Source organism: Macaca mulatta, chromosome 4, assembly GCF_049350105.2.
Source record: "Macaca mulatta isolate MMU2019108-1 chromosome 4, T2T-MMU8v2.0, whole genome shotgun sequence".
Classification (NCBI taxonomy): Eukaryota; Metazoa; Chordata; class Mammalia; order Primates; family Cercopithecidae; genus Macaca; species Macaca mulatta.
Window position 1 is genome coordinate 63,956,059 of NC_133409.1, and position 144,179 is coordinate 64,100,237.

The following is a 144,179-nucleotide window of genomic DNA, read 5'->3' on the forward strand; positions in this document are numbered from 1 at the left end:
TCCCTCACCTCTGACTTCCTTTGTCATGTAACTGCCAATTTTGATCGGTTAATTGACAGAGGAAGAGTGACAAGAAAAAAGAAACAATTTAGCTCAGTGGATTGCCCCCTTTACAAATAAGGAAACACAGTTTGTCCTAGATTTCAGACTAAGCTGATAACATTTTAAAAATCCTGTACAGAAAGGTTTTTTTAAGTGTTTTTATTTACCAAAAGTTTTGGGTGATTTTGAAATACATTAGACATCCCATTCATTGAGGAAAGGATGATTTATTCCAAAACATTCTTTAATAGTCCTAAAATGATTTTGTCTATCAGAGCAGAAGGAACAAAGGGAAAAATCCACCTGAGAAAAGATCTTTGTATCATGGAAATTATGAAGCTAGATTAGACATTAAAGAAATTCACACGCACACATAGTTTAAAATTCCATTTTTAAGATTAAATTTTCACGACACATTATGACTGTAAATGAGTTACTTGAATACCAATTATTACCTCTAGTTATTTTTAGCAAGGGAGCTGGACTTCACTTTACTTAATGCTAGCTTATAAATTTAACTTCGTAAAATTATACGGGAAATGTGTCCTGGCCAGCTGTCTCTGCCCAAAGCAAATGTCATCTCCCCTAAGTGCCACAATTATATCTCCCTGTCCTCTGAGCTCCACTGAAACTTACCTTGTATCCTTCTTGTCCCCCACACCTTCTAAATAAGAGTCTCTTGCATCTATCAATATGTGTTTGTGGAAGAAAGGAAGGTGCAGAAAAATAAATGCACATCATAGTTTAATTAAGAAAGTAAGGGCTTTGAATCAAATCTAGCTTTGTATCTCACTGCATCTATTTATTCATCGTGTGACAACAGACAGTTGATTTAACCCCTCTGAGCCTTAGTTTCTCATCTTTATCATGGAGATAATGAGATGTTCTTCATTGGATATTGTGAAGATTAAACTGGATATGATTATAAATCACCTTGCACATACATAGAGGCTCTCAATTGAAAAAAACACGTCTCTTTTTTCTATTCTAGCATATCATTCATGGTCCAACCCTGCATTGCAGTTGTTGAATGCAGGTCTGTTTCTAGGCAGCACACTTTTGAAGGCAACGTTGTTCATCTCTGTATTTCCTGTAGAACCTAGGGTGATGAGCTGCATAGTCTGGAGGCACAGGAACTGCATATTATACTAAATTGAGGGCTGAGCCAGGATGGCCGAGGCTGTGAAGCAATTATCCATGGATTTGGTCGTTTGGGCTCTTTCGGTAGTATAGGTCCTCTCATGAACTCCCACTCTGGTCTTAAAACAGCCCATCATGTTTTTAAATTAGCTTGCACAAAATACAACTACTTTCCTAGATTCTTTGGCAACTGATCAGAACACTATTCTGTGTCTCGCTACGGAAACTCCTGCAGGCATATCGACCGTACCCTTAGAAAGACAAAACTGAATGCACTACATGGTGCTGGGAAAACAAGTTGTGTTCAAAACAGCACTGAGTCAAATAGACTATTAACTCTAGCTTGCCCTTGACTGGTCATGAGACCTTGGGCTAGCTACCTATGCCCATTAAGGGTCAATTTAACTTCTTGATATCACAACTATAAAAAACAAGGGTATTTTTTGCTTTGTTTGGCAGTTTTGAGGGAAAACAACAACAACAACAACAAATGAGAGATAATTCTACTTTGGTTGTTACACAGGGTTGTTGGGTAGAGAAGGAAGGTGATGTCTTGGAATAGACTTTAACAACTGTGAGGCAGGATAAAAATGAAGTCCTGAAAGCCATCATTTTTTGACCACAGTGAGCTCTTCTTTTGTAATGGTTCAGGCTTCTAACCTTATTTCCTCCTTTGGCAACTGACCAGCTCACGCACACACACTAGTGATTAAATCCACATAGTTCCATATCTTTTCCTCTGTATGGCCAAGAGTTTCAGTGCAACAGGAAAGTGCTGTCATGGATCCATCGCACAACACATGCAGTGCTGTAAAGCAAAGGCCTCATCTGCCCGCAGGCAGCAGGAACTACACTCATTACCCTTCTGTCTTATGTACAGCCTAACTGCTTCGTGCCTCTTCTCATGTATGAGTCACAGCTTTCTTGTAGAGTATTTCAAAAATACAGCCCCAAAACAAAGCATAATCGAAAGTCATCCCAGATGAAAGTGGTTGGCTTGGGGAAAGTCACACAGTCCTTTCAGTTTAGGTAGAATCCTTGTTTCTAGGTCATTTTACCAACATCACCCCAGGCTCCTTAGGGAAATCAGGAGGGGGCAGAAGCAGGCTGACCAGCTACAGACTACACACAGAAGAACGAACCTTCCCAAATTTCTGGAAAAAATCTTCTTGTGCACGGGCCAAAGCCTCTTCATCAATGTAGACAGCTGGCCTCTTGGCCATGAGGAAATACTGCACCTTCCTCAGATTCCAGCCCATCACGTACTGGAACCAGCCGCAGACAGCCGCGGTGGAGCGGCCCACCCCAGCGTTGCAGTGCACATACACGATGTGTCCCTTCTCCAGCAGCGCATGCAGCAAGCACACTGCCTGGGGCAGCATCTGCACTCGACCTGCGGTGGGGAAAGCACAGCACACATGTGAATAACTAAACCACCAGATACCGCCACTGAGATCTCCTCCACAGCCTGAAATCACAGGGATGCACATGGCCAGGCAGGGATAAGAGACTTTGCTTTCTTCCTGCATTGTGAAGGAAAAGGTGAGATCATTTTACAACCTGATAATAGTAAAGTGGAAAGAGCATTCCAGAGGGAGAGGCCCTCTCTAATCCTTCCCTGGGTATTGCTACTCCTTTGGGTGACTTCGCCATCCATGCAAATATCCCTCCAAAGAAAAGTGACCTATCACCTGTCATCAGAATGCACTTTCACATCAAAAGTGTTTGCAGATGGTCAGAATTTTAGAGGATTAAAAACAAAAAAAGTTGTCAGGTCTGGCCACCTGAATTACAGTGAATCCAAAAGTATCTTCCAGCTAAATGTAAATCACAGAAGTGGCCCATAATAGTTAAAGGAATCAATCTGTTCATTCAACATATGCTCATTTTCATTTGTTTGATGGAATGGCTAACATTATTTGATACAGATGGGATAACCAATTGTTCATTTATTCCCTCAAGATACGATGAATGCTAAAACTGATTTAATTTCTATGTTTTCAGGAAATTATATAATTATATAATTTGGGGTTTATAGCTATTACCATTTCAAGGTTACCATTTTGATTATTAGATTATTCAAATGTCTTCTTATCACGCCAGGAGAGGACACGCTATGCCCTGCTGAGGCCTGGTAGACTCTGCTCCGCTCTCTCATCCCGTGGGACAGAGAGGTGTACCACAGTCACTTCTTAGAGCTCCTGGATGCCTGAAGTTTCTCCTGCTCACAGGTTCTCAGTACAGAGATATTTTGTAAGTTCGTTTTTTTTTTTTTTTTTCAGGGGGTGGTCAATGTAAATTATTTCAAAGGGAAAGGAAGAGGGAAATGAGAGTGTCCTGGGTTACAGCTCTATGCTCGTGACTTGGCATTCTCTAGCTACAGGAACACAGTGGCCCCAAAGGATACTCTGATGGTCACATACAAGAGCCCTGTGTGGCCTTCACATTGCTATCCTTATTGGATGACCAAAGAGATGGGAACAACCGTCCCTCAAAAGATTTCACCTGGGGATTTGCCGTGAGGCCTAGAATTCTCCCATGACAGCAACTCCCCTAAGTTTATATTTCCCTCTTTAGATGTCCTTTGGTGAAATACAAGTGCCCCTCAAGGAGCCCACACAACACACTGAGATGAGGCATCAGCACCTGAGAAGGACAGAGTTTACCAAGGACCACAATGTGGCTTGAAGGCCTCTCACTGGCCATTCCATCTAGCCAGGCATCTACCTCAGCTTCAGGCTCATCAAGCTCTGAGAAGGGGCAGAGTTCACATGGAAGCCAGGATAATATTCTTATCTTGTTGCTGGAGCTCTGTTAACCCCCTAGTGAAGAGATCTAACACTGCACGCTCCACACAGCAGTTTAGAATGTACCTGGAATGCCTTCAGGCAGGAAGGACACAGGTTTGGTTTCTTGAGCTCCATCCCTCTCTCACCTGTTGCCATACATTGTTGTTCCCTGCCTGGTCCCCAAAGGCGTTTGTATTAGATAGTTACCAGCTTCTATGTATATCTGATTCCTCACAGTCCAAACTGAACCATGAACTTTAACTCATCTAGACCTCCACACCTGATTCCAGGACACTCTGAGATGACAGTGAGGTAGGCCTGCCACTCAGTTACTCATGGTGCCCTCCTAGAGGTACTAAAATATCACTGGAGATGCAACAGGATGGTGAGAGCATCATGTGTGACAGTGAGATGTCTCAGCATGTCTCAGGGAGAGCACTGCATGGCGGATCCACCATTTGCGCTGGGGGATCAGAGGAGCAAAACCTCCGATGTATGATGGATCAGCCCTGCTGAGAAGTGAGAGGCCTGCTTCACTGCGGGGCTTCTGTTCTGCTGAGGGTATGAGAAGTTCACTCCTGGGAAAGCTGGGTGGGAGGAGAACTCTGCCGCTCAAGCTGGAAGCATGGGTTCTTTCTGCTCCTGCCACAGTTAGCATCACCTGACAAGCTCCCTGCTGTGGTTGTCTCTAGATACTACGTGCCTTGGCAGGAAACAAAGAAGAATCATTTAACGTAGGTTCAGGCTTTCCTCAGATGCCCAGTATGTGAATAGCCCACAGTGGTCATCAGCAGAAGGAGCTGCTGGACTCAGAGTCCCAGCCCCTCGCACTCAGCGCATACAGCATCAGTGTAACTGGCTTGCAAACAAGATCTTCCCTGGTGCCAGTCAAGATCCCTTCCCCAGACCTGTTCTCTGGCCAGAGGTTTCCCTAGGGTGGGTCTGCACCAAATATTGCAAATGATGCAATACATTTCCCTTTTCATTTTATCTGTAAAAGATTCTTCAAGAGGTATGTACATAGTTTAGACGTTAAAAAGTGACATGTGTTAGTTTGAGGTTCTGTGATCTCAGGCACATACTCCTGAAAGGTATATGTCAGCAAACATCGAAGCTCTCAAGGCTCCCAGCTTCACACAGATTTCAGCATCGGGCACAGCCATCAGTGATCTTCTCCCAGAATCACTCAATCATTGCACTGAAGGATGAACAAACATTTAATAAACATAGAGAATAAATAAATAAATAAGAAGGGTATCAGAGGCTGAGCATGGTGGCTTATGCCTGTAATTCCAGCACTTTGGGAGGCCAAGGTGAGCGGATTGCCTGAGGTCAGGAGTTCAAGAGCAGTCTGGCCAACATGGTGAAACTCTGTTTCTACTAAAATTTTTAAAAAAATAGCCAGGATTGGTGGTATATGCCTGTAATCCAGCTACTCAGCAGGCTGAGGCAGGGGAATTGCTTGAACCAGGGAGGGGGAGGTTGCAGTGAGCTACGATCATGTCACTGCACACCAGCCTGGGGGAGAGACTGAGACTCCATCTAAAAAAGAATGGTACCAGAGAAGTAGGTGGTCCAGGGTGCCCACTCATCTCAGCCTGGCCACAGCTGGAGGCCTGGTTTATTTTGATCTCTTGTGACTGCAAATCACTCCTTTGGTTGATGGTAGATAACATTTATTGAGCCCTTTCTACCTTCCCAGCACTGTCGTTAACATTTTACACGTGCTAGCTCATTTACAACCACCTCTTAACAACTATGGGGTCAGCACTATTGTGATCTTCAATTTATATATTAATAAATTGAGCACAGACATTTTCCCAAGGTTATTCCCTAAGTGGCCACTCAAACTCAGCTAGCGTGACTCTGAAGCCGCAGGTCTTAACCACTGTACTGTGGTCCTTCCCTACTCCACCTGGTTAATGGTACTTGTTGGCCCCCATCTTGTCAATCTGGATTCTCAGTCAGTCCCTCTGCACTCACTTACCAGCCCATGCTGGTGGTCTTACCCTGGGTGAGAATAATGTCCTCCCTGGAGATTAACACCTCTGCCCCACCCTAGAGGAGCCCTCTCAAGAGGACCATCTCTCTCTGCTTGAAACCTATTCTAGGAAGTCTAACCTAATATGTGACCCACCAAGGAATAGAAAGAGGGTTCCCAGGAGGGTCATCTTGATGTGCCCAGCTCAGCAGGGCCAGTGTCAACCAGAGCAGCTATAGATAGGTTCCACGTAGAATTTAATTTGATGTTGCCATTCTTAAAAACAATAAAACCTCAAGACAGAAATCCAGTTCTTTTAATGTAAAATATTCCAAACTTTAAATGTTGACAACTAAGTTGAAAACTGTAAACCCTTTGCAGATCAAACAAGACATTCTACCCTCTGTGTTTCTGACTCTGTAATTTAATACAGGCCCTGGTTCTCAATAGATGCTCCATACACACTCATTAAGTCCATGAATAAACACAAGACTAGAAAAACAGCAATAAAAACCTATTTGATCTGAGACGCTACTAAGCACTTCTAACCTAACTTGTGGTTCACACCTGCTCCAGGCTAATCTGACTCTGGACTGATTAAAAGCTTTCTGAAAGCACTACTGAGCCAGCCAAGGTTGTGAGGGAGGGAGAGGTAGAGCATTTGGGCAGGTAAGTCAAGTAGCCTGAGGCATTAGGGCCTGAGATAAAAGAGAGGGTCAAAAGGCCCTAAAGATAAGCTTTATCTAAGGTTGATCCTGAAAGAAATCCACAGCTTTCAGCCTTTCTCTCTCTCTCTCTCTCTCTCACACACACACACACACACACACACACACACACACACACACACACACACTTTCCTTTCTTACTCCAGGAGCAGATATATGATGAATATATTATTTGGGGGGCATATCTTTTTTCCATCTTTGAAGTGTAATATAGATAGGATCCACGTTATCTATAACATCCTTTGGTAGAAACTTAAAGACTTGGAACTAATCCTATAGTTCCAACATTGTGATTTTCAAAGCCCTTTCTTATCAATTATCTTATTCTACTGTTATAGCCCTGTAAGGTGGAAAATACTATCTTCATTTTCTTAATGCGTGAACTAGCCTGCTGATATCCTCCCAGCTACCCGGTGGTGACAAGACTTACGCTCAGGTGTCTTGGCTCCAAGGTTAGCATTTCTGTGCAATGGGAGAGCTGAATTCAGTGTGTTGAGCAAGGGAAAAGAAGTCAGACTTTGACAACAGAGGGGTAGCTGAGGACTTCATGAAGCCTATGAACTCATTTGGGAGGCAAGGGTAGACATTTGTTATAAATAGCGCTGCAGTGACAAAGGTCAAAACACAACCTGAATACTTTCTATGCAAAGAAAATTTTAATGAGATCTGTTTCATTTTGTTTTGTTCAGGCGAGTTAGATTTGGCAGATTTTCATTCCCTAGGTGAAAGACACAAACCAAAATGTTTATAAAAGATTAAAAAAAGAGAGAGAAATCTACACCACCCTTGCATATACGACAAAGTGCGCAAGAGTAAGGATCGATCACACGATTGATTGTAACAGGTCTGTGACAACCAGCAGTGACAGTCAAGCCTAACAAACTGTCTTCTTTCTCAGACTTCAACTGACAGCATTATGCTGCAACTCAAAACACTTCCAAGTGGGTTTTTCTCTAGAGTTCTAAAAATATTCAGCTGATTAATCTATGTGTTCATTGGGCTAACACTGTGAGCCACAGAGATCGGTCTATTGATAAAAAGTTCCCCTCCCACTCAAAAGTGGTTGTTAACCCTTGGATTCCCACCCCCCCCCCGCCCCCCGCCGACCCCGGTTAAGCCAAGACAAAGAAATCCATTAGTCGGTCTTACAGCTGGGCCTTTATCTAAAGTGGAAGCTTGCATTTTGCAGCTCAAATGCCACAGCACTGTCTCAGCCTGAAAGAAGCTCTGCTGCTGCACTAACAGTTAGGACTGTGACCTGCTGACCCACTGACCTCAAAAAAGGTGTGAATATAATGACAATGGGTCCTTGGGGATATAGTTTTCCCTCAGGCTTCCGCAGAGTCCCAAACTATCAAGCAAATTACCGATTTGTCAGCAGAGCCTTCAAGTAATCAGTGTGTGGGTTGGGATGGGATGGCAGGGGATACGTGGCACAGTTGGCAGCCCAACTTCTCCTAGCCTCATCTCACATCATTCTCCAATGGGATAACGATGCTGTCAAATCAGATTCAGAGATGTTAACATCAAAATGCATTCTGGAAGCTACAGTTCTACAAATCCTAACTATCTTCTCTGTTTTGAAACCAGGAAAACCAGCTGGACAAGGTGAATATCACCTATATTCAACCAATGTGCATCTTTGCAAATGAAGATTTTCTTTTTTTCTTAATTGAAGAAGGGCAGAGCTCTTACAGCTAAATCATGCTTCCTTACATCAGGTTACCAAGAGGAATAACCAGACTGTCATCAGCGCTCTCCACCTTCAGGAACAAAAATACCCATCCCCAAGGATAATTCAGCTCAGACACAGACCAATAAAGGGGCCCAGCCTGGCCAGGAGGACCACCTGAGATCCATAAAGGCCTCAGGTGGGCAAGGCCCAGGAATGTAGGTTTCCTGTGGTCCTCATGGCCTTCTGTCTTGCAGACCATTCACTCTTGGGGAGACAAGCTACTTCCTTTGAAATTTGTAGGCTCTGCCTAACTCCAGATGATCGTGAACATAAGGGGTTGAAATTGCGTGGGTCTGAAGAACCTGCCTGAAGCGTTTGTGTAAGAATGCAGGGAGAAGCTTCAAAGCTGGTAAAGTTGCTGTCTGGAGCAATGCTTTGGGTCCGACTGACAGCCTTGAAATTCAGAATGGGCCTCTTTTAGTTCTATGACATGGGCAATAACTTTTCATACCTTAGCCTCTTCGTCTGCAAAACGGAGGCAGCTACAATATCTGCCTGGAGTCTTATTATGAGAATTAAATAAGCTAATTCTTGTAAATTGCTTAGGAGAGTGTTTTGTACATAATATACATTTGGGGGAAGAGGGCTAAAGATAGAAATGTCTCTAAGCTGGATATCACTGTCCTTTACCCAGTAGAGGAGGTCACAAAACTCCTTAGCCTCTCCCATTTCCAAAGCTCTCTGCTGCCCCCTGCTGACAGCTGCTTGATACTATCGGTGTAACTGGGTTCTCTCCTCCCGACTGTAGTTATCTCCATTCCTTTTCGACAAGTACCCTATTCTACAACCGGGCTAAAATCCGTATCATTCCTCTAAAATTCCATGTTTCTGTGCCATCGCCTGTGCTGCTGCTTCCCCGTAGCATGCCCTTTCTCCTTCCACATCTACCTATCAAAGCCATGCCCACCTCAAGTGCCATGGCATTCATGCAGCCTCCCTTTGTCGCTCCCCAGAATGTGCTCTTCCCATGCACAACCCTCCTCCAGCACGGTCCTCACTCCTCTCTTACCTGTTCCTCTCTGTGCTGTAATTAGCGTTGAACTCGTATTACTGCACAACTGCTTCTTCCTATAGCGTCTAAAGTCCTTTTCGTCCCTCAAATCCTGCAGGATCATCTTTCCTCATTCTCTGATCCAAGCCACATTGGTCTTTCAGTTTTTGCAACGCTCTGTGCTCTCTCCTGCCACAAGGATTCTTCTAAGCTGCTGCTTCTGCCTGGGACACTCTCTCCACTTACTCTTCCTTCAGACAACCTCAGCTCTTAGTCCAAACACTACTTTCCAAGAAAACCCTCTTTGATCCCCCTTCCTTGGCCTGATTACCTGTACATAATCTCATAGCAATACCTATGTATTTTTCTAACAAAAAAATTCATCATAGTTTTAAACCTCTATAACATTTGTCATCCCTATAGGACAATGCGCTCCGTGGGGGCAGAAGTTGTGCCTGTCTTTCTTTACTGCTGTATTCCTAGCTACCAGCATAATGCTGCATACCCAGTACATACACAATAAATATGTGTTGAATGAATAAACAAAGAAGCCACATTAAACAGCATCTTAGCCACAGTGTCAAAACATATGTATCATATATATTAAATCTAAAATCTTATATTTATTCTATTTCTACCATTCATTTTTAAGATATTAAATTATAGATGATAGATAGACAGACAGAGAGACAGACAGCAAGCAAGCAAGGGGTTCTCTGAAACACAGCAAGGAGGCAGAACAGTTCTGATCCTTACCTTCGGTGCTCATATCTGGTGTTGGCATCCAGATGTAGGCCAAGCCTTCTTCCCTATATAGTTTAATCATAGTGTCTGGAGTCATGGGTTCTGGGTAGCGGTTACAGCCTGAGGAATTCTGTACAATATCCCATTCAGTCTGGAAATTCATTACAGCTGTAATCCCCAGTTCACGCTTCAGTTTGATGGTTACATGTTCCACTTGACGAGGGCAGCTACCCAGCCAGATATTTGGTAGAATTCTAATGAGAACATATGGAGTCAACTATTACTAGTGTTGTTCTGATTTGAGGTTTAAGGAGCTACATAAAAATATGTAGTATTAAAATATAACTAACCTTTAAGTCTGGCACAGGAAAAGCTAGATATTTTAGAATATAAGCACCAATGTTATTATTGAAAGAAAAAGTACTGGTGATGCTGCTTTGGGGAAAGCAAGTAATCCAATTAACTAGAACACCAGGAAATGGACATCTGCAAACCAAATCAAGCAATATATTAAAATAAGTCTACCAAGATGTACTTATTCCATGAATGCATATATGGCTCCACATGATAAAAATCCATCAACAGACTTCAAATACTAACAAATTAAAGGTGAAAATTCCTGTAATTATATAAATAAATTCTGAAAAACAAATTTCAGCAGGCATTCTGGTTTAAAAGTCTACATAAAAATTTCAAATAGTATGAGACTTCCAAAATACGCTACAGAGCAAAAGCTAACAAACAACAGACTTCTTTTAAATAAAATTAGAATCAACATTCATTCTATTAGTACCTAGCATTGTTCTATAGGTTTCATCTAATGCTACAAGGTAAGAAAGGGAAATAGCAACATAATTTCCTTTTGGAAATTCTCATTGAGGTTTATTATAGAAAAAAAAATAATGAAATGAAAACGTTAAAAACTCAGAAAAAATTTAGTAACCCTTTAGACAAGAACCCAAGGAGAAAAAAATAAAATAAAATATGTTTATCCAGCCGGATGCAGTGGCTCACGCCTGTAATCCCAGCACTTTGGGAGGGAAAGGCAGGCATATCACCTGAGGTTAGGAATTTGAGACCAGCCTGGCCAATTCAACTAAAAATATAAAAATTAGCTGGGCGTGGTGGTGGGCACCTGTAATCCCAGCTACTCGGGAGGCTGAGGCAGGAGAATAGCTTGAACCCGGGAGGTGGAGGTTGCAGTGAGCCGAGCTCACACCACTGCACTCCAGCCTGGGCGACAGAGCAAGACTGTCTCAAATTAAATAAATAAATAAATATAAAAATAAAAGATTTTGTTAACATATTTAGTAATAATTGTCTGATGTTAGGCCAAGTTATTTATCAGCTCTAACCTGTTGGTGTGCTCATCTTTAGAATGGGTCTAAAAATAACAAATAAAAATCTTGTAAGGAATAAATACAATTAAATAATACATCTGAATTGGACTGAAACCAGTAGATGCACAGTAAATGCAAGTGGATTTTATGTCTAGTTACAGTGATTTACTTATTTTTGTAATTTACTTTGCATTGCATTGTAAAGATTATTCAGTTAATTTTTCATTGTTTCCTATATTCATTTGAATGCTGTAGAATAGAAAATACTCTATTTTTGCTTTTTTCCTTTTGGTGGTTGTTGTCATTGTTGATGTTAACAGGAGAAGCCAATTACTAATCCTCTAATGTGGTCATGACCCATAATCAATGACAATTATCTCAGAAGATCTGGCACTATCTGTCTAAAGCCTGAGCCCTGCTTCCCCTACAGAAGAGGATAAACTGTTTTTTTCCTGCTTGTGTTCTTGTCTAAAGGGTTATTAGGAATTTCCTTGTGGAAATCCTTATCGAGGATTATTATGGGAAAAAAATGATAAAAGAAAAGTTAGACATTGTAAAAGACCTAATGGTGATGGAAAGACGGACATGAAATCCAAGGCTTTCATCTTATCCCTGGCCCCAGATAATTCTTAGATACTCCACTGGACCCAGTGGACTGAGAGAAAGACCTTGAGCAAGGATACTCACAGGGTGCCCAAGAGTCGTGCTTCACCAGGACGTGCAGAGCTGAGTATTCAGGGGGAAAATTCACACCCACTTGGTGATTGCCCCTTCCCTCTGGCTGCTGAGTGAGACCTGCCTCTATCTAGATTTCCCATCCCTCCTTCCAGATCTTTTAAAGATCCCTTACCCACAGACCTGCTGGATGCCTAGCGAGATGATAGTGCTAGGCTCCCATATGTATACTTTGGGGTTGAACTGAGCACACTAAAACTCCTAAGCTGGAAAAGAGGGAAGTGGACACTTCCATTATATAACCAAGATATAGGAACTATTATAAGATAGTAATAAATATTTTTTTTACTGGCAAAATTTTAAAGAGGACTGGTAAAATATTAAAGAGAATATTCTTGACAGGCAAGCTAAAATCCAAATAGCACTCAGCATTTTCTTGAATATTGCATTCTTTGAGTGGGCACTAGTTAGTATTTAGCTAGTCAGTAAATGCCACAACAAAATGGCGGACTGATTTTTCACACAAGGTTACATAAAGGCTCCAGAATAGTTCATAGAGATACACAAAGGGTAAATTAGGACATTTGAGCCTGCAATATAAGAAATCAGAGTCAGCATATTCCAAACCAGTCAGTCTATAGAGTCACATGGTGTTGCTAAAAGAGGTGTTATTCTAACATCTCCTTCAGCCCTGGCCTTCAAATGTTTTTAAGGTGATAGGGAAACTCAGAACTAGTCAAAGATAAACAGGCTCAAAGCTGGTAGCTTAACACATATATTTCACACATAACATTTCTGATGGAAATAGGCCCTTAAAATATACATCCAGATATGGTGAAAGTCAGAGTCCATATTTAAGAAATGAGTATGAAATAATTTCTGATATTTTAAAACAAGATGTTCTAAACCTAAGAGACAGATAACTAAAGATAAACTCTGAAAACAAACACTATATTGAAAGATAGAAAAGTAAGGTTATAAAGTGATTTGTACTGAATCTTATATGGGATGCACAGACAGAGACTGGGCCTGTTGGAAACAAACACATCAATGGCTTCTGCTTAATCAGACGGCTAAAGTGCCCTTCATATGCATCCTACTTCAGTTTGTTTTCCAAAAGTAGGTGATATATTTCTAGTTACAGGATTCACTGGGGGTAACAAGCTGCATGATATGCTTTCTAAACAGTAAACTTTTACTTATTAATTCAAAAGAGGATAATTTGATACCATTTAAAATTCATTTTTAATCATCTCATCTCAGTTTTAGTCTTCTCTTGGTATCAATGTTATTTTAAGCAACTTTTAAAATCAGGATTTTTAGGGTGAAAAGAAGCCTCTTGAAATATGAGATTAGAGAATAAAAATTCTCTATAAGAGTAGTTTTAATGCAAGACATACCAAAATTCAAAGATATAATGGAACAAAAGTTATAGCTTACAATTATATCATAAAACTTCCAGAGACTTGTTTCATAAGTAATCAATCATGAACTCAGAGATTTCTGGCAGCTCCACTATAGACTATTTGGAAAGATAAAGAGATGCTAACTGAACCAAAAGGGTATTGACACTCAGTCAGCTCAGGACAGAAGTTCCCAAACCTGACTATGCATTCAAGTCACATGAGGTACTTTTATAAAAACATCTATTACCAGGATCCACCTCAGAGATACTTATAGTGAGGCTTGGGAGTTAGGCCTATAATTCTGTAGCTTATTTGATTTTTGGTCTGTTTAGAAATTAACCAGATTACATATGCAGAAGATTCCAGAACCACCTTGGACCACCAGTCCAAGGTCACCATATGCATGTAAGGGAAGCTTAATATATAGAGCCCAATACCTTTTTTTAATATCGGTAAAAAATATGGAGATGAGAAAAAATGGGCTTCCTCAGTCTGACATATCTACAAATTAAGGTAAGTTCTTATCTTTATCTAAAAAATAGTGTCAAGACTACAAATAATTACTAGATAGTGAGGAGTGAGAAATCATTTGTTATGAGAGACAATGTATATCCATGTGTTCAATGCACAGTACCTTCTAACTGGGCAAAACTAAATCTACTTCTGAGTCATGACAAATATTTAATATAGTCCTATGCATAAGAATGTACTTTTGTAGAAAAAATTTATTAACTAGGGTTTTGACTATTTCTACTGTGCTATAATCAGATTATATAATAAATAAAATCTACCCAAGTAATATTACAACTTAGGTAAAGACCAGGGGAAAGAGCAGATGGCTGAAATTATGGAACCTTATTTTCTTGGACTGCAGATCAAAATCAATTTAATTCATTTGAGTGAATCTGGATTTGTGGTTCCAGGTAATCATATCATAATACTACAATATTTGTTTAACCTATCAGTCTTGGGCCTGTGGTCCAACAGCTACTGAAGCGTATGCATCAGAGGCTCAGCTGTCAGTGAAAGGAAGCCTCACTGGCAATAATGAATACATCAGGCAGAATGAGCATCCAAGCACTTTGTAAAAATCACCACAGGGTATCGACAGGAGAAGTGGGTGTCTAAAAGACAAAAGGTATTAGGAGACAAGTCCATTCTACATACTTCACATTAGAGCTTCCATCACTAATGGCCATGAGAAATGGCAGAATAACCTTTTCCTAAAGGTGAAAATTAGCATTATTTTGTATCCATAGAAAGAAAAAAAGATGAGGAAAACCACAGGAATAATGGAATCAGCTTTTGTTTATTTATCACACCTAAAAATCCCAACTGTTGAATTGCAGCGCCCTCTTCCTAGCCATACAAACAAGCACCATTTCAAAAAATAGAGAAAATTGATTTTGCTGAAGCTCTTAACACAACCCAGCTAAGAATTTAAAAGGAAAGAAAAAAAAAAGCACATTTCCTAAGTTGGAAAATTGTGCTGCATTTATCTTATTTAATATTTTATGGGCAATTCAATGAGAAATTAAAATGTGATCTGGCTTTTAACCATAAGTCCTATAATTTAGATCTCATTAGTGGGAAAGCAAGAGAAACATTAAAATCAACTTCTGGTGAGCTCCAGGCTCAGTAGCACATACAGCTCCTTCTGCTGAAAATTTATCCTCTAGCATCCAGTGTTAAGTTATTAATGCCAAACCTCTACCCCAAAAGGGTACTTATAATAGGCTCCAGTTAAGGCTGAATAACTGCTCAAAGACAAATTCCAATTAAGAAAGTGATACTAATTAGCTTCTTTATTAAAACACAGTTTTATTATAGTTTTCTTATGAGTCATAGACTCATATAGAGTAAAAGTTAATTCTGTAAGTCAAGTTCATTTCTTACATTTTGGGGATATACTATATAGTTTACAGCCATATGAAAGCAAATAATTTTTGACACAATGCTCTTTTATTTTGCATATTATAAAATGCCATATCATTAAATTAATTATAAAGGCCTATTACAGATTGACTTGTGTCCCCCTCCCCAAACTCCTATGTTAAAGTCCTAACCCTTAGGAACTGAGAATGTGACTATATTTGGAGACAGGGTCTCTACAGAGGTGATCAAGTAAAACTGAGGTAATTAGAGTAAGCACTGACTCGAATGACTAGTGTACTTATAAGAGGGGGGTTTGAACACAGACACAGAGGGAAGACAATGTGAAGATACAGGGAGAATATGGCTTCAAACAGATGCTGCCACTCAGCCCTTAGAAAGAGTCAACCCTGTGGACACCTTGATCTCAGACTTTCAGCCTCCAGAACTGTGAAATAATAAGCGTCTATTGTTTAAGCCACACTGTCTGTGGCACTTTGTTAAAGCAGACTTAGCAATAAAGTCTAAACATTCAGACTTAAAATAGATTCATTCAATCATCCAGACTCTTTTCAAATATCCATACACCAGACGTCCTTAAAGCATTATAATAGATCTGTTTCCCCATTCATCCTGAGGTTTGGAATTCTTGCAAATACAATTAGCATTTGATGGTAGTTCCCAAATGCTCTCTTTACACAATACTATCCTTCTTCCTTCCTTCACTGATGTCCTTCCGTCTATCACCTGAGCACCTCCCACATGGGGGAAAAGATCACTAGACCCTGATTAAAATGACTGAAATATGTGGGCCCCTTCTTGATCTAACGATTTGGTACTGGAGTTCTGGTGTATCTAGTTTTAATAAACGTGGTATAGTCCTGGGTCCTCTTACATGACTCTCAGAGAATAAACCTTAATGGAGAATCACTTAATGTAAAAGCAGTCTCTCAAACTCACAACTTCATAAGACTGAGTCCAAGAGAGTTTGGCCTTCTTGTTTTTGAGCATATATAGCCCTGAAACTTGATTTAGATGTCATATCAACAGATTATAATTGTAAATAAGGCAAGTAGCACCCTTTGTTTCCTTAAAGTCAATTATGAGGCAGCACAGAGATTGAGGCAAATAATCAGGCTACGACTTGGTTACCTTGATACAGATTTAAACAAAATGTGCCTTGAAAATAGACTAGTGGTTTGTTAATGTTGTTTCCAATGCTGAGCATTCTTTCAAATGTTAAAAAGCCGTATTTAATTTTTTTCTACTTAGTGAATTTGAAAGGACTTGTTTAAAATCAATCCCTTGCATATTGAGTTAGGAAGCACAAAAGACCAAGGAATAAAAAATTAAATATGTGACCTTTTTTCTATTTGTTTTAAAGTAATTCTGTTGATTCAACAAATGTGAAATGATGGCCTACTTTTTGCCAGTAATTCAACCACCAATAGTGAGCAACAGTAAGCAAGGCAAAGTATCCCTTTGTTTGAGCCTGCATTCTTTGAGGAAAACAGGCAACAAACAAATACATTTGCCAAATGTATACATTAGATAGAATTAATTTGTAATGTGCTTTTAAGGACACAAACATGTAATTAAAATAGAGAATTACAGGGGAAGGAGACTTAGATAAGACAGGAAGGTGCTCTCTGAAAATGTGACATTAAAACAGATCTGACATCAGAAGAGGCAGATACCCAAAGTCCTTAAAGCAAGAGTCAGGTATACTTTAGGAACTGTGAGAAACCTAGGGACACGGAGTGTGGTGAACAAGGAAGAATATGGAATGAGATAAATATAAAATGACCAGGCAATGCCTTATTTATGCTAGGGAATTTATATACTAATATAAAAGCAATGAAAAACCAATGAAGGGTTTTTAAGTAGAAGAGTGACATGGACTTAGAGCTTTTAAATGGTGACTGTGGCTGTGATATGCAACTTTGATTGGGCAGCGGGTGTAGCAGAGACTAGAGAGGAAGAGGGAAGACCTTTGGGATGGTGATGGCTCAGAATACAGTTAGTGGTACAGATAGAAGTGGTAAGTTCAAGATGTACTTTAGCAGTAGAACCAACAGAACTTGCACATTAATTGGATGAAATAGTTGAGGAAAAGAGAAGATTTAAACATAATCCCAAGGTTACTAAAGCAATATTATAATCTAAATTTTCTAAATCAGGTCTACTCTCAATAAAACTAATATCTACAAGGTTCTTTACTATATATTTTTACAAGACTCAGAGTTCATCAACATTTTATTTATTAGGCATCATGTTAATGGCCTGCATATGGCCCAAAACTTGATAATCTCATGCTATTCAATTCCTTTTGTTTTCCCTCAAATCTTTATTTTTATTATGGAAATGTTAGTAAAATAGAGTTTGATTGAAGTAAAAACTTTATACACTGGACATGTAGTCCATCAAATTTAAGGGTTAAATTTAACTTATAACTTATGAGTTACATTTAATTCATGTTACAATTTATGGTTTAAATTTAACTCATATAGAAATATCCACTGTAGACAAAGTGATACACAATGAAACAGATTTATTTATGTAATCAAGTTACTAAATAGATGTTTTTAAGCTATTCTTTGGACTTGTGAGTCTCTGTTTCAGCTCCAAAACAAAAATGAATTTAGAAAACAAGGCAGTTGGAAAATGAAAAGATCATGATTTTCTTCCTTTTTTAATGTTAATGTCTTCTTCACTGCCAACTATTTTTTTTTTTATTATTATTATACTTTAAGTTCTAGGGTACATATGCATAACGTGCAGGTTTGTTACATATGTATACTTGTGCCATGTTGGTGTGCTGCACCCATCAACTCGTCAGCACCCATCAACTCGTCATTTACATCAGGTATAACTCCCAATGCAATCCCTCCCCCCTCCCCCCTCCCCCCTCCCCATGATAGGCCCTGGTGTGTGATATCCCCCTTCCCGAGTCCGAGTCCAAGTGATCTCATTGTTCAGTTCCCACCTATGAGTGAGAACATGTGGTGTTTGGTTTTCTGTTCTTGTGATAGTTTGCAATTATTAAAAAGTCAGGAAACAACAGGTGCTGGAGAGGATGTGGAGAAATAGGAACACTTTTACACTGTTGGTGGGATTGTAAACTAGTTCAACCATTATGGAAAACAGTATGGTGATTCCTCAAGGATCTAGAACTAGAAGTACCATATGACCCAGCCATCCCATTACTGGGGATATACCCAAAGGATTATAAATCATGCTGCTATAAAGACACATGTACACGTATGTTTATTGCGGCACTATTCACAATAGCAAAGACTTGGAATCAACCCAAATGTCCATCAGTGACAGACTGGATTAAGAAAATGTGGCATATATACACCATGGAATACTATGCAGCCATAAAAAAGGATGAGTTTGTGTCCTTTGTAGGGACATGGATGCAGCTGGAAACCATCATTCTTAGCAAACTATCACTGCCAACTATTTAATTTGTTGAAATAAAAGGAATTCCTGGGTTAAAAAGGGATTCTATTAAGTACTTTGGGCAACAACATTATAATTTTCTGAAGAAAAAAATAGTTTGGGATAGTTGTATGATTATTATTCATCTAGACCAGTGCATCTCCAATATTAACACAAAGATGAGTCATCTGGAGATCATGCTAAGATGATACTGACATAGGACATGTGAGCTGGAGCCTGGATTCTGCATGTTCATGAGCTCCCATGTAACATCCAAGCTGCTGGCCCTTGGACCACAGTTTGAGTATCAACAAATACTCCAATAAATTAATCTAAATACTATTATCATATTATTATACATTGCAATAGTGCAGTACAATTCATAATGTTCAGCTACACTGGGATGTTGACTAAGTAAGATCCTCCTGCTAAAGCAAACAGAAAGACAAGCATTATATCTCTCTCGCTGATGCTAATATTAACCAGGCTCATTATTGTAAAAAATTCTACTAAATACAGATAATTTTAAAATCTCTTTTGCCTTTTTTTTTTTTGAATTCCCAGTGAGCAGGCTGCAGGAAACCAAATGGCTGTGTTTACAGAATGACCTTCCTTGGTTCTAAATCATTCCCCTTTTCTCCTATTTACGGTGCTCATTGACCTCTTGATAGAAGCCTAAAATTTCCTTTTGTGTTATATTTTGAAAAGCAGCATAAGATCTTTTTATATATGGATGCTGAAAATTTACAAAAATACACATAAGACTTAAAATTTATGGGGCATCTAATAATTTAAATGGTTGAAAACTGACACAATTAGCAGTGCTGCAGTCAGGGATGTCAAAAATTAGATAAGGTTCTAAAAAGACAAACAAGAAACACTTCCTCTTCCCTATGAGATGTGAGTAATTAGGATGGTAGGAACAGAGGAGAAATGCATAATGTAAAATATTATAATACTGATGCTTCCCAAATCCCTGGGAAGTTTTGCTTCTTTCATTCATCCTGAAGTCAGATTATAAAGAGTATACTTCATGACATCAGAGATAAATCATAATAGTTACTACCTCCCAAGGATGTGAAAATCAGAAAGGCCTCTGTCCTCCTTAAACTACCCAAACATCCTGAGGATCCATAGATATGGGAAAACAGATATTGCCAATAATACTTGATCTATTTACTTTATTACTAACTAGGAAAGATTGTAAATTAGCAATTAGACATGTAGCCTAATACAATTAACAAGGAGAATTAAGTACCAATCCCACCCAAAATGAAACTGTCATATTTAAGTTGGTATATCTCAAACAACTCTAATCGTCACGAGTGCATTTGGTTACCATGTTCCTGTCTGCAGTTAATTCATCCTGGCAAGATCTTCAGAATACAGTTTTATTTAAGATCATCTCTTCTACTGAGCATACCTAGCTTCTATTGAGTGAAGTGCTTAATTGGTAAAAATTGATCTTAAATTTTTATCAACTAAAATTGCCTCTTCCACATTTCATAGCCCAGGACATTGACATTTCCATCTTATGTTATGCAAATGTTTCAATATTTTCAAAAGTGTTGTTGTTGTTATGAGATAGGGTCTCCCTTTATTGCTCAGGCTGGAGTACAGTGGCATAATCATAGCTCACTGTAGCCTTGAATTCCTGGGCTGAAGTGATTCTCCTACCTCAGCCTCCTGAGTAGGACTACAGGCATGTGCCACAATGCCCAGGTAATTTCTTTTCTACTTTTTGGAAACGAGGTCTTGCTATGTTGCCCATGCTAATCTTGAACTCCCCACTTCAAGTAACCCTTCTGCTTCAGCCTCCCAGGTCACTGGGATTACAGGGATAAGCCGTCATCCTGGCAAACTTTTTTTTTTTTTTTTTTTTTTTGAGACAAGGTCTGGTTCTATCACCCAGGCTGGAATGCAGTGGCATGATCTCAGCTCACTGCAACTTCTGCCTGCCAGGCTCAAGCACTCCTCCTGCCTCAGCCTCCCAAGTAGCTGGGACTACAAGCATGCACCACCACACCCACTAATTTTTGTATATTTTGCAGAGACAGGGTTTCACCGTGTTGCCCAGGCTGGTCTCGAACTCATGACCTCAAGCGATCCACCCGCCTCAGCCTCTCAAAGTGCTGGGATTATAGTAGGCGTGAGCCACTGTGCCGGGCCCTGGCAAAACTTTTAAGGGCATTTATTCTGCATTCACAACGGTGCTTAATTGTGTGGAAACCTTATCTAAGCTTGGAGTTCTCATCTAACAAGAAGAGTCAGGATCTCAAATTTTCTGTTATATAATTCGTTTGTCCCTTAAACAATATAAACTATCCATAGACTCTTACTAAGATAATTCACTCCAGCAGCCAGAGACCCAGCACCTACTGAGTCCCACCTGGCACAATTGTTGCTTCACTGACAATTTAATGTACACTGTCTTTTTTCTTTTTTTGAGATGGAGTCTTGCTCTTTCAGGGTGCAGTGCAGTGGCGTGATCTTGGCTCACTGCAACCTCCACCTCCTCGATGTAAACAATTCTCCTGCCTCAGCCTCTGGAGTAGCTGAGATTACAGGCACATGCCACCACGCTTGGCTACTTTTAAAAAGTTTTTTGTTGTTGTTGTTGTATTTTTTTGTAGAGATGCGGTTTCACCATGTTGGCCAGGCTGGTCTCGAATTCCTAACCTCGTGTTCTGCCCACCTCGGCCTCCCAAAGTGCTGGGATTACAGGCCTGAGCCGCCGCACTTGGTCACATACACTTTCTTTCATTCTCTATTGAAAATTCCATCACTAGGTAATTGCATGTATCCTGTTGATCACCCTATTACCCTACACACTCCTAATTTATTTTTACCATGCTTCCGTCCCCTTTTGTCTCTCACATGCCTTTTAAGTGTGAGTGTTTCTTGGAGTTCCAAACTCTGGTCTACCTTCAATTTATACACTCCTAGATATCTCACTGACATACATCGCTTTTACTGTCGTCTATATGCTGGTAAACTCCAAATCCATTATCTCCAGCTCAGACTTCAACCCTCTATTGGAATTCTCTCCTGCCTATCCCATTAGAGTCAAATCAACTCATCTTCCTTCTCTCGTACTCTTTGCTCCCTACGTTTGTGCATGATTCTCTATGGTTCCCAGTCTCCGGGAATTGTGCCACAGCCACCCAGTCATGTAAGCCAGGAAACATGCCTTGCCTTCTCCCTATCCCTTCCCCCAGAGTCATTAGCCCACCATAAAAGTCCATCTCCTAAAGACTTGTAGAATGTTATTTTTTTCTTTCAGATCCACAACACTTAAGAAGTGAATTATATGAGCAGCCTCCAAAGTGACCTACTAGTCTATCTCCCTTACACAGTCACTAGAGTGATCGCTTTAAAGCATAAAGCATGTGAAACCCACCCTTTATCCTAAAATACTGAGCTGAACACCCATCGCTTTGATATGAAGTTCAATCCTTTGGCCTGACTCTTTGGAATCTGACCCCTACATGTGTCACTAATCCCATGTCCCCATATGAACCTCAATTTAGGGCAGATATTTGTAATTTTCCTAATGAGCCATGTGCTCTCCTTTCCCTGCCCCTTATTATGCTATCTTTCCTCTTGGAACACATCTTCCATTGCATTCCCCTGCTCATCTATTCGACCAAACCTACTCAATCTTCTTTTTTTTTTTTTTTAAATTTAAATTTTATTTTATTTTAATTTTTATTTTTATTTATTTTTATTATTATTATACTTTAAGTTCTAGGGTACATGTGCATAACGTGAAGGTTTGTTACATATGTATACTTGTGCCATGTTGCTGTGCTGCACCCATCAACTCGTCAGCACCCATCAACTCGTCATTCACATCAGGTATAACTCCCAATGCAATCCCTCCCCCCTTCCCCCTCCCCATGATAGGCCTCGGTGTGTGATGTCCCCCTTCCCGAGTCCAAGTGATCTCATTGTTCAGTTCCCACCTATGAGTGAGAACATGGGGTGTTTGGTTTTCTGTTCTTGTGATAGTTTGCTAAGAATGATGGTTTCCAGCTGCATCCATGTCCCTACAAAGGACACAAACTCATCCTTTTTTATGGCTGCATAGTATTCCATGGTGTATATGTGCCACAGTTTCTTAATCCAGTCTGTCACTGATGGACATTTGGGTTGATTCCAAGTCTTTGCTATTGTGAATAGTGCCGCAATAAACATACGTGTGCATGTGTCTTTATAGCAGCATCAGCCATCTTGCTCCGCCCCCACTCGATCTTCCTTGATCTCCAACAGGCTCACCTTGCTCTTTGATTCTTTGTGTTCCCATGGCATCTTATACATACCTTTGTTAAAGATATGGGCAAACAATAACACATCTTTATTTCAGGCTCTGGCCTCTCTTGCTCTGAATTATGAGTTTTCTTAAGCATTTCATTGTCTGTATTGTGACCTCCTAGAGAACAAGGATGCTATCTTATTCCTTACACTAACCATGGCACTTAACATTGTATCCAGCATATAGTTAAAAGCAAATACGAAGGAAGGAAGGAAAGAAGGAAGGGGAAGGAAGGAAGGAGAAGAGGAAGGAAGGAAGACGAAGGAAGAAAGAGGAAGGAAGGAAGGGGAAGGAAGGAAGGAGGGAAGGAAAGGAGGGAGGGGAAGGAATGAAGGAAGGAGTGAAGGAAGGAAGGAGGGAAGGAAGGAAGGAAGGAAGGGAGGGAGGGGAAGGAATGAAGGAAGGAAGGGAGGAAGGAAGGAAGGAGAAAAGGAAGGAAGGAAGGACTTTACTAACTCAAGATATTCTAGAGGGGTCATTCAGCTATCACCAATTGAAAAGCACTTCTTTGCCTTTCACAAAACTGTGTTGAAGACATTTGCAACTGTTTTATCCCAAGGACATATGTGTTAAATTATTTGTTGAATTTAGCTCAAAATAACAATTTTCTCTGGAGACAAATGTGAAAGCTGTTTTTAGCCAGAATATAAAACTGTGTAACTCAACATGTTTCCTTTCTTGCTTTAACTGCCAGAAAAAAAGACAAATTTAGTGTTCAATAGTAGTAATTAGACCGCCTCAAATCCCTGGTAATTTCTATTTTGTTTGTTCTCATAGATGGTCTATTTCTATGCTAAATTCTTTTACTACACATTACTTCTTTTTTAAAGTCTTCTGTTCAAAATGATTATATACTTGTAAATAGGTGGCAGATGGTGGCAAAACCTAATTCTTCAAAACACTTATTTCTTCAACCTTAAGTCTCTTGCGTTATGACAGCCACATAAAAGGTAGAGATCAGTCTCTATCTGAACCAGAGAGATTCGCAGCAACCTAACAGAATCCTGAGTCCTTGGTCACTCTAGCTTTGCAGTTATGTTTGTCAATCCAAAGGTTTCACTCACTTAAAGTGTATTGAATACTACAGCCACCAGTAAAATTCATCTGCAATAAGGTTTCATTCATGCTTGGAGTGTACTCACATTTTTATTAATTATAAACTATGGACCATAACCATAAGTTCCATTTCATGCCATGTAGTATTTTTTAAATGTTAGCTGTTAACACAGGTGGATAAGTTGAGCAGTAATGACAAATGTGATTCTAGAGCAGTGGTTCACAGCCCTGGCTACATGCTAGAATCTCTTGGAGGTCTCCTTCAAAATATCTCTGCTGAATCCTCAATTAAGTCAGAATATCTGAGGCAGTGGGGTGGCACCCAGAATCATTTTGTCTAGGCAGTCCCAAATGATTCTAATGTACATTAAGATTCAGAAATCATTGATTCAGAGCCTGGGAGAGAGATCAGAGTTGCAGATAGAGATGTGTCATCTTCCCCTTGTTGGGGATTGCCTATCAGAATTTTAAAAGTGAAAAAAATTCTATCTTTAAAAAACAAACTTTGTATATAGCTCATTGAAATGAAACTGGTTATAAAAATCTGAATTAAAACGGGAAGTTAGAGGTGATTATTCATTTTCAGAGGATTTTCTTTCTTGATAAATGATTCATTTAAGCATTTCTTCAAATACAAGGTAGTGATTTAATTGATTTGTAGACTTATCTAAGTTATTAATTATGCTTGTGACCTTTGCAAAGTCACTTGAATCTCTCGAGGCCTCTCTTTTCTAATGTGTACACTGAGAAAACTGGATTCAATAAGCAGTTTCCCAGCTTTCACAATAATTCTCATAGATTTAGAGATGTGACATGGAGGTGGGAAGGTGGCTTAGAGCTTGGGCCCTGGAGCCAGGCTGCCTACATTTGAATCCTGGCTCCACTAAATATGTTACCTTGGGCAGGTACTTTACCTCTCAGTGCTTCAGCTTCATCAACTATAAAATAGGATTAATGCATATCTCACAGCATTGTGAGAATAAATGAAATCATATAGGTAAAAGCATTTAGAATGGTTCTGAGCACTTAGTAAGCAGTACATTAAAGCATTAGCTACTATCCTATTATGAATATTACACCCTAAAAACATCAGGGACTTCAGAATACTAATGTGTTGGTAAGCCTATATGATAGAGGCAAATAATGTAACATTTCAAAAATATGTTTGACCAGTTAGTTTTTGGTTGTGTGAAGACAGCTCTCTATGGGAACATTCGTTGGGGAAACCTGGACCACATGACTAGTATGCCCCTTTAAACTCTAGCATCATTTGATTCATTTCTGTGTCTCAGAGAGACCAGAAAACTATAGCTCATGGGCCAAATTCAGTCTTCCGCCTATTTTTGTAAATAAGGTTTTATTGGCACAGAGCCACATTCATTTGTTTACATATTGTCACAGCTACTTTCCCACTGCAAAGAGTTGAGTAGTTGAGACAGAAATCATTTAGCCCAGAAAGCCTAAAATATATACCGCCCAACTCTTTACAGAAAAAGTTTGCTGATCCCTGCCTTATATGTATAATGTGTCGGGAAACCTATAGCTCTACCCCATAGTAAGTTAATCATCATGGCAAATTTTAAGTTATGAGTGGGCATTTCTATTCCATCTACCCAGTTGCCTGTAGGGAGAAAAGAAACATTCATCAAATACAGGGTACAAAAAGATAGTATCTATGAGGGTGGAGGCTCTCAATGATAAGGATAAATATCTACTGGAAAGGATAAAAGATGAGGATCACAGATAGAAGAGCTGCTGATGGGAAGGAATAGAAAGCAATTAGGAAAACAGAAGGCAACCAGAAGGCTTTGGTCTTGGTTAAAGATGCTTTTGTATCATGAGCACTTTCTCCTCTCATTTCCTCAATAGTCTATATACCCTCTCAAAAATATTGATGCCCTTGGCCGGGTGTGGTGGCTCATGCCTGTAATCCCAGCACTTTGGGAGGCAGAGGTATGCAGATCACCTGAGGTCAGGAGTTCAAGACCAGCCTGGCCAACATGGTGAAAGCCCTGGCTGTACTAAAAATACAAAAATTAGCTGGGTGTGGTGGCACATGCCTGTAATCCCAGCTACTCAAGAGGCTGAGGCACGAGAATCACTTGAACCCAGGAGGTGGAGGTTGCAGTGAGCAGAGATCATGCCACTGCACTCCAGCCTGGGCGACAGAGTGAGACTGTCTCAAAAAAAAAAAAAATTAGATGTCCTTTATAATTACTACTATTAATCAAGTACAATCCTAGGAAAATGTTTTTGTTATGCTATTTGATTCTTAAAGGATAGGTATTATTATCCTAATTTTATAAATAAACCAAATTTTGTAGAGCTTAAGCAACTTCTCCATATCTAATCAGCGGTTGACCTTGTAGTCAAACCTACTTTTATCAGTCTCAGATTTTCTACTGTGCCTCAACTAAAATTATTCAGTTCTAAAACTTCATTTAAAAGCAGATAAATGTTACCTACAATTCTGATAACCAGAATTTATTAGGCACTGTGCTAAACAATTGTTTATCATTGAGCAAAGCTTTACAATTTCTACTCATGCTAATTATCTCTTGCTCTCCACAAATTTAGCTCTTGGGTAGGGGTGGGGAAAATGGGAAATGGAAAGACAAGGTGAAGTAAGGAATCTACCGCATCCTGCATGGATAGCAACCCTGATGAAATTTATCTCAACATGAAAGAAAGGGATTTTATTCAATATGAATAGAAATATAGGAAGCAATTGAAGAATAGACAAAAATGCACTGTTTGAAAATGGCAGCTGCAAACCTTATCTCTTATATTCCATTGCTACAAAGACTAGTCAGCTTTTCTTAGCCAAATGTGAATTAGAGGAAATATAATTTAGTGTTTAGAAAATATGCCTAATTTACCATCAAAGTCATACAATTTGTCTTGAAGTAAGGAATTCTACATCAGCTTTTTAAAATGATGGTGATTAAGCAGACTACAATATACTTCAATATACTCAAGTGTTCTTTTCCTTTCATTATTTGTGGCACCCTGATGAAAAGTAATTACACTTTGGCGAATTTTTCTCTTAGACGTAATTTGGACCACTTATCTGAGATTCTCAGAAGGGAGCTGACTTGACAACTAAAAGAGAGCACCTGTTTCTATCAATGTACAGGAAGTTGGTCCTGAGTCTTTTTCCTCTACTTAGCAATGCATAGCATTTCTGCAACCAGAATTATTGAGTGAGGTACTAATGAAGTGCCTTCTGTTTCCAGCATTTTCAATCAAAGAAATGAGGAATTAAATAGTGTACTTTTTAGATTTACATGAGGAAAGAAAGAAGAATGCTCATGAATATACAATAACTGAAAGAGAAGGAGGAGTGGGAAGTGTAGCAGTGACTAACAGTGCTAAGATATACAGATATCCAGCCCTAGAGACCAACACACCTTCAGTAAGGATGCCCCTCAGCTACTCAGGTGGTAAAGAAAAACATTTCATAATTTGAGATTCTGTTATTCTATTAAATGGGTCAAGGGGGGTCTGCAGAAAATGTTGTATATTTTATTTCCAAGAATGTCTGTGTGTGAAAATTCTATCCACCCTCTTCTCATTGGTATTTAAAGTAGGCAACTGGGATGATATTTGTTGTTCATAAAAGGATGGCCCCATCACGTTACTGAAACACTAAATAATTCAATCTTCTGACTAGGAGCTGTGGAGCTTCAAACCTACTTATAAGGTATTTTATTTATTCCTTTTATGACCTATAAAAAAGCCTATACAGCTATTATTACCTAGTTTTTCCATCATGTTTTAACAAATATCGAAAAGTACTTTCACAAATACAAGCATTTGGTTTCACTGCATTCTTGAGATAAACATCAACAAGTAAAATAAAGATAGTGCCAAAGACCTAACACATAAACTTAGGTGGATCTACTGAAAATCAATTAATGGACTTCAAAAATATTGCTTTTCTTTGCCTCTGTTTTGTCACCTCTTTCTGTCTGTTGTTAATAGGATTCTAATTTTCTGATGGAAACTGTTGAAGGGAAATGCTGCAACAAGTAATTTGGGTTATCCTTGAGACACATTAGAATTTTTGAATCCTGTCAATTTTCTTTCTTTCTTTCTTTTTTTTTTTTTTTTTTGAGGTTAAGAGCAGAAGTTTAATAGGCGAAAGAAAGAGAAAAGCTCTGTTGCCACAGAGAGGGGCCCCAGAGAAAACAGGTTGCCACTTCTGTGGTGAAGTGCAGGTTTTATAGATGAGCTTGAGGAGGCGGTGTTTGATTTACATAGGGCACAAAAGATTGGTCAGACCAGGTGTGCTATTTGCATAGAATGTGAAAATCTGGCCACCCATACTCTAATCTTTTATTATGCAGATGAGTTCTCTACCTGGCTGACGCCATGTTGCCTGCTTCTTTTACTGTACATGTGGTGACAAAGAAAAGGGAAGATGGACCCTCTATGTTGAACATACCTGTCCCCCAGGTAGCCTTAATCTATTGGAACAAATACTGACATTCACCTGTGCAAGCTTCCAGCTGGCTTATTTATGGGTTTGAAATTAATATATAGAAAAATAAATGAAATTTTATTTCATTTAAATTTCAAAGTGCTGTACTTCTTTAAAAATATTATGTTTGCCTGGAAAAACTTTATTTGAATATTATAAAGATAAAATTTTAGAAAAATTCAGTTTATATAATAAGGAATTAGGTTGGAAATGCCTCAAAGTCAATAATCATATTTACTTTCTTTTCCTTTTTTAGTTAAAAGAAAAATGTTGAATGTGAAATTCCGCTAAAAACTGAGGAATAATTCCCTCTATTCCCATTAGGCTAATTTGAAGCTAATCATTATCATTATAATTCTGTATTCTATATATTTTTCAAGTGGCTATGTGAATCAATATGTCATATTTTTGGCATATGTGAATTCTTACAGAAAAAGCATCATAACTGTTATCATTATTGATACAAGAGCTATAAAGAAATTATTTAGGCAGATAGGGAGGGTAAAAGAGTCCTTGGCAAGGTTTCCCTTTTAATAAAAAGCAGCCCCCAAATTATTTCTTTTCTAATGAGGAGCAGCCTGAAAAATCGAGCTGCAGACATAAATAAAAAAAGAATCCTGTCAATTTTCTGAAGGTGTTTACAAGACAGAACATATGAACTTTTAAAGACTTTGTACTGAAATGTAACACACATTAAAAATACACAAGTACCACTTAATTATTTTACAAACTAATGTATCCACATAGCCAGCACCTAGATCCAGAAGCAGAACTTTCACCAGCCATTAGAACACTACCCTCATATTCTTTTAATTATCACAAGGATAACCACTATTCTAATTTAAAATAGCACAATTAGTTTGGCCTATTTTCATGGGTACACGAGCTTCTATTAGCTTACTTAATCTACAAGCAGAAACACAGGCGTGGAGACATGAAGCAATTTCTACAATGCCTTGCAACTCTTGAAGAGTGAAATCTAGGCTTTTCATGTAGTGTGCTTCTACAGAACTGCCTGTGGCCTCTAAAAGTCCTCCTAACAACCAATGAAGGGAGGAATCTATATGGCCAGCCTACCTTTTTGCATATTAATTTCTGACTGCTTTAAATATAAGGATTAAAAGATATTGCCTTTGCAAGTCTTTATATCAGAACTTGATACAGTGCCCACTGAACTCTAGGAGCTCACCATCCAGGAAAGAAGATTAAACATGGAAAGAGAAAGTAAGACAACAGATGTAAAATAATCATCAAGCCTTTGGCTGATTTTTTTCTGCTCAAGCAACATCACTTGATATGGTTAGGCTTTGTGTCCCTACCCAAATCTCACCTTGAATTATAATCCCCACCTGTTGAAGGAGGGACCTGTAATCCCCACGTGTTGATGGAAGGAGGTGATTGGATACTGGGGGCAGGTTTTCCCCATGCTGTTCTTGTGATAGGGGGTAATTTCTCATAATAGCTGATGGTTTTATAAGGCAGTTTTCCCTGCTCTTCTCACTGTCTCTCACCTGCTGCCACATAAGACGTGCCTGCTTTGCCTTCCACCATGATCATAAGTTTCCTGAGGCCTCCTCAGCCATCTGGAACTGTGAGTCAATTAAACCTTTTTGCTTTATAAATTAGCCAGTCTCAGGGAAGTTCTTCATAGCAGTGTGAAAACGGACTGATACAGCACTCAACTGTTGTTATTTTTGTGTCAATCGGTGTTCTCCAGAGAAAGAAAACAAATAGGACATGTGTCTGTGTATATTAGGAAAAGAAATTTATTTTCAGGAATTGACTCCCATGATTACAGAGTCTGGCAAGTCCAAAACCTGCAGGGTAGGCTGGCAACTGGAGATGCAGGGGAGAGCTGCAGTTCAAGTCCAAAGGCAGTCCACTGGCAGAATTCCCTCTTCTGGGGAAGTCAGGCTTTTCTTAAGGCCTTCAACTGATTGAATGAGGCCCACTCATATTATGGAGTGTACTCTGATTTAATCAAAGTGTACTTATTTATATATTATTCTCATCTAAAAAACACCTTCACTAGAATAATGTTTGACTGGCTCTCTGGGTATCATGGTTTAGCCAAGTTGACACATAAAATTAAACCTCACAGGTGTGTATCACATGTGGCCTCCTAGGTGCTCTTCTGATCTTGTCTAGATTTATTTAATTTATATATTCCTGCTGAAATAGCCAGGCCTTAATGCCTGATCATTTTAAGTAAATAGTAAGCTCCAGTAGGGCAGGGAGCTTTTCTTGAACTTCTTTTATCTTCCACTGTCCTGATTGCAGAACTGTTGTATATCTGTTGATCAAGTGATATATATTTTTAAGTGTAAATTTTAACATTTTCTACACAGACTATGTAATTTTTTTTTTTCTCCTGAGACGGAGTTTCACTCTTGTTGCCCGGACTAGAGCATAATTTTGGCTCACCACAACCTCTGCCTTCCGGGTTCAAGTGATTCTCCTGACTCAGCCTCCCACATAGCTGGGATTACAGGCATGCACCACCATGCCCGGATAATTTTGTGTTTTTAGTAGAGACAGGGTTTTTCCATGTTGGTCAGGCTGGTGTAATCATATACTGTATTAAAGCACAGACGAGCAGGAAATCATTTCAGGACTAGGCAGCAGAAATAAAAACATACTAATTTAACTTTCTGTGTTATGGAAAATTTTCTCAATTGTAGGAAATACAAAAAAAGTTTTGATCTGCCATACTCAAAGTCCAACTGAAATTCCCAGTTGCCTACAGAACCTTATAAAGTCTGTGAAGTTCATTACACCTGATCTAGATTCTAACTCTTTTATTTCCACAGAAATGATTGGTATAAGTAATCTGTTCACTGACATCACTTCCTCATTATGTAAAAGGAAGTTTAAGAAGAAAATAAAATGGAGAGTTTAGCTTACACCTTGATTACTGTCTACTGAGTTGCTAATATTAACACAAAACCGATTTCTGTTTAGTTTGAGTCCTGTATTTGAATACAATTATTTTTCAAGGCTCCTGAAGTTTCAGTTAATATTTCTGTTTCCAGATTCTCTTACCTCACTTGTATAAAGTTGAACTTGTACAAATCTGGACTTTTTCCACCAATGATAGTATTTGTTCATAAGTCTATTTCATGCCCTAGACTGTCAGCTTCTTGAGTGTACATTATTTATGACTGTGAGTGGCTTTTTCACTCCCCAAGATTGCACGCATCATTTTGATTTGGTTTTGTTGAATTTGTGTGCGTGACTCTGTGCAAGCACAAGCAAACACATATCTCGCTTTGCTGACACTGTAGCAAATCTAGACTTTTCTAAGCTCCAGGATCCTGGTATTTCAAACAGCATGATTTTGCTGGGGGGGTGGGGGGGCGGGAAGCAGGATTGGCTTTTTCAGTGGTTTATGACCATTATATGCTATAATATCTATTTAAGTGCCCAAACGTCTACTGTGGTACATGTTGGATTCTGTCCAAAGGAGCTAGAGAAGTGCAGGGTAGCTATTAATTATGTAAAAGTTACCCGCATGTACCTTCTGTGACCAAGAAAAAAATCCAAAGAACTGTTTAGTAATTTTGAAGGATCTACTCTGTACCCAGGTACTGAAATAGATTGTAAGGATACAAAGGTAAATAAGATATGATTCTTAATGTCAAAAAGTTCACAAAAAAGTGAACTTTAAAATAATATTAAAATAATATTTGAAAGGTAGAAGTTATGTTTTTATATTTACAAAACAAAATTATTTTAAAAAATAATAATTTAATATCAAAAGGGCCAAAATTCATGAGAAATCTGGTACCTGAAGAAGATGTTGCCTGTCAGGTTTTAGACATCCCTAAAGCTTTAAATATATATAAGAGTTTCTTCAGGGATTGCCATAGATAAAAATATTTTGTGTGTTCTTTCCTACTGAAATTGTCCCAAAGAAAACAAAGGATACACTGGAAAAAACAAAAGGAAAATAAAAGAGCACTGGCATTCATTAATTTGAACATTGTTTTTAAGGTAAGTTATAAATACATGAATGTGTGACCCTGGAATTAGCTATATCATAAGGCAGGAAATAAGCTTAGTTCTTAGTGTTTGGAAAGTGTTTTGAGGCTGTATCACTTCTATTACTGGGTATCTTTAGGGGTTTGATCCAAAAATGCAATCCAAAGAGTCATCTAAGACCTATTTTTTTCTGCAAGATTTGAAATGGAAATGTTCAGAGCAAGTCAAGAAACCCACTAATATGCAAGAGTACAGACGCTATATCTTTAGTTTTCAAAAATCTATAATGATGATAAAAATGAAGCCACAGGAAGAGAAGCCTCAAGGTGGCTGACTAGAGACATCCAGCCCTCACTTCCTCCACAAAGAAAAACTAAACTAGCAAGTAGCTAATCACATTTTGAATAAAGCGTCTAAGAGAGAATGCTTGAGTTCAACAGAGAAGTTACAGGAAACACTGGAGACATGGAAGGAGAGGATGCCAGGAAGGCAGCTCGGGCCAGATGGGAGCCCAGAGAGCCTCCACAGCGTGGAGAAAGGGTGAGAGATCTTCAACAGTCCACATTCTCACCACCAACTCCTGCAAACCTCACCACAGGAGAGCACCTAGACCCTAGTGGGCCCTGAGACTAACGTATAGTCTTTCTATGGGAAAATTAACATGCATCATTAAATAACTTTAATATTGAGTAAGCAAAGTGTGGACATTGAGATCTGGCATATAACAGTAAATAAAACAAACAAGATCTCTACCCTCATTACCACGGAAGGATTCACAGAAGAGTGGCATTAGAGAGAGGGCTTGATCAATATCAGGATCTGGCAACATGATGACATGTCGTCAACATCATAGAAAACGACTGACACGATTATAGTGCTATTGCCAAAGGAGTTGTATGAAGCTGAATGGGATCATTTTCTCACCCAGCATATCTATTTATGTTCTTATTCCCAGGATACCAAGTACAGTACTAGAAGTGCTGGAAAAATTCTTGATCTACAAGACTTTTTAAAATTCCTTTAATGGTCTGGCAGCATGGTATTTGTCCAGTCTTATAAATGAAAATGTACTACTAAAGATAAAATATTCTCTTGGCTTTTATGTTTATTTATTTTTAAAGAAAAGCTAGAAATTTTTTTAGTGTTCACTAACAAAATTTGGCAGAATTCGTTTTAGAGAATTTCAGTAATAGATTTAGAATCAACAATAAAATTTGAAGAGCAAGAAATTACAATAAGGAAAAAAATAAGCCCCCCCCTTTTTTTTTTGAGACAGAGTCTCACTCTGTCTCCCAGGTTGGAGTGCAGTGGCATGATCTCGGCTCACTGCAACCTCTGCCTCCTGGGTTCAAGCGATTCTTCTGCCTCAGCCTCCCGAGTAGCTGGGACTACAGGTGCATGCCACCACACCCAGCTAATTTTTATATTGTTTGTTTCTTGAGACAGAGTCTCACTCTGTCACCCAGGCTGGAGTGTAGGGGTGCAATCTTGGCTCATGGCAACCTCCACCTCCCAGGCTGAAGCAAGTCTCCTGCCTCAGCCTCCCAAGTAGCTGGGATTACAGGTGCACACCACCACACCCGGCTAATTTTGGTATTTTTAGTGGAGATGGAGTTTCATCATATTGGCCAGGCTGGTCTCGAACTCCTGACCATGTGATCTGCCTTCCTCGGCCTCCCAAAGTGCTGGGATTAGAGGCATGAGCCACCGTGCCTGGCCTTTTCCTAATTTTTATTTGAAAAATTCAATCCTTCTGATTCTTTTTCCAGGCATACATTGTAAATTTTTTTTCAAAGGTTCTTCTTCCTATTTACCAACAGGATTTACTCTCACCATTAGATTCTATTTAGTTTTTCTTTCTGACCTTAGTCTTCTTTCATTTATAATCTTCTCTATTTCCTTTATTCAGTTTCCTCCTCCTTCTATGCTAATCACTCTTAATTATTTGTTCTGTAATAATAGATGTGTCTTTCAATACAAGTGACATTTTTCTAACAATCTCTTTGGTCAGCGGCAGTCAGAGGCTGCCACAGGGCAGATTTTTATTAGAACTTTAGGAACACATAGCAGCCTACTCTTAAGATTTTCAAGTTCATTTTAAGGACCAATTTCATGTTCTAATCAAAAGACTGTCACTTCACTTTTAAGACAGTAGAAGATTTACAATCTGTGTCCCCAGAGTCTGCTGAACTCAGACTTACATAAGGCACTCAGGTGATGCGTTTCTTTGGACTGCCCTTCAACTTTGTGCTAAACTGATAATACCAACCTCCCATCAGCTTAGTATATCATAAGACTTTTGCTTGCTCAAGTGTCTGGAACAAAACTTCATTACCTTCTTTTTTCTCAGTACACTAGCTACTTTTATGTGCACTCTATATTTACTATTTTAATTTTCCCTCTAAAAAGCTATTTGCATTAGCAAGAAAGCAGCCCAAGAAAATATCTTTAAATAAGTTGAAGAAATTAATCAGGTCAACAAGATAAAATACTTTAAGCCAAGTTGGATAGTAAATACTGCCTGCATCTGTCCACGCATGCAGTCACTCTTTAGCATCTATTTATTTTGCATTGTATTTACAGATATGTTCCATTTGATGACTGACCTGTTCTACACTCTAGCATTTGTTAAATTCATGGGCTTCTTATTTTTAATGAGGATCTGTAGTTTGAATTCACCATTTACAGCACAATAGATGTGACTTTTGCTCCTAAACTCATTATTTCTCCCTCTCATTACTATTACTATAACTCTGAGACATTTTCTATCAGAGATTTAGTTGTTTTTGTTAAAAGCAGAAATCCCAGTAGATGCTTTTCCTATTCTTTTCATTTAAAATACAACCAAAGGATCTTATTTCAGTCTTATTCTATAACAGCATAGTTCACTGAATACCAGATGAAAGTTATGCTATTTTCATTAAAATTCAAATTAATAAGCAAGACAAAAATATCTACTCTGGAAAGACAAATCCCTTTTGAGGCTATTTCACAAAGCAAAGTAAGTTAAAAAAAATCTGTCTTGCTTTTATAAGTTAAAGTAGTGAAAAGACACAATAATTTTCTAAATTTAAAATTTAAATCTCAGAAATGGTTTTGATTTTTAATTAAATTAATATTAACTCTTAGTCTTGTCAATGGATTAGCTGCCTTTCTATAATTTTTTTCCTATTGCAAAATCTCTATTTTTCTATTGTGTTTATAAATATTTGTTCCTTAGGTTTAGATACTTTTTCCTATACCAATTCCAGAAAGATTTTTCAGGCTACAAAGTTGGATATGCATGAAAATTAAATGATATAAGAGGAGTTAGTTAACTCATTCAAACAATTCCAAAAGAGATGTGAAGGAATACCAGCCACTTGACTTACAAACTAAAAATGATTAATATAGGTAATTTACTAGAAGCTATTACTATGCCTTTGGTCAAAAAATTTACTGTAAAATTTTCAAGTAAATGTTAATCCAAATATTACAATCCCCACTAACTTTCTGTGTGGTGTCTAAAATTATTACCCAACCAATTTTCCCACAAGATGGGGTGGGAGGATTCACATAAACTACTGTATGAATCATATACTCTGGAATTGTGCAAAGCAACAGTCCTATACCCAATACTCTATGAAACTTTATTCTTTAATAATGATAAAAATCTAAAGCACAATTTTAAGGCAGTATTGTACTTTACCCAGAAGGCTTTTTCTGTACTTCAACAGTATAATTATTGAAAAGATTTTATTAGGATAAGAAAATCAGAATATAAGGTAAATACAATTTTTGTTAATTTCCTTACTTCATAAAATTTTAAGTACCATCAACTCTCCCTTTATTAAAAAATAATTGTTCCTTAAAATTAAATATTAACTAAATTTGTGAAAGCAAGTCACATACTAAATATAGCAAGATTTAAACTAGAGATCACTTAAAGAAAATAAGTTGAAAAATCACAGAGAAGTAAAAAGTCACTTAATTTTGTTAAATTAAGTTTGGCCTAAAGCTGCCTCATTACATATTTTAAGTTTGGCATAAAGGTTTCTCCATGCTTAGTGAACTGTAACCTAACTGGATGTGTAAACAGACTGTCACTTACTTTTGTACCAACCACAGAGTTCCAGCCAATCGCACACAGCCAGCTGTTCAAATTGTGTTCAAATAGGCTAAATGCTAAGCTGTAATCAATCCAGATGTTTCTGTACCTTACTTCCATTTTCTCTACTTCATTTTGCTTTTTTTTTTAATCCATAAATATCATCCAACCATGTAGCAGAGTCACTTTGAACCTATTCTGGTGGTAGGCTAGGGCAGGTGGGAGGTGCAGAGCTGATTTGTGAATCACTCTTTGCTCAATTAAACTCTATTAAATTTAATTTTTCTGAAAAATTATCTTTTAACAACTATATTAAGATCTTTATAGTAATACATATTTTATTTGTCTCTAGCATGAGACTATTAGCTTCTGAAGAAGAGACTAGGCCTTGTTTAACTTTGTACCCCAATGTCTAACCCAAAATTATTCCTCAGGTATTATTAATTCAGGCTGAAAAGAGATCCTCATAGTTCCATCCTGAGAATGTGGACTTGTCTAAATGTAAGGGAAAGCAAAGTGAAGAATAACTTTGTGATAAAAACAAACACCATTTTATTTTATTATTATTTAAGTGGAAAAACTTTAAGAATACCTAATACCATACTGGGAACAATAATACATATTTTATTTGTCTCCACCATGAGACTATTAGCTTCTGAAGAAGACACTAAGCCTTGTTAAACTTTTCACTCCAATATCTAACTCCTAGCAAAATGTAGGCACTCAAAAAACATTTGCTGGCTGAGTGCAGTGGCTCACGCCTGTTGTCCCAGCACTTTGACAGGCAGAGGCAGGCGGATCACCTGAGGTCAGGAATTCGAGACCAGCCTGGCCAACATGGTGAAACCCTGTTTCCACTAAAAATACAAAAATTAGCTGGGCATGGTGGCACATGCCTGTAGTCCCAGCTACTCGGGAGGCTCAAGCAGGAGAATCGCTTGAACCCAGGAAGCGAGGTTGCTGTGAGCCAAGATCGCGCCACTCCACTTCAGCCTGGGAGACAGCAAGACTGTGTCTCAAAATAACATGAAATAATAAATTTTTAAAAATTGCTGAATAAAAATAGATCAAAGTCACCTAATCACCATATTTAGAACAGACAGTACAAAACGTTTTCAATATGTGTTTAGACTTGGACTTCAATCTCATATTGTGACCAGTTAATAAAGTAACAAGAAGACAATAAAGAAAAGGAGAAAGGGCATTAAAATAGGCAGAGTGGACAGAAAAAGACAGAGAAGGTTAGAGAGGGAGACAGGGCACAGCAGCAGAGGCCCTGAAAAACAAAGTCAGGTACGGGTCCGAGAGAGAAGTAGACAGGAAATCAAGACAGTGGTAGAGAAGAAAAAAAGAAAGGAGCATAGAATGGGCAAAACCTGATAGATGAGGAGCATTCCTACATCAAGTTTTATGAAGGCCCTTCAATCTGCAGTTCACCAGGCCATAAAGTTCAGCGTTTAAACTTCTCATTACTCATCTTTGAAGTGTGAATTAACTGGTGCATTACCATATAGTCTTGAGTGCATATTTTTTCTAATTTTTAATTTTTCTATCACAGTGACTAGAACAAAATCATGCCTCAGCTATTATTAATTCAGGCTGAAGAGAAATCCCAACCCCACTGCTCTATCCAGAGAATGTGAACTTGTTTAAATGCAAGGGAATCCTTTCCAAAGGTGAAGAACACCTCTGTGATTAAAAACAAACACCATCTAATTTCACTTTATTTAAGGTGAAAAACTTTCACAGTACCTAATACCATGCTGGAAACATGGTATGTAATCAGAATGATACTTCTAAACTCAGCTTTTTACATGTTCTTTTTTCAGCAGGGAATAGTGTTAATCTCCTGAAAAAGATTTTGAAACTAGGCATATGAACGTTCAAACCTATTTTCCAATTTTTACTCTATTAATTTATCCTTTTTACTCCTTCTTGACTTAATTCACAGTATGGGATTTGATCATCCTGAGTTAAAGAATGGCTCCAGAAACCCCCTCAACTATAAATAACCATTATTCCAGCTGAGCAACACATGTGATCACTGATCTCTATCATAATGGTTCTTTCACATTCACTGCATCTCTGGGCTCTGCTTTCTTTGGAAAGAAGTAAAAGAAAACTCATCATTATGGCTATAAGCAATAAGACATACAAAAAGCCCTATTTCCAAGCCTCTGGTAACATCAGAAACAACAGATTATTCAGAGTAAAATTCAAGGCACAGAGAATGCTTAGAAAGGAAATGGGTTTAAAAAAAAAAAAAAAAAACACTTTACCACCTACTATCACAGAATAGCTGAATGAAAAGTGGCCAAGTCCAGATGATAAGTCTGTGTTCCTCCCTTCTTCCCACTTCCTTCTCTGTGTTCACTTCTGTTTCTTTCTAATTTGTCTAAGAAATGACTAGGAACCAACTGTAAACATACAAGTAGCTATATAGATATAAATATACTACACTTGGCACCAAAAAAATCATTCCTGGTCATTTGTATAAACCTATTATTTTTATAGCAAATTAATCATTTTTCTAATTAATTTATCATTTTTGAAGACGCTGAATTTTCTTTCCTGATTGATGATTAATTTTAACTTTAGGTTTCTCATTCTGCCTAAAACTGGACCAATAAAAATTAGCCTGAAAATTGTTCAAGAAAAAAAATCATTTAATGATACTTGTTAAAGCAAGGTAAGGTAAACTCAGGATTGATTATGACTGATCATGATAGGTATAGAGACTAAAACAATGGGATTTTGTGGTGGAGGGGAGAGGCTGGGTCACCTCCTAACACAGCATGAGCAAGTAGGAATTTATAGTCAAGGAGCCGATCAGTGGATAGAAAATTACTAAGAGGATATATCAGGGATAAATGGGATTCTGGCTAAACCTACCCACAGGATTCTCACTAAAGTCATGGGAAGGGGATCAGATGCAACTTGGTGATGGTGGAAGATAAGGAACCTGATCAGATATCAAGGATGGGGTTCTTGCTAAATTGACTTAGCTGGGTTCTTTGCTAAAAATGGATTTACATGGAAAATGCTTATACAGGCCCTTTTACAGATGGGTCTAGGAGGAGGTTCAGGAACCTGACTAAAGTTTGGCCAAGCAAAAAATTGCTGTCAAAATACAATCTTAAGACCTTGGAGAGGTCAACATTTAAATAAATTTCTCTGGCGACTTTCTATTTAATGCAACTATGGGTCTGAGCTTTGAGATTTTACACATTAAGTTTCCATAAAACTTAGCATGAGGAGTCATACCTAATATAATTAGGTTGGAATAGCAGTAAAAAAGTGACATATACTGTAAAATCCTCTCATAAAATGCCTTTCTCTAACATCAAGTGCCTTTTCCTAATGGGGTGTGCAGTAAACATGTCCAAGTAGGGGGTATAGCAATGGAAATGATAGCAAATAAATTAAGATTAATAGTAATTGCCTCAGTAAAGCTAAACAGGCCAAAGAAGTCTTATAGAAGAAAGGGGTGTTGGGACAGGATCTGCAATCTAAGAAAAAAAGGATAATGAGACAAGCAATTAATATAATGGTCAAGATAATAAGATGGAGAAGGACAATGATGTGAGTTAAACTATAAGGCAAATGACTGAATAAATATATCTTTTTAAAAAATGGCACGAAGATGCTGAGAGAGGAAAAAAGGTTTCAGATCCTTTTTATAATTAATTCAACTTATCTAGACTTATATGGACTATATAAGCTTTAAAATTTAATTAATGAAAATAGTCAGGATTTTTTTGGCATTTGTTTGTATCCATAATTATGTTTTGGTCAGAAATTGATGATAGACTACTCTGGGGCAAGAAAGTAGAGATCCTGTCTCATGAAGACACAATAATTAAGAGGCAGATGGAGGAGAATCTGGGAATGGTAGCTCTGCTACTTATTGGCTGCTATGATCCCAGAGCAGTACCTCCATAGCTTTGGTTCCCACTTTGTTCATCTATAGCATGAGGGGACACTGTGTAAGATGTCTTTTCCCTCGCAGTCAGAAATAGCTAAGGGTTATAAAGCACTATATAGTTTTACTTGCCCAGTATATTATTTGTAAAACATCTAAAGTCTACTTCCTATTTTCATCAGTGTGGATCCCAGAGTCCTGCTACAGAACCATCAAACACACCATATGGCCTGTGGATAGAAAATAATTCTTTCATTATACAAGAGAGAACCTGTATAAGTAGATGTTATCAGTGTGTACATGTGTGTATATATGAGTGTGTGAGTAGGTCTATGTGTTGATACACCAAGTATTTTTTTCAGTGTAATTTTTATACATGCTCATCCATTAAGCTGATATTTTCATCACTATTGATTCATTTATCAGGAACAATAAGTCTTCATGACATCCAAAGAGAAAAAGTAAAAGGACTTAGAAAAAGGAGGACAGGAAAGGCATTTTACAATTTATCAAAACAAGATAATAAAGAGTTCATGTTTCAAAAAAAGTCTGTGAATAGAAAAGTTATAATAGGGCCTTTATGATATAGAAATAGCCAACAACAACATTAATTCGAATACATAGTAAGTTATATATGCATTTTGACTACTGGTTTTTAACTGAACCCTCCTCCAAGGGTTTGATAATCCTTCCCATCTGTTCCGCCAAAGAGGAGACTATGATCTAAGAAACAAGTCATTTGAAGCCAATTTAAATAATCACAATCAATGAATAGCAAAGTGACCATAATACACCTGAAAACAAGATATAAATATTCTCTGATGTGTTCACTGACCCTAATATAATCAGCTAGGCTTCCTGAAGTGGACTTTCCATAATGGTTCACATAATAGATTGAATTCTAGCACTGAAAAACATCATACAAAATTTCCAGTCTGCCAAGCTTCCATTTTAGCATGTTACTTAGACTTCTTTCTGATCTGGCTAGCAACACATAGAAAACCCTGGAAAAAGGCTAGTTGAGCTTGTCAAAAATATTCTGTCTTCTGTATTTCTTATACGAAAGAATAATTCTTCTTTGGTTGTCATGGCCACTGTCATATTGGAATTGGGAGAGTTTTATAAAAATTAAAATTCATGAATCAGTGCATTTATATTCCATTAGTCACCCAGTCCATATATCTTATTCAAACCTAAATCTTCTCTCTTTTCTCATTATCGTCTGATGACCTTGCTTCCTATTTCACTGAGAAAAGAGCCATCAAAACCCAAACTTCCACATGCTCTCACTGTTGCTTCAACCTACTGGATCCATGCCCAAGTTCTCTGCCTTCCTCCCAGGACCAGAGATGAATCGTTTATTCTCCTGATTCAGTTTACTCTTGCTTACACATTGATTTTTCTCCGTAAACAGATTTTGTTTCTTAATCAGATTTTGCTTCTTTATCATTAATTTTTCTCTACTCTCTGGAATAACGTTTATTAACATGAATATATTGTTTATTAACATGAAAATATTCTGCCATGGCTCCCACCCTATAAATTTCCTTCCCCTTTCTAACCTTCCCTCAGTGCTCTGCTTTCTTTTGTAGTAAAATTGATAGGCCGCTAGCAAGACTAATAAAGAAGAAAAGAGAGAAGAATCAAATAGACACAGTTAAAAAAAAATTAAAGAAGATATCACCACCGATCCCACAGAAATACAAACTACCATCAGAGAATAATATAAACCCTTCTATCCAAATAAACTAGAAAATCAAGAAGAAATGGATAAATTGCTGGACACATACACCCTCCCAAGATTAAACCAGGAAGAAGATGAATCTCTGAATAGACCAATAACAGGTTCTGAAATTGAGGCAATAATTGATAGCATACCAACCAAAAAACGTTCAGGACCAGATGGATTCACAGCTGAATTCTATGAGAGGTACAAAGAGGAGCTGGTACCATTCCTTCTGAAACTATTCCAATCAATATAAAAAGAGGGAATCCTCCATAACTCATTTTATGAGGCTAGCATTATCCTGATACCAAAGCCTGGCAGAGACACAACAACAGAAAAAAAGAGAATTTTAGACCAATATCCTTGATGAACATTGATGCAAAAATCCTCAATAAAATACTGGCAAACCAAATCCAGCAGTACATCAAAAAGCTTATCCTCCACAATCAAGTCGGCTTCATCCCTGGGATGCAAGGCTCATTCAACATACGCAAATCAATATATGGAATCCATCACATAACCAGAACCAATGACAAAAACTACATGATTATCTCAATAGAAGCAGAAAATGCCTTTGACAAACTCAACAGCCCTTCATGCTAAAGACTCTCAATAAACTAGTTGTTGATAGAACATATCTCAAAATAATAAAAGCTATTTATGACAAACCCACAGCCAATATCGTACTGAATGGGCAAAAATTGGAAGCATTGCTTTTGAAAACTGGCACAAGACAAGGATGCCCTCTCTCACCACTCCTATTCAACATAGTGTTGGAAGTTCTGGTCAGGGCAATCAGGCAAGGGAAAGAAATAAAGGATATTCAATTAGGAAAAGAGGAAGTCAAATTGTCCCTGTTTGCAGATGACCTGACTATATATTTAGAAAACCCCATCATCTCAGCCCAAAATCTCCTTAAGTTGATAAGCAACTTCAGCAGTTTCAGGATACAAAATCAAAGTGCAAAAATCACATGCATTCCTATACACCAATAATAGACAAACAGCCAAATCATGAGTGAACTCCCATTCACAATTGCTACAAAGAGAATAAAATACCTAGGAATCCAACTTACAAGGGATGTGAAGGACCTCTTCAAGGAGAACTGCAAACCACTGCTCAACAAAATAAAAGGGGATACAAACAAATGGAAGACCATTCCATGCTCATGGTTACAAAGAATCAATATCGTGAAAATGCCCATACTGCCCAAGGTAATTTATAGATTAAATGCCATCCCCATCAAGCTACCAATGACTTCTTCACAGAATTGGAAAAAAACTACTTTAAAGTTCATATGGAACAAAAAAAGAGCCTGCATTGCCATGACAATCCTAAGCCAAAAGACCAAAGCTGGAGGCATCATGCTACCTGACTTGAAACTATACTACAAGGCTACAGTAACCAAAACAGCATGGTACTGGTACCAAAACAGAGATATAGACTAATGGAACACAACAGAGGCCTCAAAAATAACACTGCACTTCTACAACCATCTGATCATTGACAAACCTGACAAAAACAAGAAACGGGGGAAGGATTCCCTATTTAATAAATGGTGCTGGGAAAACTGCCTAGCCATATGTAGAAAGCTGAAACTGGATCCCTTCCTTACACATTGTCTTAAATGTTAGACCTAAAACCATAAAAACCCTAGAAGAAAACCTAGGTAATACCGTTCAGGACATAGGCATGGGCAAGGACTTCATGATGAAAACACCAAAAGCAATGACAACAAAAGTCAAAATTGACAAATGTGATCTAATTAAACTAAAGAGGTTCTGCATGGCAAAAGAAACTACCATTAGAGTGAACAGGCAATCTACAGAATGGGAGAAAATTTTTGCAATCTACCCGTCTGACAAAGGTCTAATATCCAGAATCTACAAAGAACTTAAACAAATTTACAAGAAAAAAATGAACAACCCCATCAAAAAGTGGGCAAAGGATATGAACAGACACTTCTCAAAAGAAGACATTTATGAAGCCAACAGACACATGAAAAAATGCTCATCATCTCTGGTCATCAGAGAAATGCAAATCAAAACCACAATGAGATACAATATCACGCCAGTTAGAATGGTGATCATTAAAAAGTCAGGTATCAACAGATGCTGGAGAGAATGTGGAGAAATAGGAATGCTTTTACGTTGTTGGTGGGAGTGTAAATTAGTTCAACCATTGTGGAAGACAGTGTGGCAATTCCTCAAGGATCTAGAACTAGAAACACCATTTGACCCAGTGATCCCATTACTGGGTATATACCTAAAGGATTATAAATCATGCTACTATAAAGAACATGCTCATGTATGTTTATTGTGGCATTATTCACAATAGCAAAAGACTTGGCACCAACAAATGTCCATCAATGGTAGAGTGGATTAAGAAAATGTGGCACATATACATCATGGAATACTATGCAGCCATAAAAAAGGATGAGTTAATGTCCTTTGCAGGGACATGGATGAAGCTGGAAACCATCATCCTCAGAAAATTATCACAAGGACAGAAAACCAAATACTGCATGTTCACATTCATAGGTAGGAATTGAACAATGAGAACACTTGGACACAGGGCAGGGGACATCACACACTGGGGCCTGTCAGGGTGATGGAGAGCATTAGGAGAAATACCTAATGTAAATGAGGAGTTGATGGGTGCAGCAAACCAACATGGTACATGTATACCTATGTAACAAACCTGCATGTTGTGCACATGTACACTGGAACTTAAAGTATAATAATAAAAAACAAAAAAAAGGAGAAGAAAAATATATTTTAAAAGAAATGCAAAATATAAAAGACAAGAAAATTGAAAACTCAGGCCAGAGATCCAATATTTCAGTAATAGAAATTCCAGAAATAAAGAGGAGGAAATTACCAAAGAAATAATTGAAGAAGTTTACATCCAAAGAAGTAAATTTTACCTCTTTGCAGAATTAAAGTCTTCTGCACTGAGAGCTTAGCAAAATGGATAAAATGGACCCATACTAAGACATTCATCATGGAATTTCACACTATTGGAAATGAAAAGATTCTGCAGGCTTCTTCATTTATGGAAGTAAAAACAAAAACAAAAACATTTGAACATAAAAGATTGGGAGGTATAATGGCTTTGACTTCTCAATAGCAACCCTGAGAGCTGTAAGTTCTTCAAAGGAGATTTAAACATCTACGACTTGTTCGGTTGTTAAATAGTATTTACATAGGCATATGAATATATATGTAGAATACTGATTGCATGAAAAATAACGTATTACTATTTGGGAAGACTGAACAATAGGATGGATGTGGGAGAAGGAGAAGAAAACGGAGCTAGATCTTCATATTTCACGTTGTAAAGTCCATAGATAATAGCTAGATCTAAAACCAAACAGTAGTAATATAATTATATTATGTATCATTTACCTGAAATTAAGAAGCAAATTATCAACTTAAAGAGATGAAAGTGGTTGCCTGTGGAAAGACATAATTAGGGGAGATTGGGTGGGGGAAAGAAGAGACAGAAAGATTTCTTTTTCTCATAATAAAACTTGTAGATCTGATAAATAATTTAAATACATGTTTAAAGAACTGGCACGTATACCTTGGCTACAATCAAAAACTAAAACGTAGCACATAAAAATCTCTAGATAAACCATAACATAGAATGGGTGCTAATTTCTATCAAAGGATATCTGTAGTCCTTCTATGGAGACAGGTGCTTGTCAGCTTATATATGCATCTGAATATTGAGAGGTACCAGAATGTTCTCTTTTACATGACATATTCTCTAGGTTGCCATATGTCCTGGCATTCCCAGTAAAGTCCTATTTCTATACCCCATGTTCAGGCTAATTATGTAAAGTACTTCTTTTTACTGTCAAAGCATCCTGGTTGGAGAAAATTAGGTGGCTACCCTAATATTGCTCTCTCACACCTCTGTACATGTACACTTGCTATTTGTATTTGCACATTGTTACACTGCTAATAAAGACATACCCAAGACTGGGTAACATTTACAGGAAAGAGGTTTAAAGGACTCACAGTTCCACATGGCTGGGGAGGCCTCGCAATCATGGTTGAAGGGAAGAAAGAGCAAGTCACATCTTAAATGGATGGCAGCAGACAAGGAGAGAGCATGTGCAGGGAGAGTCCTCCTTATAAAACCATCTGATCTCATGAGACTTACTCACTATCACGAGAACAGTATGGAAAAGGCACGCCCCAGTGACTCAAGTACCTCCCACTAAGTCCCTCCTACAACACATGGGAATTGTGGAAGCTACAATTCAAGATGAGATTTGGGTGGGGACATAGCCAAACCACATCACTATTCTTCTTACCTTGAATTCACTTTCCCAAATGTCCTGAGAAAAAGAAGACTTCACATTTCTGTTCAAGTTCTACACCCTCATAAAGATTTTCTTGAACTAAAAATTTTTCCTGTCCATTTTTACACTACATATATAACTTCATTACGATAAATATTTAACTGTATTGCAGCTGTTTACATATTGTCTTCTACTAGAGCGTAAGTTCCATGAGAGCAAGGATCGTGTCTCTCCATTGTTGATGGTCCAGCACTCAACATGGGCTGCACAGAGTAATCCACACAATTCTCACTGAATAAATGAAGTTACCATTTATCTTATTATATAACATTTAATTTTTAGATATATATGTTCTAAAAAGCCTTATCCTTATAAAGGATACTGACAATTCCATTCTGATATGATTTATCCCAACCATAAAAAAATTCTAGGCATAATTCCATTCCTATATTCAAACTAATGACTGAGAGTTTGTAATTACAAATTCTTAGTTGAGTTTGAATACCTCCATTGTATATATGCTCAAACATATAATCTACCTGTCTGTATGTATTTCAGCAGCTAAGATAAATTCACAAATGATCTTAGAATTATACATTGTCAGATGAACATGGCAAACAGATAGAATTTGATGTTTTCAATTTAATAATCAAATACATAAATGCCTTTTCGACTCTTTTCTTTTAAAGTGAATTCAGATTTTCATCTTATCCAGTTTCATGTGAAGGTGAATTATGCTGGAAATTTTAAGGGGAGTTAGACTAAAACAACTGAAGGTGCATAAAAATATTCCTTTTCTATTCTAAACTACTGTCCTTTTATGCATGTAAAAATGACGTGGAGATGTTGAAAAATAAAGATTCCCAGGACTTGGTGTGCTTGTGTGTGTGTGTGTGTGTGTCTATTAGATTATATATTATACTCCAGATATACACATATATTATTATTTATTATATTAATATATGTTATATAGTATACATACATTTTAATATATTATTATTTACAAGCATAGATATATTTACATCTTGCAGTGGATAACAGGTTGAATTACCTGAGAATTCAGTAGGATAGAGACTTGGATGTAAAACTAAGTTTCTTTAAAGAAAATAAAGAGGGGGGCGGAGCAAAATGGCCGAATAGGAACAGCTCCAGTCTTCAACTCCCAGCGACAGTGACACAGAAGACCGGTAATTTCTGCATTTTCAATTGAGGTACTGGGTTCATCTCACTAGGGAGTGCCGGACAATCGGTGCTGGTCAGCTGCTGCAGCCCGACGAGCAAGAGCTGAAGCAGGGTGAGGCATCAACTCAACTGGGTAGCGGAAGGGGAAAGGGAATCCCTTTTCATAGCCAGGGGAACGGAGACACACAACACCTGGAAAATCGGGTAACACCCACCCCAATACTGCGCTTTAAGCAAACATGCACACCAGGAGATTATATCCGACACCAGGCCGGGGGAGGGGGGTCCCACACCCACGGAGCCTCCCTCATTGCTAGCACAGCAGTCTGCCATCTAACCGCAAGGCAGCAGCGAGGATGGGGGAGGGGCGCCCGCCATTGCTGAGGCTTAAGTAGGAAAACAAAGCCACTGGGAAGCTCGAACTGGGTGGAGCTCACAGCAGCTCAAGGAAACCTGCCTGTCTGGGTAGACTCTACCTCTGGGGACAGGGCACAGATAAACAAAAGCAGCAGAAACCTCTGCAGACGCAAACGACTCTGTCTGACAGCTTTGAAGAGAGCAGTGGATCTCCCAACACGGAGGTTGAAATCTGAGAAGGGACAGACTGCCTGCTCAAGTGGGTCCCTGACCCCTGAGTAGCCTAACTGGGAGACATCCCCCACTAGGGGCAGTCTGACACCCCACACCTCACAGGGTGGAGTACACCCCTGAGAGGAAGCCTCCAAAGCAAGAATCAGACAGGTACACTCGCTGTTCCGCAATATTCTATCTTCTGCAGCCTCTGCTGCTGACACCCAGGCAAACAGGGTCTGGAGTGGACCTCAAGCAATCTCCAACAGACCTACAGCTGAGGGTCCTGACTGTTAGAAGGAAAACTATCAAACAGGAAGGACACCTACACCAAAACCCCATCAGTACATCACCATCATCAAAGACCAGAGGCAGATAAAACCACAAAGATGGGGAAAAAGCAGGGCAGAAAAGCTGGAAATTCAAAAAATAAGAGTGCATCTCCCCCGGCAAAGGAGCGCAGCTCATCGCCAGCAACGGATCAAAGCTGGACGGAGAATGACTTTCACGAGATGAGAGAAGAAGGCTTCAGTCCATCAAATTTCTCAGAGCTAAAGGAGGAATTACGTACCCAGCGCAAAGAAACTAAAAATCTTGAAAAAAAAGTGGAAGAATTGATGGCTAGAGTAATTAATGCAGAGAAGGTCCTAAACGAAATGAAAGAGATGAAAACCATGACACGAGAAATACGTGACAAATGCACAAGCTTCAGTAACCAACTCGATCAACTGGAAGAAAGAGTATCTGCGATTGAGGATCAAATGAATGAAATGAAGCGAGAAGAGAAACCAAAAGAAAAAAGAAGAAAAAGAAATGAACAAAGCCTGCAAGAAGTATGGGATTATGTAAAAAGACCAAATCTACGTCTGATTGGGGTGCCTGAAAGTGAGGGGGAAAATGGAACCAAGTTGGAAAACACTCTTCAGGATATCATCCAGGAGAACTTCCCCAACCTAGTAGGACAGGCCAACATTCAAATCCAGGAAATACAGAGAACGCCACAAAGATACTCCTCGAGAAGAGCAACTCCAAGACACATAATTGCCAGATTCACCAAAGTTGAAATGAAGGAAAAAATCTTAAGGGCAGCCAGAGAGAAAGGTCGGGTTACCCACAAAGGGAAGCCCATCAGACTAACAGCAGATCTCTCAGCAGAAACTCTACAAGCCAGAAGAGAGTGGGGGCCAATATTCAACATTCTTAAAGAAAAGAATTTTCAACCCAGAATTTCATATCCAGCCAAACTAAGTTTCATAAGTGAAGGAGAAATAAAATCCTTTACAGATAAGCAAATGCTTAGAGATTTTGTCACCACTAGGCCTGCCTTACAAGAGACCCTGAAGGAAGCACTCAACATGGAAAGGAACAACCGGTACCAGCCATTGGAAAAACATGCCAAAATGTAAAGACCATTGAGGCTAGGAAGAAACTGCATCAACTAACGAGCAAAATAACCAGTTACTATCATAATGGCAGGATCAAGTTCACACATAACAATATTAACCTTGAATGTAAATGGACTAAATGCTCCAATTAAAAGACACAGACTGGCAAACTGGATAAAGAGTCAAGACCCATCAGTCTGCTGTATTCAGGAGACCCATCTCACATGCAGAGACATACATAGGCTCAAAATAAAGGGATGGAGGAAGATTTACCAAGCAAATGGAGAACAAAAAAAAGCAGGGGTTGCAATACTAGTCTCTGATAAAACAGACTTTAAACCATCAAAGATCAAAAGAGACAAAGAAGGCCATTACATAATGGTAAAGGGATCAATTCAACAGGAAGAGCTAACTATCCTAAATATATATGCACCCAATACAAGAGCACCCAGATTCATAAAGCAAGTCCTTAGAGACTTACAAAGAGACTTAGACTCCCATACAATAATAATGGGAGACTTCAACACTCCACTGTCAACATTAGACAGATCAACGAGACAGAAAGTTAACAAGGATATCCAGGAATTGAATTCAACTCTGCACCAAGCAGACCTAATAGACATCTATAGAACTCTCCACCCCAAATCAACAGAATATACATTCTTCTCAGCACCACATCGTACTTACTCCGAAATTGACCACGTAATTGGAAGTAAAGCACTCCTCAGCAAATGTACAAGAACAGAAATTATAACAAACTGTCTCTCAGACCACAGTGCAATCAAACTAGAACTCAGGACTAAGAAACTCAATCAAAACCGCTCAACTACATGGAAACTGAACAACCTGCTCCTGAATGACTACTGGGTACATAACGAAATGAAGGCAGAAATAAAGATGTTCTTTGAAACCAATGAGAACAAAGATACAACATACCAGAATCTCTGGGACACATTTAAAGCAGTGTGTAGAGGGAAATTTATAGCACTAAATGCCCACAAGAGAAAGCAGGAAAGATCTAAAATTGACACTCTAACATCACAATTAAAAGAACTAGAGAAACAAGAGCAAACACATTGAAAAGTTAGCAGAAGGCAAGAAATAACTAAGATCAGAGGAGAACTGAAGGAGATAGAGACACAAAAACACCCTCCAAAAAATCAATGAATCCAGGAGCTGGTTTTTTGAAAAGATCCACAAAATTGATAGACCACTAGCAAGACTAATAAAGAAGAAAAGAGAGAAGAATCAAATAGATGCAATAAAAAATGATAAAGGAGATATCACCACAGACCCCACAGAAATACAAACTACCATCAGACAATACTATAAACACCTCTATGCAAATAAACTAGAAAATCTAGAAGAAATGGATAATTTCCTGGACACTTACACTCTCCCAAGACTAAACCAGGAAGAAGTTGAATCCCTGAATAGACCAATAGCAGGCTCGGAAATTGAGGCAATAATTAATAGCCTACCAACCAAAAAAAGTCCAGGACCAGATAGATTTACCGCTGAATTCTACCAGAGGTACAAGGAGGAGCTGGTACCATTCCTTCTGAAACTCTTCCAATCAATGGAAAAAGAGGGAATCCTCCCTAACTCATTTTATGAGGCCAACATCATCCTGATACCAAAGCCTGGCAGAGACACAACAAAAAAAAGAGAATTTTAGACCAATATCCCTGATAAACATCGATGCAAAAATCCTCAATAAAATATTGGCAAACTGAATCCAGCAGCACATCAAAAGGCTTATCCACCATGGTCAAGTGGGCTTCATCCCTGGGATGCAACGTTGGTTCAACATACGCAAATCAATAAACGTAATCCAGCATATAAACAGAACTCAAGACGAAAACCACATGATTATCTCAATAATAGATGCAGAAAAGGCCTTTGACAAAATTCAACAGCCCTTCATGCTAAAGACTCTCAATAAATTCAGTATTGATGGAACGTATCTCAAAATAATAAGAGCTATTTATGACAAAACCACAGCCAATATCATACTGAATGGGCAAAAACTGGAAGCATTCCCTCTGAAAACTGGCACAAGACAGGGATGCCCTCTCTCACCACTCCTATTCAACATAGTGCTGGAAGTTCTGGCTAGGGCAATCAGGCAAGAGAAAGAAATCAAGGGTATTCAGTTAGGAAAAGAAGAAGTCAAATTATCCCTGTTTGCAGATGACATGATTGTATATTTAGAAAACCCCATCATCTCAGCCCAAAATCTCCTTAAGCTGATAAGCAACTTCAGCAAAGTTTCAGGATACAAAATTAATGTGCAAAAATCACAAGCATTCTTATACACCAGTAACAGACAAACAGAGAGCCAAATCATGAATGAACTTCCATTCACAATTGCTTCAAAGAGAATAAAATACCTAGGAATCCAACTTACAAGGGATGTAAAGGACCTCTTCAAGGAGAACTACAAATCACTGCTCAGTGAAATAAAAGAGGATACAAACAAATGGAAGAACATACCATGCTCATGGATAGGAAGAATCAATATTGTGAAAATGGCCATACTGCCCAAGGTACGTTATAGATTCAATGCCATCCCCATCAAGCTACCAATGAGTTTCTTCACAGAATTGGAAAAAACTGCTTTAAAGTTCATATGGAACCAAAAAAGAGCCCGCATCTCCAAGACAATCCTAAGTCAAAAGAACAAAGCTGGAGGCATCACGCTACCTGATTTCAAATTATACTACAAGGCTACAGTAACCAAAACAGCATGGTACTGGTACCAAAACAGAGATATAGACCAATGGAACAGAACAGAGCCCTCAGAAATAATACCACACATCTACAGCCATCTGATCTTTGACAATCCTGACAAAAACAAGAAATGGTGAAAGGATTCCCTATTTAATAAATGGTGCTGGGAAAATTGGCTAGCCATAAGTGGAAAGCTGAAATTGGATCCATTCCTTACTCCTTATACGAAAATTAATTCAAGATGGATTAGAGACTTAAACGTTAGACCTAATACCATAAGAACCCTAGAAGAAAACCTAGGTAACACCATTCAGGACATAGGCATGGGTAAGGACTTCATGTTTAAAACACCAAAAGCAATGACAACAACAGCCAAAATTGACAAATGGGATCTAATTAAACTAAAGAGCTTCTGCATGGCAAAAGAAACTACCATCAGAGTGAACAGGCAACCTACAGAATAGGAGAAAATTTTTGCAATCTACTCATCTGACAAAGGGCTAATATCCAGAACCTACAAAGAACTCACACAAATTTACAAGAAAAAAACAAACAACTCCATCAAAAAGTGGGCAAAGGATATGAACAGATATTTCTCAAAAGAAGACATTCATACAGCCAACAGACACATGAAAAAATGCTCACCATCACTGGCCATCAGAGAAATGCAAATCAAAACCACAATGAGATACCATCTCACACCAGTTAGAATGGCAATCATTAAAAAGTCAGGAAACAACAGGTGCTGGAGAGGATGTGGAGAAATAAGAACACTTTTACACTGTTGGTGGGATTGTAAACTAGTTCAACCATTGTGGAAAACAGTATGTCAATTCCTCAAGGTTCTAGAACTAGAAATACCATATGACCCAGCCATCCATTACTGGGTATATACCCAAAGGATTATAAATCATGCTGCTATAAAGACACATGCACACGTATGTTTATTACGGCACTATTCACAATAGCAAAGACTTGGAATCAACCCAAATGTCCATCAGTGACAGACTGGATTAAGAAAATGTGGCACATATACATCATGGAATACTATGCAGCCATAAAAAGGGATGAGTTTGTGTCCTTTGTAGGGACATGGATGCAGCTGGAAACCATCATTCTCAGCAAACTATCGCAAGAACAGAAAACCAAATACCGCATGTTCTCACTCATGGGTGGGAATTGAACAATGAGATCACTTGGACACAGGAAGGGGACCATCACACACTGGGGCCTATTATGGGGAGTGGGGAGGGGGGAGGGATGGCATTGGGAGTTATACCTGATGTAAATGACGAGTTGATGGGTGCTGATGAGTTGATGGGTGCAGCACACCAACTCGGCACAAGTATAGATATGTAACAAACCTGCACATTGTGCACATGTACCCTAGAACTTAAAGTATAATAATAATAAAAAAGAGAAGACATACAAATGGCCAAGATATATGAAAAAAAATGTTCAATATCACTAATTAGCAGGGAAATGCAAATCAAGACTGCAAGAAGATAACACCTCACTCTAATCAGAATGGCTACAATTAAAAAATCATAAAACACCAAGTGTTGACGAGGATATAGAGACAAGAGAACCTTGACAAACTGCTGGTAGTAATATAAATTAGCACAACCATTATGGAAAACCGTATGGAGGTGGACTGATCATAATATTAAAAGTTGTTTATATTGTTACATCATTCAGCCCCTGTAACAACCTTATCCCCATTTTATGTGTTCAGAGTTGAGGCTCAGAAAGAATGACTTATGTTAAGGAGTACAATAAACAAGTTGAAAAGAAAAAAAAAAATAGAGAAGAGAACTTAAAAATAACTTTCATTAGTATTCTAAGATTCATGAATATACTCATTCATAAACAAGGACAAACTAATATGCAAAAAGTGAATAACTGAATAAGTAAAAGTCCATGAAAATTAAGAATACAATTACCAAAATTAAGAAAAAAAATTGATATTGAATTGGAAATTAAGAAGCCTCTCAAAATGTAAAGCAATAAAAAAGTTGACAAACATAAAATGTAAATCCAAGAGGTCCAACATCCATGTAAGGAGTGTCTCTGATGACAAAGAACAAAGGCAATCAAGGAGAAGAAATAATTATACAGTGGAAATAAAAACTCCAGAGCCCAAGACATGACTCTTCAGAAAAAAGGGTTCATTCAGGAAATGTGGTTCAGGATCAATTTAAAAGAACCCATATACACATCCTCATTAAATGTCAGACCATCTCAAGAGGTGTTCCTTCTCATTCTTTTCTCTGGATCTTCTGCTTATCCTTGACTTCTAAATTGTGTGCACCAGGGCTCAATATTTTTGCTTCTTCTCTTTGTCTCTTCTATACTTCACTCATTTACTATTGTCTCATCTAGACTCATCATTTTGAATGCTATCTATGTCTTGATAACTGCCAATTCTATATCTTTATTTCCAAGCTCTCCCTAAAATTCCTGAAATCAAATCAATTTGCTTCCTGTAATCTAACAGACATTTCAAGAAATGACTAAAGTACAACTTTCACCTCAATTCCTACTTCAAATTGCTCATCTCCTAGTCTTCCCCATCTCAGTAAGCAGCAACACCATTAATTCAGTAGCTCAGGCCATAAAGCCACGAGACATGCTTAACTCTTCTTTTCCTCATTCTATGCATACAACCCACCAGCAAAGCCAACATCTACCAGAAGTTTGAAAGAAAGATGTGTTCAAGAGGAATATTAATTGCCTAAAACTATTGTGAAATTGCATTTTCTCTCTCTTTTACCCCTCACAACTGTGTTTTATTAATTGTATCTTTCATTCAAAACAACACGTTCTTTAAGAACATGAGAATGCATCTCCTTGTGTATGGCACAAATACTGTAAGTTCTACAGTAAATAACACATAATATTTTAAATGTTGGCAATTGCTTTTAAATTTTAAATAATAAAAGTGTGAAAGAAATGTATATTTACTAAGTTTAATGTAAATTCGATAAGCCTTGAAATTATAAAAGTAATTTAAAGGCAGGAGTCAGTAGGTGGAAATAGATGTGGAAAAAAAATACAAGAAGAAAAAAAATCTCCGCTCTTACAATGTAGGAAACTAGGAGACATTGTGAAAAACTGATGGGTCAAGACATAGAATTTGTATGATGGTAAGTAACAATGGAACTTTTCAAAAAAATGCCTGGTAGGGACTGGAGTGGGGAGAGAGGACAAGTACGAGAGACGTCAATTTCCTATGTGTAACAGAGGGGAATCAATAGCTATTGTTAAACTGGTACATTAACAAGCAACACATATGCATATTGTTTAAGATTTAGATTTAATCTCAAGAAAAACTAACCAGAAAGTGATTAAAAATAATCATTTCTGATGAGTGGGAAAGGAGAAAAGGATAATGAGCCTTACGTTTTATTTAGCAACCTCCTGGTTTAGGAATTAAATGAACAAATAAATCAAAATATTAACAAATAATGAAGCAGATAATCACATTCAATCTAGTTCTGTGTATTTTCACACATATTTATTTAAATAAGATGTTATAAGGAAATACCAATTTTTGTTACACTGGTAGTCAGTAGCATAAAGGACACAAATACTAATTTAGACTATGTTAGTGAAGTTTTTATTTTTAATCCACTACATAAATACAGAGATTGGTTAGCTACTATCTGGTCAAAATATATTGATGCTAGGGTATGCATTTATTAAAGAATTCTATTTTTAAAATCCTCCACATCTAGACCCAGAAAAGCTTACACACTGATTCACTGTAATTATCTCCTGAAAGTATTACAGGCCTATAGACCCCTCCAAAGTGAGACACTGCAGTTTTGAACACAGTAAATATTTCCATTGTTGCTAATGCTACCTCTTGTACCACTTCTATGCTTATAAATATAGCACTATTTTTACCTTGAATAATGCATGGCTTGGTGGCCTGCAATATTAAAATAGAAGTCTGTTGTGTGCTTCATTTCATTGGTGTGCCCAGTGGCCTCAATCCAGTGTCCTATTGGGAGACAATACACACCATCCACCAAGTTGTTTTCATTGTAAGTACAGCAACGGTCATGATGAGGTCCATTGCCTAGAACAAGAAGAAATGATAAACAGAGCAATTAAATCAGTGTTTGGTTTAAACATCCTCAAAGCGGCTGATACAAAATTAATAGCAAAAAATAAATAAATAAATAAACAAAGCTACTTAATCTACACATTTCAGTATAAACAAAAAAGACTAGAGTGAAAAACAGAACAGTAGGAGTTTGTAAAGAGCTACTTATGAAAATCAGAGTGTTTTACTCCCTTTGAGTACATGGGTTATAAAAAGCATGTTAACTCAGAGTTTCATGGTACCTCTCAGTGCTCTAAGAGGCCATTATGAATCACTTTGCAGCCTGAGAAGCTCCTAAAAAAAGTTTTTAAAGCTATTAATGCCCCTGTATTATACAATTCTATCTTTCTGGTATGCAAATTTATGAATAAAATCAGGAATAAAGTGTTTTAGTATCAGCTCAACCAAAAAATGTGTAATTACAAATAAATGCATCAATAAATAATAAATGATCACATCAAATCTACTTTACAGGTAAAACAGTTATTATCATTATTTTCAAATGAGGAAAATAAGTCTCACAGAGATTAACTAGCTTGCCCAAGGTCATAGAACTAGTAGTGCGGCGCTAGCAGCAACCTGCCTCTCCTAGTCCCCCACCTTTTCGGCATCTGATGCCTTTGTGATGCTCCCTGCTGATGTCATATGCACAAAGACACACCGTCTTCCTTAAAGGGCCATGGATCAAAGGAAGCAGAGACACATCTCTAAAAATATTATTTGCCTATTTCACGATTCTGCGCAGTATCAAGTACACTAGTTGCTATGGTATGAATGTTTTTGTTCCCCCAAAATTTATATGTTGAAATCCTAACACCCAAGGTGTTGGTATTAGGAGCTGGGGCCCTTAGAGGATGATTAGGTCATAAAGAAGAACCCTCACCAATGTGATTAGCTCCCTTATAAAAGAGGGATGAAAGAAACCCCTCGCTCCCTTCCACCATGTGAGAAAACAGCATGTCGCCGCCGTCTATGAACCAGAAAGTGAGCCCTCACCAATCACTGAATCTGGTATGCCTCAATTTTAGACCCCCCAGCCTCCAGAACTGTGAGCAATAAATTTCTATCGTTTATAAGCTAACCAACATACAGTGTTTTGTTTACAGCAGCCCAAATGGTCTTAGATACTAGTAAACCTTGATTTCTCTAAAAATTATAATTCATACATTATTTTTATTACCTTTTTATTATCCCATTTCAAATCATGCCTTTCTTTATACTACCTAATTATAATATACTGTAAGAAAGACATGTAAGCAAACTAAATGTATGAGTGATTTACAGAAATAAATCACATCTGTTATGAATATAAAAATGTGATTCATTTGTTCTTTTCTCCTTGCTCTGTCTTACAAAATATTTAACCTAGATCTGCTTGTGGCATAAGCTCTCAAAAAAATCCTTAAATTATTTGGTGTTTCTTTGAGATATAACTCCTTCCATCAGACAGAAGGTACAGGATGACTCCCTTAATAAACCATTACTGATCTTCCTAGATCCGTCACCTCTTTTTTCTCTTAATGGATGTTTTTTCTCGATGACTACAAGGCACTGCACCACATCTCTATTAACCTTCATTTTTAATAGATAAAATCCAAACTATACTAGCAACTTCACTTCTAGAAACATATCCAACAGAAATATTAATAAGAAAAAAGAATCTCTGATGCATACAGAGATACATGTGTATAGTAATACTATTTTAATAGAAAATACTGTAAACCATAAGTTTTTTTCATTCTTCTACAAATATTTATTGAGGCAGATACTGTCCTAGGTCATGTTAAGAACTCAGATATTTATCATAAGAGCAATTAAAAATTTGAAATATTCTAAGCAGACATGTAACATAACCAGATTTTATTTTGAGGATACCTCTCTGGCTACAGAGTAAAAAAATAATTTAAGAACAATCAGACAGAAGCAGAGAGTCCATTTTAAAAACTACTATATTGGCCTAGGTGGTTTATGATGAAGCTTGGTCACAGACATTGAAAGGATTATGCAGATTCAGGAGGGAAAAGCCACAGGACTTGATTAATTGGAAAAGGAAGGTGAAAATGAAAGGGGATCAATAATGACTCCTAAGCTTCTAGTGAAAATAATTCAATATACAGTGGTACTATTCACTGAGATGCAAAATCTGAAAGAGGCTGTAAGGAAAGATCATCTATCCAGTTTTGGCAACGTTGGGTTGGAAGTACTCTTTAGATATCCAAAAGGAGTCGTCAAACAGAGAGCTGGAGTTATTGATTTGATATTAAGACCAGAAATCTGAACTAGAAACATAAATATATGAGTAATTTGAGTGTAAATGGTAATTGAAATAGGAACATAGATGAGTCACAAAGCAAAACAATATGAATTGAGGAAAAACGTTCTAGAACAAAGTCTGAAAGTCTTTCCATGTTTAACAGCCAGAGATAGAAGGATAAACTTACAAAAGATGAATAGAGAGAGAAGCTGAAAAGGAAAAGCAAGAGTGGCTAAGTGAAGCGGCAGAGCATGACTGAAAGTGTAAACACAGACTACAAACTGGATGTGGTTACTTCTAGGAAATGGAATTGGATGGAGGGAAACTGTCATAGTCAACTGTTTTGAATTGATTGGATTACCTACAAGGAGTGGGTGTTTTTTTTAGTTTAATGAAAGAATATCTATGGCTCCCATTGGTCAGTACAATTGACTTACAACACTGACTTACAACACTGACTTACACTTACAACACTGACTTACACTTACAACACTGACTTACAACAACCTTTAAAAATATAATTGTTGAAGAGATCAAATATTCATAAATTATGACGGTCAAGAAGAATTATTTATGTATCATCATCTTCATAAGAATTCTTCATTCCTACAATGATTTCTTTAATTGCTCATTTTTATACCTTTATGTTTTAGGCAACATTTAAAAAAATCTTTCATAGATAGTAACCTGAGTTATTCAAAATATGTTCTAATAGTTAAAATGTATTTTAGAGGATGGGTTTTTGTCTTTTTAATTTCACCTAATGAAATGGCAAAAATGAATAGTAAAATAATTTTGGTTTTGGAGATTTCTGCATGTAGAACTATGGAATAAATGTATTTTTCCCTAGTCCTCCCACTAAGTATAATTTAAAACCCTGAAAATTATAAATAAACAAACATAAGATAACTTTGAAAGGCAAAGAGAAGACAGACCATCCAGAGACACTGAGACCTAAGGAAAGACCTAAGTATTGAGTTCCCTGCATTTTCTTTTTGCCTTATATATCCCAGACTTAGATCTGAAGAAGCCAGCAACCTGGTAACACAAGGACAGCAAAAGGAAAACATGACAAAAGTCCACTCTCTCTAGCCAAATGAAAAGACAAGCCTAGCCAGACAGAAATCTGTTTGATAATAACTACACTACTCCAGTTAAACTCCAGTTAAACTCCAGTTAAACTCCAGTTAAACTCCAGTTAAATTAAACACCATTACACCAGTCATGGTGTCAGAAAAGAATGAGTAGGGGTCTGAAACTTTCAGCATCACCCTTGGCAATGCAGTGGAGTCCAAGTGGAAAGGTGGACTTCCACCTCCATTTGGCAGTAACGAGGTGCCCCTCCTTCCCACTGAGATCGTGTCACAGGTGACCTAGTGGAAAGTCAAGATTTTTACCTCCTTCCCGCCCCACCATCAGTGGATGCCATATGGGAAGCAGTAACAAGGCATTCCTCCCTTTCTCAGGCAGAGAGCTATCAATGGAGGCCTAGTGGAGAGCTAGAACTACCACCTCGCTCAGGGAGGAGTCTGTTTGGTTTGGTTATGAATGGAAACAGTGTGAGGAACTGGGTAATAAGGTGGGACCTCTATTCTTCTGCTGGAGTGGTGTCAGAAGAATTCAGTTAAAATCAAAGGTTTACATAAGAGCTAATCTCATTATATAATACCCCAAATGTCCAGGTTTCAATAGAATATCACCCATTACATCAATAACCACTAAGATTTCAAACTAAATGGAAAAAAAAGATGCCTGATAAAGGCCAACACCAACAGAACAATAATGTTAGAATTAGGTGATAAATATTTTAAAGCCTCAGTAACCCATTAGAACACATTCAAACAAATGAAGAATCAGAACATCTCAGCAATGGAATGGAAGATGAAAAGAGGAACTAAATAGTAGTTTTAGAACTGAAAAACACAATATTTGACATTTTAAAAACTCAGTAGATGGGTTTAAGAGCAATATGGAAGGGACACTGGAAAGAATTTCACAAATTCAAGATAAAATCATGGAAATTACCCAACCTAAACAGCAAACAACAGAGAAAGTAGGTTGAATTAAAAACAAAAAAAAACAAAAAAACAAAAAAACAAAAAACCAGACCCTTGGGGACATGTGGTACTATTAACAAAATATCTAAATTTATGTAATTGGAGTCTAGAAGAAGAGGGAAAAGATAGTAAGGCTTAAAAGTACTTGAGAAAACAATGCCTGAAAACTTTTCTCATTTGGCAAGAGGCAAAACCTACAAATTCAAGAAGGTGAGCAAAGTCCAAACAACATAAACCCAAAGAAATCAATACTGAGACATGACATATTTAAAATTCTGAAAACTAAAGACAGAGGAAGTCATAAAAGTAGCCAGAGAAAAACAGCAATGTAAAGGAAAAAATATTCTAATATGAGCAGATTTCTCATCAGAAGTCACCAAAGGAAGTGCATTTTTCAAGTGCTGTAAAAAAGAACAACTGTCAACCAAGAATCTTACTTTGTGACTATTTCCTTCAGGAAAAAAAGGGAAAATCAAAATATGCTCAATGAAGGAAAACTAAGAAAATTTTGCCAGCTGAATTATCTTAAAAATGACTAACAGAGGTCTCCACTCTTCTACGTTCTTCACCTCGGGAGCCCTTGGTGACTCTGTGACGGCCTCTGTTGCCCTGTGATCTGCAGGTCGGGAGAGACGCACAGCTAAGATGCCAGGACATCCTGAAAGCTGGGAAAGGGTCTTGCCATCTCTAAGCTGGACCTGGTGACTTTTTTGGAGGGAAAGAAAGAGCCCTGGACTGTGAAGAGTGAGGAGACCACAGCTGCACAGCCAGTCAGCAGTTGAAATTGTGACTATCGAAGATGGCCGAATAGGAACAGCTCCAGTCTCCAACTCCCAGCACGAGCGACACAGAAGACCGGTGATTTCTGCATTTTCAACTGAGGTACTGGGTTCATCTCACTGGAGAGTGCCGGACGATCGGTGCTGGTCAGCTGCTGCAGCCCGACCAGCGAGAGCTGAAGCAGGGCGAGGCATTGCCTCACCTGGGAAGCGCAAGGGGGAAGGGAATCCCTTTTCCTAGCCAGGGGAACTGAGAAACACAACACCTGGAAAATCGGGTAACTCCCACCCCAATACTGCGCTTTAAGCAAACAGGCACACCAGGATATCATATCCCACACCTGACCGGGAGGGTCCCACACCCACGGAGCCTCCCTCATTGCTAGCACAGCAGTCTGTGATCTACCGGCAAGGCAGCAGCGAGGCTGGGGGAGGGGCGCCCGCCATTGCTGAGGCTTAAGTAGGTAAACAAAGCTGCTGGGAAGCTCGAACTGGGTGGAGCTCACAGCAGCTCAAGGAAACCTGCCTCTCTCTCTAGACTCCACCTCTGAGGACAGGGCACAGTAAACAATAACAACCACAGCCGAAACCTCTGCAGACGCAAATGACTCTGTCTGACAGCTGTGAAGAGAGCAGTGGATCTCCCAACACGGAGGTTGAGATCTGAGAAGGGACAGACTCCCTGTTCAAGTGGGTCCCTGACCCCTGAGTAGCCTAACTGGGAGACATCCCCCACTAGGGGCAGTCTGACACCCCACACCTCACAGGGTGGAGTACACCCCTGAGAGGAAGCTTCCAAAGCAAGAATCAGACAGGTACACTCGCTGTTCAGAAATATTCTATCTTCTACAGCCTCTGCTGCTGATACCCAGGCAAACAGGGTCTGGAATGGACCTCAAGCAATCTCCAACAGACATACAGCTGAGGGTCCTGACTGTTAGAAGGAAAACTATCAAACAGGATGGACACCTACACCAAAACCCCATCAATACATCACCATCATCAAAGACCAGAGGCAGATAAAACCACAAAGATGGTGAAAAAGCAGGGCAGAAAAGCTGGAAATTCAAAAAATAAGAGCGCATCTCCCCCAGCAAAGGAGCGCAGCTCATCGCCAGCAACGGATCAAAGCTTGACAGAGAATGACTTTGACGAGATGAGAGAAGAAGGCTTCAGTCCATCAAATTTCTCAGAGCCAAAGGAGGAATTACGTACCCAGCGCAAAGAAACTAAAAATCTTGAAAAAAAAGTGGAAGAATTGATGGCTAGAGTAATTAATGCAGAGAAGGTCATAAACAAAATGAAAGAGATGAAAACCATGACACGAGAAATACGTGACAAATGCACAAGCTTCAGTAACCGACTCGATCAACTGGAAGAAAGAGTATCTGCGATTGAGGATCAAATGAATGAAATGAAGCGAGAAGAGAAACCAAAAGAAAAAAGAAGAAAAAGAAATGAACAAAGCCTGCAAGAAGTATGGGATTATGTAAAAAGACCAAATCTACGTCTGATTGGGGTGCCTGAAAGTGAGGGGGAAAATGGAACCAAGTTGGAAAACACTCTTCAGGATATCATCCAGGAGAACTTCCCCAACCTAGTAGGGCAGGCCAACATTCAAATCCAGGAAATACAGAGAACGCCACAAAGATACTCCTCGAGAAGAGCAACTCCAAGACACATAATTGACAGATTCACCAAAGTTGAAATGAAGGAAAAAATCTTAAGGGCAGCCAGAGAGAAAGGTCGGGTTACCCACAAAGGGAAACCCATCAGACTAACAGCAGATCTCTCGGCAGAAACTCTCCAAGCCAGAAGAGAGTGGGGGCGATATTCAACATTCTTAAAGAAAAGAATTTTCAACCCAGAATTTCATATCCAGCCAAACTAAGTTTCATAAGTGAAGGAGAAATAAAATCCTTGACAGATAAGCAAATGCTTAGAGATTTTGTCACCACTAGGCCTGCCTTACAAGAGACCCTGAAGGAAGCACTAAACACGGAAAGGAACAACCGGTACCAGCCATTGCAAAAACATGCCAAAATGTAAAGACCATTGATGCTAGGAAGAAACTGCATCAACTAACGAGCAAAATAACCAGTTAATATCATAATGGCAGGATCAAGTTCACACATAACAATCTTAACCTTAAATGTAAATGGACTAAATGCTCCAATTAAAAGACACAGACTGGCAAACTGGATAAAGAGTCAAGACCCATCAGTCTGCTGTATTCAGGAGACCCATCTCACATGCAGAGACATACATAGGCTCAAAATAAAGGGATGGAGGAAGATTTACCAAACAAATGGAGAACAAAAAAAAGCGGGGGTTGCAATACTAGTCTCTGATAAAACAGACTTTAAACCATCAAAGATCAAGAGACAAAGAAGGCCATTACATAATGGTAAAGGGATCAATTCAACAGGAAGAGCTAACTATCCTAAATATATATGCACCCAATACAGGAGCACCCAGATTCATAAAGCAAGTCCTTAGAGACTTACAAAGAGACTTAGACTCCCATACAGTAATAATGGGAGACTTCAACACTCCACTGTCAACATTAGACAGATCCACGAGACAGAAAGTTAACAAGGATATCCAGGAATTGAACTCATCTCTGCAGCAAGCAGACCTAATAGACATCTATAGAACTCTCCACCCCAAATCATCAGAATATACATTCTTCTCAGCACCACATCGTACTTACTCCAAAATCGACCACATAATTGGAAGTAACGCACTCCTCAGCAAATGTACAAGAACAGAAATTATAACAAACTGTCTCTCAGACCACAGTGCAATCAAACTAGAACTCAGGACTAAGAAACTCAATCAAAACCGCTCAACTACATGGAAACTGAACAACCTGCTCCTGAATGACTACTGGGTACATAATGAAATGAAGGCAGAAATAAAGATGTTCTTTGAAACCAATGAGAACAAAGATACAACATACCAGAATCTCTGGGACACATTGAAAGCAGTGTGTAGAGGGAAATTTATAGCACTAAATGCCCACAAGAGAAAGCAGGAAAGATCTAAAATTGACACTCTAAAATCGCAATTGAAAGAACTAGAGAAGCAAGAGCAAACACATTCGAAAGTTAGCAGAAGGCAAGAAATAACTAAGATAAGAGCAGAACTGAAGGAGATAGAGACACAAAAAACTCTCCAAAAAATCAATGAATCCAGGAGTTGGTTTTTTGAAAAGATCAACAAAATTGACAGACCACTAGCAAGACTAATAAAGAAGAAAAGAGAGAAGAATCAAATCGACGCAATTAAAAATGATAAAGGGGATATCACCACTGACCCCACAGAAATACAAACTACCATCAGAGAATACTATAAACACCTCTACGCAAATAAACTGGAAAATCTAGAAGAAATGGATAATTTCCTGGACACTTACACTCTTCCAAGACTAAACGAGGAAGAAGTTGAATCCCTGAATAGACCAATAGCAGGCTCTGAAATTGAGGCAATAATTAATAGCCTACCAACCAAAAAAAGTCCAGGACCAGATGGATTCACAGCTGAATTCTACCAGAGGTACAAGGAGGAGTTGGTACCATTCCTTCTGAAACTATTCCAATCAATAGAAAAAGAGGGAATCCTCCCTAACTCATTTTATGAGGCCAACATCATCCTGATACCAAAACCTGGCAGAGACACAACAAAAAAAGAGAATTTTAGACCAATATCCCTGAAGAACATCGATGCAAAAATCCTCAATAAAATACTGGCAAACCGGATTCAGCAACACATCAAAAAGCTTATCCACCATGATCAAGTGGGCTTCATCCCTGGGATGCAAGGCTGGTTCAACATTCGCAAATCAATAAACATAATCCAGCATATAAACAGAACCAAAGACAAGAACCACATGATTATCTCAATAGATGCAGAAAAGGCTTTTGACTAAATTCAACAGCCCTTCATGCTAAAAACACTCAATAAATTCGGTATTGATGGAACGTACCTCAAAATAATAAGAGCTATTTATGACAAACCCACAGACAATATCATACTGAATGGGAAAAAACTGGAAAAATTCCCTTTGAAAACTGGCACAAGACAGGGATGCCCTCTCTCACCACTCCTATTCAACATAGTGTTGGAAGTTCTGGCTAGGGCAATCAGGCAAGAGAAAGAAATCAAGGGTATTCAGTTAGGAAAAGAAGAAGTCAAATTGTCCCTCTTTGCAGATGACATGATTGTATATTTAGAAAACCCCATTGTCTCAGCCCAAAATCTCCTTAAGCTGATAAGCAACTTCAGCAAAGTCTCAGGATACAAAATTAATGTGCAAAAATCACAAGCATTCTTATACACCAGTAACAGACAAACAGAGAGCCAAATCAGGAATGAACTTCCATTCACAATTGCTTCAAAGAGAATAAAATACCTAGGAATCCAACTTACAAGGGATGTAAAGGAACTCTTCAAGGAGAACTACAAACCACTGCTCAGTGAAATAAAAGAGGACACAAACAAATGGAAGAACATAGCATGCTCATGGATAGGAAGAATCAATATCGTGAAAATGGCCATACTGCCCAAGATAATTTATAGATTCAATGCCATCCCCATCAAGCTACCAATGAGTTTCTTCACAGAATTGGAAAAAACTGCTTTAAAGTACATATGGAACCAAAAAAGAGCCCGCATCTCCAAGACAATCCTAAGTCAAAAGAACAAAGCTGGAGGCATCACGCTACCTGACTTCAAACTATACTACAAGGCTACAGTAACAAAAACAGCATGGTACTGGTACCAAAACAGAGATATAGACCAATGGAATAGAACAGAGTCCTCAGAAATAATACCACATATCTACAGCCATCTGATCTTTGACAAACCTGACAAAAACAAGAAATGGGGAAAGGATTCCCTATTTAATAAATGGTGCTGGGAAAATTGGCTAGCCATAAGTAGAAAGCTGAAACTGGATCCTTTCCTTACTCCTTATACGAAAATTAATTCAAGATGGATTAGAGACTTAAATGTTAGACCTAATACCATAAAAATCCTAGAGGAAAACCTAGGTAGTACCATTCAGGACATAGGCATGGGCAAAGACTTCATGTCTAAAACACCAAAAGCAATGGCAGCAAAAGCCAAAATTGACAAATGGGATCTCATTAAACTAAAGAGCTTCTGCACAGCAAAAGAAACTACCATCAGAGTGAACAGGCAACCTACAGAATGGGAGAAAATTTTTGCAATCTACTCATCTGACAAAGGGCTAATATCCAGAACCTACAAAGAACTCAAACAAATTTACAAGAAAAAAACAAACAACCCCATCAAAAAGTGGGCAAAGGATATGAACAGACATTTCTCAAAAGGAGACATTCATACAGCCAACAGACACATGAAAAAATGCTCATCATCACTGGCCATCAGAGAAATGCAAATCAAAACCACAATGAGATACCATCTCACACCAGTTAGAATGGCGATCATTAAAAAGTCAGGAAACAACAGATGCTGGAGAGGATGTGGAGAAATAGGAACACTTTTACACTGTTGGTGGGATTGTAAACTAGTTCAACCATTATGGAAAACAGTATGGCAATTCCTCAAGGATCTAGAACTAGATGTACCATATGACCCAGCCATCCCATTACTGGGTATATACCCAAAGGATTATAAATTATGCTGCTATAAAGACACATGCACACGTATGTTTATTGCAGCACTATTCACAATAGCAAAGACTTGGAATCAACCCAAATGTCCATCAGTGACAGATTGGATTAAGAAAACGTGGCACATATACACCATGGAATACTATGCAGCCATCAAAAAGGATGAGTTTGTGTCCTTTGTAGGGACATGGATGCAGCTGGAAACCATCATTCTTAGCAAACTATCACAAGAACAGAAAACCAAACACCACATGTTCTCACTCATAGGTGGGAACTGAACAATGAGATCACTTGGACTCAGGAAGGGGAACATCACACACCGGGGCCTATCATGGGGAGGGGGGAGGGGGGAGGGGGGAGGGATTGCATTGAGAGTTATACCTGATGTAAATGACGAGTTGATGGGTGCAGCACACTAACATGGCACAAGTATACATATGTAACAAACCTGCACGTTATGCACATGTACCCTACAACTTAAAGTATAATAATAATAAATAAATTTTTAAAAAAATGACTAACAATATGTCTAAACAAAAAGAAACTCTTTGAAAACAGGAATAAGCACAGTAAACAAAAATATAAGTAAATAAGCAAACATTCTAACATTGTCTGATATTGTTCTACATGTATGTTAAGGAAATATTTAAGGCAATTATATTGCAAATGAGGAAGGGTAAGGGAATGAAAAAGGAGGTAAGTTTTCTAAAATTCACTCAAACTCATAAAAGGTTAATACCAGTCAACTATGATGTTAGGTATATAATATACATAATGTATATAGAAATTTTATGTGTAAATCAAAACAGAATTCTAAAAAAAGTTCAATTATGAACCAGACATGCCATACAATCACAGAAAAAGGAGGAAGAGAAAACAACCAGAAACAAAAAATAAAACAGCAAATTTAGGCTCTAACATACCAATGATTATATTAAATGTAAATAGTCTAAATACACCAATCAAAATATAAAAGTTGGCAGAGTAATTTTTAAGTGAATCAATTATATGCTATATAGAAGTAATTGACTTCAAATTATATAGGCAGGTGGGAAGTAAAAGCATAGAAAAAGATATAATATGCAAACATTAATCAAAAAGCAGGATTAGTTATATTACTATTATATAAAGTATACTTTGTTTTCTTTACTCCAAGAAATTCCTAGAGAGGCAAAATTATACAATGTTTAAAGTATCACAAGTATCAACAAGACGACACGGCAACTTTAACTGTATATATATCAAACAGTAAGGTTGTTAAATATGTAAAGCAAAAAACTGAGAGAACTGAAAGAATTTAAAAAATCTAGAATTATAGTTTTAGACCTCAGCACCTCACCCAAAACCACTGTTAGAACAATTAGACAGAAAATCAGCAGGGATATTAGAAACTTCAAGAGCACCATCAACCAACACTATCTGGTTGACATTTACACAGTACCCAGTATAGCAGAATGCACATGTTCATGTTCACAGTACATAAACCAAGATAGAACATATCCTGTACCATAAAACAACTTCAAATTTTTAGAAAACTTAAAACATACAAATAGTGTGTTCTGACATTAAGAGAATCAAACTAGAAATCAATAATAAATAGTTTTAGGTTTTATATTTAGGTTTTTAATCTATTTTGTGTTAACTTTTGTATACGGTATATGGAAGGGGTCCAGTTTCAATCTTCTGCATATGGCTAGCCAGTTATCCCAGCATTATTTATTGAACAGGGTCCTTTCCCCATTGCTTATTTTGTTAACTGTGTCAAAGATCAGATGGTTTTAGGTGTCCAGCATTATTTCTGGGCTCTCTATTCTGTTCCATTGGTCTATGTGTCCATTTTGGTATAAGTACCATACTGTTTTGGTTACAATAGCCTTGTAGTATAGTTTGAAGTCATGTGATGTCTCCAGCTTTGTTCTTTTTGCGATTGCTTTGGCTATTCGAGCTCTTTTCTGATTCCATATGAATTTTAAAAGTTTTTATCTAATCCTGTGAAGAATTTTATTGATAGATTGATGGGAATAGGGTTGAATCTATAAATTCTTTGGGCAGTATGGCCATTTGGGCAATATTAATTCTTCTTATCCAGGAGCATGGGATGTTTTGTTTGTTTACGTCATCCCTGACTCCTTTGACCAGTATTTTGTAATTCCTGTTGCAGAATTCTTTCATATATCTGGTTAGCTGTATTCCTAGGTATTTTATTCTATTTATGGCTATTGTAAATGGGATTTCATTCTTGATTTGGCTCTCAGCTTGGATGCTGTTGGTATATAGAAATGCTATAATTTTCGCATGTTGATTTTGTATCCTAAAACGTTGCTCAAGTTGTTTATCAGAACAAGGAGCTTTTGGGTAGAGACTGTGAGGTTTTCTAGGTATAGAATCATATCATCTGCCAACAGGGATAGTTTGACTTCCTGTCTTCCTATTTGGACGTGGAGGCAATCATTCTAAGATGATTATATATAGAAAATCCATTAGAAAGTCTAATACCACATATTCTCACATATAAGTAGAAGCTAAGAATTGGATAGACATGGACATACAGAATGAAATAATAGATATTAGAGACTTCAAAAGGTGTGGAGGTAGGAAGAGGTGAGGGATGAAAAATTACCTATTCGGTACAATGTACACTATTCAGGTGACAAACACACTAAAAGCCTAGACTTCACGACTGTGCAATATGTCCATGTAATGAAACTGTACTTGTACTTCTAAATCTGTAAAAGTTAAAATTAAAAGATAAATTTATTAAAATTAAAATTTTAAAAGTAAACATATAAATCGCTCACTATGTTGGGATAAACTAATCTGTATTTTTGGTAGAAAAGTAGAAAAATATTGGTTTAATTAACAAAAACATCTTTCTTCAGAACAGTTTTAGCTACTTTGTTATTTGTTCATCAAGGCAAGTTAGGTGGTTTAAAACAAAGTGAGTAAAAGTGCAGGTGTAAGGGAAGTGTTGTCTGGCACTCCAATTAAAGTCACAGAAATAACCCTAGAATTTAAAAACTCACAACTAACTCATTATTTTACATAGTTCTCTAAGTTTGAGAGTTTGGCTTAAAATATGTTTCTTTCTTAATAAAGCCAAAAGTTTTGAAATTATATTGGTTAAATATCTATTGGATAGGTATAGTCTCCTTAAGCAAAATAAAATTTACAATAATTATTCATGGTATTTCATTTGAACTATCCTCTTTGGATTTTAATTATTTTAAGTGTTTCATTTCTAGCATATGAACATAAGTTTTGATTCTAACACATTAATCTCTAATTTTAACTATTAACTCACCCACATCTGATCTCTCTCATGCCCCATATGTTACTACCTCAGAAGCTATTATTGCATAAAGTTGCACAAACACAGTATAGTCATTACAAACTCTTTGGCACTTTGATGTTCTCTTCTAATGGCAAAAACGAAATAAAAAGCACAAAAAATCTTTTTGTTCAACCAACTGCCTCTTTGAGATGATGAATCCTGTTCCATTTGAGCACTGTGATGAGTGGCAAAATGCAAAGGTAGAAAATAGCTGAGTTCAGGGGTAGTCATAAATATAGATAAACTGTCCTTCCTAATGCAATGTAAACCTGAGATACAATCAGTGAAGGAGAGGATGAAGTAAGGGGTGTTAGGATTGACAAGAAGAAGGAAAGGTGAGATGCAGAAAGAGAAGGAAGATACAGCTAGAAAAACTATGTAAGAATAAACGATAGTCAAAATACCCTGATCATGAGACCACCCAAGAGCAGTAAATGGCAAGCATTTTTTAATATTTAATTTGAAGTTTTTTGCATTTCTGTAATATTTCTCTCTTCTCCTCCTCCCCAACTGTCAGTACAACCTACCACATTCACAAACAGATTTCTAGAGTGGAAGGAGAGAATATGGTTCCTAAGATAAAGAATAAGGGAATTCATCACCACTAGTCCTGTCTTATGGGAATTCTTAAAGTGAGTTTTTTAAGCTGAGAAAACATACCACTAATTAATAACATAAAATACATGAAGGGAAAACATTCAATGGTATCAGTAATACACAGTTAGATTCAAAATAGTCTTTTGCTTGAAAGGTGATGTGTAAAGCAATTTTATCTCTAACATGAGAGTTAAAAGACAAAACTATTAAAAACAACTGTGGCTTTGATAAATTGTTAAGGGATACAAATTACAAAAAGTTGTCAACTTTGCATCAAAATCGTAAAATGTGGTAGGGAGGAGTAGACGTGGAGAGCTTTTGTATTTGATTAAAGTTAAGTTGGTATCAGCTTAGAATAGCCTGTTACAGGTAATGTTTTATGTAAACCTCATGGTAATTGCAAAGCAAAACCCTATTATACTTCCACAAAATATAAAAAGAAGGCATTCAAGACATATCACTACAGAAGACAATCAAACCACAAAGAAAGACAAGAGGAAGAAAAAAAGATACACAGAACAACCAGAAAACAAATTAAGAAAAAGCAGTAAGGTAAGTCCTTACATACTATAATTTCCTTGGGTGAAAATGGATTGAATTCTCCAATCAAAAGATATAAAGTGACTGAATAGACTGAAAAAGCAAAACACAACTAGATGCTGCCTACAAAATACTCACTCTACTTGTAAGAACACACGTAGATGGAAAATAAAGGGATGGAAAAATATATTCCATGCAAATGGAAGACAAAAGAGAGCAGAGGTAGCTATATTTCTATCAGATGAAAAAGACTTTAAGTCAAACAACAGTAAAGAAAGACAAAGAAGGTGATTATATAATGATAAAGGTGTCAATTCTTCAACATTTATAAATATATATACATCTAACATAGTAGCACCTAAATATCTAAGGCAGTTATTAAGCAATCTGAAGGGAGAGATAGACTGCAATACTATAACAGTAGGGGACTTTAATAATCCACTTTCAGCATTGGACAGAACATCATTTTTTAGACAGAAAATCAATAAGGAAATGTTGTACTTTAATTACACTTTAGACCAAATGGATCTAACAGAAATATACGGCAAAAGAATACACATTCTTCTCAAATATATACAGAACATCCTCCAAAACAGATCATATGTTAAGCCACAATACAAGTCTTTAATAATTCCAGAAGACTGAAATCATATCCACTATTGTTTCCTGCTATAATGATATGAAACTAGAACTCAATTGTAGGAGAAAACTGGGAAAATTTACAAATATGCAGAAATTAAACAACATGCTCCTGAACAACTAATAAGTAAAAGAAGGAATCAAAAAGGAAATTAAATAACATCTTCAGACAAATGATAACGGGTATACAACATATCAAAACATATTAGATGCAGCAAAGTCAATTCTAAGAAGAAAGTTCACATCAATAAATGTCTACATCAAAAAAAGAACAAGGAGAAGAAGGATCTCAAATAAGGGATCCCAGGGAACAAGACAAAGAAGAACAAACTAAGGCCAGAGTTAGAAGAAGGAAGAAATAACAAAGATTAGGGCAGAAATGAATAAAATAGAGACTAGAAAAACAATTTTAAAAATAAAACTAAGAGGGGTTTTTTTGCAAAGATAAATAGAAGAGACAAACTCTTTCTAGACTAAGAAGATGACTCAAGTAAATAAAGATAAGAAAAGACTCAAGGAAATAAAATCAGAAATTAAAGAGGAGACATTACACCTGATGACAAGAATCATAAAAAACTACTAAGAACAAGTATATGCCAACTAATTGGATAACCTAGAAGAAATAGGTAAGTTCATAGAAATATACCACCTACTGGACTAAATCAAGAATAAATAGAAAATCGGAATAAACCAATAACAAGTAAGGAGATTAAATCAATAATAAAAGTCACCCATCAAAGAAAAGTCCCAAACGTGATTGCATCACTGCTGAATTTTACCAAACATTTAAAAAACTAATACTAGTTCTTCTCAAACTCTTCCAAAAAACGGAGTGGAGAAAGTACTTCCAAATCCATTTTATGAGGCCAGGATTACCCTGACACTAAAGCCAGATAGGGACACTATAAGAAGAGAAAATTATAGACCAATAATCTCTGATGAACATAAATGTAAAAATCCTCAATAAAATACTAGAAATCAAATTTAACAACACATTAAAAGAATAATTCACTATGGTCAAGTTGAATTTATTCCTAGGATGCAAGGATGGTTCAATATACAAGAATCAATAAATGTGATACAATACATTAACAGAATAAGTAATAAAAACCATATGATCATCTCGATAAATACAGCAAAAGCACTTGACAAAATTTCACAACCTTTTCTGGTAAAAATTCTCAACAGATTAGGTATAGAGGATCATATCTCAACACGATAAAGGCCATATATGACAAACCCACAGCTAATAGCATATTCAATGGTGAAAAGTTGAAAGTTTTTCCTCTAAGATCAGGGGCAAGATAAGGATACCCACTCTCATCATTAATTTTCAACATAGTACTAGAAGTGTTAGGCAGAGAAACTAATCAAGAAAAGGAAATAAAAGGCATCCTAATGGGAAATGAAGAAATGAAAGAAATAGTCTTTATGTGTTGACAAAATCATATATATAGAAAATCCTAAAGACTCCACCAAAATACTGTTAGAACGGATAAACAAATTTGGTAAAGTTGCAGAATACAGAAGTCAGTAGATTCCTATACCAATAAAGAACTATATGAATAGGAAATTAAGAAAATAATTCCATTTACAATAGCAACAAAAATAAAATACTAAGGTGTAAATTTAACCAATTTAAAGGTGAGTAATCTGTATACTGAAAACTGTAAGACACTGATGAAAACATTCAAGAAAACACAAACAAATGGAAATATATGTTATGTTTATAGATTGGAAAAATTAATATTGTTAAAATGTCTATATTACCCAAAGCAATCTACAGATTCAACATAATCCCTATCAAAATATCAATGTCATTTTTCACAGAAACAGAAAAAAAATCCATAAATTTGTATAGAACCACAAAATTTCCCAAATAACCAAAACCATCTTAAGCAAAAGGGACAAGTGTCCTTGGTTTCAAAAATATATTATAAAGCTATTGTAATCAAGATAGCGAATACTAGAATAAAGCGGACACATTGGCCAATTGAGTTTCAACAAAGGTGTCAAGGACACACAATGGGGAAAGAGACTGTTCAATAAATGGTGTTGTAAAAACTGGATATCCACATGCAGAAGAATGAAATTGGATCCTTATCTCACATAATGTACAAAAATCAACTCAAAGTAAATTAAAGACTTAAATAGAAGACCTGAAACTGTAAAACTACTAGGAAAACATAGGGATAAAGCTCCACAGCACTGATTTGGGAAATGACACTGAATATGTAACCTTTGTATATAACTCTGAAAGCAGAAGCCACAAAAGCAAAAGTAAACAAATGGGATTGCATAATACTAAACAGCTTCTGCATAGCAAAGGAAACAAAGTGAAAGACAATTCATAAAATGGGAAAAAATATTTGCAAACCACCTATATGATAACAGGTTAATATCCAAAATATATAAGGAATTCAAACAACTCAATAGCAAAACAAACAAACAAACAAACACAGAAGACATTTATGCAGCCAAAAAACATATGAAAAAAAGCTCATCATCACTGGTCATTAGAGAAACGCAAATCAAAACTACAATCAGACACCATTCCATGCCAGTTAGAATGGCGATCATTAAAAACTCAGGAAACAACAGATGCTGGAGAGGATGTGGAGAAATAGGAACGCTTTTACACTGTTAGTGGGAGTGTAAATAAGTTCAACCATCGTGGAAGACAGTGCGGTGATTCCTCAAGGATCCAGAATCAGAAATACCATTTAACCAAGCAATCCTATTACTGGGTATATACCCAAATAATTATCAATCATTCTACGATAAAGACACATGCACACATGTTTTTTGCAGCATTGTTTACAATAGCAAAGACTTGGAACCAACCCAAATGCCCATCAATGATAGACTGGATAAATAAAATGTGGCACATATACATCATGAAATACTATGCAGCCATAAAAAAGGATGAGTTCATGTCCTTTGCAGGGACACGGATGAAGTTGGAAACCATCATTCTCAGTAAACTAACACAGCAGCAGAAAACCAAAGACTGTATGTTCTCAATCATAAGTGGGAGTTCAACAATGAGAACACAAGGACACAGGGAGGGGAACATCACACACCAGGGTCTGTCAGGTGTGGGGGACTAGGAGAGGGATAGCATTAGGAGAAATACTTAATGTATATGATGGACTGATGGGTGCAGGAAACAACCATGGCACGTATGTAACAAACCTGCACATTCTGCACATGTATCCCAGAACTTAAAGTATAATTTAAAAAAGAAAAAAAGAAATGAGAAATAAAAAGTTTTCTGAGAGATTAAAAAAAAAAAGTAACACAAAGGACCTAAATAGACATTTTTCAAGAGAAGACACAAATGGCCAACAGGTTCATGAAAAAATACTAAATATCATTAATCATTAAATAAATGAATATTAATACTATAATGAGATTTTACCTCACACTTGTTAGAATGGCTACTATCAAAATGATGAAAGATAAATGTTGGTGAGAATGTAGACAAAAGGAAACATGTACACTGTTGATGGTAATGTACATTAGTACAGCAATTATGAGAAATGGTATGGAGATTGCCCAAAAAACCAAAAATAGAACTACTACATGATGATCCAGCAATCCCACTTCTGGATATACTGAAATCAATATGACAAAGAAAATTATCAATACGACAAAAAAAAAATCTGCATCCTATGTTTACTGCAGCATTATTCACAACAGCCAAGATATGGAAACAACCTAAGTGTCCATCAACAGATGAATGGGCCGGGCAAGGTGGCTTACGTCTACAATCCCAGCACTTTGGGAGGCTGAGGTGGGCAGATCACTCGAGGTCAGGAGTTCAAGACCCGTCCAGCTAACATGATGAAACCCCATCTTTACTAAAAATACAAAAATTAGCCAGGCGTGGTAGCGGGCACCTGCAATCCCAGCTATTCAGGAGGTTGAGGCAGAGTAACTGCTTGAACCTGGGAGGCAGAGGCTGCAATGAGTCAAGATCATGCCACTGCACTCCAACATGGGTGACAGAACGAGACTCCATCTCAACAACAACAACAACAAAAACAAAACACAGAAGAAATAGATGAATGGATAAATAAAATATAGCGTATATACAAAATAGAATACTATTCAGCCATAAAAAAAAAAACAAGGAAATCCTGTCATTTGCTATGACGTAGATAAACGTAAATGACATTGTGTTAAGTGAAATAAGGCAGGCACAGAAAGGTAAATAACATATAATGTCACTTATTTGTGGAATCTAAAAAATTCAAACTCATAGAAGTAGTGAGTAAATAGATGATTAGTAGAGGCTTGGAGTGGATATGCATGGAAAGGGAAAAGAAAGTTGTTTGTCAAAAGGTAAGAAGTTTCAACTGACAGGAGGAATAAGCTTTTGAGATCTATTACGCAGTAAGGTGACTAAAGTCAATAATATATTGGAAATAGCTATGAGTATAAATTTCAGAGGTTTCTCTCCACAAAAAGTGAAGTGATATGTGTTAATTAGCTTGATTTACTTATTCCACATATATACTTATATCAAAACATTACAATGTACCCCACACATGTATACAATTATGATTTTTCCCTTAAAAATATCAATAATAGAAATAGGAATTATAAAGACAAATAAGCAACCCATACAGCAATGATTAAAACAGGTACCAGAATTAGAGATAACAAGGTTTTCTAAAATAAATGAAAATATTATTTGATAAGGAAGTTAGAATTTGGAGGATCAGGAAAGAAAATATCAAATATGATAGTATGATCCTGGTAATAAACATCTGGCACAGGTAGGGGTGTGTGTAGTGTGTGGTGTGGTGTGCGTGTGTGTGTGGGGGGGGGTATGTTTCAAGGTAGAAAACTGATTACTATTGATTATTGTTATTTTGATGACAAATAATATCGTGAAATTTTGGATACATAAGCACCAGTCTTTCTGTACATTTGTATACATGAACTTGTCTAGCTCTTTTAGTGAAAAATGAGCCACTCAGCCTAAGACAATTACTGCATAGAATTATGGCAGAATTACAACTCAGTGGGCTCATAACTTGGTGCATAATAGGTAGGCCCCATTTGTTCCCAACAATTAGAGTTAAGGTCATTCAAATGCTTATGAGAAAATAGACAAATGTCCTTGAGATGGTTGTTTAGCAGCCCAGTACAACGTGTTAGCCCTCTCAAAGGTAAGCTTAAGGCGTGCAGAAAAAGGAAACAGGAGTGACTGACAAAGTTTAGCCTTGGATTCACGATCTGCCAAGCCTCCAGTGGGGATCTTTGGGGGAAAACTCCCAGAAGGACCTTGATCAGTTCCAGCTAAGAATTTTAAGGAAAGACTTAATTAACAGCTGTCAAATCATACAGAGCAGAAAACAGTACAACAAAAAACTTCCATGATTATAAAAAGACATGGATGAAATGGAGCCTTATACCAAGTTAATTTGAAGAAACATAATAGAAAAAAAAAAAAAAAACGAGGTAAAAGCAAAAGCGAATTTTAATAGTGCATTTTAAAAAGTACAAATTGAATATCCCATTGTTGTGGACTGTATTGTGTCTCCCCCACCCCAAAATTTATATATTGAAGCCCTAACCTCCCAATGTGATTGTATTTAAACATAGGACCTTTATAGTGGTAATTAAGGTAAAATGAGATCACAGCGTGAAGTCCTAATGCCATTACACACCATAAGAAGAGGAAAAAACACCAGAGATCTCTCTCTCCTCAAGCACACAGAGGAAACACCATGTAAGGATACACGCAGATGGTGGCTATCTGCAAGCCAGGAAGAGAAGCATTACCAGAAGCGGAATCTGCCAGCACCCTCATCTATGACTTCTACTCATCAAAATTGTGAGAAAATAAACTTCTGTTGCTTAAGCCGTCCAGTCTGTGGTATTTTATTATGGCAGTCCTAGCAGACTAATACACTCATATATGCAAAACATTCCAATTTAATCCAGTTAATAATCAAGTATGATTGACAGCTTGTTATGTATCCAGTCCTATGCTAGGATGGGGTAATAAATGAAGTTTAAAACATGATTCCCATAACAAATGGATTTCTGCTGATTAGGCAAAAGTTATAGGAAGCCATTAGTGAGTGAAACAAAACTAAATTATGAAAATAATTTTAAGACAATATGTTAACTGAAACATGAACAGAGTACCAAAGGATTGCAAATAGGCCTCATCTCAAATGCCACTTTCCATGTATGATGACTGAAAGGCTATGCTGAGTTGTATTCTAAGGATCAACTGGCTCACTGAGAAAGAAAAATTATGATAGGTTTGTAGTGTCTATATGAATGTAGAAAACTAAAAATGGAGTATGTTGGAGAAGGTAATATCAGTATGGGCTAGAATTACTGAGAAAGGATTTATGATAGAGGGAATGGGTACTAAGCTGTGATGAACAACAGGATATGCCTTAGATACATGACAAACAGTACAAGACTGTATGAGTAAGTATGATTCAAATTAGGAAATAGATAAGAACAAATCTGTTTATTTCAGTGGGTAGAGTGACAACACTGGCCCACAGGATGTCCGTATTACTGACTGAATTCCAAAGCCGGTGCTGTAAAACAACTGGATTTCATAACTTGGAAAGTAAAGAATGGAATTACACATCTCTAACCATTACTGTATTTAAGAAGGTATTTTTTTAATGCCAAGCATTTACATTAGTTAATGATTCATGATGATAAACACACTTCAAAATAGGAAGCATCTCAAAAGTCATAGATTATGCTGAAAAAATTCCACAATGGCATTACCAATTATGCTTTCATTTAAAACTAAACGCAGTCACAGAGCTTTCCTTGATATATAATTTTAAAATCAAATCTGAAACTTAGATTATTCTTAATAGGCTTGACTCGAACCATCAAGATTGAATTATTAATAATTCATTCAATGTGATAATCTAAAGAGATGCCAAAAGATTTGACCACTTAATTTGATATGATCAAATCTTTTGCTAGCTTATTATATCATGACTAAAGATCAACCTTTTAAAATGTGCCATCTGTGTATTATTGGAAACATTTGCTGGATACTAAAATTTACTTTCTATGTCACATGCAGAGATGTTTATTTTTGTGTTTAATAAATTTTGATTTAATTATTCTAATAATCTTTAATGTTGATTTTCCTACTATTGTTAAAACAATTTTCATGGCAGTGTCTAGACTTTTGTTGTTGTTATTAAAACTGGTAGTTCGTTTTTCTTTCTCTTCAGGGCACTGTCAGAATTAACTAGAAATTTCCCTATTCATAGCCTGAACACAAATCCAAGTCATATGTTAAAAATAGACAAAGCATCTATATCAGTATTAGTCTCATTGTATAAGCAAATTTTTCTAACCACATTTTGCTACTTCATTTTGTATACCTCGAAGCCCACACACACACAAAAACCTATCTTTGTGCACTTAAATATACAAATAATGCTGAGGCAGAAGGAGATAACTTCCCTAGTAGCTATATCTCAACAGTGTCCAACATTTAGATGCAGAGAACACAGAATAGTTATATTCATCCTGGAACTCTTCAGAACATTGAGAAATATTTTACATTTAATTCCATCCTAACCCAGCTCGCCAGGTAAACATGCATTTTGGCAGTTTCATAGTAAGAACATATTTTGGCATAAAATATGCCTTCAATTAAGATTTTCCAGAATGTGGACTAAATAATTTATTAAAATATTCCCTTCAGCTCATCTAGTTCTGCTGCAAAAACCATCCCTGATAGCTTCACACATTGGTTTCTTCCATGGCAAAAATATTTTATGAATATTAAGAGCATATAGCTGACACGAATATCACATATGTACTGGAAAGAAACTAGAAATACACAGCTAGTTGAAATGGAGGATAAAATGACCAAATACAATCTTTAAAGATAAAATTGAGAAACTGGGTTGTTTTAAATCCTTCTAATAAGACATTGTAAACTGAAAATAAAAGAGGGTGTAATCCTGGCAATTAGATTATCCTAAAATTTGCTGTAATCATAAACTACACATGTATAAGAAACAACAGAAGAAGAATTTTCTTTCTTTCAGAACTATGTCTGGTTGCAAGCAACAGAAAATCTAACAGTGACCTAAACAAATATTAATATAAGACTCTGTCTTACATAACTAGAGGTGAGAAGCCAGGTAGCCCAGAGCTGGTCAACGCCAAGCTCCTCCTAAATGTCTGCTTTGCCATCTTTCACATGCTAACTTTTTGTCATGCTTCTAACCTCATGTTCAGAGGGTCACCTCTAGGCATCATGTCTGCAGTCCTGGCCATGAAGAAGGGTGAAGGGTCATGCCAGCTAAGCCTCTGTTCCTTTTCATGAGAAAAACAAAAGCATTCCTGAGAGCCTCGCCTTCCCATATCTCATGAGCCAGAACTAGGTGACATTAACATCCTTAGGCTAATTGCTACCCAAGAAGAATGAGATTACCATAACTGATTAGAGCAATGATTCATTCCATTGCTACCTAAAGAAATTAGGATTCTGTTGGCTGTGGGGAGTGGAGAGGATCAAATAATGGTGATAGTGATGGGTTGGAAGACATTATCTTTCTCTAGCAAATAATTTTGGAGGATAAATATTTCCTTAGGTGTCACATCACTACTTGATTTAATTCAAAAGTATTCCATGTATTACATTTTTAATTGCACCTGATTTTTATTTAAATAAGTCAGCAGTAAAAGTAGAAACATTTTAATGTGCTTTTAAAACTTGCCAATTGCCACACATACAAAAAAAAAAAAAAGCGAGCAAGAAAGAGAGTACCAGTTATTTGTCTAGTTCTTGATTGTGTCTGGCTTGTACAACCTGTTTGCTATAACATAGAATCTTCTCCTTCTATTCCTGGCTTTAAATCTCCCCAAATCCCTCCTCTTCCAGGTTTCCAATCATCTCTGCCCCACCAGCATCTATTCTTATTGCCTTCTCTTGCCTCTAGCTAGCCCTGTGCTCACCCAGCACTCTTACTTCCCTATTCATTCTTCAGTGTCCTGCAATATGTCATCTGCACTCAATGCTCTACTGAAAAAAACTTTAAACTAAGTCATCTGCTAGTTTCCATAATAATTTTTCATATGTCTTTACCTGTGTACAATATTTAATGAGAGTGACCACCCTCTGTCAAAACTCTCCTTTGTGGGTTCCATAAAATTTATTTCTCGAAAGGCAGTACTTTATAGAAGTTAAGTGCATGGGCTCAAGATTCAGACTCAGACTTCATTCCAAGTTGTACGATTTATTCTTTGTTAACAGTAATGAGAAAATCATTTAAGCAAACTGTGTCTGTTTTCTTATTTGCAAAAAGAAAAAAAAGAAAAAAGAAAAAGAAAAAGCCTATCTGCCTCATAGGGCTGTTGTGAGAGAATTCAATGAGATAATCCATTTAAAAGATTTAACATAGGAACTATCACAGTTGATGTTCAACAACTCAATAACAGCTCTTAACTATTACCTCACATCTCTTCCAGTCCTCCTAGTCTTTGCAAAACTATACACTGACTTGCAAAAGAGGTATACTACTAAAACAAACTCCAATTATTTTAACAACAACCTTGTTCAGACCTACATGTATCAAGACAAGACCATAATCACAGTAACTCCACATGGGCTTATGTGTTTCCAAGATACAAGATTTTTCATTAACTCACGTAGTTTACAATTTCTGACCAACCCCTGCCCAGCCATGCTAGCTTTACCCTAAAACTGAAACCACAAACTCTTTTCTTTTCGACTCTTTGACCTGTGATCAATGCAATTTTCTCGTTTTCTATTTTTATAAAATAACTTCTTAATGCAAATGTAAGGGTTAACTTTCATTAATCTCTTCTTATTGGTTTATTCCTATCTGTGGGACAAAATATTTTGAATAGTGCTCATCTTAAACAAAATACCAGCTATTTATCTCACAACTTTCTCTTATCAGCAAATTTTGACAAACATGTTTCTTTTTTTTTTTTTTTTTTTTTTTGAGACTGAGTCTCACTCTGTTGCCCAGGCTGGAGTACAGTGGCACCATCTCACTCACTGCAAGCTCTGCCTCCTGGGTTCACACCATTCTCCTGTCTCAGCTTCCCAAGTAGCTGGGACTACAGGCACCCGCCACCATGCCCGGCTAATTTTTTGTATTTTCAGTAGAGACGGGGTTTCGCTGTGTTAGCCAGGGTGGTCTCGATCTCCTGACCTCGTGATCCGCCTGCCTCGGCCTCCCAAAGTGCTGGGATTACAGGCGTGAGCCACCGCGCCCAGCCTTAGATATTCTTTTTTTTTTTCTTTTTTTTTTTTTTTTTTTTTTTTTGAGACGGAGTCTCGCTCTGTCGCCCAGCACCATGCCTAGCTAGTTTTTTATATTTTTTAGCAGAGACGGGGTTTCACCGTGTTAGCCAGGATGATCTCGATCTCCTGACCTCGTGATCCGCCCGTCTCGGCCTCCCGAAGTGCTGGGATTACAGGCTTGAGCCACCGCGCCCGGCCGGCCTTAGATATTCTTTAAAAAAAAAAAAAAAAAAAAAAACCTTCCTTTTTTTCTTTCTGAAGACAGCAAAGATTTGACACAAAACAATTAAAATGTTATATAGCATTTTAGCCATTTTAAAATAAAGATTTATTCTATCTACATCAAGTGTTATAAAGAACTTTAAAGAGCCTAATTTTTCAAAGCAACTACTCTCTTATACAGAATACAGTGATTATGTCATTTTAAAAATTGCATTGATAGTCTCTTTACAAGCGAAAACTAGCAATCCATTATGCTGCTGAATGACTCTGATCTTCATGCTGTAGGCTACAACTACTCTAACACATTTATGCCATTACTTACCTCAAAACCTTAGTATCTACAAAAGTCAGCAAGGAATTATTCACCAAGCTTTACAAGTATACTTTTCTTATTTAATTCATCTTGTGGGACTAATTTTCTAGGAAATTCTGACACAAAGTAAACTGATATGAAACAATGAAAAAGTGTTTCTCAAACATGTCATAAACATCAAGGATTTCATATAACAGCTGTGTGATGATCTTCTGATGATAGGATAAAATAGGCATCACTGGTATTATCAGTTAAAAGGGATATCCATCAGCTTAATTTTAAATCATTATTTTAAAACTGTGATAAAGAACCAATAGCAAGATTTTTGCACGTGATTTTTAACTAACTTTAATTACCTACATCAAAGTAATCTGCTTACATCTAAGCAAAATTAAGCTATCTAATACTTCTTCCCAAATGAAGCAGAAATTCTTAATAAATTGCTAAGCTTAAAGAGATTGCCATCACATTTACTTCATTAAATATTTTTAAATGAATGGTAGTGGTTTATCTGAGTTGTTTGAGAGAAAGGGAGTGTATGGGATGAGAAAGGAGAAAGATAAGGTTGGAAAACAATGAGGTACTCATTTAAAATAGTTATTACATTTTTTTCTATAAGATGATATACAAACTATAAAAATTACAGTAGAGTGCAAGTGAAATACTGCCACCCCGTGGAAATAGAATATAAATAAAGTATTCAAATTTGAAAAGATTTTAAGAATTTCCTATCACTTTTCATTTGGAATAATAGAGCTTAATAATTGAGTACTCTAAAATGTATTATTTCTCAAAAAATCCAGTGGGACAGAGAGCGGAAGTGTTAGTACATCTTTTCCTGAGTCTAAATGTCAAGATTAAATGACCTGACAGTCCTATGCTTATTTAGTAGCAAAGCAAGGACTGAAGCCCAAGGCTGTTGGCTCTCAGTTCACTGCTGTTCATACCATATAGCCCCTTCTAAAAAGCCTTTGACATCTCCACCTTTGTCCAAATATTGTACTACATAGAGGATAAAACTGAGACTTAAAGATTATCATGTCCAAGGGGTCTTGGAAAAATACCCCGAGGCAATACCCAACTGGTATTAATATTCTTAGAAGACTTCTATTTTTCCTTTAAAATTTCTATGAGATTTGTGTACTATTCCATAAGATAGACATGTCTGTTTTAATTTCTAAATAATGTTTTTTTCCTCAAATGTCTTTTAGAAAAACTGATACTTTAAGACAATGTTGCATCTTTATCTCAGGTTACAAATTTCCGGGTGCATAATCACATTGAAGAAGGGAGATGGAGTGTATTCCAGTTTGAAATTTCTGGAAAGTGCCTTGCTCAAATTCATACATTTATCAAGCATTTAATGAACATCTGCTACATGACAGGCATTGGTTTTGGTCCTAGAGCTTGCTGTAATAACAACCCCGAAGTATCAGTGGCATAAAAGAGCAAAGGTTTGGGCTGGACACAGTGGCTCATACCTGTAATCACAGCACTTTGGGAGGTCAAGTTGGGTAGATGGCTTGAGCTCAGGAGTTCAAGACTACCCTGGGCAACATGGCGAAACCCTGTCTCTACCAAAAGCAAACAAACAAACAAACAACAAAATATCTATCTAGACAGATGATTGATGATAGATAGATAGATAGATAGATAGATAGATAGATAGATAGATAGATAGACAGACAGACGCACACACAAACAAGTTAGCCGGGCATGGTGGTGCACACACCTGTAGTCCCCGCTACTTGGGAGGCTGAGGTGGGAGGGTCACCTGACCCAGAGAGGTCTAGGCTGCAGTAAGGCAAGATTATGCCACTGCACTCCAGCCTGGGCAACAGAGTGAGACCCTGTCTCAAAACAAACAAACAAAGAAAAAGAGCAGGGGTTTGATTATCTCCCATGTTAGAGTTCATTATAGATTGGCTAGGGGCTTTTCTTCACATTGTCATCATCTTCATGCTGACCATCAAGGCAATCCCTATTTGAAATAGCAACAATAATTTTTTGGCAAAGAGAAAGGAGAATGAGGCAATGCAACAGGAAGTGACACACAGTACTTCCCCTCATATTTTACTGGCCAAAGCAATCCACATAACAAATATATACTTCTTCAACAGAGCGAAGAATAATAATCTTCCTCTGGGGAGAGGACACGAATACTGGTATATAGTAATCGCCGGCCACGCTCCAACATTTCTAAGACATACCAAGGAAAGATGGTTCTGGGTAACCTGGAGGAAAGAGATCAGATCTTCAAGCAATTTATTTAAATATGAAAAGAAGGAGTTTGCATAGAAGGCTCAAAGACTTGGAATGTTTAGGTTTCAGATATTCAAGATGCAAATGACTACATATTAGACAAGTAGAGAAAAAGCATTTAGAATGTTTGTGAGTATAAATTAAGACGAAGTCCCAGTTCTAGACATAGTACTTTATCAGTGTAAATCCATAGGAGCTACTTGTATCCCGTGAAGGATCCCACATCATAAGAGGAATTACACTGTAGGGTTGCTTATGGGTATGTACACAAAACTATAGCCAGATAGGTGGTGTGTCAGAGCCTGATGTACAAAAATTATACCTAGAATCAACACATTAGGTTGCCTAATTTATATATATGTAAACCCGCAAACAGTTGAGTGAGGACAACAAAGCCAGAAAGTGCACTAACCACATATATAACCAAAATATGTAACTTCACTAAACTGCATGTTTTTTTTATAGCTCAATAACATTTGCTCCAGCTGGAAGGGTGCATGTTGTTCTTTCCCTCTGCTAATGCTGGTAGGTTAAGTCTCAGACAAGAAGCTCTAACGAAAGCCTTTATACTAAATCCAATCAACACTGATGGCCTAGGTAGCCACCGGAGAAAAACAGCAACTATACCTACAGTGCACTAAAAGACCATGGCAGACACCACATAGAGATTAAAATAGCATGCCCTTGTACTCCTAATCCAAAGGAATGTGTATACGCATGTGTTAGTGTTGTGTATTAATAAGATGGTTTTGTTTCAATATATTCAATAATTTTATATTGTATAATTGCTTGCTATGTTTAAGAATTATATAATAAATATAAATTATTTGGAGAGCTTACTTGCTATAGTTTAAATGTTTGTGCTGCTCCAAAATTTATGTTTAAACTTAAACCCCAATCCAATGATATTGAGGTAGGGACTTTTAAAAGTGATTAAGTCATGAGGGCTCCACCCTCATTAGTGGGATTAGTGTCTTTATAAAAGGGCTTCAGGGAATGAGTTCATCCCTTTTCCCCTCTGCTATGTGAGGCTGCAGCAAGAAGGTATAATCTTGGAAGCAAAGAGAAAGCCAAATCTATTAATACTGGTGCCTTAATCTTTGACTTCCCAGCCTCCAGAACTGTGAGAAATAAATTTCTTTTATTTGTAAATTACCTAATCTAAGCTATCTTTGTTATACCAGCCTGAAAAGGCTAAGACACTACTTCTGATTGGTTTTCATATTACTACACCAAAGTCAATGTAGTGAATGTATCATGGTTTATTGTAGAACTAAAACTGCCATGATTTTGTCAGAAATCCAAGAAAATGGTACGGTACTAAGATAGGAAGTGGCAGGAGAAGAGCAGGCAAAAGTAAATAATTGCCAGATTGTGAGAAACCAGAAAGACTATACTAAGGAACTAGAAAATCATCTCATATGGTATGGCTGTGTCCTCACCCAAACCTCATCTTGAATTGTAGCTCCCATAATATCCGTGTGTCATGAGAGGAACTTGGTGGGAGGTCAATGCATCATGGGCGTGGGTTTTTCCCTGTGCTATTTTCGTGATAGTGAATAAGTCTCATGAGATCTAATGGTTTCATAAAGGGGCATACCCTTGTACATGTGCTCTTTCCTGCTGCCATGTAAGACATGACTTTGCGCTTCTTTTGCCTTCCACCATGATTATGAGGTCTCCTTAACCATGCAGAACTATGAGTCAGTTAAACCTCCTTCCTTTTGTTATAAATTACTGAGTCTCAGGTATGTCTTTATTAGCAGCATGAGAACAGACTAATATAGCAAATTGGTACCAGTAGAGTGGGGTGCTGCTATAAAGATACTTTAAAATGTGAAAGTGACTTTGGAACTGGGTAATAGGCAGAGGCTGGAACAGTTTGGAGGGCTCAGAAGAAGACAGAAAAATGTGGGAAAATTTGGAACTTTCTAGAGACTTGTTGAATGGCTTTGACCAAAATGATCACAGTAATATGGACAATAAAGTCCAGACTGAGGTGGTCTCAGATGGAGATGAGGAACTTGTTGGGGACTGGAATAAAGGTCACTCTTGCTATGCAAAGATGTTGGCATCATTTTGGCCCTGCCCTAGAGATCTGTGGGACTTTGAACTTGAGAGAGATTATTTAGGATATCTGATGGAAGAAATTTCTAAGCAGTGAAGCATTCAAGAGGAAGAAGAGCATAAAAGGTTGGAAAATTTGCAGACTGATGATGCAATAGAAAAGAAAACCCATTTTCTGGGGAGAAATTCAAGCTGGCTGCAGAAATTTGCATAAGTAATTATGAGCCAAAGGTTAATCACCAAGACAACAGGAAAATGTCTCCAGGGAATGTTAGAGACTTTTGTAGCGGCCCCTGCCATCACAGGTCTGGAGAAGTAGGAGGAAAATGGTTTCGTGGGCCAGGCCCAGGGCCCACTGCTGTATGCAGTCTAGAAACGTGGTGCCCTGTGTGCCAGTCACTCCAGCCATGGCCAAAAGGGGCCAAGGTACAGCTCAAGCCATGGCTTCAGAGGGTATAAGCCCAAAGCATTGGCAGCTTCAGTGTGGTGTTGAGTCTGTGGATGCATGGAAGTCAAGAACTGAGGTTTGGGAACCTCCACCTAGATTTCAGAGAATGTATGAAAAGCCTGGATGCCCAGGAAGAAGTTTGCTGCAGGGGCGGGGCCCTCATGCAGAACCTCTGCTAGGGCAAAGCAAAAGAAAAATGTGGGATTGGAGAACCCACACAGAATCCCCACTGGGGCACTGCCTAATGGAGCTGTTAGAAGAGGGCCACTAACCTCCAGACCTTAGAATGGTGGATCCACCAACAGCCTGCACTGTGTGCCTGGAAAAGCCACAGACACTCAACACCAGCCCATGAAAGCAGTCAGGAGTGGGGCTGGACACTGCAGAGTCACAGGGAAGGAGCTTCCCAAGACCATGGGAGCCCACTTCTTGCATCAATGTGACCTAGATGTGAGATATAAAGTCAAAGGAGATCATTTTGGAACTTTAAGGTTTACTGACTGCCCTATTGGGTTTCAGACTTCATGGTGCCTGTAGCCCCTTAATTTTGGTATATTTCTCCCATTTTGAACTGGTGTATTTACCCACTGCCTGCATCCCCATTTTATCTGGGAAGTAACTAACTTGCTTTTGATTTGACAAGCTCCTAGGCAGAAGGGGCTTGCTTTGTCTCAGATGAGACTTAGGACTGTGGACTTTTGAGTTAATGCTAAAATGAGTTAAGACTTTGGTGGACTGTTGGGAAGGCATGATTGGTTTTGAAATGTGAGGACGTAAGATTTTGGAAGGGCTAGGGTAGAAGGATATGGTTTGGCTGTGTCCCGACCCAAATCTCATCTTGAGTTGTAGCTCCCATTATTCCCATATGTCACGGGACGGACCTGGTGGGAGGTAACTGAATCATGGCGGCAGGCTTCTCTCATACTGTTCTCATGATAGTGAATAAGTCTCACGATATCTGATGGTTTTATAAAGGGGAGTTCCCCTTCACACACTCTCTGGTCTGCCGCCAAGTAATATGTGACTTTGCTCCTCTTTTGCCTTCTGCCATGATTATGAGGCCTCCCCAGCCATGTGGAACTGTGAGACAATCAAAGCTCATTTATTTATAAATTACACAATCTCAAGTATGTCTTTATTAGCAGTGTAAGAACAGACTAATACATCATCTAAATATTTTGATTACACATATGATATTATCCCATCTGTATTTTAGAAATATAATTCTAGTAGCATGCAGAGGAAGGATTGAATAGAGAAGAAACACAAATGAGATCCTGTAGAAGTTCTTTAGATCATGTAGAAGGCATGAGGAAACAATCCAGGGCAGAGAGAGCAGGATGAAACTCAAAAGGTTTGGGAGATTGAAATATTGCAACTGCAGAGTCTCTAACAGTGGTCTTCCAAACCAGTTGATTATCAAAAGCACCTGGGGAAATTATAAAGTTTGCATTCCCTGGCCAATCCCAGAACTATTAAATTAAAATTTAAAGGATGTGGCTGCAGAAATACTCATTACACCACAGGAGCTTATAATACAGGCAAGCCAGCCTACAAAAGTTCTGTTTCCACACACTTGAACGACTGAGCTGCAGTGTCTTTAAATCGGGAACACAGAAAAACGATCTTTACAGAGATTGATAATGAGTTCAAGGTTTGAATATCTTGAAATTAAGCTACTTACAGGACACCCAGACGTAAAAGTCTTTTAGACAAGAGGATATATAGGTCTGGAGCCCAGAAGAGAGATTAGAGCTAGAGAAACAACATCCTAGGATTAGATAAGGTCCTCCAGAGAAAGAATTTAGCTTCAGATAAGAGATGATCTCATGAAAAAGCCAAAAGAGCACCTAAATCTAAGACGAGTGTGCAGATAGATGATAATATTAAAGTTGCCAAAGGAAGGATAAATATACCTAACAGATAATTCCATTAAATCAAATGTCTTTTAGAAAAATTTCATGTCATTTTTCATTGGACTAATAGAGCTTAAAAATTTTCAAGGACTTTAAAATGCATTGTTCCTCAAAAAAAAAAAAAAAAAAAAAAAAAAAAAAAATTCCAGTGGGAAACATGAGCAGGTCTTCAAAAAGTTCACAGAGTGAGTATCTTAATCCGGAGTTCTAATTTGATTGCACTGTGGTCTGAGAGACAGTTTGTTATAATTTCTGTTCTTTTACATTTGCTGAGGAGTGCTTTACTTCCAACTATGTGGTCAATTTTGGAATAACTGCGATGTGGTGCTGAGAACAATGTATATTCTGTTGATTTGGGGTGGAATCGCTTAACTACATGGAAACAGAACAACCTGTTCCTGAATGACTACTGGGTACATAATGAAATGAAGGCAGAAATAAGATGTTCTTTGACACCAAAGAGAAAAAAGACACATCATACCAAAATCTCCGGGACACATTTAAAGCAGTGTGTAGAGGGAAATTTATAGCACTAAATGCCCACAAGAGAAAGCAGGAAAGATCTAAAATTGACACCCTAACATCACAATTAAAAGAACTACAGAAGCAAAAGCAAACACAATCAAAAGCTAGCAGAAGGCAAGAAACAACTAAGATCAGAGCAGAACTGAAAAAGATAGAGACACAAAAAACCCTTCAAGAAATCAGTGAATCCAGGAGCTCGTTTTTTGAAAAGATCAACAAAATTGATAGACCGCTAGCAAGACTAATAAAGAAGAAAAGAGAGAAGAATCAAATAGATGCAATAAAAAATGATAAAGGGGATATCACCACTGATCCCACAGAAGTACAAACTACCATCGAGAATACTATAAACACCTCTATGCAAATAAACTAGAATATCCAGAAGAAATGGATATATTCCTGGACACATACGCTCTCCCAAGACTAAACCCAGAAAAAGTTGAATCCCTGAATAGACCAATAACAGGTTCTGAAATTGAGGCAATAATTAATAGCCTACCAACCAAAAAAAGTCCAGGACAACAAGGATTCATAACTGAATTCTACCAGAGGTACAAGGAGGAGCTGGTACCATTCCTTCTGAAATTATTCCAATCAATAGAAAAAGAGGGAATCCTCCCTAACTCATTTTATGAGGCCAACATCATCCTGATACCAAAGCCTGGCAGAGACACAACAAAAAAAGAGAATTTTAGACCAATATCCCTGGTGAACATCGATGCAAAAATCCTCAATAAAATACTGGCAAACCGAATCCAACAGCACATCAAAAAGCTTATCCATCATGATCAAGTGGGCTTCATCCCTGGGATGCAAGGCTGGTTCAACATATGCAAATAAATAAACGTAATCCAGCATATAAACAGAACCAAAGACAAAAGCCACATGATTATCTCAATAGATGCAGAAGAGGCCTTTGACAAAATTCAACAGCACTTCATGCTGAAAACTCTCAATAAATTAGGTATTGATGGGACGTATCTCAAAATAATAAGAGCTATTTATGACAAACCCATAGCCAATATCATACTGAATGGGCAAAAAATTGAAGCATTCCCTTTGAAAACTGGCACAAGACAGGGATGCCCTCTCTCACCACTCCTATTCAACGTAGTGCTGGAAGTTCTGACCAGGGCAATCAGGCAGGAGAAAGAAATAAAGGGTATTCAATTAGGAAAGAGGAAGTCAAATTGTCCCTGTTTGCAGATGACATGATTGTATATTTAGAAAACCCCACTGTCTCAGCCCCAAATCTCCTTAAGCTGATAAGCAACTTCAGCAAAGTCTCAGGATACAAAATCAACGTGCAAAAATCACAAGCATTCTTACACAACAATAACAGACAAACAGAGAGCCAAATCATGAGTGAACTCCCATTCACGATTGCTTCAGAGAGAACAAAATACCTAAGAATCCAATTTACAAGGGGTGTGAAGGACCTCTTCAAGGAGAACTACAAACCACTGCTCAATGAAATAAAAGAGGACACAAACAAATGGAAGAACATTCCATGCTCATGGTTAGGAAGAATCAATATCGTGAAAATGGTCATACTTCCCAAGGTAATTTACAGATCCAATGCCATCCCCATCAAGCTACCAATGACTTTCTTCACAGAATTGGAAAAAACTACTTTAAAGTTCATATGGAACCAAAAAAGAGCCTGCCTTGCCAAGTCAATCCTAAGCCAAAAGAACGAAGCTGGAGACATCACGCTACCTGACTTCAAACTATACTACAAGGCTACAGTAACCAAAACAGCATGATACTGGTACCAAAACAGAGATATAGACCAATGGAACAGAACAGAGCCCTTAGAAACAATACCACACAACTACAGCCATTTGATCTTTGACAAACCTGACAAAAACAAGCAATGCGGAAAGGATTCCCTATTTAATAAATGGTGCTGGGAAAACTGTCTAGCCATATGTAGAAAGCTGAAACAGGATCCTTTCCTTACACCTTATACAAAAATTAATTCAAGATGGATTAAAGACTTAAATGTTAGACCTAAAACCATAAAAACCCTAGAAGAAAACCTAGGTAATACCATTCAGGACATAGGCAAGGGCAAGGACTTCATGATGAAAACACCAAAAGCAATGACAATAAAAGTCAAAATTGACAAATGTGATCTAATTAAACTAAAGAGGTTCTGCACAGCAAAAGAGACTACCATTAGAGTGAACAGGCAATCTATAGAATGGGAGAAAATTTTTGCAATCTACCCATCTGACAAAGGTCTAATATCCAGAATCTACAAAGAACTCAAACAAATTTACAAGAAAAAAACAACCCCTTCAAAAAGTGGGCAAAGGATATGAACAGACAGTTCTCAAAAGAAGACATTTATGCAGCCAACAGACACATGAAAAAATGTTCATCATCACTGGCCATCAGAGAAATGCAAATCAAAACCACAATGAGATACCATCTCACACCAGTATGGTGATCATTAAAAAGTCAGGAAACGACAGGTACTGGAGAGGATATGGAGAAATAGGAACACTTTTACACTGTTGTTGGGACTGCAAACTAGTTCAATCATTGTGGAAGACAGTGTAGCGATTCCTTAAGGATCTAGAACTAGAAATACCATTTGACCCAGCCATCCCATTACTGGGTATATACCCAAAGGATTATAAATCATGCTGCTATAAAGACACATGCAGACATGTTTACTGTGGCACTATTTACAATAGCAAAGACTTGGAACCAACCCAAATGCACATATACACCATGGAATACTATGCAGCCATAAAAAAGGATGAGTTCATGTCCTTTGCAAGGACATGGATGAAGCTGGAAACCATCATTCTTAGCAAACTATCGCAAGGACAAAAAACCAAACACCGCATGTTCTCACTAATAGGTGGGAATTAAACAATGAGAACACTTGGACACAGGAAGGGGAACATCCCACACTGGGGCCTGTCGTGCAGTGGGGGGAGTGGGGAGGGAGAGCATCAGGAGATATACCTAATGTAAATGATGAGTTAATGTGTGCAGCGCACCAACATGGTACATATATACATAAGTAACAAACCTGCACATTGTGCACATGTACCCTAGAACTTAAAGTAAAATAAAATAAAATAAAATAAAGCTCACAGAAAATGCATATTGTAGAAAAACTATGCATAGTTTTCAAAATTTCTTGGAACTAAAATAAACTTATACTAACTTGTTATAACATATCTGACCAAGGTCTAATTTGAGGCAATAAGAAGAATAAGGCATCAGTTTGAAAAGAGCTCCTTTACAGCAACATGAATTCTGCTTAAAACTGAAGCAAGAACACACATCAAATTTATGGTGAAGTTCAGGTGGAAGAGTGGTGAAATCATTGATGCTTTACAAAAAGCATCAAAAGTTTATGGAGACAAAGCCCCAGTGAAGTCAGCATTTTTTCATATATAACTCATTTTAAGAAGGGATGAGACAATGTTGAAGATGAAGCCTGCAGCAACAGACCATCCACATCAATTTACAAAGAAAAAATTTTTCTTGATAGGAAGATGACCAATAATTAACAGCAGAAACAATAGCTGGGTAAGCTTACACAATTCCTAGCTGAAAAATTAAATTTGAACAGACTTTCCATTCAATGGGTGCCAAAACCATTGCAGACAAGAGCAGGGCTTTCAATGAAAATTTTAAACAAATGAGATCAAGCTTCTGAAGCCCTGCTTTGAAGAATTACAACACGAGATGAAACATGACTTTACCAGTATGATCCTGAAGACAAAGTACAAGCAAAGCAATGGCTACTGAGAAGTGAAAGTGGCCCAATCAAACCACAAATTGATGGTCAAGAGAAGATATCATGACAGCAGTTTTGGAGATTCTCAAGGCATTTCTCCTATTGATTTTCTGGAAAGTAAAAAAAAAAAAAAAAAAAAAAAAGATAGCATCTGCTTATTATGAGTGTTTTGAGAACGCTAGCCAAAGCTTTTTTTTTTTTTTTTTTTTTTTTTTTTTAATTATACTTTAAGTTCTAGGGTACATGTGGCTAACATGCAGGTTTGTTACATATGTATACTTGTGCCATGTTGGCGTGCTGCACCCATCAACTCGTCAGCACCCATCAACTCGTCATTTACATGAAGTATAACTCCCAATGCCATCCCTTCCCCACCCCGCCTATGAGGGGCCCCGGTGTATGAAGTTCCCCTTCCCGAGTCCAAGTTATCTCATTGTTCAATTCCCACCTATGAGTGAGAACATGCAGTGTTTGGTTTTCTGTTCTTGCGATAGTTTGCTGAGAATGATGGTTTCCAGCTGCATCCATGTCCCTACAAAGGACACAAACTCATCCTTTTTTATGGCTGCATACTATTCCATGGTGTATATGTGCCACATTTTCTTAATCCAGTCTGTCACTGATGGACATTGGGGTTGATTCCAAGTCTTTGCTATTGTGAATAGTGCCGCAATAAACATACGTGTGCATGTGTCTTTATAGCAGCATCGAAAAGTGGGCAAAGGATATGAACAGACATTTCTCAAAAGAAGACATTCATACTGCCAACAGACACATGAAAAAATGCTCATCATCACTGGCCATCAGAGAAATGCAAATCAAAACCACAATGAGATACCATCTCACACCAGTTAGAATGGCAATCATTAAAAAGTCAGGAAACAACAGGTGCTGGAGAGGATGTGGAGAAACAGGAACACTTTTACACTGTTGGTGGGATTGTAAACTAGTTCAACCATTATGGAAAACAGTATGATTCCTCAAGGATCTAGAAGTACCATATGACCCAGCCATCCCATTACTGGGTATATACCCAAAGGATTATAGCCAAAGCTTTAGCAGAAAAATGCCTGGAAAAGCCTCACCAGAGAGTTTTTCTCCACCATGACTATGCTCCTACTCATTCATCTCATCTAACAAGCGCAATTTTGTGAAAGTTTCTATGTGGAATCATTAGGCATCCACTTTACTGTCCTGATTTGGCTTGGCTCTTTCTGACTTCTTTTTGTTTTCTAATCTTAACAAATCTGTAAAGGGCACAAATTTTTCTTCAGTTAATAACGTAAAAACAAAAAAGATTGCATTGATATGGTTTAATTTCTAAAACCCTCCGTTCTTAAGGGATAGACTAATAGCTGGTATCATCACTTAAAAAGTGTCTTGACTATGATGGAAGTTACATTGAGAAATAAAGTTTGTGTTTTTATTTTTATCTTTTAATTCCATTTTCCACAAATTTTTTAAAGCCCCCTCTTGTAGCAGATGTGTTAGTACATCTTTCCCTGAGTCTGAGATTTCTTTACCTGTTACAATGAAGTAAAGCACTATATGAAACCAATGCATGCATTTCACACTAAAAGCTTCAGTGTCCTGTCCAAGTTAGGTACATTGACAGTCTATTTTGCAGTTTCCTATTGCCCATCTAAGGATTACCTGGAACAACATCATCTGAGGAGATATTTTAAAAACCTGGACTCTTTCAACACAGCAATGAAAAGGCAAATAAGCCCACTGAAAATGGGCAGAGGATTTGAATAGACATTTCTCCAAAGAAGATACATACACATCTGTGTGTATAGAAGATACGTATGTGTTATACACCATGGAATACTATGCAGTCATAAAAAGGATGAGTTCATGTCCTTTGTAGGGACATGGATGAAGCTGGAAACCATCATTCTCAGCAAAGTATCGCAGGGACAAAAAAAAGAAACATTGCATGTTCTCACTCATGGGTGGGAGTTAAACAATGAGAACACTTGGACACAGGAAGGGGAGCATCACACACTGGGGCCTGTCATGGGGTGAGGGGAGGGGGAAAGGATGGCACTGGGAGATATACCTAATGTAGATGATGAGTTGATGGGTGCAGCACACCAACATGGCACATGTAACAAACCTGCAAGTTGTGCACATGTACCCTATAACTTAAAAGTATAATAAAAAAACGAAAAAGAAAAAGTAACACACACACACAAAAAAAAGAAAGAAAAAAGAAGAAGATACATACGTATGTATCTTCCATATTGACATATGGCCAATAAGTACCTGAAAAGATACTCAACATCATTAGTCATTAGGGAAATCAAAACCACAATAAGACCCCATTTCACACCTTCTACAATGGCTAAAATTAAAAATACACACAATAACAAGAATGTGGAAAAACTAAAACTCTCATACACTGCTGGTGAGCAGAAAATAGTGCAGTCACCTTGGAAAACAGGAATTTCCTCAAAAAGTTAAACGTAGAGTTACCATATGATCCAGCAGTTCCACTTCTGGGTACATACCCAATACAAGTAAAAACATATGGTCACACAAAAACTTATATGCAAATGCTCACAGTACCACTATTTTAAAAGTGAAAATGGCTTTTACCTCCATCAACTGGTGAGTGAATAAAGAAAATGCGACACACCCATACAACGGAATATTACTCAGTAATAAGGGTTAATGAAGAACTGAGACATGCTACAACACGTACAAACCTCCAAAACATTAACATCAGTAAAAGGAGCCAGCTACAAAGGGCCACATATTGTATGACTCCATTTCTATGAAATATCCAGAACAGGCAAAGCCCTAGAGACAGAAAGTACATTAGCCTGAGGATAGGGGAGGGAGGAATAAAAATTGGTAATGAGCATGGAGTTTCTTTTTGGAATGGCAAAAATGTCATAAGAATAAGTGTTGATAGTTACGTAACACTTTGTGAATACAGAGTTGTCTCTCAGTTCCCGTGAGTGATTGGTCACAGGACTGCTGGCAGATACCAAAATCTGCAGATGCTTAAGTCCCAGATATAAAATGGCATAGTATTTGCATATAAACTACACACAACCTCCTGTATGCAGTAAGCCCTCAGTGAACATGGTAGATAGGTTCTCAGAAACTGTGACTTTAAGTGTAATGATGCATAATAAACCAATTTTACTATAGCGAAGTGATATTTAAATAAGATTGAAGTTTCTATGGCGTATTTCTGGTCATAAAAACGTCACCAAGCTTCTCAATAAATATCCCAAACACTTCTCATATTAAACACTGAAATAAATGTGAACTATACACATATTTAAGAAAGATGAATAAAGACAAGTGTATTAGTCCATTTTCACAATGCTGACAGACATACCTGGGACGAGCAATTTACAAAAGAAAGAGGTTTAATTGGCCTTACAGTTCCATGTGGCTGGGAAAGCCTCACAATCATGGCAGAAGGCAAGTAGGGACAAGTCACATCTTACATGGATAACAGCAGGCAAAGAGAAAGAGAGCTTGTGCAGGGAAACTCCACCTTCTAAAGTCATCAGATCTCATGAGACTTACTCACTATCATGAGAACAGCATGAGAAAGATCTGCCCTCATTATTCAATTACCTCTCACTGGGTCCCTCCCATAACATGTGGGAATTCAAGATGAGATTTGGGTGGGGACACAGCCAAACCATATCAACAGGTAAGAAAATTATTTAACCAATTAGTGGTGAGTCAGTGAATGACTGCTGTAACAGGGGTGGTGATGGGTTACATTGAGGAACAAATGTTTGCAAAGTGAAAAATCAGCACCTCCTGCCACCACTCAGTTCCAAAACGATCACAAACAGGGAGGCTCACTGAGCACTTTGGTAGCATATTATTTGCTGTCAAGCATTTGTATGATTATCATATACTTTACAGATTTTTGCTTGACAATAATTTGCATTCATTTCTTCATTCATTTACCAACTCAATTATTTCAGTTCAGGATCAAGGGTGGCCAGATTTCATCCCTGCAGGTGCTAGACAGGCACCCACCCTAGATAGGACACCCTTCTATGGCAAGGCACTCATACACACCTACACTCACTCTGACTGGGATCATACATACATGCCAAAGAACCACACAGGGACAGCTTTAAGATGTGGGAGGAAAACAAAGGACGTGGAGAGAACCCACACAGACACAGGAAGAACATGCAGACTCCGCAGACAGGGGCCCTGGCAGGAAATGATATTTTTCTCATTAACATTGTAATGAAAAAACATTCAATGAAAGATGTTATTCGAGGATATGTTGTACTTTAAATCAGGGATCCCAACCTATGGCCAACTTCCTCCCTTAGAAACCAGGTTGCACAGCAGGAGGTAAGCAGGCGAGTGAGTGAGCAAAGCTTTGTCTGTATTTACAGCTGCTCCCCATCACTCACATTATGGACTGAACTCTGTGTCCTGTCAGACCAGCGGCACAGTAGATTCTCATAGGAGCACAAACCCTATTGTGAACTGCACTTGGGAGACATCTAGGTTGCGGGCTCCTTATGAGAAGCTAATGCCTGCTGATGTGTCACTGCCTTCTCTAACCCATAGATGGGACCATGTAATTGCAGGAAAACAAGCTCAGGGCTCCCACTGATTCTACGTTATGGTGAGTTGTAAAATTATTTCATTACATATTACAATGGAGTAATAATAGAAATAAAGCGCACAATAAATACAATGTACTCGAATCATCCCACAAACATCCCCATCTCCCTAGTCCATGGAAAAACTGTCTTCCACAAAACTGGTCCCTGGTGACAGAAAGGTTAGGGACCGCTGCTTTAAATCGTCTCTAGGTTACTTATACTATTAAATACCTAATACAATGCCGGCACATCACTCCACTTGTGTGGAATCAACATAATACTTGGCAGACGGCAAATTCAAGTTTTCCTTTTTAGAATTTTGTAGAATTTTTTCCTGAATATTTTCAATCCAAGATTGGTTGAATCCACAGATGCAGAATCCATAGGGACAGAAGGCTGAGTGTCCTCAAAACCACTGAACTGTACACTTTAAACGGATGAATTCTATGGTATGTGAATTACATCTCAGCAAACTGTTATAAAAAAATGTGAATTCCCAGGATCCACCCATGAGGATTCTGCAGGTCTGTGATTTAAAAAGCTCCCAAGGTGATCCTAATGCATTCCAGGACAGGGCATCACTGGTGTGCCTAGAAAATTCACTAGAAAGTTGTCTGATGTTTTATGTTTGACAGAAAAGAAAAAATATCAGTAGAGACCGCTGGAAGTAACCCGTGCAGCAAGAGATGCAATCCCTGCCCACCTCCTCCAGGCCCCAAGAAAAAAGCCCCTATCCGCTTCCCACAGTGGCCGCCCCACAGCCTCCTGCAGCCACCATTCCCACCCTCCTCACAGCTGTGGCAGTCTTCTCACTCAGGATTCCTTCACCCCAAAATGCGTTCGTGCAGCTCACCCCACACCACCACACACCCAGGGAACCCCACCACAAAAAGCTTAAACATCTTTGAAACCCTCCGACTTTGGCTCTTTCCTTGTCATTTTAATAATATCAGCCTTTCTCCTGTCTCCCTCACATGGAGGATAAAGCCTGAGCACCCATTTCTTCTTGGATTCAGATCATATTTTTTAAAACAGCTTTGTTGTATTTATTCCCATAATTGCAATACAAAAATAAATGAGAGAATATCCTATTTTTCATTAAATACCAAGTTCAAAATACTATCCCTACTATAAAGCCTTCCCAACCCCTTTCTCCCTCCTGAATTCCCACCCAGATGGACTTCCTCCACAACACTGCATACAGGTTTCAGACTTCCGCTTTGGTCCTTACTTGACAATAAGCATTTTTTCCCCTCAACTAAAAATATCTCTTAACCTCAAGGGCTGTAAATTTTTCATCTTGGTATCCCAGTACCTATCACAATTCCAGGTGTATAACTGAGCTTCCAAGTTCTTAAATGAGTAGAATAAGTGAATAAAATACTGATACTGATTTGTTAGGGTTTTAGTTGTTCTAATTGAAGGGATAAAATTAATAGAGATCTCTTCTCAGTGGTTAATACCAAAATAACAATTTAAACAATACTAAAACTTGAGGTTTAAAAAAGTTAACACATTTTTGAATTACCAGAATACCTAGAAGAGTTTTTAGTGTTTTTTTATGTTTCATTTGGATCATATCTCTCAACATTTCTCATCTCTAATTAGATTGATTCCCTAATGGATTCTAAGTACATCCCTCTGAGAGATAACAAAACTTCTTCAACCACAATCAAAAGACAACATTATCAAGCTAAAATTTCAGATTCAAACTTCTAACCTCATTAAGTAAAGACTGAAGTCTGTGCAAAAAAGCATACATAGTCTTTTATGGGATACTTCTTCATTGTAGAGAAAACATGAGACATTGCCAAAACTAAGAAACACAAACCAATGACAAAATATTGTCAATATTTTTATATAAAATAGTTTTACTTTCATTTACAAGCAATACTCAAATACATTAAGTAAATTCTTCCTCATACTTATTCTGAACTAGTAAGTGTTAAAGCAATACTTTAAACCAATGTCTTTTTGGACAACACTCAGAATTACTTTTACCTCAGAAGTCCATGGGTGAAATTCAGGATAGCTCTAAATTGAAGATGATGGAACTAACAGTGTGACCCCAAAATATTGTTTTCCATGTGTGGGGTCCCAGATTATTCCAGTTCTGGAATTGTGCCAAATACTGATTGTCATATTCATCAAACAGATAGACTTTTGCTGACTCCAAACAATAGAGATGGTAATATTTTGGTATTTTATGGCAAAAGGCATGAATGTAAATGTCATGCTAACTTCTTCTAAACATACACAGTTCATAAAATCTACAAATATAATGTTGAGAGATGTTGGTAATAGATCAAACCATGATAAAATTTCTCTTTGCTCACAGAAACAGTATTGAGCCTTTTATGACTAAGATTTAAAAGACAATAATTTTATAACAACCTGACCAGGTGCAGTGGCTGGCACCTGTAATCCCATTACTTTGGGTTGCCTAGACAGGTGGATCACTTGTGTTTCAGGAGTTTGAGACCAGTCTGGGCAACATGGAGAAACCCCATTTCTACTAAAAGATACAAAAATTAGCTGGCCATGGTGAAATAATGCCTGTGGTTTCAGCTACTCGGGAGGCTGACGTGGGAGGATAGCTTGAGCCTGGGAGGCGAAGGCTGCAGTGAGCCAAGATCATGCCACTGTACTCCAGCCTGGGTGACAGAGCCAGACCTTGTCAAATAAAAAAGAGTAAAAATCATTCCCTTAATTCTCTCAAGTTTTAGTTGGCTAAAATTCAGGATAAAATGCTACATTCACGTGGCATTACAATTTCCCATTTAAAAACATAAAGATCACGGAATTGAAACTGTTGGGCTTCTCACTCCTGTACGTACTGGCTGCACTACAGGCCTGAGCTATCTGGACTTTGCCCAGGATGCCAGCATCAGAGCAAAAAACTTAGAAGATATTCCAGATAATGAAACTCAAACTGGTGATGGTGTTGGAAAAATAAAACATTTTAATGAGCTTACTGGAACAGAAGTCCTAGGACCAACAATGGTACTAAAACTTCTCACACCTGGTGGAGGTCCAGACAGTCAATCTTGACCTGTCAGCCTTATTCTAGCTCTTTCAGAAAAAGGTGCAATCTCCTAAGACAACTCTTATCTCATTGAACTATGTGTTTACTGGCTTTCTGCAAGCACAATTCATTCTCACAACTCAAACACATGAGCATTCACTCTCATTCATTCACAACTCATTCTCATATCTCAGACACATTCACTCTCACATCTCAAACACATTAGCATTATTTTTACACAAATAAAACATCCCCATCAGATGCCTATTATTTCTCTAGACATCATAAAATATGGTATACTGGTTTAAGCTTATACTTTATCCAAACTATTATTTTGTTTCTGGTAGGTCACCAAAGAACAATTCATAACATTGTAATTGCTTTACTACCTTTTTGGGGGGAAAAGTTCATAACTTTTGTCTCTTCTCACCTGTGAGCATGCAACAGTACTTTCTTTAATTTGCCCTAATAGTAGAACCTCTATTCTGCTTCTACAGAACATGAACAAATCATCTAAAAGTAGCAAGTAATATCATTTCAGCTCTCATTAACCCTGGCAAATGATGGAAGACCAGATACGGGGGGACATAGAATGAGAAACAGTAGCAATTTTTATACCTGGATTATTTTAGTCTGGCACAATTTTATTTTGGATTTGTAGAAGACTGTGGTTTGATCCAAGAGTAAGGGAAAAGACTTTTCATCTGGATTTGAACGTATTTCTTGATAATGTTCTCAAAAACTCTGAATCATTTTGGCTGAAACAACACATTAAATGAATATTCTTTTGAAAAAGGATAGGGGAATTAAGAGAAATGTCAAGGAAAAGGACCAGTTGGAATAAACAGAGTCTCTACTCACCTCCCAGTTTTGTTGGCATTTTCTCTCAATTCTCTTCTCACTGATAATACAAAGATACCGCACATCCTACACAAACACAAAGAACTTCTCCCTATTAAGTTCTAGAGCTCAGAGTTTGTATATGGGATATTAAAATTTACTTGCCAAATTTCCATGCCCTGCCTAGTAGAGGTGATGTGGTATAGAAGGGAATACCAAATTATAACACCTGAAATATTAAGAATAATTTGGTGAATGAAATATTAGAAAAGATTTATTCTCTTATGGGTTGAGTTGTGTCCCCCAAAAGTCATATAAAAGTCCGAACTCCTAGATCCCCATAATGTGATCTTATTTGAAGATAGGGTGTTTGCAGTGGTAATAAAGTTAAAATGAGGTCATTAGGAGTGGCCCCAATCCAATATGATTAGTGCCTTTTTAAGAAGAAATTTGGGCACAGAGACACAAAGAGAGAAGATGGTGTTAAGATGCAGGGAGAAGACAGCCATCTATACACCAAAGAAAGAGGCCTGGAACAGATAATTCCCTCACAGCTTTCATAAGAAACCAACTCTGATAGCACCTACATTTTGGGCCTTTAGGCTCCAGATGTGTGGAACAGTAAATTTCTGTTAAACCACCCAGCGTGTGGTACTTGATTATGGCTGCCTTCACAAACAAATGTGTTATTTTAAAGATGTAAAATTTCATGTTGATTTGTTTAATCTTCTTAAATTATAATAGATTTAAGGATTCAAAATTTTTTATGTCAAATATGCTCTAACATAAACATTGTATCACAAAAAGTGATATGAAATGAAGGGAAATTACAGTTTGTGCAGGACAAATGAAAGACTGGAGCAAAAAAATAGTGACAATTTGAAGGATGAATTTATGGCCATTAAAATCTAAGAATATAAAACCTGATTCAGAGTATCATTGAGTGGGGACGTGCCAATCTAATGACACATTATAATTAGAGTTAAGGATTTTCATCATGAAGGGAGTTCCAAAATATCTAATTTCACAAGAAAGATATAGTTTAGACTATATACATATACATACATACAGAACACAAAAATACACAAATATACAAAAAATTATAAATAAGTTAAATAACAAAATCAAGACTTATTTTGCAAAAAAATTAGGAATATGTTGGACAAATATCTGCCTGCAAAATTTTTAAAAATCAGTAGAGATTTCTGTTCCTGCCTACAAAAAGAACAACTAGAAAAATGGCAAACTTCATGAAATATTTGTTTTTGAAAGTTGAATAAAAGGCAGTACAGGACTATAATCCCTAAGAGAAGAAAACTAACAAGATGAATGATATAAATCCATGGATTTCTGACTTCAAGGCATTTCCAAACCATGCCATAGGGATGGGGAGCCTTCTTTCACATTTGGGGAGAACAAAGTGAGAGTTAAATACCAGAGATGAGAAAGCTATACAGACAAAGAGGTCCGTAAAACTGCATAAAAGTTTCCTAGATTCTTTGGCTGCATGTCAATTGTGGATGCAAAAGGTAAACTTTGACAGAGTCATACAAAGAACAAATGGCAAGAAAAGAAAAATTTCTGAAAGTTGTAAGCCAGACAACTTGCAGAGCTTACACAGAACTGGGAAAAATTTTAGTCTCCACCAGACAGAGTGAGGAAATCTTGGGGCACTGAGTACATTGAGGCATTCAGTAAAGAATCCAGAGTTCATTGCTTAATAGTGGGGCTGCACTAACCCTCCTAGAGACCTGCCCTTGTAAACCTTCAAGAGGAACCTCACATAGAACAAGCTAATCCACAAGTAACTTAACTGTCAGAAACTAATCCAAACTCTATGAAACAATGTAAATTACAACAGCGAGCATGCAAACAAAAAACAATAGATACAAAAGTTAATTTATTTCCTAGATATCAGCAAAGAACTGAAATTTAATTGTTTAAGAAAAACTAAATATACTATTTAAAACAGCACACCAAAACCCCTTATGTATAAATCTAACAAAACTGGAGACATATTCTATGTTCATAAGTTGGAAAACTCAATATTGTTAAGATGTCAGTTCTTCTGAACTCGATCTATAGCTTCAACACAAAATCACAGCAAGCTATTTTGTACAAGTCAACAACTGATTCTAAAAAGTATTTGGAAAAGCAAATGACCAAGAAGAGCCAACACAATTTTGAAGAACAAGAACAAAGTTAGAAGATTCACACTACACTATTTCAAGATTAGTATAAAGCTACAGTAATGAACAGAGTGTGATACTGGCTTCAAAAAAAAAAAAAAAAACAGACATATAGAACTGAAGAGAGAGCACAGAAATGGACATATGCAAATAAAATCAGGTGGTTTCTAAAAAAGACACTTTAAAAAACAATGGACAGTATTTTCAACAAACTGTCCTGGAACAAGTGGATGTCCATATGGGGAGCAAAAAGAACCTAGCCACAGACCTTATATAAAACATAAAAACTAACAGAAAATGGCTTATAAATATATGCATATGTAAAAACTTCCAAAAATAACATAGGAGAAAAACTAGATGAACTTTGATTTGGAGAGGAGTTTTTTAATTCAATAACAAAAGCATAATCATGAAAGAAAAAAAAATTGTTGGATTTTATTAATAGTTTTGTTTTGCAACAGACACTGCTACGATAATAAAAAATAAGTCACATACTGAGAGAAAATATTTGCAAATCACTCATCTCTCAAAGGCTTGTATCTAAAATATATATAGAATTCTTAAAAATCATGAATTTAAAAAATTTAAAAATTAAAAGAAGATATGAACAGACACCCAAAGAATATATACAGATGGCAAATAAGTTTATAAAACAATGCTCAATATCATTTATTACAGAATTGCACATTTAAACAATGAGATACCACTATGCACCTGTTAGAGTTGTTAAAATCCAAAACACTAACAACACCAATGCTGATGAAAATGTGGAACAGGAACTCTCATTCTATGCCAGTGGAAATGAAAAATACTAGGCCACTCTAAAAGATGATTTGGCAGTTTCTTACAATGCTGAATAGTCTTATCATATGATCCAGCAAACTCATTCCTAGATATCTACCCACTGATATAAAAATTCATACCTACACAAAAATCTGCACACCAATGTTTATTTATAATCACCCAAACCTGGACACAATCAAGATGTCCTTCAATAGGCAAATAAACAAAATGTGGAACATCCATATAATGGAATATCATTCAGCAATAAAAAAACATTACAGCTACAGAAAAAAAAATAGATAGATATTAAATATATTATTAAATGACAGAAGCCAGTCTGAAAAGGCTACACACTGCATGATTCTAATTACTTGACATTGTGGAAAGGCAAAACTATGGAGATAGTAAACAGATCAGTGGTTGCCAACGGTTTGAGGAGTGGGGAGGGTTGAATAGACAAAAGACAGAGGAGTTTCTATGGAGGTGAAACTAGTCTAAATGAGACTAACATAATGAATACATGACACTGTGCATTTATCAAAATCCACAGAACTTTATATTACAAATAATATATTTCCCATATATATAATTAATATAAACACATATTTCTTTGTTTCACCAGCTAAGAAGGCCTACAAGCAACAATATCCCAGAAGGAAGAGGCACACTCACCGCCCAGATCTTGATTTCTAATACCATTCTACAATAAAATCAAACAGAGCTCCCTGGATAAATGTCCAATTTTAGCGTGCAGGAAGGAAACATAAAAGATGATCTCAGAACACCTTGTAGTGCCAGAAAATAAGGAAGTACTCAAAAACAAAGAAACCAAAAATCACACACACAAAGACGGGGGGATGTCAAAGAGACACAGAAGAGAAGCCACCAAAAGAGTTCTCTATGGCCAAACCTGAAATAAACTGAACGAGAAAATAAAGTAGTAAGATATTTAAACCAAAGTATAAAATAATATCTGTGAATTCATATATATAAAAATAATTGAATAGGTAAATAAATGAGGGAGAAGAGACAAACCCTCCATACAAATACATTCCAGATAATTAATGCAGATATTCTGCCCTCAAGCTGGCGGAACATAACTTCTCACTTTTTAAATGTGAACAATGCACAGTGACTTCTTCTGAAAGACCACAGTATGGAAATACGGGGAAAACACAACTTTTACAGCAGAGAAAACTAACAAATACAACTTCGACTACATGATCAAGGTCATCACAAACGGTAGTAAGTCATGTTAATAGTATAGATCCTTGATATGATGTAATAAAGAAGGCACTTTACTTCGATGGTCTTCCCAAAAACCCATAATCCAAGTCTAATGACAAGAAAAAACACCAGAAAAATCCCAATTGAGAAACTTTCTGCAAAATACCTGATGAACACTATTCAAAACTGTCAAGGTCATTGCAGAAATACATAAAGTCTGAGAAACTATCACAGTCATAAATAATAAATGTAATGTGGTCATATAGTTAAGGTCTTAGAAGAGAAAAAGTATGTTAAGTAAAAAATAATGAAATATGAATGAAATTTGGATGCTAGTTAAAAATCATGTATCCACATTGGTCCTTAATTCTCACAAGTGTCATACTAATATAAAATATTAACAAAAGAGGAAACTGGTAAGGAGCATATGAGAACTCTCCATACTGTCTTTGCAACTTTTCTGTAAAATCTAAAATTATTCTAAACAGTTTATTCTTAAAAATACATAATTTATAATTTATCATACCTTAAAATAATCCATAAATAAAGCTCAGCTATGGTTACTCAAAAAAGACATGGAAAGAAGTAGTCAAATACTATCAATAACTGTTAGAAAAATTAGTCAACAGAAACCACACCCAAATATGACATAGATAAGGAAACGAGAAAATAAAGACTGACTATATCTTCAACATCGTCACGAATTTAAAGAAAAACATAAGCTAAATGAGAACAAAAGAAGAAGATGCACAAGAATACTGAATAGAACTTCTAGAGACGAGAAATACAGTATCTGAAAATAAAATTTCACTGGATGAGATTCACAACAGATTAGACCTAGAGGAAAGCCTCAATCTTCTTCTTATTTACATAACAGAGAAATGAGTATCTGCCTTGCAGTGTTGTTATAAGGACAAAGGGTAATTTAATTGAAAGCACCTAAGAAGTAATTAGCCCATGGTTTAAAAAAAAAAAAAAAAAACCCTCCATCTCTTTCTGTTCTGTGCTCTATTCATCCAACCAATATTTACTGCGCAGCTACTATGTATCAACTACAATTGCAAGATATAAAAGAATGAATAAAATACATAGTCCCTACACTCATAGAGCTCACAATCTGGTAGAAGACAGAAACCAAAAAATACACAAATAAATGTTGTACATGATATCTTTTGTTTTAACTGTAGCATGCATTGTTAGCTGCCTACCTAAAATCTACTCTCCTCATTCTTCTTGGTAATCAGTACCCTAATTTTCTTCAGGAAAGGAATGTGCTGGCCTAAATAAAGCACTTTCCCAGCGATACGGTTTGGATTTTTGTCCCCACCCAAATCTCATGTCTGAACAGTAATCCCCAATGTTGAAGGAGAGGCCTGGTGAGAGATGACTGAAACATGGGGGCAGACTTCCTCCTTTCTGTTCTTGTGAAAGTGAGTTCTCATGAGATCTGGTTGCTTAAAAGCATGTAGCACTTCCCCTTCTCTCTCTTCCTCCTGCTCCAGCCATGTAGGACATGCCTCCTTCCCCTTTGCCTTCTGCGATGTTTGTAAGTTTCCCAGGGCCTCCCAAGCCATGCTTCCTGTACAGCCTGGAAAACCATGAGCCAATTAAACTTCTTTTCTTTATAAATCACTCAGTCTTAGGTCATTCTTTATAGTAATGCAAGAACTAACACAGAAAATTGGTTCTGGGAAGAGGTGCATTGCTATAAAGATACCTGAATATGTGGAAGCAGCTTTGGAACTGGGTATTGGGCAGAGGTGGGGACAGTCTGGAGGACTCAGAGGAAGACAGGAAGATGAAGGAAAGTTTGGAACTTCCTGGAGACTTGTTGAATGCTTGTGACCAAAATGCTGATACTGATAGGGACAGTGAAGTCCAGGCAGAGGTGGTCTCAGATGGAGATGAAGAACTTACTGGGAACTAGAGTAGCCACTCATGTTGTACTTTAGCAGAGAGACTGGCAGCATTGTGCCCCTGCTCTAGAGATCTGTGGAAATCTGAACTTGAGAAAGATGATTTAGAGTATCTGGTGGAAGAAATTTCTAAGCAGCAAAGCATTCAAGATGTGGTCTGGCTGCTTCTAACAGCATACACTCATATTTATGAGCAAAGAGATCATCTGAAACTGGAACTTATACTTAAAAGGGAAGCAGAGCATAAAAGCTTAGAAAAGTTGCGGCCTTGCCATGTGGCAGAAAAGAAAAACCCATTTTCAGGGAGGAATTCAAGCTGGCTGTAGAAATTTGCAAAAGTAAAGAGAAGCTGTATATTAATAGTTAAGACAATGTAGAAAAGGCCTGGAAGGCATTTCAGAGATCTCCATAGCAGCCCCTCTCACCACAAGCCTGGAGGCCTAGGAGGAAAAAATAGTTTCATAGGCCCAGGGCCCCACTACCCTGTACAACCTCAGGACACTGCTCCCTGAATCCCAGCTTCTCCACCTCCAGCCTTGGCTAAAATGGTCCCAGATATGTCTCACTCCACTGCTCCAGAGGATGCAAGCCATAATTCTTGGAGGCTTCCATGGGATGTTAAGCCAGCTAGAGCACAGACAGCAAGAGTTGAGGCTTTGGAGCCTCCACCTAGATTTCAGAGGATATATGGACACACCTAGATATCCAGGCAGAAGTCTGCTGCAGTGGCACAGCGCTCAGGGAGAATATCTACTAAGGCAGCACAGAGGGGAAATGTTGAGTTGGAGTCCCCAAACAGAGTTCCCACTGGGGCACTGCCTACTGAAGCTATGAAAAGAAGGCCACTGTCCTCTAGATACTACAATGTTAGATTCACCAACAGCTTGTACCATGAACCTGGAAAAGCCACAGGCACTCAATACCAGCCCATGAAAGCAGCCAGGGGGGCTGTACCCTGCAGAGCCACAGGGGTAGAGATGCCCATGGCCTTGAAAGTCCACCCCTCACATCAATGTTACCTGGGTGTGAGACATGGAGTCAAAGGAAATTATTTTGGAACTTTAAGATTTTATGGATGCTCTGCTGGATTTTGGACTTGCATGCAGCCTGTAACCCCTTTGTTTTCACTAATCTCTCCCTTTTGGAATGGGAGTATTTAGCCAATGTCTGTACCCCCATGGTATCTTGGAAGTAATTAAGTGGTTTTGATTTTACAGGCTCCTAGCCAAAAGGGACTTGCCTTGTCTCGGATGAGACTTTGGACTGTGAACTTCTGAGTTAATGCTGAAATAAGGTGAGACTTTGGGGGACTGTTGAGAAGAAAAGATTGTATTTTACAATGTGAGAAGGATATGAGATTTGGGAGAGGCCAGAGGCAGAATGATATGGTTTAGATTTGTGTCCCTGCCCAAATCTCACGTCTGAATTATAATTCCAACAGGAGGAAGGGCCTGGTGGAAGGTGATTAAATCATGAGAGTGGACTTTCCCCTTGTTATTCTCATGATAGTGAGTAGGTTCTCATGGGATCTAGTTGTTTAAGTGTGTAGCACTTCCCTCTTTCTCTCTTCTTCCTGCTCTAGCCATGCAGATCGTCCCTGCTTCCCCTTCATCTTCTGCCATACTTGTTAGTTTCCTGAGGCCTCCCCAGCCATGTTTCCTGTACAGCCTGCAAAACCATGAGCCAATTAAACCTCTTTTCATTATAAATTACCCAATCTCAGGTACTTCTTTATAGCAATGCAAGAACTGACTAATACACTCAGTCTCTTCTGCAGCAGAGGCAGTCAAACACAGTAGTTCTGGCCGATTCTAAACATAAAACAAAGTGGGAGTGTGGAGGTATTCTGGTAAAGTTTTTGCTTCCTAGATTATAGGCAATACCCATGGATGACTCTTCCACTCTTCCTTCTTTTCCCTTATTCCACTAAATGCACATGAGCTGAACAGAGCTGCAGCAGCCATCTTGTTGCCTTAAGGGAAAAGCCAAGAGAATACAGTGTGACACTGCGTGTGACATCCAATTTAGGCATGTAATCCTGAGCTTCTTGTGAGAAAACCTAGCTTGACAGAGTCAATTATCTTGAGAAACTAAAGCCAAACCCTGAGAAAAGCAAATCTGAGAATGAGAGAGTGAGAGGTAGAAAGCAAGTGAGGAGAGACAGGCTGTACTCCATGCTTCTTTCAGTTTGGTTATATGAATTGATTTTTTAAAAATTATTTTTAGGCTGGTTCACATTCAGTTACTATTACTTGCAATTAAAAAGTCCAATCCAGCATAGTCAATATGATTTTTAGACTGTAATAAGTGCTATAAGAAAAAGGAACAGATATTATAAGAAAGAATCAGAAGGTAGTTAGGGAGTCCTTCTACAAAAGCAACATGAAAGAGGAAACCTAACAAATAAACACATGTCAGCCTGGAGAAGAGTTGAAAGAACGGTTTCCCACCTGCCTCCTTCAACCCCTTCCCATCGCCAACATGGAATAAGCATGCTCTAAACACAGTAATGGAAGTGTTTCCTGGAAAGGACCCTAGTGTGGGTGTAGGAGCTGGAGATTGGGTGAAACAAGTCCTGTGATGTCTACAGACCCACCCAACAGACCTAGAGGAAAAGAAAAAGGCAACTCCATTCAACAATAAAATATACTAAATTATCCCGCCTCATGATAAAGTTCTTTTTACGTTGTCAACAATAACGATCTTAAGCCTATGGCTCCTCAGCCACACACCCTGAGTGGAACTTTATCCTTCAAAAAATCTGCCAAATTATACAGTACTCCATGAGTGTTCTCCCATTTAGAGGAGGTTTTCAGTAAACATGACAATTTCAACAGAAAACCAGCACAGCTACCCCTACTGATCAGCATATCCTTCATTCATAAAAATGAATGGATATCCTAGGACTACCAGATATTGGAGAAAAATCAATAGAATAAAAGAACCATCAAGAAAAAAACAATTGACTACAGAGCACATGTATGTTTATAGCAGCAAAATTCACAATTGCAAAGATACGGAACCAACCTAAGTGCCCAACAATTAATGAGAACACAGGAACAGAAAGCCAAACGCCGCATGTTCTCACTCATAAGTGGGAGTTGAACATTGAGAACACATGGACACAAGAGAGGTGAACATCACACACCAGGGCCTGTTGGTGGGTGGGGGTTGAGGGGAGGGAACTTAGAGGATGGGTCAATAGGTGCAGCAAACCACTATGGCACACGTATAATACTTACGTAACAAAACTGCACGTTCTGCACACGTATGCCAAATTTTAGAAGAATTTTTTTTAATGAACAACAACAAAAAAAAAAGAGAGAGAGAGAGAGGAAGAAATCACAGAAAACTTCCCTGAGTTGAAGGAAACAATTTCTGGAATTTAAAGAGCCAATCAAGTGCCAAGTGATAAAACAGACTGCTAACAGGAATGGGCTTAGTTTGACATTAGAATTATCAGCCACAGATGCTAGAAATTACTGAGGCACAGTCTTCAAGGGAAAATTATTTTAAGACCAGAATACTGTACCAAATGATCAATCAAGATCATTTGATTGAAACGCAAATAAACCCAAATAAAGACCTTTTAGGAATTTAAGGGCTCAGATATTTTCTCTCTGATTTTACCATTTCTTGAAAATTATCCAAAGAAATGATTAAGGTTTTTAAGAAACAGGAAGATATACCATTTAAAACAGTGCAACTAATATAGGAGTTCAATTGTTTTCTTTAGTCTCAGGTTTGTAGCTAAAACCTGTGTGTGTGTATGTGTGTGTGTGTGTGTGTGTGTGTGTGTGTGTGTGTTTCTGTGTGTGTGCGCGCGCCGAAGTAAGGAAGGGAGAGGAATGTGTAAGCTATTTTTCTTATCCTCTCATATAGGAGTAACTTCCTGCATAATAGCATTATAAGAATGAAATTTCTATATAATAGAAAGTCAACAGTCAATATTTTATATAAAACTGATATATATATCAGAAACATATATATACACACACACACATACAAAAATATATCAGAGAGCCATATATTAGTGAAAAGTGAAAATTAGAACAGGAATCCTAATTCTTCGAGGAAAAAAATTTTATTTTCAAGAAATAAGCAATATGCATTCATCAAGTAGTGCAATCAAGCTAGAACATTGTGAGAACTGGTGTAACTCTTCTGTTAAAAAAATTAATAACAAATTTTTAAACAAGTTGTAGAAGAACATTACAGTTCAAATATGAAGTAAAACAAAGTGTAGTACTATTTTAAGTCAAATTTGAGCATGATTTTTAGTGAAGAAAAGAGAATTTTTCCTTGCAGTTGTACAGTTTTCATGTCACAAAATTTTATTTCTTTGTTTACAATCTAATTGCACTACGTGGTTTCCTAATAATAGTAAAAAATAATACCTAGCCCTTATTTAACATTTACCATACATCCTCTTCTAAGTTCTTAATATATATCCTATTCTACAAAATACAGTTCATTTATTAGGCAGCTTGGTCCTTTCATTGTGAGCTGAGGTGATGCGCTTCAAATCCCACACTGGTTGGTGAGACCAGGCAATCTGGCTCCAGAATCCTTGCTTTTAAACACTTGGCTACCCTGCTTCTCATAAAACTCTCTGTTAATTTACAATGCTTAGAATCAGTCTATTTACCTTAAACAAGAAGGCACCGTAACAATCAGAAAACAGAATATAAATTATATAAAACCTGATAATGTAAAAGTCATAATAAACCAAGCTGAGGAGAGAGGAAGAAATGTGTAATATTTTTCTTACCCTCTCTTACAGGAGTAACTTCCTAGAAAGTCAACAGTCAACTTTTAATACAAAACTGAAAATAATTCCTGCTTGGATGGTAAAGAAAAATATTTATCAAAAAAAAACTGAAAATAACAGTAAAAAAAATCAGCAGAGAAGATAGAGAATGAACTTGAGCTAAATTCCTCGTATTTCATAACAGGTGTGATGGTTAATTTTATGTGCATTCAGTAGGTGTCAATATTTATTGCCTAATTTTAATTTTAAAAATTATGTATAACATATGGTAACTATTAGAAAAACTAAAAACAAAAGTTTGTGATACCTTAAGAAATAGCAACATAAGCAAACTACAGCATAGGGAAGACTATCAGAAAAGCTAAAGAAAAGAAGAACTAGGGAAAGGGAAGATCTTTGTTTCACACCATTTACATTTTTATCACAATTATCAGATATTTTATTTTAAAAAATAATTCTACAATACTATGAATAATAGTAATACCTGTAAAGAAAGGATAAACTGAAGATGGTATCTTTCGATTCTGTCATGGTAAAATAAAAGACCAATAAATGCTACCAGACCATAAGCCTAGTGGGGAACAAAAAGATAACAAGGATAATATATAAACATATTCCACTCTAACTTTCTTTACTGATTCTTTGTTTCTACATCATTACAGGCTAAATGGTCCATTCTTTTCAAATAAACTTCTAAAAAGACATTCATTTCATTGACTTCAACTATTGAGTTACACCCACTCCAGTCTTCAACCTTGCACATTTCCCTTAAAGAAAGGGTCTGTCTCAATTCAGACATTGTTGGCGGGAGCTGACATTAGTTATCACCCTTTTAGGGCATAATTTAGCAGTCCTTAATGAAGTGTTAAAAAAAAATGACTGCATTTTGACCCAATAATTTCACTTCTTTGAATCCACTCTGTAGAAACACTCCCGAATGTTCAAAGATACCTGTAAAAGGAATTTCAATTAACCTACTACTGTTTATAACAGAGGAAAACTGAAAAGAACTTAAATGCACGTTCGTAGATGCAGAATAATTTGTTGCCATTTAAAATACATCTACATGTAAAATATATATCTACATGTAGTGACAGTGAAAGATGTCCGTAACATACTGTTAGGCAAGAAAAGCAAAAATTCAGAATTATGTATTATACAATTTTTGTAAAAAAAAAAAAAAGTATATGCATATACCACATACATAAATGTGTACAAGCACTGTGCTTAAGATTGTGTGGAGGAAACACTGTAAGTTTTTACTATGCAGATTTCTTTTTTATCATCATTATTATTCTACAACCAACATGTATTGTTTTAGTATTTTAAGAAATCAGGTCATGTCTCAATTGTCACATATCTGGGATTAAGAAAGAAAAAAAAATCCAAAAAGGGAAATATTCAATGTCTTTCCATTAGTTCATTCTCAATATCTAAGAAAAAAAAAAAAAATCTAAGCAGCACGTTGCAGTCTAGGATTAGCGAAAACGCTACTTTCGTTGGTTGGATCGTTTTTCTTTTTAGTGAACTAGAGCAGGAAAATGAGCACACAAAACTCAACTAAAGCGGAGTTGGGCAGTTGAAGCCATCAGCGGCGCGCGGCCGAGCAGCCAAGGGACCCGCGAAGGAAGGACTTGGAAGGCGAGGGGTACTCGGAGAGCTAAGAGGGCCCCTGGCGGGAGACGAAGGGCACTGGCCCGTGAAGCAGCCGCGGTTGGAAAGAAGCTGAAGATTGGGTGTGCGGAAATCAGGTTAGAGGGGCAGGTGACCGAGGGGACTGGAAGGCGGCCGGGAGCGCTGTACGGGTCTAGGGAACCAGTAGGAAGCCGGAGCCGCCGCTGGCAGCGACAGCGTGGCTAGCAAAGCAGGGTCAGCCCGGGGCGTCCGGCGAGTGCGCAGGGACGCGGGCAAAGAGCCCGACGCGCGCCGCCGGGGCCTGCCGGGCACGCCCGAGGCCTAGGCCCCGGCTGGGGGTGCGGGCCGGAACTCCTGCTCTACACCGGGGGCAGACGTCTGCTGGCAATACCTTCCCAGGAGAGCTCTCCTCCCGGCTCCCGCTTCAGGAACTTGTACCAGAACGTGTCCACGCGGCCCGGCTCCGCCCCGTCCTGCGCCGCCTTCTCGACCGCCAGCTCCACCTCCCCGAGCCACAGGCCCGGCTCCTGCAGCGCCAGCGCCCCGGCGCCCACCGCAGTGCCTGCCGGCCTCAGGCGTACGGCCCCGCGCGGCTCCCAACGTCCCAGCTCGGGCCGCGACCCCACCACCAGCAGCTCTGGCCGGGCGCCTGCCACGGCGGGCGGCACCACCACCCCGAAGCGGAAGCGCATGGCGGGCGGCGGCGGCGCGAATCCCCGGGCCCTGAGTGCCCGCGGCCGGCAGGCCCGGCCTGAGCGTCAGGCGGCCGCGGCGATTGGGCGGCGGCGCGGGAGTCCGGGGCACCGGGGAGAACACGTGCTGTTCTGCGCGTTCTTTGGGCTGCATCACGCGGTTCCCGAGCCCAGGCCTCATCCAGGTCGGCGGCAAGGGGTCCGCGGAGCCGCCAGCCGCTTCTGTGCCCCGTAGCCTCACGGGCGGCTGATTTCCAGCTGTAGGCGCTGGGGACACGGCGAGCGGAAGGAAGAGAAAATGGGGTTCGGGGAGTGAGGAAAACTTCTAAGCCAGGCGATCGCCCAGTCCTCTCCAAGAGACTGAAAATTAACTTTATGAGGATCAAAGGAAGGAAATGGCCTCTAGACAGCCGCCTTATAATTGTGAAAAGGGGGAAGATCTTGGACCTGGTCTCTGGAGCGCGCCCTGTCTTAACCAAGTCACTTACTCTAGCGGGTCTCAGGTTCTTTATCTGTAAAATGAGGGTATAAAATAATGATCATTCTAGACCCTACCAGCTCTAAAGGACCTCTGATTGGTGGACAAGACCCGGAGCTGATGCAAAACATTACATACCATTCTCTTGTCTGAAAAGCCACATGTTCACTTTCTTTTTTCAAAAACTACATTTTTAGTAAGTTTAAATACTTTTAAGGTCAAAACGAAAACTAATTCTGTGACTATAAATGCACGCCTTTTTTTTTTTTTTTTTTTTTTTTTGAGACGGAGTCTCACTCTGTCCAAATGTATGCATTTTTTAATGGAGTAAATTAAGAAAAAAAAAAAAACCGTTGTTTAAAATTTAAGTAAAAGCACTATTTTTTCAACTTAAAACCTTTTTGGATCAAGAAACAGTTTTTTTTAGCTGTCTGGCCCAAATCCAAAATTCGTACATTTTGGTGGGGAACTTGAATTTGTCACTGCCATAGGACAATCTTAAGACGAATATCCTGATACTTTTTGATTCTTTAACAAAATTATCGTTGTATTCTTCCATTTATATATTCACTAACATTTAACATAACACAAATCTGTTATGTGAATTAAAGACACACAGAGGCATTTTTACCAGCGTTTGGAAGTTTGTGAATAGTGAGAGGGAACAGGCCAAAATTTCATGCGTTGAGAATATCATAAGTAAAACAGAAAGTGCAAAAATGTAAACTACACAAACTCAATCTCTTGGGGAACAATTAGAAAACTAATAATACATTTTACTCTTGAATACTGATATTCCACTCAAAGTTTGGTTGGTTGCTAAGCTTAAGAATAAACACTATGAAAAATGTGAAGACAGAAAGGCTGGCCAAACACAGTTGATTCGGTAGCAAATCAGACATCAAATCACAGTGGTATGTGAGTCGGTTTATTCAAATTGCTGTTAAAAGATATTCTTAGAGTAAGTTTAGGAAAATGGGAGTCATTTGGCGATACAAAGAGGATTTTGTCTACAGTGGAATCCAGACTCCAGTGAAAGTTCTCATTCCTTCAGGACCCAGGAACTAACGCTCCAGACTTTCCTGTGCTCCACTGTGCTGCCTATGTTGTGTGCTTCCCAAATGGCATTATTCCCACTAGCTCTTCCAGAGTGAGTTCTGCCCATTCTGTAGATGAAACAATAGCAGAAAAATTAAACAATATGTTTGTTCAGCAGACATTGTTTCCTTTACTCTTCTCTCATCATGAAGAGGTTGAATAATTTTAACCATTGGAAGAAGTAACCCTCTTAAGCCCCTAAACAAAATATGTAATATTTTATGGCAAGGATTTAAATAAGGCATAAATTGGATGGCTGCACTGCGTAGTAAGTAAAATGCAACTGGAAAGGAGAACAAGACCAAAATAGGGCTTAAGGGACATATTTCAAGGCCTTGATCATATTTTGACAATCATTTGGTTGTGTAAGTATTAACCATGATAATATCCATTGAGCCTGTATTATGGGCCAGGAACATGGTTTTCATACTCATATTATCTTAGTTAAGTCTTTCACCAATCCTATAAGGTAACTACAATTGTTATCCTCATTTTTAGATGTGAGGATACTCCAGCTCAAAAAGGTCCAATGAATGGCCCACAGCAAGGAAGGGGCAGAGCCAGGGGCTAAAAGGCGTGCTTTCAGCTTATAGATATAGATACAGATATAAATTCTGATAAGGAAAACCTGTTGCGAATGTATCTAAATTCTAGCATATTTAAATGTTATTCTCCGTCAACTCTTAATTAAAAAAAATAAATTCCTGTAATTATTTCTTGTAACTAACTTCATCCTTAGGAATTAAAGAACAGATGAATCATGAGTGGCGGTCTAAACGGATCAATGAATCTGTAAAGACATATATATCTTAGCATTTGGAGGGGATTTGGCTGCAGGTTCTTGGAAATTATAATTTTTATGCCTTTTTATATATGTGTTGGCAATGGAAACAGATTTAAGAAGCCAAGGTGAAGAATTTTACCAGTTTTTAAATTGTGTTAGTTTTAGATCTTTTTCCTTGTTGGGTCTTCCATATGAGATTTCTTTTTACATTTAGAAGAATCATGGTATTTATTAAAAGGGATTATTTATGAAATCCATTTGAGGTCAGATTCTTGATGCTATGGGGACAAGCTAAATTTAGAGCAAGAATCAGTCCACTAGAGTAACATAATTCTGATAATAATTTTTAAAAGGCCAAACTGATTTGTTGTCATTGAATTTCATTTTTAGAATGCTATCTTATATATAACTATAAACTTTCCTGAGGAATGGGTGATAAATTCAAACACAGAGTTTCAAGATCCAATTCAAATGTAAATTCTTTTGAAGTCCCCTCGGGGAAGACTATTAGTTCGATCTTGGGAGATTTATGTTTTCTGAAGCAATCTTTCACTAGTCGGTGAGTTATCATAAATCTTTCCTTGTAGTATTGTATATGTATATACACATTCACTGACGTAAACCATATTTTATCCACATAGTTCAGGGACTGTTATAAGTATTAGTTTATTACTCAAAAAAAAAATCTAAAAGTTAAATGTCACATATACTATTTGCAATTTTGTAGCATTAAAAAAAAAAAACTCTTTCAGAGAGAGTTTGATACAGCTTAAAAACTTTTACATGTTACAGCTGACTTTTTTCTGGATTGAAAAACTATGGCTTAGGCTACCTCAGAAGTTGGGGTTCCCATAGGTTACAAATCTAGAACAATAGAAGGATATAAACTAAAGGAATCTATAACAATAGAAGGATATAAACTAAACTAAGGCTTTACCCCCAAAATCCCACTACATTCCTCAACTATTGTAAAAATTCATGTCTTTTTTTGATACATATAAAAATCTCTAGTCTCCAGTAGATTCCAATAATTCCACTTACCATCCATCCCACCATAGAGAAGTTTTGCATCTTCAGTGCATCACCACCAGCCTGTTTTGTCATTCTTCTTTCTTTGCAATTTACATTATTAAAATATTAATTTTAGGAACGCTCCAAGCATGAATTGCAATGAAGCATATACCCTTTCAAAGGACATTGACCTGCCCTTTCCGTCACACACCTCCATCACTGTAAAATCTACACCTCCTCCCACTCACTTCTCCTTTGAGAACCTCTACTCAACAGATCATTCAAGCCTGGGTTTTGCTAGGCAGTGACCTAAAATGACTTTGCCTGGGGAAGGTAGAGTGCCAAGCCAGGTGGCTGGACCTCAAGATTAGAGACACTGGTTTAGAGCTTCCTTCAGCTGTAAAAAGATCCTCCTAGGGCTGAGTAACTTGAACAGCAGGCTGGTTAATACCCTTCCCAAACAGAGTGGAGAGCATGACAAGTCAACCCTTAGGAATAAAAGAATGGTGGCTGGAAGGGATGGTTTGAAACTCCCAAAGGAACATTCAAAGAGTTTGAGAAAAAGGAAAGTGGCTAGCTGAAAGCAGTGCTTACTCATGTACAGTTAAATAGAGAATGGAGACTTGGCAGGGCAAAGCTGATAAGTACTTTTTAAAAAAATTATTCTACTTTAAGTTCTGGGATACATGTGCAGAACATGCAGGTTTGTTACATAGGTATACAACTGCCATGGTGGTTTGCTGCACCCATCAAGCCATCATCTACATATTTCTCCTAATGCTATCCCTCCCCTACCCCCCACTCCCAACAGGTCCTGATGTGTTATGTTCCTCCCTGTGTCCATGTGTTCTCACTGTTCAACTCCCACTTCTGAGTGAGAACATGCAGTGTTTGGTTTTCTGTTCCTGTGTTAGTTTTCTGAGAATGATGGTTTCCAGCTTCATCCATGTCCCTGCAAAGGACATGAACTCATCCTTTTTTATGGCTGCATAGTATTCCATGGTGTATATGTGCCACATTTTCTTTATCCAGTCTATCATCAATGGGCATTTGGGTTGGTTCCAAGTCTTTGCTGTTGTGAATGATGCTGCAATAAGCATATGTGTGCATGTGTCTTTATAGTAGAATGATATAAAATCCTTTGGGTATATACCCAGTAATGGGATTGCTGGGTCAGATGGTGTTTCTGGATCTAGATCCTTGAGAAATCACCACACTGTCTTCCATAATAGTTGAACTAATTTACACTGCCGCCAATAGTGTAAAAGTGTTCCTATTTCTTCACATCCTCTCCAGCATCTGTTATTTCCTGACTTTTTAATGATCGCTGTTCTAACTGGCATGAGATGGCCTCTCATTGTGGTTTTGATCTGCATTTTTCTAATGACCAGTGATGACAAGTTTATTTCACATGTTTGTTGGCAGCATAAATGTCTTCTTTTGAGAAGTATCTGTTCATATTCTTCACCTACTTTTTGATGGGGTTGCTTTTTCTTGTAAATTTGTTTAAGTCCCTCGTAAATTCTAGATATTAGCCCTTTGTCAGATGGATAGATTGCAAAAACTTTCTCCCATTCTGTAGGTTGCCTGTTTACTATGACAATAGTTTATTTTGCTGTGCAGAAGCTCTTTAGTTTAAATAGATCCCATGTCTCAATTTTGACTTTTGTTGCCATTGCTTTTGGTGTTGTAGTCATGAAGTCTTTGCCCATGCCAATGTCCTGAATAGTATTGCCAAGGTTTTCTTCTAGGGTTTTTATGGTTTTAGGTCTTACGTTTAAGTCTTTAATCCATCTTGAGTTACTTTTCATATAAGGTGTAAGGAAGGGGTCCAGTTTCAGTTTTCTGCATATGACTGGTCAGTTATCCCAGCACCATTTATTAAATAGGGAATCCTTTCCCCGTTTCTTGTTTTTTTTTGGTCAGGTTTGTCAAAAATCAGGTGGTTGTAGATGTGTGGCATTATTTCTGAGGCCTCTGTTCTGTTCCATTGGTCTGTATATCTGTTTTGGTACCAGTACCATGCTGTTTTGGTTACTGTAGCCTTGTAGTATAGTTTGAAGTTAGGTACTGTGATGCCTCCAGCTTTTGTTCTTTTTGCTTAGGATTGTCTTGGCTATACAGGCTCTGTTTTGGTTCCATATGTAATTTAAAGTTGTTTTTTCTAATTCTGTGAAGGAAGTCAATGGTAGCTTCATGGGGATAGCATGAAATTACTTTGGACAATATGGCCATTTTCACGATCTTGATTCTTCCTATCCATGAGCATGGAATGTTTCTCATTTTTGTCCTCTCTGATTTCGTTGAGCAGTGGTTTGTAGTTCTCCTTGAAGAGGTCCTTCACATCCTTTGTAAGTTGTATTCCTGGGTATTTTATTCTCTTTGTAGCAGTTGTGAAAAGGATTTGGCTCTCTGTTTGTCTATTATTGGTGTATAGAAATGCTTGTGATTTTTGCACATTGATTTTGTATCCTGAGACTTTGCTGAAGTTACTTATCAGCTTCAGCAGATTATGGGCTGAGACAATGGGGTTTTCTAAATATACCATCATATCATCTGCACACAGAGACAATTTGAGTTCCTCTCTTCCTAATTGAACACCTTTATTTCTTTCTCCTGCCTGATTGGCCTGGCCAGAACTTCCAATACTATATTGAATAGGAGTGGTGAGAGAGGGCATCCTTGTCTTGTGCTGGTTTTCAAAGGGAATGCTTCCAGCTTTTGGCCATTCAGTATTATATTGGCTGTGTGTGTGTCATAAATCTTCTTATTTTGATATACATTCCATCAATACATAGTTTATTGAGAGTTTTTTTGCATGAAGCGGTGTTGAATTTTGTTGAAGGCCTTTTCTGCATCTATTGAGATAATTGTGTGGTTTTAGTCATTGGTTCTGTTTATGTGATGAAATACGTTTGCTGATTTGCATATGTTGAACCAGCCTTGCATCACAGGGATGAAGCCGACTTGATCGTGGTGGATAAGCTTTTTGATGTGCTGCTGGATTCTGTTTACTAGTATTTTATTGAGGATTTTCAAATCAATGTTCATTCAGGGATATTGGCAGACACCAAGCTAGCTGCAGGAATCTTTTTCCTTATCCCAGTGGTGCCTGGAATGCCAGCGAGACACAACCGTTCACTCCCCTGGAAAGGGAGTTGAAGCCAGGGAGCCAAGTGGTCTAGTTTAGTGGAGGCCACCCCCACAGAGCCCAGGAAGTTAAGATCCACTAGCTTGAAATTCTCACTGCCAGCACAGCCATCTGAAGTCAACCTGGGATGCTTGCATTTGGTGGGGAGAGGGGCGTCTGCCATTACTGAGGCTTCAGTAGGCGATTTTCCCCTCACAGTGTAAAATACTGCCACAAGGAAGTTCGAACTGGGCAGAGCCCACCACAGTTCAGCAAAGCTGCTGTAGCCAGACTGCCTGTCTAGATTCCTCCTCTCTGAGCAGGGCATCTCTGAAAGAAAGGCAGCAGCCCCAGTCACAGGCTGATAGATAAAACTCCCATCTCACTGGGACAGAATACCTGGGGGAAGGGGCACCTGTGGGAGCAGCCTTGACAAACTTAAACATTCCTGCTTGTGGGCTCTGAAGAGAGCGGCGGATCTCCCAGCACAGCACTCAAGCTCTGCTAAGGGACAGACTGCCTCCTCAAGTGGGTCCCTGACCCCCGTGTCTCCTGACTGGGAGACATCTCCCAGCAGAGGTCCACAGACACCTCATAGAGGAGAGCTCCAGCTGGCATCTGGTGGCTGCCCATCTGGGACGAAGCTTCCAGAGGAAGGAACAGGCAGCAATCTTTGCTCTTTTGCAGCCTCCACTGGTGATACCCAGGCTGACAGGGTCTGGAGTGGACCTTCAGCAAACTCCAGCAGACTTGCAGCAGAGGGGCCTGATTGTTAGAAGGAAAACTAACAAATAGAAGGGAATAGCATCAATATCAACATAAAGCATGTCCACACAGAAACCCCATCTGAAAGTCACCAACATCAAAGACCAAAGGTGGATAAATCCACGACAATGAGGAAAAACCAGTGCAAAAAGTCTGAAAATTTCAGAATGCCTCTCTTCCTCCAAAGGATCACAACTCCTCACCAGCAAGGAAGCAATACTGGATGGTGAAGGAGTTTGACGAATTGACAGAAGTAGGCTTCATAAGGTGGGTAATAAATTCCTCTGAGCTAAAGGAGCAAGTTCTAACCCAGTGCAAGGAAGCTAAGAACCTTGAAAAAAGGTTAGGAGAATTGCTAACTAGAATAACCAGTTTAGAACATAAATTACCTGATGGAGCTGAAAAAGACAAGTACTTTTTAAGAACGTGAACCCTCTGTAATTCACTCCTTGCTTATTTTTCCTAACCACTGTCTGTGTGTTATATTAAAAGTATTTTAAACATAAAAATGGGCTGCAGGCAGAAGGTAAGTTTGAAACATTCTTTTACTTCACCATCAGCTGGAAGAAGAAGAGAGCCCAGAGAGGAAGATAAGAGTTGGTGGTATCTGGAAATGAGAAGTCTTCAGTGAAACCCTATTGACCTTCAGCGTGAGAGAAAGGATACACCAGAAGTTGAGTAATGACCCTGGGCTTCCCCTAAATCTTTAGTTCTTAAGAAATTTATGGATTCCCTGGAAATGCAAAAATAATGTAGGGGGAGGTAGTGTACTCATATTTAACTAGTGTAAACAGCTATTTATTCAGATATATACACTTGTCCAAGCATGCACTAGAACCTAATTAAAATATAATTTTCTAAAATGACTCTCATGTATGTAAATTAATGAGAGAACCAGCAGGATGGTAAAGCTGATTCAAAGAGAATTTAAGATACAATGTACATAGGAACTGAAAGAATGCTAAACAATTACTAGGTTAGATACAAAATTGATTAACTTCCTACTGGGCAATTAAACAGTACCATTTGGATGTATCTTTTTTACCAGGTAGGAATCCCTTGCACCTTTAACAGATAAACACCTACAAGATTTCATTTGTAACTTTGGGGGTTAGCCTCAATCAATAGAAAATAATAAAATACACCAAGGCACAAATAATCTTATAAAGAATAACATAACTCTGTGGTGACCCCGATGGAGTACTCCAGCATGCAGGACATGCAGCCAACCTGATACTTTTAAGTCTAAGCCCAGATACTTTATTAAACAATGTGTAATAATACTAATAACTTTCCATTTATTGAGCTTTTATCTACTAAGTGCTAGGCACTGGGCTATCTTACCTGCTGTATCTTATTTATTCCTCTCAACATTTCTGTATGTGAGAAGGTTGGGTCTGATCTCACATAACAAAGGGCTTGCAACTAGAATTTGAGATAGGCAAAAAACAAGAAAGGAATGAAGGTAGAAGGAAGTTGTATTCCGAGTCAGGTATCTTCATCAACAAAAGCAGAAGCAGAAAATTTTAAAGTATGTAATTTTAGAATAAAAACAAAAGAATGCAGATCTCTAAACTTGTGATTCCAAACACATTTTGGCTTACTCAAATACATTTTAGACTAATTAGGTACTTTACATGTTTCACATATCACTATTTGTTACAAAGACAATAGGTAAAAAGACAAAAAGGTTATAGTAGTTCTATGAAGAAGAACTGGAAAAGAAAAGAGGAAAATAATGTCTTGGATGTTTAATGTCCAAAGAGATAATATCAAACTTATTAAAATCAAGAGATGAACCATTTCATACACCTCAGTTTAATATGAAAACATGAGTTCCATTATACTATTTCACAACCACAGATATCAGCACATTGTAAATTGTTATAATCTATTTTCTATTACTTTCAAGAGTGAGTGTGTGAGTACATGCACCCACATGCTTACCAGGCAAACAATTTCAATCATTGCAAGACTAATATGCATTTAATAAACTCATTCAGTCATCAAATCTTTTCAGTATTAGGTTAGATACATGAGACTGTTTTTTATAACTAAATATCTTTGGGAAGCAGCAACATTCTTTTTAGAAATTGTGATTTATTATTACTCTGAGGAAAGGATTGATTTCCCAGAATCTTTTATTTCTGGCAAATGTCCAGCTCTGACTACACCGTAGTGACTACATTACAGGGGCACTAAATTTACCGGAAAAAAAAGTTCTGTGATTTAATTAAGTTTGCATGTCCAACGTGGAGTAGCAATTGATTCTATGATTTAATTTTGAAATTCTTCCACAAAATAAATGAAAGCATAATTGATTTCACCAGATTAATGGTTATTAATATTTAGTCAATTTAATATAATTAGATGTATCTGAGCTAGAAAAATTCAAAGAAAAAACCATTGTATTAAGAACTGCAGATTTTAAAGAGCACAAAGAACCTCTTTGATGTACAAGAAAACTAAGGCTACTTTGTAAGTTGATTAATTTATTTTCATCTATAAACTTGAATTCCTAAAATATGAAGGATTGTCAGAGATATATGTTTACCCTTGTTTCCATTCTCTTCATCCTTACTCCTTTCTTTGAAAGACTCTGAGTTACCCTCAAGCGTCCGTGATACATGCACCAGAAATACACAATCCATGACTGAGAATAATAATTTGATTCAAGAAAAGATTTCAGTGATATTTTGGTTTTGTGAACAATATAATCGTAGTGCTTTTTCAGAATGTTCTCTACCACTCTTTAAACACAATGGTGATTGTGTGCATAATCAGTATTTTTAACCCCATTCTCCTCCTTGGGATATTCCAAGGAGCAACTTTGTCCTGGGATACTGTTCAAGAACAGTCTTAAAACTTTTAGAAGCAGGGGAATTTATTATGCTACCTTCTTTCCAAGTCACCCCTGTCCAAAAACGGAAGAGCATCTTTGGCATTTTTCACTAAAGTACAAACCATGGTACACCTGCTCAGTGGGTGGGTCATCCTCAGTATATGTTTTTTTATCTTCTAGGTGGACAACCCTCACACTAGGGATCTAGTAGTAGATAGGGATTGATCTTGAAGCTACCCTTTACCTATTTGCCCTTTACCTACTCACCCTTTACCCATCATTTATCCTTTACCTATTTACCAGGGGAGAGCCAGCACATACCCACTCACTTCAAAGAAATCTCTCCTCCCAGCTTCCAAAGAGCAAATCCTTCTCCATCATATTCGCTTTCTCTGTATGCCAAGTAGCTTTTTTGAAAAAGGCTGAAACACTAGGGGTATTAGTCAGGATTAAGCTATACTTTGGCACCAAATGTCCCCAAAATATTCATGACTTAACAATCACAAGAGTTTTATATATCAATCATATCACATGTCCATCTTTGGCTGGCTGTGTCTCTGCTTTATATCATATTCACTCCAGGGCCTTGGTGGATAAAATAGAAGCCTCTAGCTAGAATTTTGCGGGTCATTGAGACAGAGGAAAAAGAAAAAAAAGAAAAAAAAGATGGCTCTTAAAGATTTTGCTTTGAAGTGATGCAAGGTAATTACACTCATATTTCATTGTTAAAACAAGTCACGTTGCCAAGTTGTTATTCAATTATTCAGGAAAATGTAAAGCTATTTCTGAAAAGGGCAGCAAATATTTGTGAATTGTAACACCATCATCCACATCAGGGAACCACAGTTTCAGATTCACAAGAAGTATTACAAAAGGGATCTACTCTTCTCAAGGAGAAAGTGGGGGAAGGGCCTGAACATACATGTTGGTGACCAGAAAAATGCTAAATGTAGAGTGCTGAGATGTACATTTTTTAAAGCATACAATTTACTAACCACCCTTAGACTTATAGTAGAGCAATAAATAGAAAACTAGATGGATAGATAGCTAGATGGATAAATGGATGAATAAATGGATAGATAGATGATAGAGAGTAGAGATAGATGATAGATAGGTGATAGAGATAGACACTCAAACACTCATACTAATTTAAAGATAAAATATAAAACTCACTCTACATGTTATTTTAGATTAAAGTTATTCATTTAATTTTTTAACTAAATTCATAGGCATTGTACTTTTAAGTTCATACTTTGAAAATTGAGAAGTTTTGATATACATGTTATTTTATTGTCTACTTGAGTTGAACATGTAAATATAGAGTTTTCTATCATTTTGGAATAACTTTTTGCATTTCTCTGGAATCTACTTAGCTGAAAATTTACAGTAAGATTTTTATAATTCTATTTTTTACAGTGTTTATATTTCCACTTTGAATCATTGTTTTCTTTTCATCTTGAGTGATGTCATTCAGTTACTTGATTTGACATGACTATAGACTCTGCTAAATTTCAGAAATATAAGTTAATTTATCTAAACTTTTGTCCAGTTTTATCCTTTGAAAACTCTGGCTAAATTCTCATTTTCTAGAGAACGTAGAATTTTAACATTTTTATGTTTGTGAAACATATACAAAAATGAAAGTAGGAAGCTTAATAATTCAGTTTCTCTTCTCTGTGGCCACTGGATTACTTGTAAGTCCCTGCAGACAAAGAGAGGTGAGATAATAGGAATTCATTTAGTTCTAGTATAAAGATAGTAATAGGAGGGAAAATTTCTTTTCCTCTATTCCTTTGGAAAAAGCACAGAACTATTTCAATGTGATTAATTGTGGTGAGGCACAAATGTGAAAGCCAAACAATCTGGTCCTAATTTTTCTTTAAAGCAATATATCTGTCTACACACACAGAAACACAAAAAATAAATGAATTCAGCAAATTTGTAGGATACAAAATAAATCCGATTTCAAATACACTAAAAAATAGTTTAACCAAAGTGTAGGACTTGTACACTAAAAACAACAAGAGTAGTTGAAATATTGAAAAAAAATTTGGAGAAATCTAAATAAATGAAAAGATATCTCATGTTCATGGAATGGAAAATTTACTCTTAATAAGATTTGGGCAATGCACCTGAAATTATTTGACAGCTTTAACACAAAACTCCACCTGCCTATTTTGCAGAAATGGGCAACCAGATCTTAAAATTCATATGGAAATTCAAGGGACCCAGAGTAGCCAAAATAATCTTGAAAAAGAAGAACAAAGTTGCAGGGCATATATCTCCCAATATCAAAACTTAATACAAAGTTATAGCAATCAAGATAGTGTGATACTGGCATAAAGATAGACAAATGGACCAATAGAATAGAATTGAGGGTCCAAAAATCAACTCATACAGTTATGGTTAATTGAGTTTTGACAAAGGTGCCATGATCATTCTATGGGGAAATAGTGCTTTAACTGCTTCAACTGGATCAGTCAACGCATAGTGCTGAGACAACTGGATATCCATGTGCAAAAGAATAAATTTGGATCCCTACTTCATATCATACACAAAACTTAACTCAAAATAGATCAGAGACTAACTGTAAGAATTAAAACTATAAAACTCTTAGTAGGAAAATAGCTATAAATCTGCATGATCTTGGATTAGGCAATGGGTTATTTTAGATATGATACCAAATTTAATTTTGTTGCATAAGCAACAAAATTAAAAACAAATAAGTTGAACTTTATCAAAATTTAAAAAGGACACCATCAAGAAAGTGAGAAGATAACCCACAGAATGGGAGAAAATGTTTGCCAATCATACATATTTGATAAGTGTCTTTTATCCAGAATATACAAAGGACTCTTACAACTCAACAATAAAAAGAGCACCTGATTAAAATGCAGACAAATGATCTGAATTTTTCCAAAAAAAAAATTACAAATGGCCATTTAACACAGGGAAAGAGGCTCAACATCATTAATCATTAGGAAAATGCATACCAAAACCACAGTGATATACCATTTAACACCCACTAGAATGGCTATAATTTTCTTAAAAGGATAATAAGAAGTATTGGTGAGAATGCAGATGAATTGAAACTCTCATACGTTGCTGGTAGGAGCATAAATGATGCCACTGCATGGCAAGAATCTGGAAGTTTCTTACAAAGTTAAACATAAAATTACCACATGACCAAGCAATTCCACTCATAGGTAAATACCCAAGAGAATTGGAAATGGATGTTCCCACACAAACTTGTATGTGAAAGTTCATAACAGCATTATTTATAGTAGCCCAAAGTTGAAACAACTCACATGTCTGTCATTGATGAATGGATAAACAAAATGTGATATATACATTTAATAAAAGAAAATATTCAGCCATAAAAACGAATGAGGTATTACATGGTACAACATGAATGAAATTTGAAAACATTATGGTAAGTGAAAGAAACCAGACACGAAAAGTCACATAATGTATTATACCATTTATGTGAAGTTTCCAGAATAGGCAAATACATGTAGAAAGTTGATTTGAGAGTGGCCAGAAGATGAGGGAAGAGATAAATTGTGACTAATTATGCATATATATATAGAATTTCTTTTTGGAGTAATGGAAATGTTCTGAAATTAGATTGTGGTGATTATTGTGCAACATAGTGAATGCATTAAAAAACCACTGAATTGTACACTTAAAAAATATGAATTTTCTGTTATGTGAATTGTACTTCAACAAAAAATAAAGTAGTACATCTTTATAATTGTTTGATTATTTCCCTCTATCATTGACAATACTATTTGATATTACAAGATCCCACAAGTCATAGCCCTCATCTATTTAAATCATTTTGATTCTCAATGTAGGGGGAAGAGAGACACAATTAGGCTATCTCAGCTACTAGAGCTTCATGTGAAACAGAGACAAGAAGGCGTCACAAAGACCCGGAACCAAAATACTGTTTAAAATACAACAATTGTTTTATTAGATCTGTTTTATTGGTTCTGGTGTCTCCACAACTCTAATTATTGTCTTCTGAGAAACTGGCCACCTTTGATCTCTCCCCTGGTGTTCTGCCTTTGAGTATGACTCAGCTATTTTCTCTTTCACCTTCTATTGCTCTTGCTATGCATAACTTTGTCTTGAATGTCTCTCGATCAGATTCCTCCAGAATAAGCATGCAATTGGCTCACCTGACATAGCCAGTGAGATTATCCTTGATTGGCAAAGTGCTAGTTCCACACTTCCTATGAGAACACTGGCTACTCTACCGATACCCTCTATATTCTGGGATTTCAGGATCATATAATATGAAGTAAGGAGAACTCTATGTATTTCTACCCAACATGGATTTTCTGATGTTTTCATGAGAAAATATCAATCAAACCCAAATAGAGAGATATAATGAATAAACCTATGCTTTTTAGAAATGGCAATATCACAAGAGACAAACCAAGGCTGAGGGACTCAGCTTGATGAAGACAAAAAAGACATGGCAACTAAATAAGATTTATGATTCCAAATTGGATCCTGAGCCAGAAAAAAAAAAAAAAAAAAGCCATAATGAGCCTACCAATAAAAATGTAAAAGAACTACAGGTTAGATAATAGTATTGTATCAATGTTAAGTTTCCTAATTTTGATGATTGCACAAAAGTCATATAAGAGTATGCCCTTTTTCTATTAGGAAATGCACTGTCATAGTTAATATTAGAATGTCAACTTGATTGGATTGACGAATGCAAAGTATTGTTCCTGGGTGTGTCTGTGAGGGTGTTCCCAAAAGATATTAACATTTGAGTCAGTGGACTGGGAGAGGAGCCCCACCCTCAATCTGGGTGGGCACCATCTAATCAGCTGCCAGGGTGGGTAGGATAAAAGCAGGTGGAGGAACATGGAAGGACTACACTGGCTGAGACTTCTGGCCTTCATCTTTCTCCCATGCTGGATGCTTTCTGCCCTCAAACATCAGACTCTAACTTCTTCAGCTTTTGGACTCTTAGACTTACACCAGTTATTTGCCAGGGGCTCGCAGGCCTTCGGCCACAGACTGAAGGCTACACTGTCGACTTCACTACTTTTGAGGTTTTGGGGCTCAGACTGGCTTCCTTGCTTCTCACCTTGCTGACAGCCTATTGCGGGACTTTACCTTGTGATCGTGTGAGTCAATACTCCTTAATAAACTACCTTTCATAGATAGATAGATAGATAGATAGATAGATAGATAGATAGATAGATAGATAGATCTCCTATTAGTCCTGTCCCTCTAGAGAACCCTAATACATGCACATCAAAAAGTTTTGGTGAACTATTCTCAGTTTCCTAAAATTCATGAAATGTATGTATATATGATATGCATATAATATATAATATGTATTTGTGATATTAAGATATATATAGCATATATAAGGTATATTATATAATATGTATGTAGTATTATATTATGGGCACATATATATTTAATATAAATTTATCCAATACATATACGTAATCACAGAAGGAGAAAATTATTAAAAGAGAGAAGATAATTATATAGCAAATGCACAAAGCATTGCTAGTTAGAGGATCTGGGAAAAGAGCATTCAGAAGTTTTTTGAGCAATTCTTCCAACTTTTTTCCAAGTTTAAAATTATTTTAAAATAGAAAAATTTTAAAACGGATAGTGAGCTATGTACAAGGAAATACTAAAAAAGGGGGTCACGGTCATGGCTAAATTATGATCCAAATTAAGTGTACCAGCATACCTCAGAGATATTGTGGATTTGGTTCCAAAGCAGTATAATAAAGTGACTATCACAACAAAGCAGGTCATGCAAATGTTTTGGTTTCTCAGTGCATATAAAAGTCATGTTTATACTACATTTTAGTCTCTTAAGCAGGCAATAGCTTGGTGTCTAAAAAGAGTACATGCCTTCATTTAAAAATGGTTTATTGCTAAAAATTGATAACAGTCATCTGAGCCCTCAGCCAGTTATAATCTTTTTCCCAGTGGAGGGTCTTGCCTTGATGTTGATCTGCTAGTAAATAAGGCTGATAGTTACTGAAGGCTGGGATGGCTGTGGCAATTTCTTAAAACAAGGCAGCAATGAAATTTGCCACATTGCTGGACTTTTCATGAAAGATTTCTCTGTACGTGCAATGCTGTTTGATAGCATTTTACCCCCAATAGCATGCCCTTCAAAACTGGAGTGAATCCTCTCAAATTCTGTGACTATTTTGTTAAATATGTTTATATGATATTTTAAATCCTTCATTGTCATTTCAACCATGTTTGCAGCATCCTCACCAGGAGTAGACTCCATCTCAAAAAAACACTTTCTTTGCTCATCCAGAGAACCAACTCTACATTTGTTCAAGTTTTATCATGAGATTACAACAATTCAGTCACATTTTCAGGCTCCACTTCTGATTCCTGTTCGCTTGGTATTTTCATCACATCTTCAGTAATTTCCTCCACTGAAGTCTTTGAGCTTTTTAAAGTCACCTGTGAGGGTTGTAACCACGTTGTTTGAAAATTCTGTTAATGTTGATATTGTGACCTCCTCCCATGAATCACAAATGTTTGTAACGGTATCTAGAATAATAAATATTTTCAAGAAGTTTTTCAATTTACTATGCCCAGGTTTATCAGAGTAATCACTCTCAATGGTAACTATAGCCTTATGAAATGTATGTCAAATATCTTAGTCACAAAACAATTCTGCTTCATCAACTTGTGGCAATCTTTCTCAGGCCCAATAAATCACTCAGATACTGCTTGTAAGAAAATATGGAATGGTAGTCTTTTCACCAATGATAAATATTTGCTCCAATAATATAAATTTTATGCTTTGCTGACTTACTGCTTCTGAAAACACAAAAAGTTTTCAGATTGGAGGCTGAATCACACTGTACTCTTTTTGAAGACATTTTGCAGGGCAAAATGTCAACCCATGTAGCAACAACCATGCACTTGACTCAAATGAAGTGGGGACAATATGAAGAGCTGTGACCAAGTTGCCATAGTTGTTGACCTATGGTAGGGGTCAGCAAACTTTTTCTGTAAAGAGCCAGATAGTAAGTATTTTAGGTGTCGTAGACTATATGACTTCTGTTGCAACTACTCAACTCAGCCCTTTTACTATGAATGCAACCATACACAAAATGTAAGAGAATGAGCATGGCTGTGTTACAATAAAGCTTTATTACAAAAATAGGTGCAAGCTGTAGTTTTTTGACCCCAGATTAATGGAATGAGCACATGATCTAAGCTGGCACGACAAGATTCATCCCTCAACTGGAGAAGAAAAGTGTTTAAAATATCAGACTACAACCAAACTGAGTACTACTTGCAACCAACTTTCCAGACTCATGGGAACAACTTGGCTGAAAATATGGAGCTAACACATTGAAAGAAGCAAAGACAAGAGACAGAATCATCTCAGTATTCAAGGATGTGAATCATTTTTTTTCCCTGAGGTCAACAATTCCCCTGACCTTTCTCTGCTTTGGTAACGTTAATCTATATAGTCCCTTTTTTTGGGATAAGCTGATTCAACCTGTGTTTCTATTGTTTGTTATCCCTGGCTAAGTAATCTTGGTCAAGTTATTTAAACTCTCCAGATCTCAGTTTCTTCACTTAAAAAATGTGAACAAAAATGAGCATACTTTACCAGATTTATATGGACATTAAATGATATATCATATGGGAAAGTGCATAGAGCAGTGTCTGGCAAATAAAAATGCTAGGCAAATATTGATTATCATCATTATCATCAAACATTGTTAAGAATTTGGTTGGTTTCAAGAATATAACATGTATCTAGAATTTAAGTTCGCATTAAGAGAGAGGAGAGTTAGTTCACACAGGTAAACCATTGGCAAATACAGCTTATTAATTTTTCCCTTCATAGTAAAGATTATAGTGGCAACGGAGGGAAAGACCTGTCAATAATATGGATTATAAGACTGATATCTTCAGAATTCAGGAATAAATGTGCTAAATTAGACAGAAGCATGGGGCCATAAAAATAAGCAGTGAAGCCTATGTTTATAACACAAGGGCTTAAGTCAGATTGATTTATTTCTTAACTAAGTTGTTCTGCAGTAAATTGGAATTTGGCAATGTATCTTATTAATTGTTAAAATACAACCAGTGCTTCAGTAGTTTGAGATACCAGATAGAAACTACTTGTGCAAATCCAAACCATAATTAGAACAAGTTAAATAATTAATATCTATTTTAAAACATTTAAAACATCAATTTTGTGATAATCATTTCTTTATTCTCTTTATAGCTTTATTTCCCACATATACATTTATAATACGATTTTGTTTGGCTGAGGCTGTCAGCATCCCACCCACAGCCCTTGCCTTTAGCACTTTAATGAACACAGCTCTCAATGCCTAAAGTCTTTGCCCAGGAGCTTTCACTTGCTGTTAAAGCACACTTTGTTGTGCAAGTGCTGAAAAATACCCATAGAGCACCCTTAAACAATGACGGATGGGAATTGGTATAAAGGTACTCTGGCTCCATCGTCCCCTCCACTGGGACAACTGAGGAGAGCTTCATAGTGGCTCTCTGAGTTTATCTAGTGGGGTTAATCTCCAGTTGTCCACAGTGGTAGTTGGTTATCTTCCTTGCCTTCCTACTAGGGTTGCCTTCATCCCCCAAATAAACCATATGCACTTAAATCCTGATTTCAAAATCTGCTTCTGGGAGAATTCAAACTAAAATAATTGATATCATACATTGCTGTAGATAAGGGAGGAGACCACCCTCATATTGCCTTATGCCCAATTTCTGCCTCCAAACAATGAAAAAGTAAAAACTAAAAGGCAGAAATGAAATCCACAAGCTGACAGCCCGGCGCCACACCCTGGGCCTGGTAGTTAAAGATCATAATTGGTTATGTTATCTACAGATTACAGACATTGTGTAGAAATGCACTGTGAAAATCCCTATCCTACTTTGTTCCAATCTAATTACTGGTGCATGCAGCCCCCAGTCACATACTCCCTGCTTGCTCAATCGATCACAACCCTCTCACACTCACCCCCTTAGAGTTGTGACCACTTAAAAGGGACAGGAATTGCCCACTCAGCTTGGCTCTTGAGACAGGAGTCTTGCCTATGCCCACGCCAAATAAACCCCTTCCTTCAACTCGGTGTCTGAGGAGTTTTGTCTGTGGCTGGTCCTGCTACATTTCTTGGTTCCCTGATTGGGAAGCAAGGTGAATGGCAGATGGTTGAGGCAGCTCCTTAGGCGGCTTAAGCCTGCCCTGTGGAACATCCCTGTGGGGGACTCCAACCAGCCCGAGTGACGTAGATCCTGAGAGTGCTCCTGGGTAGGCATTTGCCCCGGTGGGATGCCTGGCTAAAACAGTGTGTGGCAGGCCCCCATAGAGGATCAACACAGCGGCTGAACATTGGGAAGGAACAGGCACTTGGAATCTGGACATCTAAAACTTGGTAAGACTAGTCTTTGAAACTTGCCCACTCCATTTGAGTGGAAGCATGGCCTGATCACCCATGGCATGCCTTTATCAAGACTTTGGTTTTGGTTTTGACTTGGTTTGAATTGCTTGACAGGATTGGTCTTGGGAACTTGCCTATTCCATTTGAGTGGAAGTGTGGCCTGATCATCCACGGTGTGCCTGTACTGGCACTTTGGTTTTGTTTTTGACTTGACTTGGATTGCTTGATACTTTGGTTTTGGTTTTGACCTGGCTTGGATTTCTGGATACTCTGATTTTGGTTTTGATTTTGGTTTGGTGCAAACTGCAAAAGTGTGTGTGCCTCTTTTACCCGTTCTTTGTTTTGTGGTGTGTGTGTGGTGTGAGCATGGTGTTTTGTCTTGAAGAAGCATAGATCAGGCACAAATGAGCCCACTCTACTAGAAACTGTGTTGAAAAATTTCAAAAAAGAATTTAAGGGAGACTATGAAGTACTATGACACCAGCAAAACTTAAAACTTTGTGTAAGATAGACTGGCCAGCATTATAAGTAGGTTGACCATTAGAAGGAAGCCTGGACAGGTCCCTTATTTCAAAGATATGGCACAAGGTAACATGTAAGCTAGGGAACCCAGACCAGCTCCTTTACATACACACTTGGTTACAGCTGGTTTTAGACCCCCACCCCCAACACACAGTCGTTGAGAGAACAGCAGCATAAGCGACTGGCAGAGGCAAGGAAAGACCAGCAGAGAGAGAGAAAGGAAAGAGACAGGAAAAGAGGCAAAGAGAGAGAGAGGAAGAGACAGACAAGGAGAGAGAGACAGAAAGAGAGAGGCAGAGAGAGAGAGGAAGAGACAGAGGCAAAAGGAAAGTCAAAGATAGAAAGAGAAAGAGAGAGATATACAAGTAGTTAAGAAAAAAAAAGTGTACCCTATTCCTTTAAAGCCAAGGTAAATTTAAAACCTACAATTGATAATTGAAGGTATTCTCCTAACCCTATATCACTCCAATACCACTTTGTTTTCGGTGTAAACAAGGGCATATCCTGAAAGCACTGAGGCCTTGCTGTCAAAATTCCTTAACCCCATAACCTATGGATGGTCCAAATGCATTCAATCTGTAGTGGCAACTGCTTTGCCAACAACAAAAAAAAAGTTAAAAAATAATAACTTTTAGAGGAAACCTCATTGTGAACACACCTCACCAGTTCAGAAGTATCCTAAGGAAAAAACACAAAAGGAATAAAAAGGGGGGGGGGGCGGAATTTATATAAAAAGTATTATATGGTAAATTATTGTCCTGAAATAAATTAACTGGTTGTTTAAAGAAAGAAGTATTTGTAATAAGTCAGAAAGTTGAGGCATGTTGAAGAATTGTCTGTGAAAGTCATGAAAGAGAAAAATGTTCTAAAAAAGAATTTATGAAAAAAAAGTTGTATAATTTAAAAGTAACTAGGCCTCCTGAATGTAAAACTGTTGAAAAAAAAAATATTGTTTTGAAGATTTAAGCAAGTTTTAAAAAATTAATTGTAAAGAAAATTCTGTGTGTAAACATATTAGCTAAAGTTAAAGAAGTATCATCCAGTTTTTCTGTGAACTGGAAATTAAAGTAAAAGCCTAACAGGTTTTTCTTAAAGCACCAACCTGCTTTTTAGCAAAAATTATTAAAGGTTAAAAAGAGTCTATAAAGTCTTACCTTATGGTCAAACTAAATGGTCAAATTAAAAATTAGATAAATATGTCTAAAAGGTCTTATTAAAATTAGGTTTAACATTAATAACACACTAATATAAAGATAAAATTTAGCTTATCTGGTATAAAAGTCATATGAGAAGCATTGTTAAATGTAAAATGGTATTTGGCTTTCTTTGGTTTAAAAACTAATAAAAATAGGTGCTAAAGGAAATTTCTCAGTAAAAAGGCACTAAGGACTATAAAGTCCACTGCCAAGGTCCCCACATTTAAAACAAAATGTCAATTTCTTAAAAATTACATACTTGGTTTATCTTCCACTTTCCTTTCTCTCAAAAACTAAAAGTCTTTTAGCACATGTACCACCGCTAGAATTTCTGGTAAACCAGCACCAGCCTGAAGATCATGTTCTCATCAAAGGGTGGAAAAAAAGAAAAACTGAAGCCAGCCTGGGAAGGACCTTACCTTGTGCTGTTAACCACCAAGACTGCTGTTCATACAGAAAGAAAAAAAAAGATGAACTCATCACACCCAAGTCAAGATAGTGCCACCCCCTCAAGAGTCATGGGCCATAGTTCCGGGGGAAAACCTTACCAAACTAAAGCTAAGAAAAATTTAACTCTTTTCATCTATTCTATTACTCTTTCTTCTTTCCTCATTCTATTGCTGACCATCTAGTTATTAACATAACCAAGTCAATTTCACCTCAAACTATTGCATTTAATGCTTGCCTTATACCCTGTGGGGACTTGCCAAGTCAAAGACAGCTTTCTACCTCAGAAAAGTACTTCTGTCCCTCCTGACTCTCCTCAGACTGGGCATTAGTAAATTCAGACCATTTAATTCGGGGAGATTTTGATAAAGACCCCAGTGCCAACCAGGAGTCTTGCCCCCTGATGTAGAGTTTTCATGCAATAGTTGGTCCAATGTTCTGTGGACCACTAAAGAGCAAGGATGGACTGCCCCAACTGGTTTTTGTAATTTCCTAAAACCATACATTCATTTTACTAGAGGATCATAGAAGTTAAAGACTTAAACTTTAGTAATTAAGACAGAATGCCAAGATGCAAATGCCTGGTTAAAATGTATCAAATATTCCATCTGCATGGTAAACAAAAGCAATTGCTATGCTTGTGCACGTGGCAGGCTAGAGGCCTAGATTGTCCCCTTTCCACTAAGGTGGTCCTCTAGTCGACCAGGTGTGGGCTGCATGGTAACTCTTTTCCAGGATTCTACAACCTGGAGTAATAAGTCATGCCAAACTCTCTCTGCTATATCCTGAAGTCCGGCACCCTGCGGGTCAGGCCCTGAGGGCCATCCAGCTTCCATCTCCCAACACTACATTCACTTCATGTCTCTCATGACAGGGAGGAAACTTAGCGTTCCTTGGAGACCTGAAAGGATGCAGTGAGCTTAAGAATTTTCAAGAGCTTATCAACCAGTCAGCCGTTGTTCATCCCCAAGTGGATGTGTGGTGGTATTGTGGTGGACCTTTACTGGGCACTCTGCCAAATAACTGGAGTGGCACATGTACTTTAGTCCAATTGGCTATCCCTTTCACTCTGGCATTTCATCAACCAGAAGGAAAAAAAATAAGACATCGTAAAGCAAGAGAAGCCCTTTTTGGGTCTTTCGACTCTCATGTCTATTTAGACGCAATTGGAGTCCCACGAGGAATACCAGATCAATTTAAAGCTTGAAATCAAATTGCTACAGGATTTAAGTCATTATTTTGGTGGGTGACAGTTAATAAAAATGTAGATTAGATAAACTACATATATTACAACCAACAGCAATAAACTTTTCATGAGTTAAAAGAAAAACTCATGTCGGCCCCAGCCCTGAGACTACCTGACCTGACAAAACTCTTTACACTCTATGTGTCAGAAAGAGAAAAAATGGCCGTTGGAGTTTTAACCCAGACTGTGGGGCCCTGGCCAAGGCCAGTGGCCTATCTCTCAAAACAACTAGGCAGGGTTTCCAAAGCCTGGCTCCCAGGTCTAAGGGCCCTAGAGCAATGGCCCTGTTAGCACAAGAAGCAGATAAACTAACCCTTAGGCAAAACTTGAATATAAAGGCCCCCCATGCCGTGGTAACTTTAATGACTACCAAAGGACATCATTGGCTAACAAATGCTAGATTAACCAAGTACCAAAGCTTGCTATGTGAAAATCCCCATATAACCATTGAAGTTTGCAACACCCTAAACCCCACCACCTTGCTCCCGGTATCAGAGAGCCCAGTTGAACATAACTGTGTAGAGCTGTTGGACTCAGTTTATTCTAGCAGGCCCAACCTCTGAGACCATCCTTAAATATCAATAGACCATAAGCGGTACATGGACGGGAGCAGCTTCACCAACCTCTGCAAAGTGACTCTGAAGAAGACGACAAGCCCTGCTCCAGTTATACCCGGAAGCTGACTGGTCCACACAAGACCGAAGCATGAGGAAATTCATCACGGGACTCATTTTCCTTAAAATTTGGACTTTTACAGTAAGGACTTCAACTGACCTTCCTCAGACTGAGGACTGTTCTCAGTGTATACATCAAGTCACTGAAGTAGGACAAAAGGTTGCTGCAGTCCTATTATTTTATGGTTATTATAAGTGTACTGGAACTCTAAAAAGAACTTGTTTGTATAATGTTATTCTATACAAGGTATGTAGCCCATGAAATGACCAACCCGATGTGTGTTGTGACCCATCTGGGCCTCCCATGACCACAGTTTTTAAAATAAGATTAAGGACTGAGGACTGGTGAGGGCTCATAAATGATACAAGTAAAGTGTTAGCCAAAACAGAAGAAAAAGGGGTGCCCAAACAAGTCACCTTAAAATTTGATGCCTGTGCTGTCATTAATAGTAATAAGTTAGGGATAAGGTGTGGTTCTCTTAATTGGAAAAGAGGCTATATGGCAGAAAATAAGTACATCTGTCATAAATTAGGTCTGTGTAGAAATAAATGTAAATACTGATCTTGTGTCATTTAGGCCACTTGGATAAAAAAAAAAAAAAAAGAAAAGATCCAGTCCACCTTCAGAAAGGAAAAATAGCCCTTCCTGTACTAAGGGACAATGTGTAACCCCTTAGAGTTAGTAATAACCAATCCCCTTGATCCTTGCTGGAAAAAAGAGGAGCATGTGACTTTAGGAATCGATGGGGCTGGACTGGATCCTCGAGTAAATATTGTGGTTTGAGGAGAAGTTTACAAACACTCTCCTGAGCCAGTGTTTCGAACTTTCTATGATGAACTAAATGTGCCAGTACAAGAAATTCCAGGAAAAACAAGAAATTTGTTTTTGCAATTAGCCAAGCATGTAGCCCAGTCTCTCAATGTCACTTCATGTTATGTATGTGGATGAACTGTAATAGGAGATCAGTGGCCATGGGAAGCCCAACAATTAGTACCTACAGACCCAGTTCCTGATGAATTCCCAGCTGAAAAGAATCACCCTGATAATTTCTAGATCCTAAAAGCCTCAATCATTTGGCAATACTATATAGCAAGAGTGGAGAAGGACTTCACTCTTCCTGTAGGAAGACTACATGGTGGAGTTCAAACCACACAGAGAAAAATCCATTCAATAAATTTCCAAAGTTGCAGACCATTTAGGCCCATCCAGAACCCCACCAGGACTAGATGGCCCCCACTGGGCTATACTGGATATGTGGACATATAGCCTACACTAAGCTGCCTGACCAGTGGACAAGTAGTTGTGTTATTGGCACTATTAAACTATCTTTCTTCCTACTGCCCATAAATACAGGCAAACTCCTGGGCTTCCCTGTCTATGCTTCCCATGAAAAGAGAAGTATAGCTATAGGAAATTGAAAAAATGATAAATGGCCCCCTGAGAGAATCATACAATATTATGGGCCTGCTACTTAGGCACAAGATGGCTTGTGGGGATACCGGACCCCCATTTACATGATCAACTGAATCATACGGTTACAAGCTGTCTTAAAAATCATCACTTTTGAGAAATGTCTGTTCATATCCTTTGCCCACTTTTATATGGGGTTGTTTGTTTTTTTCTTGTAAATTTGTTTGAGTTCTTTGTAGGTTCTGGATATTAGCCCTTTGTCAAAAGAAGACATTCATACAGCCAACAGACACATGAAAAAATGCTCATCATCACTGGCCATCAGAGAAATGCAAATCAAAACCACAATGAGATACCATCTCACACCAGTTAGAATGGTGATCATTAAAAAGTCAGGAAACAACAGGTGCTGGAGAGGATGTGGAGAAATAGGAACATTTTTACACTGTTGGTGGGATTGTAAACTAGTTCAACCATTGTGGAAAACAGTATGGCGATTCCTCAAGGATCTAGAACTAGAAGTACCATATGACCCAGCCATCCCATTACTGGGTATATACCCAAAGGATTATAAATCATGCTGCTATAAAGACACATGCACTCGTATGTTTATTGCGGCACTATTCACAATAGCAAAGACTTGGAATCAACCCAAATGTCCATCAGTGACAGACTGGATTAAGAAAATGTGGCACATATACACCATGGAATACTATGCAGCCATAAAAAAGGATGAGTTTGTGTCCTTTGTAGGGACATGGATGCAGCTGGAAACCATCATTCTCAGCAAACTATCGCAAGAACAGAAAACCAAACACCACATGTTCTCACTCATAGGTGGGAACTGAACAATGAGATCACTTGGACTCGGGAAGGGGAACATCACACACCGGGGCCTATCATGGGGAGGGGGGAGGGGGGAGGGATTGCATTGGGAGTTATACCTGATGTAAATGACGAGTTGATGGGTGCTGACGAGTTGATGGGTGCAGCACAGCAACATGACACAAGTATACATATGTAACAAACCTGCACGTTATGCACATGTACCCTAGAACTTAAAGTATAATAATAATAAAAAATAAATAAATAAATTTAAAAAAGAAATCATCACTAATAAAACTGGCAGAGCCCTGACTATTCTGGCCTGGCAAGAAACTCATATGAGAAATGCTATCTATCAATATAGATTAGCTCTCGACTACTTGCTAGCAGCTGAAGGAGAGGTCTCTAGGAAATTTAACCTTACTGATTGCTGCCTACACATAGATAATCAAGGGCAAGTAGTTGAACACATAGTTAGAGATATGACAAAACTGGCACATGTGCCTGTGCAAGTGTAGCATGGATTTGATCCTGGGGCCATGTTTGGAAAATGGTTCCCAGTGCTAGGAGGATTTAAAACTCTTATAATAAGAGTTATAATAGTAATAGGAACCTGAAACAGAGACCTGAAACAGAAACATCTGTTCTTCTGTGCTTGAAAATCTTGAACCTTCAGGTTATCCTGACCCCTCTGTGCTATGTACGTCCTCCACTCCCCCATGCTAGATAGCCTCTCCTTGCTTGGAGATCATGCAGAAGTCTCACTTAAGGAAGATCCAATATGTAGATAACAAATCCAGAATAATAACCAAGGATCTCTTTCTCACAGATATCTGTGGTGATATCTAATAGCCATGGTGTTTTTAGAGGCAAGATGGGTAGGCATCCAACAAAGATGTTGCACGACATGTACAACCTATAAGAACAAGAGCAGAGCAGAAGACAGTCATTAGTCACCATAATAGAAAATTGTTTCCTTACTCAATTTGCAAACCAGAATCAATTCTGAAAACTAAAGTCCATCAATTGAAGACAATGCCAGATCCCCTTCCCCTTAAGGAAGAACTTTGTAATGCTACAGCAAGTACTTAAATAGTGATTTCCCCATTCCTTCCCACTTAAGGGATATATGGCCATTTACCCCAGTAATTATACACAGAAGAAAGGAGCATATCCATGTTTTTAAAAATCTGTCCTTCCACTCACGATTTGTACAGCAGTTACTAGGGTTATGTCTCAGCACAGCCTTACTGGCGATGAACTGCTCTTCCACGCGAGGAAACAACCTATGTACCAAACATTCTGCATGGCCTGGCTAATATGTATAAGCAGCAACTGAGAGGATACACCTGAAATTGAGGGAGTAGAATATAAGCTAGATAAGGGTGAACTCATTGTGAAGGGCACTGTCCTGTTACTCAAGATATAACATCTTGGCAAGGACTTGTGGAGCCAGTCCTAAGGCACTATTGGAATGGCTCCTTGGGATTTTGGGGAAAAAACACAGCATACAGTGAATGAGGCAAGATGTTGAAATTGCCTAAGAGGAGTATTTAGAAAAGGATAAAAAGACTTAAAGGAGTGAACATGCTGTAATGTATTCAGAACATAGGACCAGAGAAGCTACCAGCTGACCCTGTTTCCAGACATGGTCCCAAGGATACTCAACTTAGATTGGCTCCTTGACTCATGGAGTAAAATCATAACAACATAAAAGGTAGTAGAAAATGGTAGAAATCCTTGAAACTGCCTTCACTTCAGGCAAGACAGTGAATTAGAAACAACCAATCCTGGATGGAATGGTAGAGATTAATATCTCTTTAAAAAGTTTAAAGGATACAGAAATATCATATCTCCATCTAATTCACCAATCTGGCCCTTGCAAAAACCGTATGGATCATGATGAATGAGAGTAGACTACATCACAGTCTTTCTGGGACTCTGGTAGCTTTCCTGATCTCAAGCACAATATAGTCCAAAGGAACCTCAATCCTCTAGATATTTCTCAGAACATTGCATCCAGCTACAGTATTTGATGTAATAATTGGAACTGAGGATCATGAAGTTGCAGTACTCCAGATGGCCTCATAAGGCAATGCACCTCAGAGGGTTGGATAAAAATCCCTTCAAAGATTCAAGGGCCTGCAACACTAATGGAGGATTCAGAGATTTAGTGGTCTGTGGAATGCAGTAAAGGGA

The 144,179-nt window shown here is 37.8% G+C and overlaps 1 protein-coding gene across 3 annotated transcripts; it reads right to left on the reverse strand.

Annotated features, from left to right (window-relative positions):
- Positions 1–253: 253 nt before the first annotated feature.
- EPM2A (EPM2A glucan phosphatase, laforin) lies at positions 254–116,186 on the reverse strand. Of its 3 annotated transcripts, none has more exons than XM_001087462.5 (4): positions 115,805–116,186; positions 56,546–56,720; positions 10,160–10,401; positions 254–2,575 (listed from the first exon to the last, which is right to left on the reverse strand). In XM_001087462.5, the coding sequence occupies exons 1-4, from the start codon at positions 116,103–116,105 to the stop codon at positions 2,298–2,300; spliced, it is 996 nt and encodes a 331-aa protein (XP_001087462.1). In that variant the 5' UTR covers positions 116,106–116,186; the 3' UTR covers positions 254–2,297. The 3 variants fall into 3 exon arrangements, with proteins under 3 accessions (XP_001087462.1, XP_077857355.1, XP_028703024.1); XM_078001229.1 differs by lacking the exon at positions 115,805–116,186 and adding an exon at positions 114,263–114,351; XM_028847191.2 differs by lacking the exon at positions 10,160–10,401.
- Positions 116,187–144,179: the final 27,993 nt, after the last annotated feature.

Coding starts and splice junctions, on each gene's coding strand:
- EPM2A (XM_001087462.5), bottom strand. CDS start 116,105: ATGCGCTTCCGCTTCGGGGTGGTGGTGCCGCCCGCCGTGGCAGGCGCC. Junction 56,721..115,804: donor AGGAGAGCTCTCCTGGGAAG/GTATTGCCAGCA, acceptor TTCTTGTTCTAG/GCAATGGACCTCATCATGAC. Junction 10,402..56,545: donor CAAGCCATGCATTATTCAAG/GTAAAAATAGTG, acceptor TGTTCTCATTAG/AATTCTACCAAATATCTGGC.